General features: G+C 41.7%; 5 protein-coding genes across 17 annotated transcripts in view; 4 read left to right on the forward strand and 1 right to left on the reverse strand.

The window, feature by feature from the left end:
* kmt5aa (lysine methyltransferase 5Aa) overlaps nt 1-1096 on the reverse strand; it is an 8016-nt gene extending 6920 nt beyond the window's left edge. The window contains exon 1 of one of the 2 annotated variants that reach the window (XM_085792748.1): nt 825-1096. In XM_085792748.1, coding sequence (XP_085648874.1) covers nt 825-833 — 9 coding nt within the window. In that variant the 5' untranslated portion in view covers nt 834-1096. The remainder of the gene's footprint in view (nt 1-824) is intronic. The other variant, XM_085792749.1, reaches the window with a different exon arrangement.
* Nucleotides 1097-5047: 3951 nt separating this feature from the next.
* Nucleotides 5048-27333, forward strand: sbno1 (strawberry notch homolog 1 (Drosophila)). 3 transcript variants are annotated; one of them, XM_085792750.1, is made up of 33 exons: nt 5048-5471; nt 8148-8267; nt 8353-8451; nt 8574-8801; nt 8900-9035; nt 9573-9673; nt 9802-9898; nt 10003-10163; nt 11009-11142; nt 11244-11334; nt 11433-11594; nt 11711-11846; nt 11954-12059; nt 13159-13312; nt 13412-13594; nt 14280-14377; nt 14476-14627; nt 14716-14922; nt 15028-15198; nt 15837-16006; nt 16127-16258; nt 17942-18077; nt 18203-18315; nt 18728-18799; nt 18891-18990; nt 19787-19861; nt 20010-20156; nt 20302-20396; nt 20506-20592; nt 21577-21714; nt 21818-21894; nt 22548-22741; nt 24318-27333. In XM_085792750.1, the coding sequence occupies exons 2-33, from the start codon at nt 8148-8150 to the stop codon at nt 24458-24460; spliced, it is 4215 nt and encodes a 1404-aa protein (XP_085648876.1). In that variant the 5' UTR covers nt 5048-5471; the 3' UTR covers nt 24461-27333. The 3 variants fall into 3 exon arrangements, with proteins under 3 accessions (XP_085648876.1, XP_085648878.1, XP_085648877.1); XM_085792752.1 differs by having other exon boundaries at nt 18891-18975; nt 24318-24578; XM_085792751.1 differs by having other exon boundaries at nt 5129-5471; nt 8903-9035.
* A 950-nt stretch (nt 27334-28283) lies between these two features.
* On the forward strand, nt 28284-34177 carry cdk2ap1 (cyclin dependent kinase 2 associated protein 1). Of its 2 annotated transcripts, none has more exons than XM_085792755.1 (4): nt 28284-28432; nt 31566-31666; nt 33232-33358; nt 33458-34177. In XM_085792755.1, exons 1-4 carry the CDS (start codon nt 28405-28407, stop codon nt 33523-33525), a joined length of 324 nt encoding a protein of 107 aa, XP_085648881.1. In that variant the 5' UTR covers nt 28284-28404; the 3' UTR covers nt 33526-34177. The 2 variants fall into 2 exon arrangements, with proteins under 2 accessions (XP_085648881.1, XP_085648880.1); XM_085792754.1 differs by lacking the exon at nt 28284-28432 and adding an exon at nt 29206-29396.
* Nucleotides 34178-36341: 2164 nt separating this feature from the next.
* mphosph9 (M-phase phosphoprotein 9) lies at nt 36342-63277 on the forward strand. Of its 5 annotated transcripts, none has more exons than XM_085792756.1 (24): nt 36342-36484; nt 37662-37933; nt 39074-39221; nt 41773-41862; nt 42558-43093; nt 44459-44624; nt 45295-45367; nt 45782-45885; nt 46694-46810; nt 47901-48379; nt 49630-49779; nt 49991-50078; nt 50871-51086; nt 52596-52643; nt 52769-52833; nt 54244-54345; nt 55292-55516; nt 56224-56420; nt 57371-57655; nt 58831-58951; nt 60140-60231; nt 60684-60901; nt 61413-61484; nt 63079-63277. In XM_085792756.1, the coding sequence occupies exons 2-24, from the start codon at nt 37698-37700 to the stop codon at nt 63178-63180; spliced, it is 3930 nt and encodes a 1309-aa protein (XP_085648882.1). In that variant the 5' UTR covers nt 36342-36484; nt 37662-37697; the 3' UTR covers nt 63181-63277. The 5 variants fall into 5 exon arrangements, with proteins under 5 accessions (XP_085648882.1, XP_085648885.1, XP_085648883.1 ...); XM_085792759.1 differs by having other exon boundaries at nt 56224-56393; XM_085792757.1 differs by having other exon boundaries at nt 45298-45367.
* An 11763-nt stretch (nt 63278-75040) lies between these two features.
* On the forward strand, nt 75041-121453 carry pitpnm2 (phosphatidylinositol transfer protein, membrane-associated 2). Of its 5 annotated transcripts, none has more exons than XM_085792775.1 (27): nt 75110-75214; nt 86814-87047; nt 94603-94817; nt 95432-95550; nt 96745-96978; nt 100450-100815; nt 101613-101708; nt 102308-102412; nt 102541-102605; nt 103277-103367; nt 104455-104608; nt 105403-105592; nt 106898-107017; nt 107949-108163; nt 108975-109150; nt 111492-111662; nt 112354-112497; nt 113576-113737; nt 115267-115512; nt 116196-116344; nt 116449-116565; nt 117443-117559; nt 117716-117864; nt 118771-118920; nt 119577-119760; nt 119852-119980; nt 121057-121453. In XM_085792775.1, the coding sequence occupies exons 2-27, from the start codon at nt 86970-86972 to the stop codon at nt 121447-121449; spliced, it is 4335 nt and encodes a 1444-aa protein (XP_085648901.1). In that variant the 5' UTR covers nt 75110-75214; nt 86814-86969; the 3' UTR covers nt 121450-121453. The 5 variants fall into 5 exon arrangements, with proteins under 5 accessions (XP_085648903.1, XP_085648901.1, XP_085648900.1 ...); XM_085792774.1 differs by lacking the exon at nt 75110-75214 and adding an exon at nt 79576-79681; XM_085792777.1 differs by lacking the exon at nt 115267-115512 and having other exon boundaries at nt 75041-75214.
* The last annotated feature ends 443 nt before the right edge of the window (nt 121454-121896 follow it).

Here is a 121896-nt window from a genome sequence, read left to right on the forward strand (position 1 = left end):
CGTCTAGTGGTTTGGGAAACAGTGATTGACATTTTTCAACATTTTTTAAACAACAGATTAATCGATAATGAAAACAATCGTTAGTTGCAGCCCTAGTAACTACTACAAAACATAGGATGTATCTATCACTACATAAACACCAGACTAAAAAGGTTTTCAGTTAACTTTTAACAATCTCTTTGCTGTAGGCAGCACAAATACTGACATTATATTGGAGAATCTCAATGGTTTGTTGTCAATCAACCAAATCTCCACCCTTATGGACAATAAAGACTATATCATCATCATTAATACTATTATTATTACTACTACACTTAATTGTGGTGCTATGTGTGTGTTATTTTCTCCTGGAGGTGTGGGAGGGGCCCTGAGGAGGGACCACGCTGCTCCACACCCACATCCACTCCCACAGTCATTCCCTTTAAACACACACACACTCAGGCCTGGTGACTCCTCATCATCAGCTTGATTAAAACAAACACTAATAAACCTGCTGATTAAAAAAACACCTATAACCTCCTCTAAAAGACGAGTGTGTGCATCAGTTCACTCTGTCTAACACCAGACATCAGTGTTGTAACTGTGTCCTTTAGCCAACGGCCACATGTAACGTTCATTACGAGCTAATGTTAGCAGAGCACCAAAAAAAAAAAGAGAGGCTAATTTAGAGCCACTGTAACTACAATAACGAGCAGGAAAACGTGTGATAATTGTGATATCAGTTTCTGTAATACAAAAACACACAAGTCTCATTGTGAATTAGAGTAAAAACACCCACTTTAGCCCGCTCGTGTTCGGTGTTGATGCACGAACATCAAACTTACCCCGTTCATGACTTTTTGTTTTCGTGGCTCCGACTTCTCTGTTTTCGAGGAAGAAGGGGGAAGAATAATATTAATAAATAAATGAAATATTCCGCCGCCTCGGCCCCGGTCCTCCGCTACTGAAGCTCCCCGGACTGTGTGCGCCGCTGTGCCCGTGTGTCGGGGTCGGGTTGTGCGGTGTTGTGTTGTGTTTAAACTGCCAGCAGCTTCGCCGATGCAGCCTCCGCAGCCCCGCAGCTCCGCTCCGCCATCTTTTCTCCATGGAAATGAAGCAGAGCGGAGACGGAGCAATGTCGCCCCCCTGCGGCCTGGCAGCGGTACTGCACCCACAGGCTCATTGCATTACACTACATCCACCATGTCTATTTAGTATTTATTTATTTATTTGTATAAATGATACAGTTCACATTTGCCCTTTTTTTTTCTTTCACATCTTTTTATTGTTTTTTTTTCCTTTCAAACATAATACATCTGTTCATTTGTATACAATATTAAAGCAGAAGTAAGCGGAATATTTGTGTTAAAGCAGAAGTAGGCGATCCGGTCGTTTTGGCTAATGCTGCGTTCCAGGCAGGCTTTTGAAATCGTAAATTACAGCTTCAAGTCACGACTTACGACTTTGTAGCGTTCCAGGCAACCCACTCGTGTTTTTCCGACCTGTTTTACCTGTGAAAGTCACTATAACGGCCACTCGTAACTTCCGACCCGTGAACTCGTACCAGATCGAACTGGTACGAGTTCACAGGTCGGAAACACACGAGTTACGGGTTGCCTTGAACGCACCATAACGTCTTGTCACCCGATGGAGTTAGCAGCCCCCGCCCTTGTCATGGATCTATTGGTCCTCGTTAGGGATGGGAATCGAAAACCGATTCCTCTTCGGAACCGGTTCCAACTTGGATCAATTCTTGGAATCGTGTGCGTGTCTGCTTTAACGATTCCCTTATCGATTCCGTTTGGTTCAGAAACTCGCGCATTAATTGATTAATGACGTTACGTAACGTTCCGTTAAAATCAATCTTCATTATAAATGAGGATGCTTAGTGTTTATATCCACATGTCACCGTTTGTTCTCACAAAATAAAGTTAGTGGCGCGTCTGTGTGAAGCGGAGCTGCTGACAGATGCAGCTGACAGTGACGTTTCCTCATCACTAAACCTGTGAGCCAGAGCCACCCTCCGGTCCTCCCTCCCTCACGTCGTGAGGACAGGACAACGTCTCCTGAACAGGCTACATGTCTATTCTTTCTGTTTTTCTCTCTTCATTCTAATCACTTCCTTTCAGGTTTTGCTCGTAGCCAGGTGAAACGGTAGCTGCGCCCTGTGTCTTTTCTCTGGCGCGCTCTCTCTCTTTCGCTCGCTCACTTGCTCCGCATAAAAACGAACGTTATGAAAACAATAACTAGTGAGAAGATACAGATGCATAAAAACTATGTAATGGAAACATTGTTAAATTCCTCCTGTGAGCACAGCTGCCCCACAGCCACAGTGGTCTAGTGTTAACCTGTCCAGGCAGGTCGGTCCTGTCAACTTTTTTAATGTTAGAGCCATTAATACAGTGTTTTCAACCTTGGGGTTGGGACCCCATGTGGGGTCGCCTGGAATTCAAATGGGATCGCCTTAAATGTCTAGTAATTGATTAAAAATAAATAAATAAATAAATAAACTAATTATTTTTCACAATCTTAAACAACTATATTCTTGATATATTCACTTTCTTGAATAAATCAAGATAAAATAAAATGCAGCATATACAAATATCTGAGCTTGCTCATCTTGAATGAGGGTCACCAGAAATTTGTGATGTCAAAAGGGGTCATGAGCCAAAAAAGGTTGGGAACCACTGCATTAATGCAAACAAACCCATTTCTCTTTTATTCCCTCACCCAATGAGAATCGATAAGGAATCGAATCGATAAGCAATATCGATAATGGAATCGGAATCGCTAAATTCTTATCAATACCCATCCCTAGTCCTCGTCCCTACATCACAACATTCAGGCGCATCCCTTGGCTGCACACACAGCCCTTCATGCCGTTCTCTCTCCTCATTGGATAAAACTTGTAGGATATGAGAAAAGTTTTCTCCTCAGCTCAGAGCAGAGCAGAGGGACTGGGAGACCCGTGTTTCGGTCCAAACACTCTATGTAAGTGATATCTGTCGGAAGATATAACTATTTAAGACTTATATTAACACAAAAATATCGCTTACTTCTGCTTTAATATAAGTCTTAAATAGTTATATCTTCCGACGGCAATCACTTATACAGAGTGTTTGGTCTGAAACACGGGTCTGTCGGTCACTCTGCTCTGCTGTAAGCCGAGGAGAAAACTTTCCTTGTATCCTACAACCTTTATCCAATGAGGAGAGAGAACGGCATAAAGGGGCAGTCCTCTCTGTGTGTGCAGCCAAGGGATGCGCGTGAATGTGGTGACGTAGGGACGAGGGCGGGGACTGCTAACTCCATCTGCTGACAGGAAGTTAGCCAAAACGACCGAATCGCTTACTTCTGCTTTAACAGTGGAAGCACAATATGAACTCGAACCCCTTCCACCCTGTCAAGCCCTTATTTCCCATATACTGAGACCATACACACATTGTCACAATCTTGTATATATGAATACACAAAGGTAAATAATATATATATAGATATACATACATAATTGTATGCACATATAAACACATACACATTTGATTACAGGTAGATCAGAACACAAGCACACTGGAGCCGATTAACACAACTTTGCTGGAAGTAATAGCCAGGTAATGTTTACACTGAAATGGAGAAGAGGGAGTAACTGAAAGCAGGGAAGAATTTTCCTGTTATCATTTGTCGAGGTGAGTGAGATTTACATGACATGTGAGAGCAGATAGGATTGCAAGGATGATACCCTATTGATAGAAAGAAAGGACTAAGACGAGACCAAAAAACTTCTAAAATGACAAAGTCAAGACTAAAATCCTACAAAAAATAGACAGATAAGACTGAAAACTGATTAAAAACACAAGTATGAGACTAAAAATGTTCTAAAGGTATAAATATGAGACTGAAAACCTACTAAAAGACAAGACTAAAAACCCCTTCCCAAAAACAGAGCGATGACACTAAAAACCTTCTAAAAATACAATAAACACACAATGCAAACACTAACTTGCAATCATTCCACACATACTAAGAATCAAACTCCAAGGAACACTAATAATATTGCACAACACTTCAGCTGACATTATTAATTCATATTATCATTAATGTGCTTGCTGGTTTTTGCATCACTGTGAGTTTTTATGCACTTATATGCATACTTATATGACGGCTTGTTTATCTCTGCTTAGATACACATCTATTTTACAGTAATGTATTATGTGCTGCATTTCCTAAAAGCTTAACCAGGTACAAGGATGGCACATTTTCCCATATACATATATTTTTACCCAAATCTCTCTACAATTGTCAGAATCAGAGTCAGAAATGTTTTTATTGCCAAGAGCAGTAAAGGTCAGTTTACAGCACATGGAACATGACATGGTGTCAGGTCAAGGTCAAGGTTTCTTTATTGGTACCAGGCAGATGGTAAATTTGTTGTGCAGACGGGAACTCAGCAATCCCAATATAAAAGACATAAGACATCATGAACAGACAAATCATACAATAGAAGAACAATACAATCATCCATAAAAGAATAAAATATGGTCATAGAAAAGTGCTTTAACATCACCCTGGAAGTTCAACATGAACAAAGTCACCTTGTGGCCTCACTATTAGGTGCAGACACAAAGGTACAAAAAATAGTAAAACATAGCGATAAAATAAAAAGATAAATAAAATAAAATAAGATCAAATAAAATAGAATAAATGTAAAATATTTGTGTGCAAGATATGCACTATATATTCATAAAAAGAAGAATAGAACAACTCCGGGTCCATAGCAAAACATAACACAACAAGACATAACACAACAACAGACACACAACACAAACAATAAAAGAGACTAAAGCTAGAGATAGAAATATACATCACTGATATCAAAAATAGAATTACTATAAAGTTAAAAAGAGACAACTGTACCTACCAGTGTCTCCAGAACAGAGATTGATATCAGATAAATAGAGATACTTACAGAATACAATTATTTAATTATATATAAATAAATATATATAATTATTTCAATAAAAATAAAAAGTAAATTATATATTTTTCTGCTCATTCTTTGTTTATGGTTTTCACCACCCGGCTGCAGTCATCAGATTAGACACGAGGTGCATCGACGGAGGAAGCTGTCCACGAGGAAGAAACCGTTGTCGTCACTTCCGGCGAAGACCTAGCGCGGTCACGTGACGTTGCATTAGCTCGGTGACTCTGCTTATGTTTTGTCGTTTTAACATTAATGTTTTTTTTTTTTAAAAATGCCGTATTTCTCGCTTCGGTCGCTCCACCGTCGTCGAAAGGGAGTGTCTCCGAGGCCGCCGCGAGAGGAGCCGTTTACACCGGCGTCGGCAGCGGGAGAGAAAAAACCAAACGGCCGCGGCCGCTGTTACGTCACGTGACCAGCATGCGGCGGAGCGTTTGATAAAAAAAGATGGCGTGAGCGCGGCGGAGCGGAGAGGACAACAACCCGCGGACCGACCGACCGTCTCACCGACCGTCAGGTAACCTCGCATCCTACCGGGGAGAGAGGGAGGGTTAGGGGGGGAACAGACATTTAACACAAGCCGAACACCTCCGCGTTTAAATGGGAACAACTTGACGTCGTGTTTTTGACACACGGGAGGTTTTTCTGCTGGTTATTTTTTTTGTTTTTGTTTGATGCGACAACGGTTAGCGATATTAACGGCTTTCGGTTGCTAACGTTAGCTATGGCTAGCGACAGCGATGACACTGCGCGAGAGCAGCAGCAGCAGCAGCAGCAACAACAACAACCGTGTTAGCAAACCGAGCCGCTTGTAGCCGCACAAACACAGACACACACAGAGAGAGAGCCACATACATTGTGTTTTTTTCTGTAATCCGGAGCTTTCTGCCGGAGCTACATTTAACGGTAATTTCAGTTTCCTCTACAGCGGCAGTAGCAGCGGCAGCAGAAGCGGCAGCAGCAGCGTTAAGTTAGCTAACGTCAAACTTGTGTGTGTTTTTAAAACGTTAACGCAAAACGCTCGCTGTTGACGCCCCAGAGACAAAGTTACAAAAAAACAAACAAAACAATAAACACACACACTGGGTAATACTAATACTAATGATAACAGTTCAATGCATAACGTTAATGTCACCACCTGTGAGGTCGACACACCAACTGTGGGGGCGAGCGAAAGAAACCGATGACATTGGTGACATTAACAACGGCTGGATCGACCACATTGTTTCAGTTTTAGTTAGTTTCCACCACACAATTGATAAACACCACTGCTTCGTCTTTTATTTTGTAAAGCAATAATGAATGTGAAAGTGTCTTTTTAAGCTAATAGCACCGCTAAGCTGGCTGTGTCACCCTGGGCTGAGCCAGGCCAGTTATAAGCTGGTATGACACAGTGTCAGTCAGCGGTTAGCTCTTACCGAACCCGCGCGGTGGTGACCGTTTGCTACTGTTGATGCGCCGCGCGGACGGACGGAGGTAGATAGATAGATAGATAGATCCTGTTTGTTTATAATAATTAACCGGCTGAGGTGAGACTAACGAGTCCGGGGGTGAAGCGGATGTGTTGGTGGCGTGTTGGTTCAGGTTGTGGTAAGTTATTGTAGTAGAGGAGTTGGAGGGGGAACTACGTTTAGTTTAGTCAAAGGGATCAGGAAGTTGAAAGCAGGGCAGCGCAAACACGTGTCTTGTTTTGGGTGAAGAGTCGGGGACTCAGGTCTGGTGTGTAAATGTGCTTTTCTTTACAAATCTTATTCCTCTGTCGTTGGTGGGGTCTTTTTTTTTTGTTTAAATGGCGGATATCCCGAGTTTGTGGTTTCATTTTGAAGAGTTTCATTTTCAGTTTTTTTCCCCCATGTGCGGTGTTTGATCAGATGCGGTGAAGCGAAAACATTTACAATAGAGACGGTTTGTTTTTCTTATCATTGGGTTGAAATAACTTTGTCTGTGTGTGAAATGTGGACGACAAAGGATTATCTTCTTTTTTTATCCGTTTATATATTACATGTAAAAATGTAATGCTAGTTAATTTTTGTCCAGAAACTGGATTTTTAACGCCCCTGTCATACTTGTTAGATCCACACGTGTGCTCATACATGTGGTTCCCATAGTTTTTTCTAATATCCAGGGCTGCAACTAACTTTTGTTTTCACTGTCGAGTATTTGATTGATTTCTTTGTTAAGCTTCTTGTCCACAAAATGTTGGAAAATGTTTTTGAAAAAATCCCCAAACATTTACTGTAGTTTTCCAGCCTCCAAAGTGATGCAGTGTGTTTCCTACTAACTGGCTAAAAGTCCAAAATATTAGGTTTGTTGTTATGTGTGACAAACAAAAAGTATAAAATCCTGCAAGTGCATTTATTTATGTAGTCTTTTGGTCCTATAACTGTATTTATTGTACTCAGTAAACATGCACATCAGCAGCATCTATTAACTTGTGTTGCTAGCTACGTAAATTATATTTAAATTCAGCTCTCCAAGTAATAGAAACGTTCGTTTTTTTATTCAAATTTACCTGTAAAACAAATAAATACAAAGTCTTGTATTTCCGTAAAAGGCGTACAAATTCAAAAGAGTCGGTTTGTTGTAAAATAAACACGAGAGAAACTGTAAGCATCAATGGCTTCATGTTTCTTTTGTTTTATAAAATGACAAACAATGAATTGATTATAAGAACGATCAACAGTGAATTTTCTTTCAGTTCAGATTCAATCAAATCAATCAATCAAAATAAACTTTAATGTCCCCGGAGGGAAAATTGTCATTCATTGAGTATTTGTAACAGTTGTGTTTAAATTATTGTAAATTATTATAATTAACATGCTCCTTTTTGAGTTTGTCAAAGCTGACTGTCAAAGCTACATCACCACAATTTGAGATAACAGCAGTTTTTTTTATTTGTTTGTTTTAATAAATGTTGGAAAATGCAGATCACATTTTCCTAAAGCTCAATAACTGGTGTTCAGATGGTTTGTTTTCAAAGGGATTCAGATTTCTGTCATAAAACAAACTAAAGCTGAGAAACCAAACACTTTGGAGTCTGGAAACAAAAAAGATTTGCTTGAAGAACATCTCGGCATTTAATCCCATTTGTTTTCATTCGTCACGTAATCTTGTTTTTCTTCATGAACAAATGTTTGTCGGCGCTGCTGCGACATGATGGATGTTAATAAAGTTTTATTAATTTGTCTTGCAGATGGATCCTGGACAGGATTTACTCCTCGCTGCTCTGAGTGAGAGCGGCATTTGCCCAAATGATATCGGCTTCTTTGACGTTGATTCTCAGGATGTTGCACAGCCCTCTACAACCCAGCAAGTAAGACGATCTGTAGTTTGACGTGTTCTGCACCAGAGGAGATGTTTTCCACCATTTAATGTTGTGATCTCTGCGTCTGCTCCAGTCTATCTCCATCAGTGCCCTGGATGTTGGCGTGGGGGCAGAGACGACGGAGGTTGCTCGAACGGAGTCTCCAGCTCCAGTCCCTATAGTTACTATCAGGGTGAGATTACGGAACATGATGTTCTCCTGATTAATTATTGAACACTTGAACGCCTCGTTGTTTTGTGGAATGAATTAAATCGAACTCCGTCTCTCTCTCTTTCTGTCTAATGTCTCCCACAGCACAAACCTCAGCCATCAACCACCACATTTGTCTTAAATCAGCTGAATCAGTTGCCGTCGCTGGGAGCTGTCGTGACCAAACAATCAGTGACGAACCCCATCAAACACACCATCACCGTCACCAAGGTGGTGCACGTTGCTAATTCAGCCCTGCGAGGTTCATCCACCCCCTCCACCACAAATGTTCCCCCGTCGGCGTCCACAGTCGTGCCTTCTAACAGAGATCAGGTCCGTTGTGTGTGGAGAGAGAAAGTCCAGGACGACACATTGGAGTTAAAGTCGATCCTCCGGGTTGTTAATGATCACGTGTGTTTTTTTTTCTACAGCAGATTCAGCTGAAGGATCTTCTAAGGACCGGCCATGCGAAGAGCGCCGGCCTAAAGGGCAGCAGCCTAATGGAGCTGATGAAGCTAAAGCCTCCGCCCGACATCGCTCCACCCGTGGCAACAGCTACAGGTCCAAGTGAGTTATTGAAATGTGCAATTAAAACCAGAGAGTCGTGATGTACGATTTTAATCATCCCTGTTTTTGGAGGCGCCTCAGAAATGTTAAAAAGAAAAGTTGAAAAGAACCTCAGAGAAACCAAGATAATGAGCTAAAAACTGCAGAGCTGGTTATTAATTCTTGGTGGGTTGACCCTCCTGGTGTCTCCTCAGAGTGAGTTGATGATTTTATAATTATTGCTCAGCGCAGGGTGAAGTCCCAGCACAGAGTGAAGATAGAACCAAACAGTTTACCTGGTAAATCGGTAAAGAAAACAAAGATTACATCTGTTATTAGAAACTGTAAAGAGAAGGAGTTGTGTACAAAGAGGAAGTCTTTGATCAGAGTTGTTTGTTAGATTTTGTAAATAGAATTTAAAAGACGCTTCAGACTGGGCAGCTTGTTAGAAGTGAATAAATAATATAAATAAATAAAGTATACCAAATGAGAATACAGATGACTGCCACACTTCAGTGTTTGTGTCACTGTTTCATTAAAACATCTGTTTGTTTTCAGATGAAATCAACAACGGGATCAAGAAGGAGGTGATGGGTAAAGATCCGGCCAGGATCTGGATCAGCGACGACATCAAGATGCAAAACTTTTCACATCCTCTGGTGAGCGCTGGCTCTGGTTGTTTTAATTGTCCGTTTTTAGAAACACACATGAGGCCGCTACACGTACTGCAGCATTTACATGTGAATATTGAGGGAGGTTATTGATCCGTGTGTCGATCCCTGTGCAGAAACCTCCTGGGATGAAGGAGGAGGACGAGCCGGAGGAAGAGGAGGAGGACGAGTTGGGTCACGCAGAGACGTATGCAGAGTACATGCCAATGAAATGTGAGTGTTACTGTTTTGTTTTTTTCAAATATATGAAGTCTTATCTCCGTTTGACGACCCGAGCTGTGCTGATTGGCTGCTGACCCGGTGGTTTGTCTCTGTAGTAAAGATCGGCCTGCGGCACCCCGACCCCGTGGTGGAGACCAGCTCGCTGTCCAGCGTCAACCCTCCAGACGTTTGGTACAGACTGTCCATCCCAGAGGAGACCATCGACCGGGGCTGCCTGTCGGCCCTGCAGCTCGAGGCCATCACCTACGCTGCTCAGGTAAACACTGTTTTCAATTTATGGAGATGAAACCCTGGTGAAAAATTTAAATTGAGAACTTCAAGTTAAAACAGAAAATGAAATTAGTTTTTTATCGAAAGAAACGGGGAAGAAACGAACATGTTTTATTCAATATCCAGGATCAACCTGAATAAAATCCTTCTCTTATTCAGAAGTTAATTACACCGTAATCAGAGGTTTTAAACGTTGCATTTATTCAAAAGTCACATTTTCGAAAATTGCTTTTAATATTCTACTTTTACTCTGCAGGACATTGGGTTTTGTTTGAATATAATTAATTTTTCAAAGTGTCTGTGGGGATCCTGAAAATCCCCCCCACCCCCCTAAACAATGTATAATTAATATCCCATTTTGAAATGAAGATGGGTGCCAAAACCAACACCCCAGGTTAACGCTTTGTGTGTTTTTTTTTTTCTTTTTCTTTTTTAATGGTTTTGTGTGAGTGTTAATTGTAGGGCTGGGTATTTTGCATGTTTATTAAAGAGATTCACAGAACTAATTCTGCAAATTGTACAAGGATGGAACTCCCTATTAATGAAAATATTAATTTTTAGGCTACATTAAAAGTTGACCCAAAAGCAGTTACATTATGCACATTTATTTAACATGAACAACTCTTCAGTAGAGTTTCATATTTCATTTCTTATTCGTACTCAATATTCTAACTAATTAACAGGAAAATACAAACATAAAAAAGATCGATCTAAGGATTTTATGAATCGATATTGCATCTTTAAAATGAAGATTGATATTAATCGGAAATCTTTTTTTTTTTTTTAAACCCAGCCCAAGTTAATTGCGTTAATTGATTTCCTGTGCTGCAGCAACATGAGACGTTTCTCCCGAGTGGCGATCGAGCTGCGTATCTGATCGGTGACGGAGCCGGTGTTGGGAAAGGCCGAACCATCGCAGGGATCATCTATGAGAATTACTTGTTAGGCCGCAAGAGATCGCTTTGGTAAAAACCACAAACCTCCTGGATCATATTCAACATGGCCAACTACAAACTGTTGTGTTCGACCTCATGTTTCTGATGTTTCACCTCCTTTTGTCTTTTAGGTTCAGTGTCTCTAACGACCTGAAGTACGACGCTGAGCGGGATTTAAGGGACATCGGAGCCAAAAACATTCAGGTTCACTCTCTGAACAAGGTGAGTCACCGTGACAACAGAAGTGTGTGAGTGTTTACTAGATGGTTGAAATGTCAAAATGTGACTCAATTGCTTTTTTGTTTTGTGTTTGTTTTCAGTTCAAATACGGCAAAATCTCCTCCAAACACAACGGGAGCGTGAAGAAAGGTGTGATTTTCGCCACTTACTCATCGTTGATAGGAGAGAGCCAATCAGGAGGCAAATACAAGACGAGATTCAATCAGCTGCTCCACTGGTGCGGGGAGGACTTTGATGGAGTCGTATCCTCTTATAGAAGCCAATTAAAGTCAATTTACGTATAAAACAAAGTCATTTAAACGGGATGTTTTTTTGTGCCAGGGATGCAAACTGACTTTCCTTAACCAAACGTCTCCAGATCGTCTATGACGAGTGTCACAAAGCCAAAAATGTTTGTCCGATCGGATCGTCCAAACCGACTAAGACTGGACTCGCAGTGTTGGAGCTGCAGAACAAACTCCCCAAGGCTCGGGTTGTGTATGCAAGTGCTACAGGTGAGTTAGTGAGTCGACGTTATCGGTTTGAACTGGCAGCATCAAAACGTGGGCGTGGAGGGAGAACATGAGCAAACACTGGAGTCACTGAGCTGGTTTCTGTCCAGGTGCCTCTGAACCCAGGAACATGGCCTACATGAACCGGCTGGGGATCTGGGGACACAAGACACCGTTCAGGGAGTTTGGCAACTTTATTCAGGCTGTCGAGCGCAGGTGAGTTTCTCCTTCTGTTGTGTTCTGTAATTCAGACGGGAGGAGAGTCGTCTGTGATTAAAGAGGAACGATGCAGGATTTTTACCTAAACTCTGCTGCATTTTTACCTTAATTAAACAGCTTAGGAGTAACTGTGATGGTTTTATATACACCGCCCGTAACCGCAACGCAGGGCTTCAGACAAACTTTTTTTACTTGGAGCACAGTGGCCCCTCACCTAAAATTAAAAAAAAAATGGAGTGCAAGCAGAACATTTAGGGACACTTACCACATAAATCAACTTGCTAAGTAAATATTCACATTTCCTTTTCATTAATGATCCTCAAACACATTGGCCTGACACCTATAATGACAGATTACAGATTCATTGAGTCGCCCATTTCACATTTCACCAGTGTTAACAAAAAAATGGCAAATTAACTGGTTGCACAGGCACAAGAAGATCAAAAAATTTACTTGCACGGTCTCAAAATTTAGGGGCAAAATGCTCTCAATTAGGGGCAGTTTGGAGCCCTGCCACAACACATGTGTTATACACTCCCGCCATGTGTATGTCCACTCCCGCCCGCACCCACAAACTCTGAGAATTTATGCCCGCACAATAATAGAGATCATTGATTTTGTGTCTTCTCCCGTCCCACAGGAGAAAACACATCATTTTAAAGGCTATTAATAAAGAGATTCATGGGGTTGTTTGTTTCTTTAACGTGTCACGGAAGTGTCCGAGACAAGGTATAACTTCTGAAGCAGACGTTTCATTTACCTCACTAAATTAAATACAACGGTCACGTTTCTCAGCTCACAGCAGCACTAAACTTCCGCACGCTGATTGACATCACCTGCAGTCCAGTGTCTGACAGAGAGACCGGAGGGTGACTCAGCGATGTTACATTTCGTTACATTTCCTGGCTTGCATGTCTTTTGACACACTGGTCAGGAATAACGCTGCTATTTTGTTGTTTTCATTTAGTTTTTAATGAAATAAATCAATCTCCGATCCAGCAGTGTTTTTTTTTTTTAAGCAGCCCGCTATCTACTGGACTTGTAAAGTTCCCCTTTAATGTGCTTTTTTTGTCTTGTCTTTTCTTCTCATATCCAGAGGTGTTGGTGCCATGGAGATCGTCGCTATGGACATGAAACTCAGAGGGATGTACATAGCGAGGCAGCTGAGTTTTACAGGTGTCACTTTCAAGATCGAGGAGGTTCCGCTGGCTCAAAAGTACATCTACATGTACAACAAGTCTGTGAGGCTGGTGAGTGAAGGACGAGGAGCCTGTACCGGTTAAACCGTCGCTGTTGGTTCTTTATTTCATGCTTAGATGAAATATATTTATTTTCTTGGTTCCTCTCAGTGGGTGAGCGCTCGGGAGAAGTTCCAGCAGGCGGCGAACCTGATGGACGCAGAGCAACGCATGAAGAAGTCCATGTGGGGCCAGTTCTGGTCGGCCCACCAGCGATTCTTCAAGTACCTCTGCATCGCATCCAAAGTGCGCAGAGTGGTGCAGCTGGCCAGAGAGGAGGTCCAGAACGGGAAGGTGAGGCGCTGCATGAAAGACGGAAGAAACAAAGGAAGCACAAACATTCCTAGTCTTTTTATTTTTCATTTCCACCCAGATTGACTTCCGATTGCTATAAGCGGATTAGGCCTTACAGCAGCGGTCTCCAACACGTTGCTTTCCAAGTAGCTCGCCAAAGGCTGCCAAATGAATCATACAGAAATTTGAGAACTCGTAAAGTTAACGTAAAAGTAAAAATGTGTATTATAGAAGTGAAACACACATTTCAGGACCGCTGACTCATCAGAACAGACATGTCCTGTGACTTTCAGCCTCCTTTCAGATTTAATAGAGGAGAGACAATTTCAGCTACCAGGATGATAGAGGCTAAAAACAAACTATTTTCATGAATGTTACAAAACATGAGTAGCTCTGAACCATTTTCATTTTGTAAAAGTAGAGGAAACAAGGTTGGATTCCCCTGTCTCACTGTGACATTTTATACTTTGCTTGGCTCTCTTTGAATGAAACGATAATAGAATTAGACTAAAATTAGGGAGAAACAAGTCCAGAAAAGAAAAAAGATCAGTTGCTCTGCGAGCTAAACTCAAAAATCTGAGTAGAAACAATCAGACCTGAGCCTGATTGGGTAAATAAAGGCCTTGACCACTGTTTGATCATTTCTGGTTAAAAGGACATTTTCAATCTGCTGTTTGTGTTTCAGTGTGTGGTGATCGGTCTTCAGTCCACCGGCGAGGCCAGAACTCTGGAGGCCCTGGAGGAAGGAGGAGGAGAACTCAACGACTTTGTGTCGACCGCGAAGTACGGACAACACCGCAGACGGTTTTCTACCCTCGCTGTTTAATCCGGGTGAAGTGAGTGTGGCTGTAATAAAACGTGTCTGTCTGTCTGTGTTGCAGAGGTGTGCTGCAGTCTCTGGTCGAGAAGCACTTTCCAGCTCCAGACAGACAGAAGCTTTACAGCCTGCTGGGCATCGACCTCTCGGCCAAGAAGACGCCGTCTCCCAGTGAAACGGCAGCACAGCTCGACCAGAAGGGCAAGAAGAGGAAAGGTAATGGAAGTTAAAAGAATAAAAGAATAAAACCGAACGTGTCAGGAAACTGTGATATAACTGATGTCTGCGTCGACGCTCTGTCCAGGTGCAGACATCAAAAAGCAGCAACAGAAGAAGAAACCTCGCAAACACGGCGGCCTGTCGGGCACGAGCTCGGAGGAGAGTCAGTCCGAGGATTCAGACAGAGAGTCCGGGAAAGACAGCGACGACAGCATGAAGTCGGTGAGCTCGGCGGACGAAGACGACGACTTCAACCCGTTCAGAGACGAGTCGGACGACGACGACGAAGACGGTGAGTCTGAGAGAGGCCGAGGACGCCGAGCGGAGAGAAGAAAAAAAACGTTTTAGATCCTGAACGGTGCTTAGTGGAAACCTGTAAAAACCTTCCTGTGTTTAGATCCGTGGCTCATCAGGAAGGAACCAAAGAAAGGCAAAGAGAAAAAGAAGAAGAAGAGGAGGCGGAGCATCGACCCAGACTCCATTCAAAGTGCCTTGTTAGCCTCCGGCCTCGGCTCCACCAGGCCGGCCTTCACCGCCCCCGTCATCCCCCCCAGCGCCCCGGCCCCAGGTAAACACAACGTAACACATCACAGCACAGATAACTAACTGATGGGACCTTTATAGAGTTAAAGGGATAATTCAACATTTTGGCAAATTGGCCCATTGCCATAATCCCTATAGTCATAGCAGTAGGTTCGTTATCTTTAATTGTCGGTGTAAGCTATTTTTAGAACGGCGGTGGACAAGTTGTGACCTGCACATTCACCACGCTATGAGATAATAACAGAACGTTACCAGACAGAGTTGTTTTAGAGGGAAATACAGACACTGCTTGCTGAAAAACTGCCCCTGAAGGCAACGCACATCAGCGGTTTTGCATGAATTTACCTCTAAAACAACCGTCTGGTAACGTTCTGTTATTATCTCATAGCGTGGTGAATGTGCAGGTCACAACTTGTCCACCAGAGCGTTTTGGAGTTGTTGGATTGTGTATTTGATGAGTTTGATGAGGGAAACCAAGAAATCCCATGAGCCTCCGTAGCGTAGCTCTGAGCAGCTCACAGCTCTGCTCCGCCGTTCTAGAAATAGCTTGCACCGACAATTAAAGGTAACGAACCTACTCCTAAAACTATAGGGATTACGGTAATGGGCCAATTTGCCAAAATGTTGAACTATCCCTTTAACGAGTGTGTGTTTGTGGGTTAGTGAAGGCAGAGAGTCAGGACACCTGTCTGACGAGTCAGGACGCCGTGGAACACGCCCAGAAAATGAAGAGAGATCTGCTGGAGAAACTGGAGCAGCTGGCAGAGGATCTACCTCCCAACACGCTGGACGAGCTCATCGACGAGCTGGGCGGGCCCGACAACGTGGCCGAGGTGAGAACACCAACCTTTCTCTTTCTTTATTACCGTTGTTGGGGTTTTAAAACTGGATCAGTGTTTGTTCTATCTGACCTACATTGTGTGTTGTTGTTGTTTTTCTCTGCCGTGCTTCAGATGACTGGACGTAAAGGTCGCGTGGTCAGCAACGACGACGGCAGCATCACCTACGAGTCTCGCTCGGAGCTCGACGTCCCCGTGGAAATCCTCAACCTCACGGAGAAGCAGAGGTTCATGGACGGAGAGAAGGTAGAGACAGAGTCACAGAGGAAAACATGTTAATCATCACTGACTGGAGGTTTAGAGCCTAGATCATTCACTCAGCGTCCACACTTTATATGTTTGAGACTAAAAGGAAGTGATACGGATCAATAATTAGTTATTTATTGAACAGTTTTTGTTAGTTCACTGGCCACACGATTCAATTCGATTACGATTTATCAGTCTACGATTCAGTTCGATTCGATTATATGATACATTTCAATGCATCCTCAATTTTCTATGTTGCTACACGTGGCTTCATTCATCAATTAACATAGATAGTCAGATAAATATGATAACTAATTTAACTGCATTTCCACAATACAGCAGCTTCCTTGAAGTCTGAACACACAAAGGCCTAGGCTACTTAAAGGTGCACTTGTTAATCTCTCAAAAACAAAATCTAAATCCTGGTATCGTGCTTTAAGATAAATAATAATAAATCACTGTCTCTGTTTGTGAACAATATCATCATTCAATTATTTGAATTTAAAAATCGTTTCTGTGACATAACGGCATCGATTCAGAATCGTCCCGTTAAGAATCTCAGTGCATCTTTGAAACGATTATTTTCGGTGACTCTAGTTTTTGTAATGGCACACGACATCATCACTGTTACTTTGACTGAGTGTGAAGCTTAACTTCACTTTATAAATTTCCTGCTGCCGCTGGAGAATAAATGATTGTTATTGGTCCAGACTGCAGCTCGATCTCATGATGTGAATAATGACAAACAGGATGAAGAAGAAGAGGCGTCTTGTTCAGTAACACAGTTACTGTGAGGTCGCCATGTTTCATTAGCAGCAGCAGCAGCAGCAGCAGCAGTGTTGTTGTATGTTTTTGTCTGACTGTCAGAAATCTCCTCAGGGCTTTTCTTCATACTTGGTGCAAACATTCACTTCAACTCAGAGATGAACTGATTAGATTTTGGTGGGAAAAGGTCAAAAACCAAGGTCACAGTGAGGTCACAAGACATGAAATGATTCATAATTATGAAATGACGGTCTTTTGTATCTAAATGCTGAAAGTGCAACATCACTGTGACACTGTTATTAGGGAGCAAAAAAAATCCATGAACCAGTGAATCAGCTGTTATTACTCATGCTTACATAAACACATGTCAAATATGGTTCAAACTCTTGTGACAGTATTTTACTGCGTTTACTGGAGGCTCAATGTGTTTTTACAATAAATAACTTTTATTATTCACAATGTCCTCAGTGCAGCTCAGCAAGGGAACTCTGGGAAAATGTCAATAAATTAAACAAAAATCAGTAGAAAGACACAACACACATTTATTTTTCTCTAGTGGATCAGATTGGAGCTCAGCTGCAAAGTCTTCACACACTCTGATATCGATATGTCTGAGAAAGGCGTCTGAGTGATCGATCCGTCCCTGTGTCTGACCGTTACTCAGTGCTGAGGCTCAGAGACGAGTGTGTGTGCAGCTGGTTTCCTATTAAATGCAGAACCACCTAAACGCCTTTATTCATTTTACTGTCGCACAACAAACAAAACAAAAACACACCTGAGCTGAAGGAATTCGAACTATAGCATCGACCCAAACAAAACCACATCACCAGAATGAATCTGATCAGACAAAGCGGCTGCTAATTGTTGCTTATGTGAAAAGTAATACTGGTCGTTGTTGTTGTTTTTCCTTCCGACCAGAACATAGCCATCATCTCGGAGGCGGCCAGCTCAGGAATCTCCCTGCAGGCCGACCGGCGGGTCAAGAACCAGCGGCGGAGAGTCCACATGACGCTGGAGCTGCCGTGGAGCGCAGACAGAGCCATCCAGCAGTTCGGTCAGTGGAGAAGAAACCTCCGGCCGCTCCGTCTTTCAGTCTCTCATTTAACTGAATAAATGGTGGTTCAGCGTGGTTCATTGTGTACTAAAGGTTGTGTTGTGTGTGTGTTTGTGTGCACACAGGGAGAACGCACAGGTCGAACCAGGTCACGGCTCCAGAATACGTCTTCCTCATATCAGAGCTGGCGGGAGAGCAGCGCTTCGCCTCCATCGTCGCCAAGAGACTTGAAAGCTTGGTAAAGACTCGTTTAACTCTGCTCAGTTAATTTAATTTATTGGTTTATTTGAGAGGGACAGTGCAACACTGATCAACAGAAGTGTTAGCCAGTAAGGCTAGTTTTCATCTGTTGTCTCTGGCCAGATGTTACAGGCAACCTAAGAACCAAAAGAAACAATTAAGCAATGCCTTAAAATACATGTGAAATTACACATCAATTTACCTAAAAGCTCATACTAACAAATAGGACATGTACATAACAGAAGGCAGGCGACACATAGCAACACTGGCATGCAGACAGAAAAAGAAAAGTAGATTACATATAGTACAGATAATACATATAGCTATGACATAAGCACAAACGGTTAGAACCGACCGGTCGTCAGGTTATGAAGCACGTTGACTCAACCTGTGGCCGTTGTGTCCCACAGGGCGCTCTGACACACGGAGACCGGAGAGCCACGGAAACCAGAGACCTCAGCAGGTTCAACTTTGACAACAAGGTGAGTGGAGGAAGCCATGGTGGTCAAGAGTGTAGTGTGTTGTGTCGTTTGTGTGGTTTTAGTGTCTGACTGGCGTTGGTCTGATCCGCAGTACGGCAGAAACGCTCTGGAAATAGTGATGAAGTCGATCGTGAAGCTGGACTCTCCGCTGGTGTCGCCGCCCTCGGAGTTTAAAGGTGACTTTTTCAAAGGTACGAGTCAGACAGGGATCGGCCCCTTCTCACTCTGACGTTCACACTGTGCGTTTAATTTGCTGTGCGGCCACTAGGGATGTCACGATAATAGATTTTTTTGGTACGATTATTGTCAGAGAAATAATCATGGCATTACGATTATCACGATTATTATGCATTCATTAATTTCACAACACTATTAATGTGTAAAATCAAAATATAGTTAAAATATACATTACTAGTTATAAAATATTTTAAATATCTATCTATGACCAAAATATCTATCTATCCATGACCAATTATTAATCCGCCAGGGGAAGTGTTTGAAATATTCAAGTCATTAATTGTCATCTATACCAAATGTTTAAGTTCATTTTAATCTTTAATTTTTTTTAATTACAAATGACACTCTAGCATTTAAATTCCTACCAGTTCAATGCTACGTTAGGTAGATGAATGAATGAATACTTTATTTCAAACATGTGAATAATATATTACACTTGAAGCACTAGTCGATAAAAACCTTTGTATGGACCAGTATCTGTGCATTTACCTTTACTTTGGCGCCACATCTGCCGACACGGTTCATACAGAATCTTTTTTTGGCAAGTGACGTTATTTTTAGGAATCTTTGCAATCAATTAATTGTGGCGTTTAATACTGCGATTAATGGTGAAAACAAGTAATTGTGACAATCCCTAGCGACCGCTTCACCCTGCAGCTGCCAGTCATTACCACCTACTGTGTTGATGTCTTTGTATTTTGTAAGAAAAAAATGAGCAGTTTTCTAATAACAGTGTTTTTCCTCCTGCAGAAATCCAGGGTGGATTAATAGGCGTTGGTCTGATCAACGTGGAGGACCGATCTGGCACGCTCTCGCTGGACAAAGGTCAGTTTAAATTATCAGAGGAAAGAAAAAAACAGGGGTGGTGACATCACCGCTGCTCTCAGAGCTGTGATTTGATTTACGATGCATGAAATCTGCAAATAAATCTAATGCGTGCCCTCGTGTGTGTGTGTGTGTGTTGCGGTGCCAGACTACAACAACATCGGCAAGTTCCTGAACCGCATCCTGGGCATGGAGGTCCAGCAGCAGAACGCCCTGTTCCAGTACTTCTCCGACACGCTGGCCGCCGTCATCCAGGAGGCCAAGAAGAACGGCAGATACGACATGGGCATCCTCGGTGAGACTCTCACAAAGACGGAAATGAATCATTTAAACAGTTTTTTTGTTTTTTCCTCCTTTGTGAAATCCGACCGTTGGAGCAAAGTGTGACGGTGTCGAGTATCGAGTGAGTAAAAACTGCTTCTGCGCTCGTCTCTTATTAGATCTGGGCTCCGGTGATGAGAAGGTGCAGAAGGTCGACTGCAGGAAGTTCCTCACGCCGGGCTACACCACGTCAGGACACGTTGAGCTCTTCACCGTCAGTTCAGATCCATTGATTCATTGATTCATTCATGTAGATGCTCTTTCAGGATCCAGGTGGGTTACAGTGACTTTACCTGACACTGTGTGTGTGTGTTTCCTCACAGGTGGGTGTGGAGAGAGGAATGTCGTGGGAAGAAGCCACACATGCTTGGGCAGATCAGAATGGAGCAGATGATGGTTTCTATGTTCAGGTAAGGACGACTCGGTCCCTCACTGACTCTGATCACTTTGCAATATTGATCTGCTCATGTAGTTCCTTTTTCCACTACGCTTCGTTTGTTTCGTTCTTTGTTCTGTTCTTTCTTTCTTGCTTGCTTTGTTTTGTTCGTTCTTTCTTCCGTTCATTATTTCGTTCGTTCGTTCTTTCTTTTGTTCTTTCTTGCTTTCTTTATTTCGTTCTTTCTTTCGTTCGTTATTTCGTTCTTTCTTGCTTGCTTTCTTTCGTTCGTTCTTTCTTCTGTTCTTTTTTCCTTGCTTTCTTTTGTTTGTTCTTTCTTTTGTTTATTCCTTCCTTCTTTCTTTCGTTTGTTCGTTATTTCTTTCTTTTTTTGTTTGTTCATTTTAACATTACCACTTTGTGTACAAACTGCACACTTTACCCTTCTCTCCCCAACTGTGCAATATTATGCACCTGTTTACCTTGTCTGCTGCTGTAACACCTACATTTTCCAAGAGTGGGATCAATTAGTAGTCTTTCTTTTCTTTTTTCTTTTTAAATTTTGTTTGGAAAAGGAATTTTCAAACAGATTTGTCAGTACAAAAATACAAAATTGTCAGTCCCCCACCCCCCTGCCCCAACCATTTATACATACAGGTGAATAACAAGAGTCTGTGGAAGTCACTGTGTGTGGTAAAGGACAGTCCTCCTGCTCCTTCATGAGCTTCCATCTTCACTTTCCTGGAAACGTGTCCTTTACATATTCCACAAAATATAAAAGGTTTAGCACATTTACACAATTAATAGACTTATGTCTGAAAAATGTGCCCTGCAATTTCCCATAATGCAACTCACTGGCATCTTTCATCAAACCCAGACTGGTCCATGCCAGTTATTCAGATGTATCTGGTTGCAGTGCAGCGTTTGTGAGACAGAATCGACTCCAAGACGAAGATGTTTCATCAGACCTGCCGTCTTTATCCTGTTTCCTCACACTGAGTTGTTGTTTCTTTCCCAGATGAGGAACAACAAGAAAACAGCCATCCTGGTCAAAGAGGTGAACACCAAGAAGAGGCTGTTTCTGGTCTACAGGCCCAACACGGGGCGGCAGGTCAAACTGGAGGCGTACGCAGACATCAAGAAGAAGTTTAAGAAGGTGACGCAGCTTCTGGTGTTTTTTACTTCTCAGTGACTTTTTAATTAAAAACCCAAGTTGAACTCTGCATGTGGAGACTCATGACCTCTCTCTGCCCCGTCAGGTTTTGTCAGATGACGCCAAGCAGCACTGGACCGACCAGTACAAGTCCTCAGCAAAGATCTGCTCTCATGCTTATTGGTATGTTCACCTCGTCTGTGCATTTAAAGCTTTATACGTCTTATTGCTACAAATCATTAAACCTATCATTGAGCCAACGGCTGCACCTCATCACCATGAACCAGTCCAGCATTAGTCTGGGGCTGTTTAGTGGCTTTTGGTAAGCAACTGGAACCAGGGTGAGAGAGACAGGCCTTCCTGTCAAAATAAAAGCACCAAGCTAATAAAAATGCTGTGAAACTCCCAGAGCTATTAAGTTAACCTTTTTCTTTCATTGTATTTAACTGTATTACAAGTTATTGTCTATTTTATACGTTTTTGGTGAACACTTTTACCTTTGTGAATTCTGGATCCGCTCTTTGGACCGGAACCAGAATCCAGACAAAATTCAGAGTGAACGGAAACCCGGCTCTTCTCCTCTCCGACATACTCTAAATACTAAATATGTGTTAATCCGCAGCTGAAAATAGTTCCTCAGTTGCTGAAACTCTGTCTCTGATGCATCTTGAATGATTTGCATCTTAAATAGTTTAATTTATTCTGGGATTTCTTCACGTTAATGTGATGATTCGTCCTTTTTAAAGCTTCATTTCCAACATCCATCAGTCATTTTAAACTCTTTGCTTCCATCTTGTGTGTGTGATTTCTAAACCTGTGTGTGTTCCTGTGTGCAGGCGGGGGAACTGTAAGAAGGCGTCGGTGGGTCTGCAGTGTGAGATCGGCCTGCGCTGCCGGACCTACTACGTCCTGTGCGGCTCGGTGCTGAGCGTGTGGAACGAGCTGGAGGAGGTTCTGACGCCCGTCAGCGGAACCAACGTGAAGGTTCAGATCGTGCGTCTGAGGACGGAGGACGGACAGAGGATAGTCGGTACGTCGACGTCTGATCAGAAATACTTTGCTCTGAATTAGGAGCAACTGAGGCGTAAAAGGTTTAAAAAGGTTTTTGTTTTCTAAACCTGGTGTTGATCGTCTCCGTGTTGGTTTCAGCTCTGGAGACAAAATGTTTCTGTCTTTTGTTTTGTTGTGTTATGTTGTGTTGTGTAATTCCACGGTTGTGATCTGGTTGGTCTCCAGATGCCACGTCGCCTTTTTAAAGCATCTATTGTGGAAATACCTCTGTCTGTTTCACATCAGCCTCGGTTTCCTGCCCCTGTAATTAACCCTGCATTAGGATGGACTCCTTCTTCTCCTCCTTGTTGCTGTCGTATCGTCGTCTGACTCCTTTTTTTTTTTCTTACTGATGAGGCTTCTCCCAAATCGGTGAATGGGTGCGTCACAAACTCTTAGTGGCTCGTCCATTCGTTCCAACGTCAGATCGATGCAGCTTCAGTCTGTTAGAGACTCTGACTCGTTACGGCTTGTGTGTTTTAAACTGCACAAAAAGCAGAAGTGGGAAAAATGAGCAAGTTTTGGTTTCATGGGTGTTGTCAGTCAGTCAGAGCAGTGACGGCAGCTTTATTTTTACTGCTCGGTCACCAGAGTGTGATCAATCAGACGGTTAAAAACAGACGGGGTGTCACCCAGAGTGTGGAACTGGTAGTTTCTCATGTTCACTTGTAGGTCGGCTCGTCACCAGACCAACACCAGAACATTACCACTTATTCGATACCACGATTAAAAAAAAAATAACTCTAAATTCATCAGGCTACTTTTATAAAGGAAAAAAAAGTTTCACATCAAACGTTCTTGTATTTAAGCTCCACTGAGCTTCAACAACTTCTCAGAAACATGAAGTAAGAACAGAGTAGAGAAGGTAAATATGACTCAATACAAACAAAGTCATGGAGGCGTTACTTTGGTCCTTCAAGTCGTTCAACAAGAAAACTACTGTTCTCATTCATTCACTTTTAGGTCAAAAATGACACTCTGGTCGAATGCTCAGTTTGAGTAGTTTTTTAAACAAAAAAGTCCAAATTCTCTGATTCCAGCTTCTTAAATGTGAATATTTTAGGTTTCTTTGTTCCTTTATGACAATAAACTGAGTCTGTCTTTGGCTGTCTTTGGTGTGTGGACAAAACAAGACATTTGAGGACGTCACCTTGTGGTTTGGAAAACACTGATTGATATTTTTCAACAATTTTTAACATTTTTTTGACCAAACAACTAATAGAATCATTTACTTAATCGATAATGAAAATAATCGTTAGCTGCAAATAAAAGACTACATTAAAAAGCATCTTACATGCTGTGAGTCCTGAGCTGCTTGTGTGCAGGGCTGAAGGAAGCAGCTGTGCAACCAGAGTCTGTACATGTAAATTCCCATCAGAGAGGGAGGGCAGATGTACAGCAGAGCAACTACAACACTGTGTGTGCCATATACGTTCATTTACATCCTGGTATCGGTTCTAGTGACAATTCCTAGTTGTATCTGTTGACTCCTCTGACTCTGACCCTGTCTCTCTGTCTCTCTCTGTCTCTCTGTGTCTCTGTCTCCGTCCCCTCAGGTCTGATCATTCCAGCGAACTGCGTGTCTCCGTTAATCAACAAGCTGTCTACGTCGGACCAGTGCCAGCAGCTGGCCGTGCAGGAGCAGCAGAAGCGGCAGCAGCTCCACCCTCAGAGTCTGAGTCACGCGCCCAACACATAGTCAGAGGGGCATCGCCGTGGCCCCGCCGCCCCCCACCCTTCCTCCTCCTCTTCCTCCTCCTCCTCCTCCGCCCTCGAGTTCACTCTGAAGGGACCGGGGCTCCGTCTGCGTCAGGACCGCCGGCCCCACCGCTCCTCCTCCTCCTCCTCCTCCACCTGCTGTTCCCATCTTCTCTGAGGGTGGGAGGCGTCGTCGCACCGAGCTGCGCCGACCCTCAGATGTGAAGCCGTGGTTGTACAGAGAAGATTTCAGGGTTTTGTTTTTGTTTTATTATTTTGTTTTGTTTAGTTTTTCTCTTTTTTTTTTAAATTTTCCTCTCCAGAGACTCTTTGTTTTCACCTAGAGCGATTTGACAGGTGACGTATCGTCCTCTGACATTCAGAGTGAAAAGATTTGTGATTATATATTGATGCAGGCGGAGTTCAGACTGGGAGAGCGTCATGTCGGCCTGTGGCTGTCGTCGTCCACTCCTCACGCACACACACACAACACACACAGACACACACACTCTCACACTCTGGTATGAAGCAAAGACTTTTCTTTTCTTTTCTTTTCTCGGTCCAGAACAACGACAGAAACCTGCGTCTTTCAGAGTCTGAGAACTTTTTTTTTTTTTTCTCCTTTGATTCATTAGAAAGTCGCATTTGATGCTGAACTACATCCCATAGTAATATATGATGAGCACTGTTCAGCACTAACGCAGAGGAAGAAATCGGCTCCTTGTCTTTCAACCATTCGTCCCGTAACTGCAGGAAACCTGACGTAGACAAAGACCAAAACTCCTCCGTCACCGTCACACACCAGTTTACTTTGTTTTGTTTTTAATCTTTGTTGTGCACATGGATCTCAAACTGATCAAAGTTCCTTGGTTCCTTTCTTTCTTTTTCTTTCTTTTTTAATTATTCCATCTTCCTCGTCGTGTTCCTCTTTGTCCACAACAGTCGGGCGTTTGTCAGTCGTGCCTTTGTGTCGCTGCAGTCAGCCACCTTCACAAAACACTAACAAGCAAAGATTTGGTTCAGTGTCAGCTGTCCGGCGCGTTTTTCTATTTATAGCAGGTTGAAAGTAAGAAAATAATGTTGACACAGTTAAACATCAGAGGAGCGAGCTGTTACCAACAACACCGGCCTTTCTTTTCCCACACAATGGAGATCTGGTTCAGAGCTGCAAAGTGTTTTCATTACCAATGAAAATATATATATCTATAAAAATAAAAGCAGCGTTCACAAGTCACAATATAATGTCGTTAAAAGCAGATATTGTTCAGTACGTGTCAACACTTCTCCTCTGAAGATGTATATTTTGTTATTACAGCCGTGTTAATATATTGTCATTCATCTGTTTATAGACGTGCGGGTGTCCACAGGGGGAGTGACATCACTGACAGCTGGCTCATATCTGTTTATAATCACATTATAGCGTGTGATAGTCGTTTATTATCTGTTTATTTATTGCTTTATAAATGCTAAACACACTGAGACTTTGTAAAGCTGCTGTTTGAGACTTCAGCTCTTTGCTCTGGTCAGTGGAAACACTTTGTTCTTGTTTTGATGTTACAAGGAAAAGAAAAGAAAGAAGCACCTTTTTGGTCTTTACCTCGACGTTTCCTCCGTCACCTTCCTCCTCCTGGTGTGGTGTCGCCGTTCATCCAAATGAAAAGTGGAAAACAAACACTATAAAGCCGCCAAGGAACTCTGAGAAATGTGAAATGCATGTCCTCGACAAAGACAAAGAGACCACTCACCTTCCGAGTTTTTTATTTTTTATTTTGCAGCAGGTCTCAGAGCAGACACCGCGCTCTGCCCAGATGTTTTCTTTTTCTATTGCCTTTTTTTTCTCCTTCTTTTTTTAATGGAAATCCGCTCAGGGGTTACACTCATACAAAGACCCTCTTTTTTTTGTTTTTTTTTTTTGGAAAAAACACAAACAAAAAAACACAAAAAAACAAAAGAATATGACTCGGTGGGTTTTTACAGTGCATCTGAAATGCATGACTACACCTCCTTCTACTCAGTGATGTTACTCTGGCTCTGTCTGCGTACGTGCTCCTCTCCTCTGACTCCTCTTTTGCTTTCTTGAGCCCAGTTGTAATTAAATCCAGTGATTGCTCCAGTCGAGTAGCGCACCACCGAACCTCTCTGCCTCCTCCTCCTCTCTTCCTCCTCCTACTCCCCCCTCCTTCCTCACCTCTCTCCCCCCACCTCGATCTGCACTGGAAGGGACAGACCAAAGTCTTGGACACATGAGCTGTCCCCATAGCCGATGGATTGAAGATGCATCTGAACCTGTGGATTAGTTACTGTTACTAAAGTGTGATGCATTCAAAGGCAGGTGGGGAAAAAAATAGAAACGAATCAAAGGAAGGAAAAAGAGTCTTTGTATCATACCGATGTGGATTTTGTACAATTTGTAAAAGGATCCAAACAGATTTTTTTTTCTTTTCCTCATGCAGCACATCTCAACTGTTGGACAGTGTCTCTAAGAGAGAGAGTTTCCTGTTGGAAGTGGCATATTTTAACTTGTTGAACGTGCACCACCGTATATAAACCAACAACTCATGGTTTTATTTTGTCTTTTGAGATGTTGTGTACACAGGCTGCTGCTGCTGCTGCTGCTGACAACGATAACGACGATGATAACGTGGTGACATTTGTTTTTCGAATGCCGTTTTAAACAAAAAAAGAAAGTCACGGCAGATCGGCTCCTCTGACGACAAAACACTTGAAGGACTTTTTCTCTTTTTGTTTTATTTTAATTTTATTTTTCTTTCTTTATCATTGCACGAGTTGCACTACTGACAAGAGTTGTACAAAAATTCAACATTACCTGTACATGAATGAGTGCGATGCTCAATAAAGCTTGGTATACTTCTACCTCGTAGCAGCGTTTGTCATAGAATCAGGAGATTTACATGCCTTTAGACTTTTATTTTGGTTTGTTTGTGTCCTGTTTTATTCTGAAAGGACACCATCAGTGTGTAGAGTCATTTTCTCCTGTAGTTGGTCAAGATGGAGCAGATTTTTGTGGTCATTTTAATTTATCTACCTTAAAATCATCTGTTCTAAATGAGCTGACACTTTAAATTCACAATCAAATCTTAATTTTGGTCATATTTGTTGTCATCATTCCTCCAAAATAGCCATTCAGTACGTTTACTGTAGGAAATTACTGATTTTTGAATGTAATTTCAAGAAAATTACAGTGTAAATTTACCAAATTTCAAATGAAGTTCAAAACTTAATATTGCATATTATTCAATGATTGACTGAATCTGCAAAAGTATCTTTATATAAATACACTTATGGTGATAATATACATGTATTTCATTATTGGATGATGCTTTAATGTGTTATTATGATAAAGGTGGGGTTGATTTTAATTATTTACTTACATTTACATACACTTCCCCGTCTATGGTGACATATTTTTTAATTATTTGGTTTTATTTAGTGTCAGCAAAGTAACACATCACATTCTGAATCTTATTTTGTGTTATTCACCTTACTACAAAGAGTAAAAACTACATTATATGTCAATGAAAAGTGGTGAAGTAGTGGCAGGAAGTAGTATTACCCCGGCCCCCCATCACCCCCTGCTCTGCCCCCCCCCCCCCCCCCCCCCCTGCAGCAGAGGTCCCAGGTCGTGACCCGGGACCAGGACTGGGCCAGACCTTGTTCCTGTGCGTCCAACCATGTGGCGTGGAGGGTCTGCCGGGTACAAAGAGACTCTCCCTCCCCCCTCTCCCCTCCTCATTTAATCATCTTATCTGACCGGAGGAAGAGCTGCAGAGCTGCAGACCCACCGGACCCACCGGCCACGCTCCTCCACCACCACGATGACCGGACACTCTCTGTGAACTTTACGTTTACATTTCATCCTTATCTTTTTTTTTTCTTCTTCTTCTTTATTTTTGATGCAAAGTGATCAGCAGAGCAGACGAAGCGATGGATGCGCCCCCACAGACAAAGACAGGTATCTCTTTAAAAAAAAAAAAAAAAGAAAAGGAAAGAAAAACGTCTCCAGCTCCTGTTTGACTGCAAACTATAAGAAACTTTAACGTAAATAAACGTGTTTTGTTTTTTTTAATTGCACGAAACTGCAGCTGCGTTAATGCAAAGTGTCACTTCACATGATATAAGTACACCGAGTTAGGTTGTTTACTTTTTTTTAATGTGGCGTAAAAAAATATCTGGAGACACTTTATCAAAATGTGAGAGGAAGCAGTTCACGTTGTTTAAAATAAACGTTTGTTTTTATTATTATTTTTTTTTAAACTAGTTTTTAAAGTGTAGTTTGGTTATCTCCTGCTTTCTTACTGTTTGACTGCAAACTTTAAGAAACTTCTACGGAAACAAACACGTTTTTCTTTTTCCTTTTAGCTGCACGAAGCTGGAGCTGCTTTAATGCAAAGTGTCACCGAGAGATCATTTACTTAAAAAAATAAAAATAAAAAGTCATATATTTTTTTAAATATGGCTTAAATATAAATATATATGTATATAAGAAGACACTTTTAAAAAATGTGATAAGAATAATAAATTAAAAAAAAAAAATTCTAAACTTGTTTTAAAAGTGTACTTTGGTGCACGCTTTCTGATAAATATGAACGTGGATTTGTTAAATATGTGTGTGTAGATTACGCCGCTTTCACCGTCAAAAAAAAAAAAAAAAAAAAAATGCCGTTTGTTTTTTTTTTAACCGTTTTCCTCTGATTAAACCCCGCAGCAGCAGCCGTGTTAGAAAGAAAGCACAGTGGGTGTCAATATAAAGTGACGGCCATATTTGCCGGTGCCGCTGTTGTAAACAAAAAGTGAGAGACAGACAGACGCTTCACTGAATTTCGGGTCATTTTTATTTCTTTAATTTACAATGTCTTTGGGAATGTCTTATAAACCCAACGTCCACCAACACATTCCGGGAACTTCTGGGAACCAGGGTAAGGAGAAAACGTGGCGGAAAATCAAAGTATCCGTCGGTTAAATCGAGTGTTAAATTCGGGGTCTCGGAGAATACCTGGAGAAAGACCGTGTCTGTAGTTTTTTGTCCAGTTATATATATAGGGTCAGATCCTGGGAGCTAGGCTAATTCATATCCGCCATTATTACTAATGTAAAAGAGCGCCATCCGTGTTCGCAGGCGGCCGCTTACGACCGTTGGGGATGTAACGTTAAAGAACGACGAGGCGGCGGTTCCGTTAAGAGCCGTTAACCGTTGTCCCGGGTCTCCGGTCCCGGTGCCGTTACGTTACACGGTGACAAAAATGTATCACTTCTGTCTTCTTGAGCCAGCCCTTGTTCCGTTTCCTCCATGATGCTCCTTGCGCGGTCGGTCGGGGAGCTGCTGCTGATCGATCTTGCCTCTGAATTATTTTTTATGGCTCTTCGAGGACATCTCGCGACCGAGGCGGGAAACTACAACAGCAGCAGAAGCCGACACGCGAACAAACAACGCGGCAGGGGATAGTAAACGGTGCTGCTAACGGCAGGCGAACAAAGCGGCAGCGGCGAGGGAGCAAACGGCTGCTACAGTAGGCGAACAAAGCGGCAGGGGAGCAACGGCTGCCTGCTACCGTACCGGAGGGGGGGAAAGAAATGAAAACCGACAACTACTAGACAATCTGGGGGTTTTTGTGGGGTAAACATGGGTAGTTTACCCCCCCATTCGGAACCAGCTCTTAAATCAGATGTAAAAACCAGTAAAACAACAGTGTATTGATACTGTTCCAGGTTGAAATGGTGCATTTAAAACGGCAGCAGGAGACAAAGGGCCACTGGGCATTGACATGTAAAAGGTCCTCCACCTCTGCTACAACATAACAACAGGGACATTCCTGCATTTCTTTGTGGTCTTGTTTTACATACAGTTTATTTTTTAATGGTTATTCTGCATCCGTTTCTGCCTTTTCCATCTTTATGGACATTTTTCTTACATTTCTGATTATATGGGGGGCAAATTGGTGTCATTTTCTGGTTGTTTTTTGTATATTTGTGGTTGTTTGAGTTGTCTGATTTCCCAGCGTTAAATGTAAACGGTCACTCCAGTCCATTGGCCCGAAGGCCCATGGGATTTAAAGCTTGGTTGACACATGCTTAGGCCTATCTTATTGTCATTAAGATAGGATAAGGGAAATCTATTTGTCTGTTAGCTTATTATTACATTAGATTTTGTGTATTGCCTCTTTTGTTTTGAGTCTCTTTCTTAGTAAGTTAGTCTGACTTCCCAACAACAAAGTTAAAGGATCGCTCTCCCAGAGGTCCAAGGGGTCAGAAGGCCCCTGGGATGTTTCCTGCTGCTTGACGCTCATTTTGCATCTCATTAAGACTCATTCTGGGCCAATTTTTTTGTCTTTATGCGTCAATTTCTGGTTGGTTTTGTGCTTGTTTGTACCTTTTTGTTGTCGTTTTCAGTCGCTTTCTTTTTTCTTTTTTACAGTCGTCCAACATCCCAGCATAAAATGTAATCAGTCACTCTGGTCCATCGGCCTGAAGGCCCGTGGGATTTAACCTGCTTTATTCGTGCCTGAAGGATACATTTTGTTTTACAGGACTGATGTATCTATCAGTCCATCTTTGCTGTCATTTTTACATACATTTCTAAACATTTTGTGGTTATTTTGCATCTTTTTTTGTGTCGTTTGCTAGCCCACTGACTTCCCAACATCTAAGGTTAAGGATAACTGCGTCCCCGGGGCCTCAGGGGTCACAGCGCCCCTGGGATTTTCCCTGCTTAATCCATGCTTTAAAGGATAGTTTTACACTTTTACAGGCCTGTCGTCGATCAATAAATCAGCAATGAATCAAGTTTTGCCTGTTGATCCTGCTGCACCTACGTATGTGACTCCATAACATGAACTGTAGGAGTGATTATAGGAAGTAAAACCAGTTCCAGTCGTCATATGAATATCCAACTGTTTACTGAACCTATATGTTTGAGTCATCAGAGTCATAGTCGTGACTCTTGGGGCAAATAGAAGAACTAAACACCAAGGCCCTGATGTGGGAACGCCCCTCAATTCATCTGGAATTAACAGTTTGATCATGTGACTAACAGTAAATGGTTGATTTGCTGCTCTAAACTTTACTTTTGTTGCTGTGTTTGGAAACAGTTGGGAACCTCCAGTCTCCCTCGGCAGCTAACTTGGCCACGTTGCAGTCGTACCGGCCCCTACTGAGCGACTATGGGCCTCCGTCTCTGGGATTCTCACAGGTAACGTTGTCACAGACTGTTTCCATTTAGTGTTTTCTAACTCATCAGTTTGTCACTATAACTTACACAAAGTCTGTTAGATATTTCACACAGTTTTTTCCATGTTTCATGTTACGTTACTTTTAGTTTTTTGAAACTTTCTTTTTATTCAAGTTTTCAGTTCTTTTTTTTCAACAATGAAACAGAAAGAAAGAACAAAAACATACAGAACAGACAAGTTGACATAGGCCATACATTAGAGCAAACTGGAGTTATCATTCACACAGACAATGATACACGTTAAAGAATATGAAGTCCACTTTTCCCAGTACTTAGTACACTGTTCAGCCTGTAGTCTTAGGGTGAAGGTCAGGTTTTCCATGCATTGTATTTCATAGACAATGGTGATCCAGTCGTTCCTTGATGACAAATTTGTCTGCAGCCATTTCCGTGTAGTGTCCTTCTTGCTTGCAGCCAAGAGCAGTTTATAAAGGTGGTTGTCCTGAGCCGTAAGTCCTACTGGGATTTTACACAAGTACAGTGTAATAAAAGAAAAATCAACTTTTAAACCAAAGATTGAATGAATTTCTCCATAAGTTCTTGCTAATATGGTTGAATAAGGGGGCAAGTGGTCGGCCATTGTCTGTCCACACTGTCTCCAGCATTTATCCTGTCTGTTACTTTAAAAAAGTAATTAGTTATAGTTGCTTGTTACTTCCCCCAAAATTAACTGAGTTAGTAACTGAGTTGCTACATTTTATAAAGGTAACTAATTACCAGGACAAGTAACTATTGTGTTAAAAATAAAATGCTCAAATATGTGAAATTCCTTGGACTCGCCCCCCCAACCTCCTGTTTATCTGGAACTAACCAACTCACTCCTCTCATTCCTCCGCTCATACATACATAACGTTCACTTTAACAGACTAATTTGTGACGGGACTTCTTGAGTCCAGTAGCGGCACATTTTATTGTCAGTAAAGGCAACAGTAAAAAGTAGCGCCGTTATTTTATAACGCTGTTATTCCCGTCACTGACAATAATCAATATAATCATTATTTGCAGCCCTGATTGTTGATTTCTATATCAAATATCAAAGTGAACACAGTTTAAGTATCTTTAGGGATTACTAACAGAAGCATAGAGAGTTAATGTGAGGCCAAACATACATAAATACATCACCTGCTGTATCTTGTCTACAATAATTCCCAAGTTTTCACATACTCATATTTGCTTTTTTCATGTAATATATTTTTGTCTTTCTCTGCATTTAGTTTGTCTTAACAAACAAAAGCTCATTATAACAGCCCGTATAAAGTGCTATATGTATGTTTTGGATGAGTAGAGGTGATTTTCAGAATGCTTAATAACGTTTTTAATGATAATACATATTCAAGAGTGTACTCAAACACATCCTTAATTAGTTTTGATGCAGTTAGATTTATTTCTTGGTTATTGTGTTTCCCCTCTGACCTCTGGACTCAAACCTCCACTGTTACACCCTGAATTAGTTTTGTTTTTCTGATCATTTAAACTTTCTGAAACGCTGAACCTGGCTCGTCTTGCTGTGTTTGTTCTTCCATCAGGGTTCGACTGGAAGCCAAGTGCCTCAGAACAAATATGCAGAGCTGCTGGCCATCATCGAAGAGCTGGGCAAGGAGATCAGGCCGACGTACGCTGGAAGCAAGAGTGCAATGGAGAGACTGAAAAGAGGTAAATGTAGATGTAGATACTTGTCTGTGAGTGTGTGATGTATAATTCATCCAGTTTGTTAATCTAAACCGTCCTCGTCTCTCCTCCTCCTCCTCGCAGGAATCATCCACGCCAGAGGGCTGGTGCGCGAGTGCTTGGCTGAGACGGAGAGAAACGCGAGGTCCTAGCTACAGACCCACATTCCTCCCTGCAAGAAGAACTAACAACAACAACAACAACAAGTGTGCGTCTCATGAAAACAATAAATAACTTGCATGGCATTTCCTTTGAGAGGAGGAAGTAAATGAACAAAGGATGGAAAAGCAAGCTCCTAGAGGATTGAAGAAAAGAAAAGAAAAGAAAAAAAACAGTAACAGTTCCTGACCCCTAAGGGTGCTGGAGGATCATTTAAATCATTTGTGGGTTATTGGAAATCAAACGAAGGGTATCATGTGTTTTTAACGCCCCACTTTTGGGGGATCTTACTTTTGACTTCATATTTAAAAAGCATTGGTTTATGCATGCGAACGGGCCCGGGGGGGCAGGGTGGGGCGGGCGGGGGTTAATTGTAGACACTGCATGGCTTGTACAGGGGTAGACGGACGGAAACGGCTTCTTTTTGATAGTATTTGGTCTGTTTTTCAGACCCTTATAACACACGGGACTGAGTGAGCGGGCGAGCGAGCGACAGAGATGTGCCAAATGCATCGGTTCATTCGTGTCGAGGTTGATTTTGGTATTAAAAAAAAAAAAAAGAAAAAGAAAAGAAAAGGAAAATGCTGTTACTTGCATCTTTGTATGTATTTATTACTCAGTGTAATAAATTGTATTTTCAATACAGTCGTCACTGTGATTTTATTGTTTATCAGATAGATGCTGGTTGTTAAGTGAAACAACCTGTGATCAGCGGAGAGGACAAGTGCAGGGATTGTTCTCTTCGCCCTGAGGACTTGGTTCATGTGACCGACTCGCTACATGCAAGCTGCTTGTAAAGGTCAGACGTGTTAAAAAGTGAACCATTGTTCAGTGTTAGACATGTTGGTAGCATGCATCTGTGTATGACTGGTCCTGAACGAAGTATCTCAACTATTATTGGATAAATTATCATCAATTTTCAAACGATATGCATGTTCCTCAGAGGATGAATCCTACTGGCCTCGAACTTTTCATCTAACGCCACCAACAGGGTTTAAATTTTCAGCTTTAACGACTATTGGACCAGTTGTTAAAGGGATACTCTATAATTCAGCAATCATATACTCACTGTCATGCTAAGGAAGGGTTTGGAGAACTTCCCGACTTTTGCAGTTCCAGGGGGGGTCCCGCTGGCAACGGCTTTTCATATAACGGCGGCGGATAGAGTTCACTTTTGAATCGTCCAAAAAAACTCACCATGAAACATCCAAATACCTCCATACTGCTCGTCTGTACTGACCCAAGTGTCCTGAAGCCGCCACATGAAAAAGTTGTTCAGAAAAAATTAATGTGATCTCTGTTTTTAGCCTTGTTGTAGCAGTAGCTCCGTTTTGATGACTCAGAAAGTTCTCCAAACCCTTCCTTGGCATGACGGTGAGTAGAAAATTGGTGAATTATCGATTTTGGGTGAAGTGTCCCTTTAAACTTTTTATTTTTTTAATTTTTTACACACATTCATGTTCTTCAGAGGTTGAATCATGTTGACATTGCTGATGTGATTCTGAATTGTTGGTCAGACAAAACAAACACAAGTTGTCACATTTGCACTTTTTAAGGAAACTGTGACATTTCTCACAGTTTCAATGATTTATAGATAAAACAATTGATTAGTTAATCAAAAAAATTATCCACCAATCAACACTGATAATAATAAAAAAGCAAAACGTAGCTGCACCCCTGGCTGTGGACTCTCAGTCTCATTAACCTGTAGGTTAAAAACCGCCTTTTTAATATTCAAACTAACACGCAACGGCTTAGACGATCAAACTTTTAGACACTCTCCTGTGAAGCTCTGTGGTTTGTGATCTGCTCAGCAGTCTGTCTGAAGCAATCTGAACCGCTGCATAGCACATTTAAGTCATCAGCACTTCATCATCATCAGCCCGGTGTCTCACTGATGCTTTTGATAATCCGTCAAGATGCACAGTTATGTAGGTGGTGGTGTACAGTATGGAGAGATCTGCTGTGTGTTACCTTCAGTACAACAGCAGAATCACTGACGTGTTCAGATAAAAGTCGATGTGGTGTCAGGCTGAACTGAACTCAGCTGTGGGAGGGACGTCCTTTTTTGTTGATTCACTTATATGCACATTTCAGAATACTTTATTGATCACCACCAGGGAGAAATCACATTAAGTTACAGTTGCTCCAAGAATAGAAAAAGAAGTCATTTATATCAGATAAATATATACATAAATGGTTAAAAAAATATATTATTTGCTTATTCTGCAAACCAATGCTTTAGAAATCCGGTTTTAGACTATAGTAACAATCAATTTTCTATAATAATAACGATAATTGATCTTACCTAAAGACAGCTTATCTCTGTGTTAGTGATGAGAAATGATTAGAAATCTCCAAAACAGTTGTAAGGTCGTTTCACCAGTGCATTCACAGACACAAAAAAATACAATCAATCATCATCATTTTTACAAATATAATAAAGGTTTTTACAGATCTGATGCTGACTCTCCAGCCTCCCTGTTCATCTAATCCACATTTATCACAGTATTTTTGCTCTGATGCGGTGAAAGTGAATTCTCCTTTCTGTCTATTTCTGTTTGTTCTCAAAAGTAAAATAATAAAACTTTAATCCTTTAATCAGGGTGTTTAATTTAACAACCTTTCACAATCATAAATAGTCTAATAACCAAACAAACATGATAATTTCTCCCAATATTATAACTTCACTTTTTGTCCCAACAGATGTTTAAGCCCCCTTTCCCCAGCCCAGCCAATAGAAACAGAAAGTGAAAGTGCCGACCAATCAGCGCTCTCCATTTTAATCACATTCCGACCAATGGGGACGCGGCCTGCGAACGTTACAGCGGGCCAGCGATCTCTGCACTGCAGTAGCCAACCAGCAACCAGCAACAACCAGCTAGCCAACTTGTCTCTAACCCGCCGTGGGAATAATATGGATGAAGAAATAATGACGGTACAAGTCAACGGGTAGGTAACGTAACGGCTCAACCGTCGTTTATTTTTTATTTATTTTTTATTTTTTATTTTTACAGGAGCTGCACACTCTTCGGTTGTTCCGCCGTGTTGGCATTCCCACCTCTCGCTGCGTTAACCAACTTAGCTCAACTCAGCTAGCGGAGCTAACTTAACCGTTTGAATTGGCTGTCAGCGGTAGCAGCAGCGGTTAGCAGTTAGCAGTTAGCCGTTAGCTCGGTAACTAACCAGCCGGAGTTCGCAGGGAACTTTAACCGACGCCGCCGCCGCTTGGACGCCGGGAGCTGAAGCAGCTAATGCGGTAGCAGGTGTAAGGTGATAAACGGTGCGATCCCGCTGCTGGTGCTGCTGCTGGGGGCTAACGCTATCTGATTGTGTGTGTGGGTGATATTCTGCTGTTAATCGGTTACTTTACTAAACCAAACCCAGACAGTTTAAAGATCACACAGTGTTGTTGATGTTATTTACAGTCTGCGGTTCAGACGGGCTGGAAGCTCAGGTCATGGCTGACAGACAGACAGAGGCAGACAGAGACAGGGAAGAGGATGCTAAAGCCCATCAGTGACACACTAGCTTGAATCTCAGCGTTGTTTATGTTTTCATAACTGTGGTTGATGACAGATCAGTATTGGCAGATAATGGAAACTAAAGTAATCGATAAGGAGAGGAGAGGAGGTTATACAACGGTGAAAGTGATTTATGTAAGCAAGTCTGGATTGATCTGGTCTTGACTTGGTGAACCTGCTGGACTGATGTTGGCCAGATGTGTTAAAAGAGGAAGAATCTTATCTGTCAGACATTATCTGTTGATAATCTCAAGTGTACCTGATAATAAAGTCCAGGTTTGATGAAGATAAACGAGTGAATTTGAACATAAAGTGACAGATTCAGGTTAAACTTTAAATCTCAGCCTGTAGTTTTTGTATGATTGTGAGTGTGAGTGATTTATTGGTAGTAAAACAGTTGTTTTTTCTGACATTACTGAGTGGTTATGTTATTTACATTGCATGCATCATATATTCTGTTTGTAAAATCTGTAACTTTTGCTGTCATATAAATATATACAATATTTCACTCGAAATATTCAGCTATAAAGGAGCAGTAAATGTAAATACTCACTCTCAGTTCCTGTCTCTGTCTCCTCTCGTTGACTTCCTCTCTGTCTCTCCAGCTGCAGGACTGACCCCCGCTGCATGGGCCCATAAACATGTCCACAGATGACAGTATCTCTGAGGATGTGTCCAGCTCGGGGGCTCTGAGCCACTGCCATGTCAGCGCCGATGGGGACGGGGGGAAGGAGAGCGAGACCTCTCTGGTGTCCTCGGAGGGGACGTCGGCCTCGGGGCTCGCCGTCTCCGAGGACAGGCACACGGCCTCCCAGACCACAGGAGGCACTGTGGAGAGCCGGCCCATGGACATCACACCAGCATGCAACAAGATCAGGTGCAGTAAACGCACTGTAACACACTGTAACACAATGTAAACACAATGTAAACATAATGTAACACACTATGAACTAGGGCCCGACTGATCTAATCATCCCATTATAACTATTAGAGAATAATCGCTAATCGTTAACACTTTTTTTTCCACGAATAAAGTGGGAATACGCTTGTGTATGTGATTAATTTTTGAAAAGGTCGATATAAAGAGATTCGTCATGTTTTGTTAGAATTGTTCATATGCTGCTCGGCCCCACACAACAATTTATGACAATTAAAATTATTTGAAAATAGTAAAATGTTCTGCCTTTAATTTATTTAATCTTTGTAACAAGTGTTTGAACTATATTTAATGGATCAAAAGCAGCTATTTGTTTTACATTTTTTATGATTTTTGGGGGAAAATGTAAAACTCAGTTATCGGGAATAATTTTTTATTCCCTGATATCGGCATCAGCCACAAAAATCCATGTCCGTCGGGCTCTACTATAAATACACTGCAAAGTTCAAGTTACAATTTCTTTTATTTATTATTCATGAATCTGTTCAGTCAGGTACTAATTCTTGTGTATTTAATGTATAATAAAACATGTGATAAATCCAGAGATTACTTTGTATTTTCATGATTTTTCCTGAATATAGTTTACTATTTTGTATTGATTTGTTAATCAAAATCTAATCATTTCAGCTCTAGAGGGGAATTTAAATGTTTTCCCACTTATAAATCATATCAAATGTAAATCTAAGTGTTTTAAGTTTGCGAGTTTCCATGAACTTTACTTTGGATTTGTTCAATTTTAGCATCTTTACACGTGGTCGAACGTTTTACTAATAGCCTGCAGCCACATTTAGAGAATCGTGTGAGTGTCGACTGTATAAAACGAGGCTGAGTGGATTCTACTTCGATCTTGCTGAGACAAAAAAAAATGTTGCAGCATCATCAGGTTTCAGTCTTTACAGGAGTTTAGATTAATACACATGTTTCCTCTGTGTCTTCAAAGTGCTTACTGTTGTGTTAATAGACCAATTTGTTTTATATAAACCCTCTGCAGCTCCAGAGCCCATGTGTCTGTATCTGATCCATGTGTAACAATAGTTCACCACCAAGTGTGTGATTTATTGTCATGTGATTTCTCTGCAGGAGTTTGTGTCTGAGCACAGAGGAGGCGTTTGAACAGGGGAAGAACCTCCCGTTCATCAACCCCAGCTCCCTGGAGACGCTGAGGGCGCTGGTGCAGGAGATCCAGAGCAGCGGAGAGACGGACCCCGAGATCTGGAAGGACTGTGAGGTGGGAGACGACCACACAGTTACAGTTACAGTTACAGTTACAGTTACAGTGCAGAGTTCAAAATGAGATGCAAAGTGCACACTGATGATGACGGGGAAGGTGAAGTTAAGGGGTGAAGCTGCTGCTGTGGCAGTTGTTCTTGTTCTTGTGGCGCTGCATTTGGCAGCTGGCAGCCTCATTTCTGGGCTGTCACTTTTATTTTTTGTACAGATCACACCTGACAGTAACACACACACACACACACACACACACAGTCACTGCTCCACACTGCAGCTGATCTTTTCAGACACAGGATGTGATTTGTAGGGAACAGACAGACGACTCTGACGTGCTCCAACAACACAGAGGCACTTGGCTGCAGAGTTCATCAGGCTTCAGGCTTTTTGTAGTTCACATACCTGAGAAAAAAAACAACTCTCTTCTCTCGTTATTTATGTGTGTCCATTATGTAAATGAACGTATATGGCACACACAGTGTTGTAGCTGCTCTGCTGTACATCTGCCCCCCCCCTCTCTTGGGAATTTACATTTAGAGAACGATTCTGGTTGCACAGCTGCTTCCTTCAGCCCGGCACACAAGCAGCTCAGGACTCACAGCCTGTAAGATGCTTTTTAATATTTGCATCTAACGATTATTTTCATTATCGATTAATCTGTAGATAATGTAAATTATTAATCGATTAGTTGCTTGGTCAAAAAAATGTTAAAGGGATAGTTCAAATCAGCAGTTTTACATGAATTTGCCTCTAAAACAACTCTGTCTGGTAACGTTCTGTTATTATCTCATAGCGTGGTAAATGTGCAGGTCACAACTTGTCCACCAGAGCGTTTTGGAGTTTTTGGATTGTGTATTTTATTAATTTTAATGAGGGAAACTGAGAAATCCCATTAGCCTCCGTAGCGTAGCTCTGAGCAGCTTGCACTGGCACTGCTCTGCCGCTCTAAAAATATCTTGCACCGACAATTAAAGGTAACGAACCTACTGCTATGACTATAGGGATTATAGCAATGGACCAATTTGCCAAAATGTTGAACTATCCCTTTAAAAAATGTTAAAAAAAAAACATCTTTCAGTGTTTCCCAAACCACAAGACGACGTCCTCAAATGTCTCGTTTTGTCCACAAACGAAGGAGATACTTAGTTTATTGTCATAAAGGAACAAAGAAACCAGAAATATTCACATTTAAGAAGCTGAAATCACAGAATTCTGACTTTTTTTCTTAAAAAACTACTCAAACCAAGTATTCGAAGAGACAGACAGACAGACAGACAGACAGACAGACAGACAGACAGACAGACAGACCGACAGACAGACAGAGGGACAGACATAGAGACAGACAGACAGGGGGAGAGGGAGGGGTGAAGTCTGTGTCTGGACTGATCTGGGTTGTTGCTGTTGCAGACAGTCGTGTGGTTTGTTCCCTCTCTGCTCCGTTGCTCCGCTGCAGCCCGGTGGGAATCGATTTATTTTTTAAAATGCAGATCAGATCGCCACAATATTCGCAGCCTCCTTCAGTTTACTAATGTGTTATTGATCAGTGAAACCTGATTTCCATCCATTTCCATGGATCTGAGCATCACACAGAGAGGACACAGGACAGACTGAGAGCATGGATCTGTTTAATGCTCCGTCTGTGTATCGACTTGTTCACACTGGTTGGGCCGGTCCAGGTCCACACACACACACAGATAATGAACTTCACAGTGTGTTGATGTTGATGACCTTTGTTTTGGGAGCAGGAAGTATAAATAACTGTTTTCTTAATTACTTTGAACAGACAAGACCGTGCAGGACAGAGGCTGTGATGTCTCACCAAACTAAAACTGATAACAGGTTGAATTAGTTTGGTTCACACTGCCCAGCATGTGACTGTAAAATTCACAGTGTGTTATCACCCTGCCAACAGACACACACACAATCTGAGTGTGTTTTGTATTATGAACTCCCCCTGCAGTCAGGTTTAAAGACACAAAACTTCTCTCTCGCACTTTGAATAATAATTAATCTGTTTTTCCACGAGAATGAAACCACAGCTGCTCCGTCGGCCTTATTTAAAATCCAGACATCATGAATTATGCAAATGTTGTTCGCTTCAAACGTTGAGCTGCTGGACACAAAAATGTCTCCGACTAGAGGCTCCACTGGAGTTTTCAAGTGTTCAACATCTCACTAGTTTGAAGTTTTCAAGTTTCGTCCTCGACCACGACAACGAGCGGCTTCCGAGAGATTTTCTAACGTCACAAAATTCTGCTCATGAAAGTGACAAACTGAGACTTTGAGGTGAGCGCAGAGAAACTTCACCTTCAGGACGAATCTGTCAAACATCCGTCATCCTGCAGCGAGCAGCTCGGACGTCAAAGTAATAGAACAAGGAGTGGAACCGATTTTTTAAAACGTCCTTCGTGGTTAGTTCAGCTTCATTAGGCGATGTCCTTAAAGAGGAAAAAGTCCAGTTCTCCAAGACAGAGATGGAGCGTCTGAGTCTGTGTCTGTGTCTGTGAGTGATGATGATGTGATTGGTTCTGATTGTGTGTTTTTTTTTTAATCAGGGCCGATGGCTGCATCTGTTTCAGCTGGTTGAGAAGCAATACCAAGAGCAGATCCTGGCTCAGCAAGAACAATACCAGTGCCAAATACAGGTGAGCCAGCGTTTAGTCCCGTCGCACCAGCTCTAAAGCTCTAAAGGCTCTAAAGCCGTGGGTCTCAACCTTTTTGGGACAAAGACTGGACGTCCTGCATTTTCTTTTTTTTTAAGCAAAGTCACTATATGTCTCTGCGTTGTATGTTTTTACCTTTATGTGATTCTATGAGCTGCAACCCAAATTGCCCTTTGGAACATGAAATAAACTGAACTGAACTGAAACCACCAACTTGACAGAAATAAAATTATCCTTTTTAATTGTTTTTAATATTTATTAACGGTCTAATCTAATTCAAAGTCTCGCGGAGTCTCGCGCAAGACCCAAGTTGACGCTCGGTGTGTTCACGTGCAGTCGGAAGCTCCCGTTTGTGTCATAAACACAGGAATATCAACTCTTGACTCACTTGAAGTAAATACACTTCTGGGTGCATGTTTGAGTAGCCATCTGACGCTGTCTGTGGGAAAAATTGTTGCGGCTTTGAGGGATGTAAACAGTCTAAGCAGCGGAACTTCCATCCGCTCCCGTTCATCGCTGCCGTGGCGATGTGGGGACAGACACAACTACCGCAAAACAGGAGCAATTAAACTGAAAATCTTCAGATTCCTTCTTTTAGACCTAAAATGTTAGGAAAATACAGCCCCGAGTTTAATCTGCCCTGAATTGTCCTTTAATTGTCCTTTTCTCCTTCACAGTTAATTCAGGATGAGATCAAAGCGCTGGTCCAGCTCCAGAACCGCCAGGCCAGCGTCCAGCCGCCCTCGGACTTCTCTCCCTCTCCAGTGACCAAAACCGCCGCCGACACGAAGGACTACATCTTCCCTCTCATTTCCGCCGACTGCACACTCCCCAAGAATGCACCCAGCGACAGCGACAGCCTGGCGGCCCCCGCACACAGCCCCTCCTTCAGCTCGCCCTCGCCTCCGCTCCACAACAGATCGTCGGAGACCGCCAACCCCGGGGGCGAGGAGCGGGCCACCACCGTGCTCAGCAGCGGCTACGGGACGCTGTCCGCCTGGGACACGGCGCTGGAGCCCGCCGGGTCTCCGGGCGAGGACGAGGACGGGGACGGGAGTCAGGGGAGGGAGGAGAAGCACCACTGGGCCTCCAGCTTCCAGGAAACCACGGAGACGACGACGGTGATGATGGGATGTCAGCAGGACTTCTCAGAGGAGAGGACTCTGGGTGTGGAGGAACTGAACCCGTTAGTCTACCAGCAGAAACTCTCTGGGTACGATATCAGCAAGATGTCTGATGTGCAATGTGATAAATAAGCAAATATTCAGGTGTTCATATTAAAGGGATATTCCAGCGTAAGTGTAACCCGTGGTCTAACGCACCATGACACCGAGTAATACCCCCCCTCCAGAGATCAAGTTTACCGACCGCTAACTTCTCTAGTTGTAGCGACTTCAGCTCAGACAGCCAGATAGAAAAACACTGCTGTCTATGGAGCCAAGAGCCAACCGCCATCAAAAAAGCCACTCATAGCCACAAATAATCCTCAGAACAGCACCGAACTAGCCTCGTAAACCAGGCTCTCCCGGAAATGCATTTCATTTCATTTCACAGGGAGAGTCTGGCCTCATAAGCGTATGGGGTGGGCGGGAGCTGGGCGGTAGTAGTAGCGTTGACAGACAAACCCATTCAGCCATTCAGCCAATCAGCAAGTTGGTATATCAAACTTTTGCCGAATCCAGTTGGAAGAACAGCGAAAACGTCTTTTCCTTCAAGAAACTCAACAAGCGCCGACTCTTGCTCTTGTTTAATTGCTGTAATGGATGGTATTTCAGTAAGAACTTCCCTTGTTGCTGTTTTTAGGCTGCTACTGCTAGATAGCGCCGCCATGTTTGTTGTGGTAAGAGTCGCGTAGTGTAGTGACGTTGTCATCCGGGGCTTTGCACCAGTCAGTCCCTGATTGGCCAACGTGCTGTGTCAATCACAGAAATCTGAGCGGCGACGCTGATTGGCTCCTTCTGAGGGTTTCAGGCCATGAATGAGGCCAGACCCTCCCTGAGAAACGAAATGAAATGCATTTCCGGGAGAGGCTGGTTTACGAGGCTAGCACCGAACTACATCAACAGTACAAATAGGGTCCCATCCCATAATATGAGGCATCAAACACCTGCTGGCTTTGCTTGGTTTCTATTGAAAAGAGACAATATAGAAGCCCTGACGAGTCGATTACCAAGTGCAGTAGAAAAGTAAAGAGTCCAGTGACTATGATAGTTTGAGCTCAACTCAACTCTGTTCATTTCCCTGTCAACATTCGATAGTTAGTAGCTGCGTTTCCATTGCAGGTTTTTTGCAAAATAAAAGCGACATTTCTAAAATTTCGAAAAAGTACCTATTTGCAGGTGTTTTGCGAATGAGCCGTAATTCTCGTAAAGTCTAGTCTCACGACTGTAACAGAGGGAACTGTTGTTTGGTTATTCACACGGATTGTTATTGTGTGACACCGGCTGAGTAATTAGAGAAATGTGTTTTTTTGTTTGTGAATTTGCAGCTCTACTAGTCTTGATTTAACTTCAACCTGCAGAAATGACTCAGACTTCCTCAGCTCTGTTTTCTAAAGACTCCTATTTCCTCTGACCAGGACTTCTTGTGTGTCCAGCACCAGCCAACCTTTGACCTCGTGGGCCCAGAGGCAGAAACTCAGGCCCAAGAAAAGCAAAACAGGACCAGCTTCGTCCCCGGAGTACCAGGAGCTTCCCCGCAGCTCCAGACCAAACCCCCTGGACAGCTCCGACCCCCAGGACCAGGTAGGAGCAGAGGAGACGTAGATAAGAGACGACGACATCACCGAGTGTTTCACCGCTGCTCTGAATCCAGGGTTCTTACGGATCCTTAAAAAGTCTTAAAAGGCATTGAATTCATTAATCTAAAAACAAGGCCTTAATTGGCATTAAAATGTCTTAAATCAATTTTTCAAACATCTTAAAAATGTTAACACATGGTAAATGGTATTTTATGGTTGTAATTGGTCTCAAATCTCAAAATAATTGGTAACATTCCGACATAGAGAAGTTAGTGGCGGCCGTCAACGATAAATTTCTCACCGCCACCAGCTCCCGAGTCAGTGTTGGGGTTTTTTCCTGGACTTTTTATGCATTTATTTTGAAAGGACAGCTGGAAAGAGACACAATCCAATGTTCATGTAGCAGTCACTTTACATTGGATCACATAGGAAAGTGGGTAAAATTGTCCCTAACCCTATGTAATTGATGTGGTGTTTTTTTTTTCTTTTTCTGCATTTGTGTTTATTATGAAGTCGGTCTTAAATTTCATTTCAAGTGGCTTTAAAAAAGTCTTAAAAAGTCTTAAATTTAACTTGGCTTAAGCTGTAGGAACCCTGGAATCTGAGCTGCTTTTTCTTTCTGCTCTGTTTGTCCTCATTCTGACCTCATCCTACTCGTCTCTGTCTGGTTCCAGCAGCGAGCGTCCGGGCCGTCGTCCAGCACTTTCTCCCTGAGGAGGAGCGACAGTCTGATGTCGGAGGCTTCAGGTAACAACGGGTCAACAACAAGGAGTTTAATCACAGAGAGGTGGAGCTCTGCTGTAGTTACATGAAGCCACAGTACGGGGGCACTGCCGCACCAGTGAGGGCATCATCCAATGTCATGTCTGAGTTTAATGATTATGATTAATGAGCAGCTGAGACCCAGAGGGACACAGTTATATATTATTGTCTGTTAAATGTCGGCACACAGCAGCAAGTTGAAGCTCAACTCTGCCTCAGTGGATGATGATGTGTTGTGTCCCAAAGTTTCTTGTTGCATTTTTGACTCTTACTCAGACTCTGTAATAATATTCTTTATTCATAGGACACATTTTAGATTTAATTATAAACCAATGAAATTATTCAGTCAGGGAGAGTAAATAATAAATTCTCTATATCTTGTCTATCTGTGTATCTCAGGTCTGACTTACTGGCGTCTGAATGAGAGCGATCTGTACCGGCCGTTACCGGACACCTTCGACAGCAGCACCTTCCTCCTCCTGCAGGAGGCGCCCATCAGCCCCGTGAGTCAAACACCACACGTCCTGTCTGACTATGGGATGTCCCACTCATCCACATTCATGTCAGAAGTTTGAAGTAGAGATGCGCCGATGCAGCTTTTTCAGTCCCGATGCCGACACTGATACCTGGGCTCAGTGTAATTGGCCGATACCCGATATTAAAATATCAATATCTGGGCCGATATCCGATATTAAAGGACAATTCCAGGCAAAATCAACCTGGGGCTCTAGTTTCCTAATATTTTAAGTCTAAAAGAATGAATCTGAAGTTTTTTTCACAGGTCATCTGAAGCTCCTGTTTGTTTTATCAACAAAGGAATATCAACTCGGAGGCGCAACGTTTTCGTAGCAGTAAGATTAACTTTGGCTATTGTTTATTCTACCTGTAAACATACTGAGCGCGGCAACTTGACTCTGGCGCGAAACTTGGTATTTCAGCTCCGTTTACTTTCTTGAAATGAACAAACTAAACAAAAAAATTGCAGTTTCGTGGGATGTAAACAGCCTCAACAGCCTAAGATCGGTCTGCTCTCATTAAACGCTGCTGTGGCGAAGCAGGGACAGACACAAGATTCATTCTGTTAGAGCTAAAATATTAGGAAACTAGTGCCCCAAGTTGAATTTGCCTGGAATTATCCTTTAATATCGCCTCAGTGCATCTCTAATTTACATTTTTGTATGTTAGACCAGCAGCTGGAACATCTGTAGGTCCTGTGGATGTGGTCACCTCACTGTGGAAGCCTCCTCTGATGATGATGCTCCTTCAGCTGTTACCTGCTCTTGGTCATGTGACCTCTGTGTCTCTCTGCAGACTCCGTCTCAGGAGCGAGGACTGTCCCTCAGAGAGATCTACCAGAACAAGCAGAGAACGGAGAGCAGGCGCTCGGACTGCGAAGGATCAGTCACGTCCAGTCCTTCATCACCACGGGTAGAAAGGAAACTAATATACTATGGTCTATATGTCATCAACTTTAATGGATGTTGATACGCAGCAGTATTCAGGGGAATTACTGGAGAAAACTGTGCTAATAGAAAAATGAAGTCGTAAACTGGATTTTATCTTGAACCAGACAATACAACTAACTATTTCATGTCCCCAGGTTTAAATTTTTTCTCCCTCTCTTCCATTTTTGAATTATTCATTATTGAAATGGGAAATGAATTAGAGTTGGTGTTACAATTAACCTGCTGTGGAATTATTATTATTCACATATTAATTATTCAAGTAGATGGAAGAAAATGTTGTCTGTGCCGTTTTCTCCTTTCTATATGTTTTGTATTAGTGTTAAAGGGAAAGTTCAACATTTTTGCAAATTGGCCCATTGCCATAATCCCTATAGTCATAGCAGTAGGTTTGTTACCTTTAATTGTCGGTGCAAGCTATTTTTAGAACGGCGGAGCAGAGCCGTGACCTGCTCAGAGCTACGCTATGGAGGCTCATTATGGGATTTGTTGGTTTCCCTCATCAAACTCATCAAATACACAATCCAACAACTCCACAACGCCCTGGTGGACAAGTTATGAGCTGCACATTCACCACGCTATGAGATAATAACACAACGTTACCAGACAGAGTTGTTTTAGAGGTAAATTCATGCAAAACCGCTGACGCGCGTTGCCTTCAGGGACAGTTTTTCATCAAGCAGTCTCTGCATTTCCCTCTAAAACAACTCTGTCTGGTAACGTTGTGTTATTATCTCATAGCGTGGTGAATGTGCAGGTCACAACTTGTCCACCAGAGCGTTGTGGAGTTGTTGGATTGTGTATTTGATGAGTTTGATGAGGGAAACCAAGAAATCCCATTAGCCTCCGTAGCGTAGCTCTGAGCAGCTCGCCGTTCTGCTCCACCATTCTAAAAATAGCTTGCACCGACAATTAAAGGTAACAAACCTACTGCTATGACTACAGGGATTATGGCAATGGGCCAATTTGCCAAAATGTTGAACTATTCCTTTAATATTTATTTTTTATTTGGCTTCAAGAGGTTTTTTTTTTTTAACTGTCCGTCTCTTCTCCAGGTTTTGACCTTGGACCCGGCGGTGAACACGCGTCAGTCCGACCGAACCTCCGGCTTCACTTCGCCCTCTCGCTTCAGCAGCCCCTCGTTCGCCGCGCAGCCCCTCCCCTTCCCCAGAGTGGAGACCCCCGTTACCCCCGACAGCATGGCCGAGGGCAGCCACAACCCCGGGGACACCGACTGTAACTCGGACACGTCCAGCGTCTCGGTGGCCGGACCGTCCTCCTCGCCGTCCAAGGCCCAGACGCTGTGGGGGAAAGCCTCGCAGGCCGTCCTGTCTCCGTCCCCGAGGAGGAGGAGCCACAACCACAGAGGCAACGAGGAGGAAGAGGAGGAGGAGGAGGAGGAGGAGGAAGGAGGCAGCCACACCCACACCAGCACCCTGAAGCCTTGTTCAGCCTCTGGTGCGACTCGGCGGCCTCGGGGCAGTCCGCACATGGCGCGGGCTTCATCTCTGGAGGATCCTGTCGTCCTGTCGCTGTGAGTGAAGCACACACAGAAACACAGGGGGGCACGCATTTGCTCTGGCATTGTTTCAATAAACGTATTCAACATTTATTTCTGTCCAGAGTTTCATTCATTTTTCTAAGATTCTGAATGGGATTAAAGGACAATTCCAGGCAAATTCAACCTGTGGCTCTAGTTTTCTAATATTTTAGCCCTAACAGAATGAATCTGCAGATTTTCTTTCTAATGTCTCCTGTTCTGCAGTAGTTCTGTCTGTCCCTGCATCGCCACAGCAGTGTAGAATGAGAGCAGAGTAGACGGATCTTAGGCTGTTTACATCCCACAAAACAACGCCAGATAGCTATTCAAACATACACAGAGGGGTTTGTTCACTTCAAGAAAGCTGACATGTTTGTAAACGCAGCTGTAATACAAAGTCTCGCGCGAAAGTCCAGTTGAGGCTCAGTATGTTTACAGGTAGAATAAACAATTGCCAGATTTAATCTTACTGCTAAGAAGACGTTGTGGCTCCGAGTTGATGTTCCTTTGTTGATAAAACAAACGGCAGCTTCAGACGACCTGTAAACATACTGAGCCTCAACTTGACTCTCATGAGACTTTGTATTTCAGCTCCGTTTACAATCATGTCAGCTTTCTATAAGTAAACAAACCCCTCGGTCGGTGTATGTTTGAAGCCATCTGATGTTGTCTGTGAAAAAAAATTGCAGTTTTGTGGGATGTAAAAAACCTAAGATCCATCTGCTCCCATTCTACGCTGCCGTGGCGATGCGGGGACAGACAGAACTACTGCAGAACAGGAGACATTGAAAAGAAAATCTGTAGATTAATTCTGTTCGACCTAAAATATTAGGAAACCAGAACCCCAGGTTGAATTTGCCTGGAATTTTTCTTTAATCCAACTTTAGTAGTTTCAGCAATCTCCTTAGATGTTTTATTTGCCAATAATTGGACCCTTCTGAAACAGTTAAACATCTTTTCCACGCTACGTGTCTTCAGACATGGTTGTTTAAGAAAAGAGACTGCATCGGTTAGGTTAGAGCCTCCCATTTGATAATTACTGCATGATACAACTTATCTAACCCTATTAGCTTAGTCAAGTCTAGGTGGTGACTTTTTTCTTGGATGGGCAGTGTGATTTTATTTATCTCTTTATTTCAAAAATTAAAAGATGCAAAAAGTAAAACCCTGTCCTCAGCAGTGATGAATAATTTGTTTCTGTTTTAATCAGTTTATTCCTCTTTTATCTGTGCTGTTGCCTTCAGACTGCGTCAGAACCTGAGAGAGAAACACTCTCGACACGTGGCCGACCTGAAAGCCTACTACGAGTCTGAGATCCAGATCCTCAGAGACAAACTCAAGCTCAGAGATCTGCCCCAGGACCTGGAGAGGAGCAACCAGGCACTCGCAGAGAGGTCGGTCGTCACGTTGTTAGACTTAGTCTCAGTGTTTAGTTTCATTTTTTCTCTTTTTAAATAAATTTTTATCGGATTTTCCCTCAAAATGACCTAAAACGTATACAACATAAAGATGATACAGTCTAATACAGGAGGATATTGTAGCTGCTGCTGTGTTGGATCCTCTTTATTTAGATTTTAACACTATATTGATGTTTGTTTGTTATAGGTGTAAACATCTGGAGAAAGCTCTGGCTGAAGCCAACAGTCGCGTTCAAGAGCTGGAGGCGACGAACAGCACACTGGAGAAGAAACTGGTACCAACCCACTCATTACTTAATTTAACCAACAAAGCAAAATCCATCTGCACTCATCAATATAGTGTGTGTGTTTTTATTAAACGTACCATATCAGGAGGGAGAATCTTTTTATTAAATGAAAACATAGAATAAGTAAAACTCACATCAAACACCTCAGTGTCACCGAAAACGTTAGAAAATGTCTTAAATTCCGCTCATAGAGTTCTAAACACATTAAAGTTTCAGATTTTAATTTGTGAAGTTTTAATTTCACCCCTGACAGTTTCATTTCTGAGTCAGAGAACAGAAACTTTTATTAGTTCTGTCCAGAATACAACAGAATGAGTTAAAAACACAAAAGAAAGATCACGTCTCACACTTAAAACTTTTGAAAACTGATAAATATTAAGTGTGTCAGTGATTACTGCACATGCAGATCAGATGTAACTTTTTACAGTGGACAAAATAATATCACTAATTTCCTTAATTACTATGATTATGACCTTCCTGTGTCTCCCAGTTCATTTTTGCCATCTCATTTGTGTTTGGTTCTAAAATTTCTTCTTTAATTTCTCTATATTTATATCTGAAACTCATTAAACACAATCTGTAGACTAATTAACTAATTAATTTAGTGTGAAGTTTTGCATGGACCCTAATTAAAGGGTCCTAAATGAAGCTCAAGATGATGGATTAATATGTTGTAACCTAAAAACTCTGGACGCCAACAAAGTCTCAAAGCTAAACTTTTGAATACTGCATCAATGTCAGTTAAATACTCACCGCTGCCCTTCGTCCTCTGGTCGTCAGGCCGAGTGGCCGGAGCGCTTCGCCGTGGCGGGCGCCACCGTGAAGTCTCTGCAGCAGCGACTGGAGGAGAGCAAACGGTCGGGGAGAGAGAAAGACGCTCTGACGGCTCGACTGAAGAGCCGCGTCCGGCAGCTGGAGGAGGCGGCGCAGAAATCCTGCAGGGAGGCCGACGAGAAGGAGGCGAGAAGGGAGAGGGAGTACAAGATGCTGCAGGACGTGAGTCACTACGCTCTGAATCTGCTCTGACTTCCTGTATCATCTGTCATTTCTTATCTCTTATGTATGAACCTAAATCTGTACAGAAAACAGTGGCTTTTGGGTTGATTGATTTTTAATAGATTTGCGCCATTGTATATGAATCTGTTCCGTTCAATGAGCAGAGTTGCTGTGTTTTTAAAAGGGACATTGTGTAACTTCTCCTGTTATCTATTCACGAAAATCGATTATTTGGTTCAAAAGTATGTTCTTCATTAACCAGTAATCCCCCCATCAACAAACTGAAGTGTTCCTTTCAGCTCTGAATGAGCCGTTCATATCATTCATATCTACATGGAGCGGGTAAGCTCGGTGCTGGCTGCCATGTGGTGTCGCCATGTTTTTACGTTCAGTGGCAGCGTGACGGTAGGAAACCACGGAAACTCAGCGGAGACACCGGAGCTGTCGGCTCAGGTCGAGGTGGCGTCTGTGAAAAGTCACCGCGGTAACGCAGTGAGGAGGAATGGAGCGTTACACTGATGCTGCATTCACCTGCAGTCGGGCAGACGGCCGTCCGTAACAAACCAGATGTCATTTTAGTCACAGAAGTCGAGAGAAAGCCGGTAAAACGTGGGTCAGGTCAACAATACCACATCACCATGACAACATATTGTCACATGTATTGTTTTGCCTCGTGCTGACGGACGACTTGTTTACATAGAGGCTTGTTTATGCCGTTACGTGCAGCGGCTGTCGTCCGTCTGCCGTCTGCCCAATTTCACGTGAATGCAGCATGAAAAATACGATTGAGTTGCTTGAGATATACAATTCAATATACATTCCTACACAATGTACGTTTAAAGCATGTCTCTTTTATTTCATTGTATTTCATTACTGTCACTAAACTACAGGAGCCCAGAGTGGACACATCAACTTAACAGGACTGTGTTGTTCACATGGTACTTCCCTGACAGTAAAATAAAAAAGGATCTGCTCCGTTTTAACGAGGGATGAAGGAATACGTTTTTATCTTTATGTTTCATTTTATTTTTTGTCTCATCGTTGGTTCTTGTTCTTCTGTTCTGGTGAAAATAGAAAATCTGACTGAAACACAGTTTTCTGTTCTAGTGCTGCTCTGCTGATCAAAAGTAGTTCAGTCAAATCCACTTATAAAAACATTACACACATTTTATTGTTGTGTTATATATCAGTTTTTTAGGGGATTTACAATTGGAAAAGCGTGAGTGAGTTTTGACTAACTGTTGGTTTCTGCTCCAAATTGATCTTATTAATCAGAATTAATTAGTCCAACAGGAGTTAATTACAGTGAAACTGGTGCAGGCTCGACTCGGTCTGAAATTCTCAGAGTCAATTTTCAGCAACACATAATATAACATATTAAAAGTTGGTGACAATGAGCCTGTAGCATCCTGGGAAACCAACAAATAAACTAAAAGAAATAATTCCAGGTTAAAAATCAGAGCTTCTCTGTTTGATCGAACACTGAACATCTGTGTTGTGTTTCCTCAGCTGCTCGGAGAATACGACTCTCTGGTGAAGGAGCACGAGGGAGCGAAGGTACCAAGTGATTATATTATATACATATATTATACATGTGTATACTGTATATATGTTATACTAAGATGAGCTGTGAAACATGTTAAAAAAGAAAAAGACTTGTCAACACGTTTCTCCACCTGCAGAACAACCTGGTGTCAGCCGAGAACAAACTGGTTGACGCCCACGACCAGATCTCTGATCTGAAGAGGTGAGTCAACAGGAGTTCAGTCAAATGTTAGAATGATGTCGCAGTAAGAGTTAAACATAGATTATATCATAAATGAAATACACACTTTTGATTATAATGGTAATATAACAGTAATAGGGCCTACACATTTTATGTTCTCCTTCACTATATATCCCTTCATACACACATTTTTACACTACAATATCTTTAAATCAGACTTCTGGGGCTGAGAGAGGAATTAACACAGAAACAAACTGGATAAATCTACCAAATAAGGTTCAACTGGAAAAACAACACTTCTCTGAACCATGAATGTGACGGAGGATGTGTTACAGTGCGTTCACACCAGGCGTGATAAGATTACATACAAAGTCAATGTACAGACGCGGATGGACGCAAATTTGTGCCGGCGGTGCGAATGACGCGAACACACGAAATTCGCCTGTTCGCGCAAGTTCAAAATATTGAACTCAAGCGTAATATTCGCGCAAATGCCGCGAGTAAAAACAAATATTCCAGCGGACAAACTCGAGCGAGGCAAATATTTTACTCGCGCCCAGTGTGAACGCACTGTTAGTGTACGATGTGATCACATCTCTGTCAGACTGTAGCAGCTGAAAATGTCCTAAATGTCCATAATTTTAAGAAAATAGCCATTTTCGTGCAGATTTTCTGGCTGCGTGTTAAAATACAGACCATAATGTTCAGAGCAGATCTCGCGGTCAATAGTGAAACCATAGTGACCGGTGTCTCTGATCGGCGGCTTCAGCTCCGTCACGTCACGTCGACATCCAGCGGCTCAGATAATCTTTTTAAAGAGGAATTCATCAATAGACTCTGATGATGATGATGGTGCTGAGAACAGACGACGCTCGGAGGCGACGCAGCAACTTTAAACCTCTGCACCGTCAGCTCCGTCTGCACGTTGGCAGCAGCAGCAGCAGCGAGCGGCGGCGGCTCGGACTCCTGATCGACCGAGTGAGGAGTCGATTCAGCGGATTCACAAAGTGCAGCTCAACGTCAATACGTCGGTGAGGAGACGAGGGCGAGGCTTCGTCAGAGCCTTTTTTTTAATAAGAAACTTCTTCATTCAGCTGATTCTCTCGTGCTGAGTCGTAGCTCAGATACTGATCAGAGAAGTCCTGACCCGAGGCGTCCTGTCAGTCAGACACACACAACACAACACTCAAACCAATGGAACAGCAGCACCCTTTCACAATAAAAGCACTGTTAAAAAAAAAAGGATTTAATGTGAACATCATTAGTGACTGAGCTTCCATCCACTGCCTGTTCCTGCTGCTTCACATATTCTGTGCACAGGTCATCTGTCTCCTCTTAATTATGTCTGTGTGTGTGTGTGTGTGTGTGTGTGTCTGTGTCTGTGTCTGTGTCTGTGTGTGTGTGTGTGTGTGTGTGTGTGTGTGTCCTCAGAGTGATCTCCAAGCTGGAGTCTCAGGTGAAGCAGCTGGAGCACGAGAACCAGGCCAGAGCTCGTTACTCCTCCCACAGCAGCACTCAGCCTTCAGGAGCAGGGTGAGAGCTGCTGCACTTCTCCTATGAGCACTTCTGTCTCTTTATTCATTCATAACTACAGATTCATTTGTATTGTAGCTTTTTATATATCAAAGGGATAGTTCAACATTTTGGCAAATTGGCCCATTGCCATAATCCCTATAGTTTTAGGAGTAGGTTCGTTACCTTTAATTGTCGGTGCAAGCTATTTTTAGAACGGTTTCCCTCGTCAAACTCATCAAATACACAATCCAACAACTCCAAAACGCTCTGGTGGACAAGTTGTGACCTGCACATTCACCACGCTATGAGATAATAACGAAATGTTACCAGACAGAGTTGTTTCAGAGGTCACCTGGACTCGACTCGAAAGTGCAGATTTGAAACTTTTCTCCCACTTTTAGTTTGATGTTGACAGACCCTGTAAAACTGGAGATATGATAGATTTAATTTGACATTTATCCAAGTGTAACAGTGCGATGAGCAGGGCAGGCGTTGTGTTTCTTTCAATATATCTGTCTTTTTTTGGGGGGATCATTTTTACAAAGTTTTTTTTACAGTAAAAAGTGATGGAATGGAATGGAAATGTTCTTATCAGCCAAAGGGGGGCCCAGCAGAGAAAGTTTGGGAACCACTGCTGTAAGGAAACTATTACTTAAAATGTGTAGTCTGCTATGTTTGAGCTGAGAAATACACTCCTAAAATATGGTTATTTCCTGTGTTGTGCTTGATAATCAAGCAAATAGATTCATTACAGTATTAATTTACAATATCGCAATCGCACATTTTTATCAAATCGTGCAGCACTAATGTGGTATGAAAAGGCAAAATCAAAAGTATTAAAGGGCAGAGTAGATCCCTGGTTGATGATGCAGAGGAGGCGTAAAGTCTTAAATGTCTTTATAATCACAAAGAGCAGGAAGTGCGGGTGTGATGATGTGACCGTTTCCTCCTGACGTGTCCACAGTCTCTACCACCATCCTGACCTGCTGCTGTCGCCCAGTAAGTCCAGGGTGGAGCCCGACGTCACGCGCAGGAAGTCGCCCTGTTCTCCGTCCGACCAGATGAACGGCAGCAGCAGAAAGTCCCAGTTCTCTCAAACTAACCACAAGAGGTCGCTGTACACAATTAGTGACCAGTCTCCAGGACCCGGAAGCTCCGTGGACGTGTCGTCAGGCGCCGGGAGCTGGAGGTGAGTTTGAGTTTTTTTTTTTTAGGTTATTTCTGAGGTTTCTTTTGTACGGTATATAGGTTTTTTTTTTTTTTGAGTTTTTTTTTTTAAGGATTTTTGAGTTTGTTTGTTTTTCCCCAAGTTTTTTTTTTTTAGGTTTTTTCTGAATTTATTTATTTTTTTTGAGTTTTTTTTTTTTAGGTTATTTCTGAGGTTTCTTTTGTACGGTATATAGGTTTTTTTTTTTTTTGAGTTTTTTTTTTTTAGGATTTTTGAGTTTGTTTGTTTTTCCCCAAGTTTTTTTTTTTTTAGGTTTTTTCTGAATTTATTTTTTTTTTTGAGTTTTTTTTTCTGAATTTATTTATTTTTTTTAGGTTTTTTCTGAGTTTTTTTTTTTTAATTTTGGTTTTTTGAGGGTTTTGTTTTGTTTGTTTTTTTGGTTTTTCGAAAAAAAAGAAATAGTTGTTTTTTTCTGAGTTTTTAAAAAAAAAAAATTTTTATGTTTTTCTGAGGTTTTTTTTTAGGGGGGGGTTTTCAGATTTTTTTTTTTTTTTAAGGTTCTTAGAGGTTTTTTGAGTCGTTTTCTTTAGTTTTTTTTTTTAGGTATTTAGGTTGTTGAGTTTTTTCGAAAGTTTTTTCCTTTTTTAGGTTTTTTGAGGTTTTTTTTTAGGTTTTTTGAGGTTTTTTCTGAGGTTTTTCCAGCGACTCACTGAGATCCGGTTCTGCAGGTGCGGTTCTCCTCCGGAGTGTGAGCAGGTTCTGCCTCAGACCCGACACCAGGACCTGAGCCCGAGCCAGAGGGAGGCCGCCCGCAGAGACTCCACCGTCGCCATGGCGCCCATGATGAGGGCCCTGATAGAGCTGGAGGAGACCAGAGCCACGGAGAGCAGGGCCCCCTGTAAGAACAGCTCCGCCCCCCCCCACAGTATGACCAACACTCACCCACAGCATCCAGGCTCAAAGTCGGCTTCACTCCAACACAAAGTAGATCCCTGCGTTTGGAGACTTTAAATAAACTTAAAGGCCTAACTCGCCCCCCGCCAGGCTAAGCATCGTTTATTTATTTATTTTAAATCAGTTTTTATTTATTTTAAATCAGTTTTTATACTCTGTTATACTAGTCACAGTGGTACGGTTCATCTTTTGATCAACACATAGGGTGAGGTCACAGGTCAGGTGTCTGAAGCTAAAAAACAACTGCCAACTGTCACAACATGCAAACTTCACATCAGAATGGGGGTGGGCGATACAGCAAAAATATATTTTTAACAGTAAAATCACAATCACAATTTTATCACAATTTTTTTTATATATATTGTTTTTGACTATTTTGCAAGTTACTGAACTGTGCAACCCAACTATTTCTCTTCTCAAGTCTGATTGGACAAGTTGCCACATCAATGATATGAAGGTAGGCGTGCAGAATCAGCCTGGTGCTGCCGCTTCAAGGATACAAGCGGACGTTCATGTTGCCGGTTCATTTATGAGAAATCATCCTGCAACACTCTCAATCAAACAAAGTGGGGAATGAGAAATCTGTGGCACTGCCTGTAGTTCAACACACAGCGACAAATGACCTGCACTGAGACTGTTGCTGTTCTTTCACCTGAGTTAATCGACTGTGTGGAAAACCAAGCTGTTGTCCGGATCGAGGAACTATGAACTGAGCTGATGTCTCCTCAGAGGTGTGAGGTGGTTTACTGATGAACTGAGGTTTGATCTGTGACATCGGCTGCACGATCGGTTGTTTTTAATCCAACTGATGAAACTGATGAGAACAGTTCTCATTAATAAATACATGCAGATGAAACAGTGAATGTATGACTGAATGTAACACGTGTGTTTTTGAACCGTTGTGTTGTTGTGTCTCTTCAGGGATCGGCAGCCAGAGGACCACGGTGGGTTTCATGGAGCGGAGACACAAAGAGACGATCCAGGAGCGAGTCCAGGCAGAAAGAGACGTGGTGAAGCCAGGAGGAGGAGGAGGAGCAGGAGGAGGAGCAGGAGGAGGAGGAGGAGGAGCAGGAGGGAGGAGTCAGGGAGGAGTGGAGCGATCTGCAGGGCTGCTGAAGGCCCAGAGGAGTTTGTCTCCAGAGGGAAACAGATCGTCCTCTCTTCCTCCTCCGGCACAACGAAACATTCCTGCTGCTACGACTCCCAGTATGTTCCTCTCTAACTCACACACCTCACCTTAAAGGGATAGTTCAACATTTATTCAAATTCTCCTCTCACCATAATCCCTATAGTCATATCAGTAGGTTCATCATTACCTTTAATTATCGGTGCATGTTGTTTCGAGATCGGCGGGGCAGAGATGTGAGTTGCTCAGTGAACACAATGGAGGTGAACGGTACAGGTCCCCTGTCCCTCATCAAATACACAATCCAACAACTCCAAAACACTCTGGTGGACAAGTTGTGACCTGCACATTCACCACGCTATGAAATAATCATGTAACATTATGTAACATTACGACACATGAAGCAAATACTCAGAACTAATTGCGCTTTTGAAATCCCTCCGCCCAGCAGTCGTGTCTGGAATGTAGTTCCGGCTGCATTTCCCTCTAAAACAACTCTGTCTGGTAACGTTCTGTTATTATCTCATAGTGTGGTGAATGTGCAGGTCACAACTTGTCCACCAGAGCGTTTTGGAGTTGGTGGATTGTGTATCTGATGAGTTTGAGAGCTACAGTCATGATTGACAGTTTGTTGTGACGCCTCCCTGATGACCTATGACCTCGCACAGGGTCGTGATTGGTCGGGGTGATAGTGTCGCCAGTTACCAGTTTATGCCGCTGTGATGGTTTAATCTGACCATCATGAAAGACAAAATGTCATCTGAACCCGGCGTTACCTTCACTTCAGTCTCCTTGACGACCCTCAGACAGTCTCTTATTTTGAAAAGTTCACCTGAACCCCTCGCTGCCTTGGTTTTTAAAAAGTCTCACGGTGTGTGTTCTGCTGAGGATGTTCAGAGTGTGTTTACATCTGAACCTGGTTCTGTGTGAATCCTCTCTGAGCTGCAGATGTGCTGCCAGCTGTTGCTCTGTGGCTCCTCATCCTCATTAAAACTTTACTTTTATACCAGATTTAAGAAACAAACAACAATGAACACCTGTTTTCTTTACACACTTGTATGGTTTTAATAAATAAACCCTTCAAGTAAAGTAAACCCAGGTTGTGACTGATGAGGAGGAATCCTGTTTGTTTAATTAAACTGTCTTTTTAAGCAGCTCACTAACAAACCCTCTGGAGAAGCTGGTTTCTAATTAACTCTGTGTCGGCGTATCGAAGTTTTAATTAACTCCATTTCTTCATTTCTCCTCCGCCCAGCGAAGAGAGACACGTTACTGACGCCGCTGTCGGCCAGGTCCAGCCCCAAACGCTGCCCCACAGAGAACTACTCGACCGCCTTCGGCCACCAGATGCCCCGAGAGGAGCACCTGTTCAGGAGGTGAGACACGTCATCACAAGCCAAGGCGCTTTACAATTAAAAACAAATGCAATTACAGTTAAATACATCAAATAAAAGCACAATAAAATATAAGAAACAATAAGAACTGTCATGATAAAACAATCAGTCAGTTAGGAGTGTTAAAAGCCAGGCAGAAGAGGTTGGTTTTGAGCAGTGATTTAAAATTTTCTAAATTTCGAGCCGTTCTAACACAGAATGGCAAGTTGTTCCGAAGTTTTTCACAGAGAGAGAGAGGTCAGGTTTATCTCCCCACAGGTCACAGAGGAGATGAACAACAACTCAACACATCGTCTTCATCTGTAAAACTTATCTGTCTCTGTCCAACGAGCTCCGGAGACAAAGAGAGTCTCGGTTATGAGACACTGGAGCTTCTACACCACAGCTGTTGAAGTTACATTCAGAACTAAGCAAAGGTTTTAGGGACTTCACATGTTTAGAGGCATCTGAGTTATTCAGCAGCGACAACAACCTAAACATTACAACCAGTGTCAAAAATCACTATTTTAATTGACAACAAGAAGACTGAGTCCTGCAACAGATGGTAGAGCCCCCCCCCCCCATAGAATCTTGATGTCAACATGATGGAGTCAGTCTGGGATTACACGAAGAGACAGAAGACAGTCTCAGTATGTTTACATGCACAGCTAAGTCGAGCTCTGAGCGTCTCGTCAGAAAGTGGCGATATGCGTTGTTTCAGTGGGTTCATTCGGACCCTTTCCCGTCAACTTTTCTGTCACGTACGAGCCTGAATAACTGAAAATAAAAAACTCAAGAGTTCCCAAACCAGACGCGACGGCTTCTGTGCTGCACTTTGTCTCATCTTTACTGTTGTGCAGCAATGTGCACACATGCACTGTCCAGTTTCAGTCCCATTAACGTGAATACATGCAGATGAAAACTGGTTTGGTGTGTGGAGGAGAACACAAAGCGTTGTGGTCACATCCCATAATGATCTGATTCAGGTTTCTTCTGTCGACTGAACCTTGGATGTTTGAAGTTGATCCATAAATAAAAATGGTTCATGAAAGAATCTTCACTCGTTCACTTATAGCGCCTAAAACTTTTGCACAGTACTGTATTATTATATATTATATATATATATTTATACACATAACTCACTGTGTGTGTGTGGTGTGCGTGTGTGTGTGTGTGTGTGTGTGTCTGCAGGCTGGATGAACAAGGCGACCAGAGACGTCACTCGTCCCACAGCAGCAGCCCCAGGAAGAGACTCCACTTCCCGTCAGCAGACAGAGACGATGGTAAAACATCCAAACATCTCACTGAAACACTCACACTATTCTAATAAATATTATACTTGTAATTTATTATTATTTAACCTTTTTTTGTTACATCCCAAAACACTAAAGCAAAATCTTTGTATGGGAAAACTTCCTTCCATCTCTGATAGAGAGATTCATATGTTCATGACAGCTCACTCTCAGGAACTCACACTGTACCTCCATTTGTCTGTGTCACTGATGTAAACTGTGAGAGCGTTGGAGTCATTTCTGTAATTTTTTAGTAATACAACGTCAGTCTTCAACATCTCCTCACGTTTAAATAAATAAATAAATTAAATAAATCATCATAGATATTGCTGAGGTCAGATCTTTACTGTATAAACCATGACTCAGCATCAAACCGTCACTTTATTCACTCTTGAAAATGTCTGTGAACATGATGAGTCGTCGTCTCCTGTCGTCTCCCTCAGACGTCCTCCAGCAGGACGTCTCCCCCGGCGGCGTGAACACCCCCGAGGGCGCCAACCCCCCGCCGGGCTGGGAGGAGCCGGGCGCCGCCGGCAGAGCGGGGGGGGCGGAGCCACACGGCGACGGCCTGGACGACACGGCGCCGCTCTACCTGGACAAACTGCACTCGCTGTCCGAGGCCGAGAAACTGTTTGACGAGCTGACGCAGGAGAAGCTGCAGGTGGAGCGCCATTTATTTATCACAGCAGCTGCGTGTGTGTGTGTGTGTGTGTGTGTTATTGTATGTGTGTGTGTGTGTGTGTGTGTGTGTGTGTGTGTGTTATTGTATGTGTGTGTGTGTGTGTGTGTGTGTGTGTGTGTGTGTGTGTGTGTGTGTGTGTGTGTGTGTGTGGGTGTGTGTGTGTAGCAGAGCGACTCTAATCCACCTGATCTCTGATGTAACCTGGACCTGATTGTTTTTATTCTGCCGCTAAATGACGTCTATTTATAGAAAGTTCAAATACGCAACCTGCTCTTTGGCTCCGCCCCCTCACTCTGTCCCCATAGCAACACACACACACACACACACACACACACACCACTACCCCACTAATCTAATGAGTCCAGTGAAACTAGGTCACTCGGTCATGTGCTGGTTGTTTCATCAATATAATTATTTTTGTTAATTAATTATTAACTGTGTGTGTGTGTGTGTGTGTGTGTTTTTTTGTTTGTGTGTGTGTGTGTCTCAGATCGAGGCGGCTCTGAGCCGGATGCCCGGCGCCGGCAGCAGCAGAGTGAGTCTACAGAGCAGGTTAGACGAGGTGAGAGCTTCCACGTATTGATTGATTGATTGATTTATTGATCCTGTTTACGTAACGATCGTCAGTCACAAGATTCAGTTTGAGGATAAATAATTAAAATGGTCAAACTTCGTCTGGTTCCATCTTATGACATATTTTTAATTATTCTCTGACTTTTTATAGAGAAAACTATCATTAATAAATGAATTAACACAATAATGTTTAATTAAATCTCTGGTTTCCAGCCGATCAGGAGATAATTATTGATAAATTAAGTATCTGCAGTCGTTTCCATTGTGTTCTGACCTGATTAGAGGGAGTTAAACTTTATTTGGACCTTTTTTTCCCTGCTCCCTCATCTGTTAAGACCTTGTTTCCATAGCAACAGAGGAGAACAGTGTCTCCATGTGGACGCTGAGTTTATATTTATGTTCCTCTGCGTTTTTATAACTAAAGATTCAAACTTTTCTGCACATTTAGACACAGATTTTTTTGTCTTTTTGTAATTTTTCCACATCGAGGCATCAGGTTTTATTTTTATTTCCTTCAAAATCTGAACCAGAGGAAGTTTGACAGGTTTGATCTCATTGTTGCTGATCATCTTTTATTTGTCGTCCTAATGGGCTCTGACTTTATTCATTTGTTTAGTTTCTAAATCTCTGTGTTGTTTTATTCCTTTTTATGACGCTCACTGTTATTTCCTCTCATCACTCTTTTGTTTCATTTTATCTCTGTTTTATTCATCTGCTCTCACAGTTTGACTTTTTATCCCGTCACTTGTTCCAACGTCTACTTTTATTATCTCTTAAACCTAATTTTATTATTTTAATCTCATTTAACTCGTCTTTACATCTCAGTTCAGTTCCTCCTGCTCTCACTTCCTTATCATGGCTCCTGTTCCTGCTTTGTTTTGGTTCCTCTCTTCGTCATTTTTTTGTCAAAGCTCTTTGTAAATTCATGTTTTTAAAGATCCTATAATAAGATTATTATTATTAGTTCAAAACATAAACATAGAAAACCAAACATAAGATGGACAAAAGACAAAGATGTGAAGCTGTTTGCTGACTCTGAGATAATAACAGAACGCTACGAGACAGAGTTGTTTTAGAGGTAAATACAGAGACTGCTTGCTGAAAAACTGCCCCCGATGGGAACGCACATCAGTGGTTTTGCATGAATTTCCCTCTAAAACAACTCTGTCTGGTAACGTTCTGTTATTATCTCACAGCGTGGTGAATGTGCAGGTCACAACTTGTCCACCAGAGCCTTGTGGAGTTGTTGGATTGTGTATTTGATGAGTTTGATGAGGGAAACCAAGAAATCCCATTAGCCTCCGTAGTGTAGCTCTGAGCAGCTCGTGGCTCTGCTCCGCCGTTCTAAAAATAGCTTGCACCGACAATTAAAGGTAACGAACCTACTGCTATGACTATAGGGATTATGGCAATGGGCCAATTTGCCAAAATGTTGGACTATCCCTTTAATCAAATTATATAATAATAATAATTTCAACTCTCCATATGAAATTTAAAAATGAAAAATCCTACAGTTCCTATTCTATTTGTTGTTGTTATGTTTATCATTGTTACTGATGTGTTGTCGTGGTAACCGTCCTCAGGTGGCCTTAGAGAACCGTCTGGAGCGTCTGAACCGGGAGCTGGGATGGATCCGTATGACTCTGAAGAGGTTCCACGTGCTGCGTTCTTCTGCCAACATCTGAGTCGCACACGGCTCCGACTGGCCTTCGCTCTGCTGCTCCTCCTCCTCCTCCTCCTTCTCCTCTTCCTCCCCTTCTTCCTCCTCCTCCTCCTCCTCCTCTTCTTCCTCCTCCTCCTTCTCTTCTTCCTCCTCTTCCTCTTCTTATTCCTCCTTCCTCCTCCTTCTCTCCTTTTCTTCCTCCTCCTCCTCCTCCTCCTCTTCTTCCTCCTCCTCCTCCTCCTCTTCTTCCTCCTCCTCCTTCTCTTCTTCCTCCTCCTCCTCCTCCTCTTCTTCCTCCTCTTCCCTCTCCCTCTTCTTCCTTCCTCCTCCTCCTCCTTCTCCTCTTATCCCTCCTTTTCCTCCTCCTCCCTCCTCCTTCTCTCCTTCCTCCTCCTCTTCCTCCTCCTCCTCCTCCTCCTCCCTCTTCTTCCTCCTCCTTCTCTCCTTCCTCCTCTTCTTCCTCTTCCTCCTCCTCCTCCTCCTCCTCCTCCTTCTTCTTCCTCCTCCTTCTCTCCTTCCTCCTCCTCCTCTCCTTCCTCCTCCTCCTCCTCTCCTTCCTCCCCCTCCTCCTCCCTCTTCTTCCTCCTCCTCCTCCTCCTCTCTGTGCCATGGTCCATCTGTACAGACACGTTTTTATACCTTGTATCCATTGTTGTTGTTGTTGTTATTATTATTCTACGACTCGGGGATATTTTTTTATACGTCGGATTAAAGAGAAATTGAGATTTTTTGGAGTAAATATATTTTTAGAAACGCACAGATTTGTAAAGTCGTTTACTTTTGTAGTCACAGAAATATTGATTAATATGACGATGATGTGTTTTAAGGTTTTTAACCAGACGTTGTTCGTCCACGCCGAGGGGGGAGGGGATCTCACTGCCATGTTTGTTTATTTGTGTTTCCTGGAGATTTGGCATAATACATATTTATTTAATGTTTTTATACGTCAGAGGTTTTAATTTTTAATTTCAGTGCATTTTTCTGTCTCATGTTTGTAGGATTTTACTTTTCGTTTTGAGCCAAATAATTGAACTTGAAGGAAAATGTTTGTTTTTTTTGTTTTTTTATTACTTGAACCAAATGTTTTTGCCTTTTCTTTTAAATCTTCGTTAACTTTCCGTCACCGCTCGGCACTTTGTTTTCGCTTCAGCAGGACTCGACCCTCCGGACCAGAGCCACATGTAAAGTCCAAAACCAGCACACACACACATAAACACACAAACACAAACACAAACACACCTTGCACTTCTTCCTTTTACTGCGCAGTTTTTCCTACAATGACTCAGATTCACTGGAAACGATGACGACGTCGTTGTTGTTGCACAATAAATGAAATTTTTTTCATAACAAGACGTGTAACGCTTCTTTATTGAGTCTGACACACACACACACACACGTTTAAATGGCTCATTTGGATCAAAAACTAAAAATATTAACGTTTATTCTGGATTTCATGGAGAATATTTTAGATTTTTTGTGATTAAAAGTTAAAAGAAACAGTTTAAATCCTTTACATCAACATCAGTTCATAACTTCACCTGCAGTGTTATTATTGTGTTGTTTTAAGTCTCTTTAAATTTTGGGTGACTTATTTTTAAAACTCGTTTTGACACATTTACCATTTTAAAGTCTCTTTTTAACCGTTTCCTGTCTGTGCAGGTGTTGTCGGTCATCGTGTGTCGCTGAAGTCGTTCTGTGTCATTTTGTGGTTATGTCACTTCTATTTTAGGTTGTTTCACTTTTTTTTTTTTAGTCCATTAACGCCCATTTTTTTTAACCAATTTTCTGCCCCAGTCTTTTTTAGTCATTTTACACCTCTTGACTTAATTTTATAGTTTCAAGTCTCTTTTTATTGATTTCGTGCTTTCAGTTGTTGTTTTTTGTTGTGTTTATGTCACATTATATCTCTTTTCCTGGTTTGTTTTGCTGTGCAGTCATTTAGTTTGTGTGTCTTTGTGCTTGTTGTGTCTTTTTTTCATCATTTTCTGCCTCTTTTTGAGTCTGTTCTTCACTGTCTGTGGTTGTTGTGCATCTTTGCAGTCATTTCTTTAAAGCATAAGTAAGCGATCCGGTCGTTTTGGCTAACTTCCTGTCAGCAGATGGAGTTAGCAGTCCCCGCCCTCGTCCCTACGTCACCACATTCACGCGCATCCCTTGGCTGCACACACAGAGAGGACCGCCCCTTTATGCCGTTCTCTCTCCTCATTGGATAAAGGTTGTAGGATACAAGGAAAGTTTTCTCCTCGGCTTACAGCAAAGCAGAGTGACTGACAGACCCGTGTTTCAGACCAAACACTCTATAGAAGTGATTGCTGTCGGAAGATATAACTATTTAAGACTTATATTAACACAAAAATTCTGCGTACTTCTGCTTTAAATCTCTGCAGATATGTTACATCTCTCTCTGAAGTAACCTTTTGCTCATTTTGTCTGTCTTTGTGTTGGTAGTGCATCTTTGTGGGCATTTTGTGTCTCTTTTCATCATGTTTGTGCGTCTCTCTGGTTGTGTTATCTCTTGTCTTTGTCATTTTCAGCCTGTTATTCTTCAGTTTGTTTTGCTCTGTGCTCATTTTGTGGTTGTTGTGAGTGTGTAGTTGTAATTTCAGCCTCTTTCTAATCTTTTTTTATTTAGTTTATCTGTGTGTTGTAGTTGTGTGTGTGTGTGTGTGTGTGTGTGTCTGTCTGCAGTCATGTGACTTTGTGGCTTTAAGCAGCAGGACATGTTTGACGGTGACATGTCTATGGTCTGAGCTCCTGCAGGAGGCGCTGCGCCGCTGGGGGGCGCCTTTCCCCCGCGTCCTGCTGCAGGAGGAGGATGTCCTCCTGGCTCCTGATGTAACTGGCAACCTGGGTGCATCATCACCACCACCACCGGTAACACACACACACACACACACACACAGACAGACACACACTCAGCACAGCGGAGCTCAAACCTGCGGTCAGGAGGAGGACGATGGAGCTGCAGCGGTGACACACACAGACACACACCGGCTGCGACGCTGTCTCCTCCGCCGTGAAAACCCGCCGCTCGCCGCCGGAGATGAAGCTCCGAGGCTCCGCGGCTTCACCGTGAGGATCCGGGGCCGGAGAACCGCGGAGACTGCGGGCGCTGCTGCAGGTGAGTCCCCGCTGACGGCTGCTGCCGGCCGGACACACACACAGGGAGGCACCGCTGATTGACACGGAGGGTTTGATCATCAGATGATGAGTTATTATTATGATGACGATGATGATGATGATGATGTGCAGCCATCATGCAGCAGAAGAACACACACCAGCTGATCGTTGTGTTTACATCTGTGTGTGTGTGTGTGTGTGCGCAGACATTGAGGCTCAGTGTTGATGCATGGTGCGTTCAATGCCTGTACATCTCTACATCATGGTGCATTGCTGGACTGACCTCTTGCTGGTGGTTGGTTTTTTGTTGTTTTTTTGCTGTTGGGCCCTAATGACTCACACAGTCAGGCCCCTGGTCCTGTGTGTGTGTGTCCAAATTTGATCCAACACAACCTTATGAGGACCTGTAATCAACATGAGGACGATATGAACTCAGTTTTTTCTTCAGTCTTCTGTCAGTGTTGATGTTTATGGTCTGTTTGTTTGTTTGTTGGTTGGTTGTATGTTCCGTCTCTAAACTCAATCTGCTCTCCTGTTCATCGACCTTTTCCTGAAACGATCACATATTTTAGGTTCATGTGTGGCCACAGTCACAGTGTCCCTGACCCTGGTTTAAGATGGAGCCGATCAACTCCACTGAGGCTTTAAGCTCTTTTTTTAAAAGGTTTTATAGTCGATGCTTTTATCTCAACTCACCTCCACTATTATTATTATTATAATGGCTTTTTATTATTGGATGCAGTGAGGCCTCGCTCCTTCTCTCTCTCTCTCTGACTTCCTGTAGGTTTCAGAATTGATTTTCAGATTTGATTGTTTGTCTTTAAGGCTCCTAATGAGTCAGCAAAACTCTAATGTCACTGACACATGTTCCCTGAAGGTCACAAAGGTCAGGTGACGCCTGACGATGCTTAAACCAGAGTGAGGCATATAGGCAATTATGGTCACTTGGCAATGACTTTATTTTCATTCATTTTATTCAATTCAATCTAATTTAATTATAATATTTTTTGGGGGAATTCCAATATTTTTATTTAATTGTAGTTTTATTGGTAACACTTTCTAATAAGTACACACTGTTAAGCATTAGTTAAGCATTAAATACTGACCCCATCATTTATAACACGTGAATACTCATTAGTATGTAGTTTATAAACACAGTTAAAAATGTTTTACTCATAACTGATAAGCACTAACTACTACTACTAATGAGTATTCATGCGTTTATAAATGAAGAATTCCGTATTTATTAACGCTTAACTAATGCTTAATAGCCTCCGTGTACTTATTATAAAGTGTTACTGTTTTATTTATTGTTTTATTTTCTAAAACTGTAGTTCATTTTATTTCTTAATTTAATTCAACCAGATTAAATTTAACCTTATTTTCTTTTATTTATTTATTTTTCAGTTTTTCCCTTGACACAGCATTTTTATTTTAAAAAACACACATGAACGTGTTTTCTACTGTAATAATACAAGGAAATAATTAATCAACCAAATAAACTAAAAAGAAGGGTGTTTCAGGGAAATATACTATTTTATTTGATCTTCTTTTATTTTTTATTTCATATATCCAGTACAGCTGTGAGATTGTAATTGCACAAATCACTTCATACATTAATTTTATTAGTCTTATTGTGTAAAACTCCACCCGTCCTCTTCTCACCTGTTCTCCATACGTCCTGCTAACGACGCTCACACCTGCAGAGCCGCCTGCGTCTATTCTTAGCAGCAGCTGAAGGTGAAAACGGTGACGGATGCTGATCTCAGCTCGGCCTGTGACTTATTTAGACGGAAGCTGCAGCTGGAGCCAAAACTTTCTAGGAAGCTTTAAGTGACTTTTAAACCTGAGGAGGCGTTCAAGTGCCCGACTGTCACCTCAGCGCTTTAAATAATCAGTGTCAGCAGCCAAAGAGAGAGTGTTGGTGTTGGATTTTATTTTGAAAGAGCTGCTGGTGACGATGCGTTTACAGCCAGTCGGACTTTTTTGTGTTCATCCTCTGAGGAGCATGATGAACATCTGGAGAAAATACTTTTTTTTGGAGACTCCGGCCTCCGATGATGATCGATCCATCCATCCATCCATCCCATAATGCACATGGCTGCTGTTTCCTCGCCACTGCAGGTTCATTGTTAACGTGTGTGCGGAGCGGCGAGTGCAGTGCAGTGAAGGAAGATGGAGCCCGACAGGATCTGATTATCGGCCCAAAATGATTAGGTTTGCTTTAATGAATGCTGTTAGGAAGTGGCCGCCGCAGAAAGAATGAGTCATAGTATTGATCGCCTCCCTCCCCTCCTCCCTCCTTTCCTTCCTCCCTCCCTCTCTCATCCATCCATCCCCTCTTGTCTTTTCCTTAATCTCACCCCTCGAAATTCATAATTTTGCTCTCATCCTTCGAAAAGAGAAGACAGAAGAGGAGGAGGCCGAGAGCTGAATACCAATAACGGCGTGACTCGCCACCGCGCTACAGTCTGGAGAGGAGGGAGGGAAGGAGGGAAGGAGGAAAGGAGGAGAAGGGAGGAGGGAAGAGGAAGAGGGGGCTGATGGGAGGTGGAGGTGGGGGTCTTGTCACGAGATGCCACGTCATCGCTGTGTGTGAAATCTATTTTTAGCAGCGTAAACAGAGGGATTCCAGCCGACTGATCACAGGCAGGAGACGGGAGAGTGTGTCTGTCACTTCCTGTCTCACATACATGCAGCTCAGTGATGAAGTCATCTATCTATCTATCTATCTATCTATCTATCTATCTATCTATCTATCTATCTATCTATCGTTCTATCTATCGTTCTATCTATCTATCGTTCTATCTATCGTTCTATCTATCTATGGTTCTATCGTTCTATCTATCGTTCTATCTATCTATCTATCTATCTATCTATCGTTCTATCTATCGTTCTATTTATCGTTCTATCTATCTATCGTTCTATCTATCTATCTATCGTTCTATCTATCGATCTATCTATCTATCATTGTAGATCTTTTACTTACACTACAGTATTTTACAGTGTAGAATTAGTACTTTTTTTCTTGTACTAAAGTATTATTCAGTGTGGTGCTTGTGCTTTTTCTTGTAGTAGAGTATTATACATTGTTATACTGGTATTTTCACTTATACTAAGGTTTTATTCAGTATAAACCAGTACTTTTATTTGCACAACAGTGTTTTACAGTGTAGCACTGACACTTTTACTACACTGGCATATTGTGTGGTACTTTAGTAGTAGTGTATTTTACAGTGTAGAACTAGTACTTTCATTTGTATTAGAGTAGTATACTCTGTAGTTCTGGTACTATTTTCTTGTACTACAGAGATATACAGTGTGGCACTAGTACTTTTACTCATTGTAGTACAGTATTATACATGGTTGTACTGGTGTTTTTACTTGTACTTAAGTATTATACGGTATAAACGAGTACTTTCACTTGCACTACAGTGTTTTACAGTGTAGCACTGATACCTGTTCTTGTATTGTAGTGTTATAAAGTATAACAAAAGTACTAACTATCTAGATTGTTCTACTTGTTTGTTTGAAGAAAATATGATTATATATATGAAGAAATACGTATATATATATGATATAAGTTGCCACCATTAGAAGAAACCATTAGTTTTAATACGTCACTTTATTTATCTGATCGTATTTATTTACTTTTACTGAGCTCAGATTTTTTTAACACAGGATCTTAAGATATATAAGAATATATATATTTACTTCAGTGTCTTTTTAGTCTCCCTTTATATTTATTTCTTATCCTTTTTACTTTTTGTAATGTGAAGGGCGGCAATGTAAGCAAGAATCTGATTGTATGGTTCTAACATCTGTGTATATGACAGTAAACATCTTGAATCTTGAATTAAAATGGTAGATTTACAGTGTTGCAGGTGTAAAGAGGACAGAAAGAAAACAGCAAACACTTGTGAAAAATACTTAAAAAACAGCATAAATAAAAATGATTATGCAGTGCAAGATATTTCAGTCTAAGCTGCATCATAATGTAACGACACACACTGTGTACACACACATGTCCTCCATCAGTGGAGCAAACAGGACGATCTGTATTTAGACTCACACTGTCAGAGTCAGTCAGGCGGTGGTGCCCTGGGAAGAATGCTTTAAATATAGATCCACACCTACATGACGTATAGGAGGCCTCCGAGTCTGGGGGGGTTGGGGGTCATGTGAGACCAAGGTCAGGGTGGGTCGGTGGTTGTGTGTGGGGGGTGTTGTTGGTTGTTGGCTGTTGGTTGTTTTGAGGATCTCATCTAAAGCCGTCGTCACAGTTTGTCCATGTTTGCGTTGGTGCACTTGCTCTAATTAACGTTGCGCAGGCTTTGTTCGGACGCAGCGAGCCGTTGTTTGCTCATCAAATATTCAGATGCACGCACATAGCTCAGCGTTTACCTGATACTTAGAGCGTCACTGTTAGTTAAAACTGATGCATTGATCAGCTTCCTTCACTGATTGTTGTGGAGGGAGGCTGCACATACTCTGGGTTAACTAATTCAGACTGACGTGTTTTTTTTTAATCAGGCTAAAATAATCCTGATAATTCTTCTCATTCAGTTTGTTTGAAATAAATCTGATGGCTTGTTATCTTGAATAAGAGGGCGCTCTTATTTTGAAATGCATGTGAAATGAGTTGGAACTGTGATTGATGATGTGTCCTCCACTATTTTTACATTTTTAATTGCAAACTTTGATCTGTTTATGGTTAGAAAATGAAAACTTGCTGCTGAGGATCAATAAGTCGTTGTGGTTCGTCCTCCTGGGAACGTGAACATCTTTCTGCACCATGTCACATGACAGTCCATCATGAAGGTGTAGAGATATTTCATTAATAAACCAATGGAATTCACTTGTTAAGTGTGACACTTTAATGTGTTGGTGACACTAAATGAAATCGTTATTATCAGGGTTCATCCTCTGGTGAACACGAATATCGACACCAGTCAGTCCTTCCGCTAGTTGTTGATACAAGCCAATGACATTTACGGTTTAAGCGTTAACTGTGATAATAGAGAATCACAGACATTATTAGGGTTCAGCCTCTGGGGAACATGAACATCTGCACGACTTTACATGTCATACCTCCTCTAGTTGTTGGTACAAGCCATTGATGTTTACAGTTTAAGTGTAAACTGTGACATGTTGCTGATATTAGGGCGTCGCAGACATTATTAGGATTCAACCTCCGGGGAACATGAACACCTGCACCAAATTACATTACAATCCTTTGTCTAGTTGTCAATATATTTTGCTAAAAGCCGATGAAATTCATTGGTTGAGTGCTTTTTGAATGCAGCTGTCACAAACAGCATCAGGGTTCATCCTCTGGAGAACTTTTTTGCTTCTTTGCCAAATTTCATATGAATCCATCCAACAGCTGTTTAGTGTTTTTAATGTCAGTCACTTTATCCTCGACTGAAATATCTAGAGTTCCTCTTTCGTTTTCCCTCTTCACATTCTTCTTCTTAAATCGGACGTTATAAATGTGAGTCATCGAACGATCAGTCGATGCTAACTCTCTGTGACAAATGAAAGTGGGTGAAAGGACTTGGAGCCGTTGCTCCGTGTCACTGGCACCACGCCGGCCGTACATCAGCCTGGACCCGGGCCAGGAGCTAATGGTATTGGGTCGTGGAGTGGAACTTCCCCTTGCTTTATCTCTGGGTCCTCGAATCTGTCGGCTTAATTAACAGCGGTGTCCCCCCACCTACCTACCCTCCTCTCTCTCTGCTGATGGACTCTGTCTTTGTCTGTGTGTCATTAACAGAACCTCCTCCATCTCCTCCTCCTTTGTCCCTGTGTTGTGTTTAGTGACGGCGCTCCAGCTTCATTTTGTTTAACTTCTCTCTGCATAATTTGATTAATTAGTCATTTGTTAAAGATTTGCATCAGTGAAGCAACACGAGTTTTGACCAGTTGAAGTCAACATCTCCTCCTACAGCCTGAATTATTTCATCTTATTATAAATATTATAATGAATATATAATAATCTATAATGAGTATTTGAAAATATTCCCTAAAACGTTTCAGCCACAAACACAAAGATGTTGAGTTCATCGTAATAGAAAATATTCACATTTGAGAATCAGATATACTTATTGATCCTAAAAGGGGAAGTTAGTAAACTTCCTCAGCAAAGAAATGAGAAAATGAAGTAATGATAGATAAAATGAAGAAAAAAATAAAGATAGAGATAAGAATATAGATGCATACACAAATCTAGAAGATAAATGTATGATGAATGTCCTGTGTTTAGATATAGTGATGAAATTTAAGGAAAAATGTTTTTATAATACCAAAATATGATTATTTTAGTTAATTCAGCTCTTACTCTACTGGTTATTGGGGGAAGTCATGAGGCTGCAGACGCAACGTCGCCCCCTAGAGGTTAAAGCAGCTGCAACAATATACAAAAATATATTCAAACCATCTTATTTCCTTTCTCTGTGTTTGACTCTTTGTGGTGCGTTTGTGGTCGATGAGGAACCAGGAAGTTCTGACACTGCGGCTTCAGTCTCACAGCAGCGAGACGTTGATGTGAGACTGAAGCTTCGTCGTTGCCTCTTTTTTTAGAGTTTCATAATTTCCTCTGGTCGTCCAGAGATGAAGCAACAAGTAACTGGTGATGAGTTAAAGTGTCATTCAGATAAAAACAGAAGTGAGTTAGTTCCTGAGCTGGTTGTTTTTGCATGACGATCCAACTTTATGTTTTTATGCTGCTGACTCAGCATTTGTTTACATTTGGCTCCTCAGTCTGCATCAATTACACGATTAACGGCCTCTTATGTTCCTTCCTCAGTCGTCTCTGTGTTTAGTCATGCTTTTTTACAAAATGTCCTTTTAGTAGAAAGAAGCCAGAGCTCCAGTTCACATAAAGACCTAGTTTGACTATTAAACAACGACTGTCTCAGAAGCTGAAGTTGAAGATGAAGATGTGTGTGTGGCCTCAGACTGAAGTAACGTCTCACTGAGTTGGTTCCTCTCTAAAGCCGCAGCAGATTTCAGACCTGTTGTAAACACTGAGCTCCTCCACCTCATAACCAGAAGACATATGAGTGAATATCAGAGGGTGGATGTCTCCTCCTCCTCCTCCTCCTCCTCCTCCTCCTCCTCCTCCTCCTCCTCCTCCTCTTCCTCCCTGTGGGATTTTAAAACTTCAGATCTATTTAGCGATGTCTCTGATGCTTGTTTGTGCTTTTGTGTTTGTTTTTTTCTTTTCTCTCTCTTGCAAAACAGATCTTGATCTCAATGGGATTTCCTGATTAGATAAAGGTTGTGTGTACTGTACTGTGTGATGCGTTCAGGGTTCAGCTTTATTCTCATTATACAAAACAGGATTAGACACAGTGAGACACACTTGTTGCTTTATGTAAGAAAAAAAAGAAAAGTTTCATCTTAAATAAAACAAATTGGCTGTAAAATTTTACCCTGTTTTATTATCTATGTTTTATTTTGAAGTGTAGTTTTCCAGCTTCGTTCTGGAGCTCTATAGTAACAACATGTCGGTGTCAGCCAATCAGAAGAGAGGAGGCTTTGAACCTCTCTTCTGATTGGCTGACTGTTTTCTTAAATGATTAAAAAAAAAAAAATTAGAGCAGATTTCAGAATAAAACACTCAGAGAAACCAAATCCTGCAAGTTGTTGGATGGTGGTGGGCGGGGCTTGATGTGACTGCCTTGTTGTGACATCACAAAGTGACAGGAAGTCCTGACGGCTGGTTTTAAGGCTCAGTTTCTGAATCCAGGCTGTGTGCATTTCTCTGTGGACTGAGGCTTTGATACTTTCACAGTATTAATATAGAACCTAGAGCTGCTTTACAATCACACCACACATGGACATCTACCTTTATACTGTATGGAGCTTTAACACAAACATCTACCTTTATACCGTATGGAGCTTTAACACAAACATCTACCTTTATTCTGTATGGAGCTTTAACACAAACATCTACCTTTATACTGTATGGAGCTTTAATACAAACATCTACCGTTGTATATCTGGATGCAGCTTTGAGTCAGTCTCAGCTTTAAGAGTGTGGTCAGTCCAGTCGTCTCCTGCTCTTTTAAGTGCATTGCGAAGCCTTAATGGCTCCACAAAGTAACCTCAGGCCCTGATGAACAGTGTGAGCGGTGATGAGCTGCATCATCATCATCATCATCATCCCGACACTGATGCATCGCCGTCATTTACCAGAACGCTGGAAAAGCAGAGCAATTTGAGAAGCATCACAACTAACCTCTGCTTGCAGCTCACTCCCCCTCACCCCCAACCACCCCCAACCACCACCACCACCGTCACTGCTGCTCTCTGCCCCCCTCCTCATCCCTCCTCCTCCTCCTCCTCCTCCTCCACCGCCGCCCTGAGCTAAAAATAGCCCGTCCTCTCTCATCACCCAGCCATCACGTCAGGGCAGCGTTCACTCTCATTTGCTGCCCACGTCTCTTTTCATGTAGCGATGTTGTGACAGTGTCAGATGACCACAGCAGCTCTCTGCTCTGCTGGCTGGCTGTGCACGAACATGTTTGGCGAGAAGGGAAGTCATCAGAGTTTGACTGAGCTCCTCCTCCTCCTCCATCATCATCACCATCACCATCATCATCATCACTTCTTCTCTCTCTGGATTTGAGGAAGGAAACAGTTTTGAAACATGACTTCTGCTCCACGTGCTGTGGTATTTATGGAATATGAGCGCGGCATTTTTCACACAGCTGCGTTTATGTGTGTGTGTATGTGTGTGTATGTGTGTGCTGTAGTGTGTGTGTGTGTGTGTGTGTGTGTGTGAGACCCTCGTGCCCTGAGCTCATGTTTCATTAGCAGGACATCGGCCGCTCATTGAATCTCATCACAGCTGTTTGTCATTCACAGGGAGGAGGAAGAGGAGGAGGAGGGTGAAGGCCGCCACCACCGCCGCTGGAGATGGACGTCAGGTCAGTAGATATATAAACTCTATTTCTGCAGCTGTGAATATGATTTGAAATATGGAAACCACTTCCTGTTTGCTGAGCAGAGGTGGAAGTGTTCAGATCGTTTAGCAGCACAACAACGGAGAGATTTAAGAAGAAAAAAAAGCAGGTTTTTCTGAATCAGTATCAGACACTGATGCGTCTGCAGTGAGATGGTTCAGACATCGTGTTAGTCCAAATAAAACCAGACTTGTAAGATACATATAAACATCTTAAAGGGATAGTTCAACGTTTGGCAAATTGGCCCATTGCCATAATCCCTATAGTTATAGCAGTAGGTTCGTTACCTTTAATTGTCGGTGCAAGCTATTTTTAGAACGGCGGAGCAGAGCGGCGAGCTGCTCAGAGCTACGCTACGGAGGCTCATGGGATTTCTTGGTTTCCCTCATCAAACTCATCAAATACACAATCCAACAACTCCAAAACGCTCTGGTGGACAAGTTGTGAGCTGCACATTCACCACGCTATGAGATAATAACAGAACGTTACCAGACAGAGTTGTTTTAGAGGGAAATACAGAGACTGATGATGAAAAACTGCCCCCGACGGGAACGCGCATCAGCAGTTTTGCATGAATTTACCTCTAAAACAACTCTGTCTGGTAACGTTCTGTTATTATCTCATAGCGTGGTGAATGTGCAGGTCACAACTTGTCCACCAGAGCGTTTTGGAGTTGTTGGATTGTGTATTTGATGAGTTTGATGAGGGAAACCAAGAAATCCCATGAGCCTCTGTAGCGTAGCTCTGAGCAGCTCACGGCTCTGCTCCGCTGTTCTAAAAGTAGCTTGCACCGACAATTAAAGGTAACGAACCAACTGCTATAACTATAGGGATTATGGCAATGGGCCAATTTGCCAAAACGTTGAACTATCCCTTTAAGAGGCTTTAGGATGGATTTATATGTAAACACAAATACACAAACACATTTGTGTAGGCTAGATGACTGTGTTATCTAATCAGTTTCATATTTACAGTAGCTTTTACACATGTTTTTATCTTATATACGCACATGCATGTCAGATATAGACATATGTAGGCCTATACAGTATGTAGGCTACATATCTGTGCTCATGTGCGTCCTGCAGCAGCTGCGTTGAGGTGTTTGTGACAGATACCTTCAGAGAGGCGACAGCACCGTGAGCTGCAGGCCTCGTCTGTTTGATCTGTGCAGGATGATGAGTAACAGGAGCCAGTGGTGAGGAGAGATCACAAATTAACAGCTGTAATAGCAGCAGATGTTCACGTGTAGCAGGCGAGCGAGCCGCTGATTCTGTTAGCGTGTGCTCTGCTGATGCTCAGATAAAGTGTGTGTGTGTGTGTGTGTGTGTGTGTGTGTGTGTGTGTGTGTGTGTGCAGGGCGGAGTACCCATCAACAAGTCATTTCATTCAGGATGTACAACACCTCTGTAGGTCACAGATAAAAACCAGAGGAGGAGAGCGATGCTGCTGCTGCTGCTGCAGCTCATTCTCATTCTGAGCTTCACTCTCTCCTCAGCCACTAAATCTAATCTGGGTGCAGCTTTTTGCCTTTTGTGCTCTGCTGTAGTAAAACGTCGTCAGGCAGGTTCATCCTCAGAGCCAGAAAAAAAAAAAAAGAAGGCCTCAGCAACTCTCACTCCTCGTGTCGTTTCTGAAGTGCCCTCAAAGAGGAAAAAAAAAAGGCGGCAGCAGCAGCTTCTCAATCCCTCTGCAGGCAGGTGGGATATTTTTAAACCTCCACAGAGACGCGTCGGCTGGATGTAATTAAAGAGACGTCCATGAAGCAGAGACATGATGTGAGTCAGAGAGTTTGTCCTCGGTGCACATCAGGTCTCAGTCAGTCACAGATCCACACGTCTGAACATCTGAGAGAGAAACATAGGAGAGAAAGATACTGTAACCTGCATCTGCCCAGTGAGACTGTTAGCGTAGCTTAGCATAAAGACTGGAAACATATGGAAACAGTTAGCCTAGGCTGCCCAAAGCTAAGAGCAAGCAAAGCAAAACAAAAACACAACCATGTTCACAAAATTATGTTTTTCATCACAGTGTCATTAGGAAAACAATTTTGTGGAGTTATTATATCATAATGTAATAAATATATAATATAATGCATTGATTGGCTTGTGCAAATTGCAAATGCTAATGCTGAATTAATCCTCTTAATTAGCTAAACGGGTCAAAAATAATTAAAGTTTGTGAAAAGTGGCTGCAGAAATGACGCATTTCTTTGTTTGTTTTGAAAAATAAAAGCAAAAAAAAAAGAATTATAAATGCATCATCATATTTTGGTTCTTATTGTACAAACTGAGCAAAGGAAACTATTAAAAACGCAGCCATGCCAGTGTTTATATGCAGCTAATTAGTGAACCAGCGATTACATTTTTCATCCCGATGTAATTAGAAAACAATTAAGCCTCATTTAGGACACAGCGTCTTCTGCTGCGACTGACGCTCAAGAATTAACAGCGGCTTAAAATGAAAATGAAAAATTAGGTTTTCTGTGTTTTCTAGCTCAAACTTTTGTTGAAAGCAGCAAAAAAGACACAAGACAATGGTTTAAATCATTCACTGTGCAAAAGAGAGACAGAATATTTATTCATCAGATGGAGAGAAGAGGTTTTAACAATTCTGGAAATACCTTCCTTTTTTAAAACAGACATTTTAGGACAATTATCCTGCTGATTATGATATTTAATCATATTAACATAAACCTCTTGGTGTTAAGTTTGCATGTTAAATTACTGGATCCCTAGAAAACGTCATTTAAAGTAACTTAATCCTGGACAAACTGCAGCTGTTCTCATGTGTAACTGTGGATCCGATGCAGTCCAGTGACGACCGTCTGGAATAAAGACACAGTTTTCTTCCTCAGTCTCTGATTTGTTAGTCAAAAGCTCCGACTCAGCCGGCCGATGCATTCAAATTCAGTGGGACAAAAAACACACACAGCAGGAAAAACAGGACGACAACAAACGACTTCTCCTTTGCAAACAGATGAATAATCATCATCATCAGAGAGAGCAGGTGATCTGCCTCCGGGGGGTTGGGGGTTGAGGTGGGGGTGGGGGGGACTCGGCTCGGTCGGGTGCACGCCACGGCTCCACGACACACACGCCTGCAGTGTCATGTTTAAAAATAATCACATTTTAATTAAAGGCGTTCGTTCAGCAGATGGTCTGAACGGTGAAGGTGCAGGAAAAACAACAGCGAGTCTGAGCTTAACAGACATTTGTTGCACATTTTGGAAGAAAAAATTTGATATTTATAAACACAGAGATGAGCCCATTGATTGATTGACAGAAGATTAATCTGCAGTTTGTTTCATTTTTATAAAAAAATCCTTTAGATTCCAACCTGAATATCTTTCCTTTCCTCTGGTATTTGGAGGATTAACACAAACATCTACCTTTATACTGTATGGAGCTTTAACACAAACATCTACCTTTATACTGTATGGAGCTTTAACACAAACATCTACCTTTATACCGTATGGAGCTTTAATAGAAACATCTACCTTTATACTGTATGGAGCTTTAACATAAAAAAATCCTCAGATTCCAACCTGAATATCTTTCCTTTCCTCTGGTATTTGGTGCGGATGAGGCGGATGAGGCGAGTAGACAGTGACTGATGGGGCCAGTTCTTGTTAAATGGCCAGAATGAGTCGTGTTAAATGAGTTAGTGCAGGTATTTTTAACTCCTCGTGATCACAGCTTCCTCTAAACCATCAGTAACGATCAGACTGAGACAGAGAAATTAATATCTTGGACAAAACAAGACGTTTTTCTATCGCTCTGCAGCCTCGTTGGTTGCATTTAAATGAATAATAAAATGTAAAAAATGATGCGTTAAATTCTAATGAAATAGATAAAAGTCATAAATCATAAAAAAAAAACAGAAATAAGAAGTGTGCAGGGCTGATTCTGAATCAGTGATGTAGACTGAAATGAAAAGGCAATCAATCTGGTGGTGGGCTGCACAACGGAGCGGCCGGCTGCATCACAACAAACCCCACCAATCGGACACCAGCCTCATGCGTCTCCATGGTAACAGGGGAGGTGGAGACGGCGGAGTGAGGAGAAGAGAGAGAGAGAGAGAGAGGCGGGGGCTAGGCAAGGCAAAATAGAAGAGAGAGCGAGAGAGAGAGAGAGAAGGAGAGGTGGATGGGGGAAGAAGAAGAGGATTGATAGCTTCTCTTGTTTCACAGTGAGGGTTTAAAAAGAGGAGCTGCTGCTTCCCAGTCGGGAGGGGAGGAGGAGGAGGAGGAGGTGGTGGGGGGGGTCGAGCCGGTGTGGACGGGCTGAGGAATGATGATGATGATGATGATGATGATGATGATGATGAGGATGATGATGATGGTGGTGGGGTGGAGGGACGCCTGGAGCTGGGAGTCTCTGTCTCTGTGGGACCAGGATGTTGCGACGGCGGCCTCTCGTCTCCTCCTGCCAGGTAAACATCGGATCTCCCAGCTGCTGCAAACGCCTCGCCTTCTTCTCCTTCTCCTTCTCCTTCTCCTTCTCCTTCTCCTCCTTCTCCTTCTCCTTCTTCTTATGCGCTGTCATGAGAAAACACAGGTGGATGAGGCGACGTGGACGAGCTGCAGGTGGCTGCTGCTGCTGCTGCTGCTGCTGCTGTGTGATGTGATGTTGTTTTTTTCTATCCATCAGGATCAGCTGATGATGAAATGTGTTGTTGTTGCAGCGAGAGCGAGGCGGCTTCTTCATCTACTTCTTCTTATTCTTCTGTGTTGTGTTGTGTTGTGTATGTGCAACACATGTTTAATGGTCATGTTGGGTGGTTGTGATGCTGCTGCTGCAGGAGGAGGAAGCTGTGAAAATCAATCACTATAGGAGGAGGAAGAGGAGGAGGTGGAGGAGGAGGAGGTGAAACACTTTGCACAGAGAGAAAAGACGTGAGATTTAACACCGTTTTTTTTAGGCAGCTGGTTATTTTCAGCTTCTCCGTCTCTGGTTTGTGTTTGTGGTGTTGAGTTAGAGCCACAGCTGCTGCTGCTGCTGCTGCTGATGGTGATCACTGCAGCGTGTTTGAATATTTCCTCTGTGGGTCTTCCAGCTAATTTGAATGAGAATTGAAGTACGCAACAGTACAGTGCATGACTCTTAGGAGGAAGAAGAGGAAGAGGAAGGGGAGAGGGAGGGGTTGAGGGGGTTTGGATTTCATGCAACCTGGAGAAACTGTGCACATCGCTGCCTGGCTGTGTGCACGGTAGCGGACGTCATCACATTCATTCGACACGCCAGCCTGTGTCTTCAGATGTGACTAATGCAGCTGTGGTGTGTGTGTGTTTTGTGTTTTAAATCCATGTGTGTGTGTGTGTTGTTGTGGATATTAAAACAGCAGAGAAATATCTCGTCGGGGGATCTTGTTAGCGCAGCACGACTCGTGTAGCTCCTCCGACCGCTGGAGGACGGAAAACCAGATTCATCCTGGTGCATCAAACTGTGAGACGTCGATGCTCCGGCTCCATGAGCTTGAATTTGATCAGATGACAATATGTTGCAAAGGAATTTATACAGTAGCTAGTAGGTTAGATTTCCATTAGTTAAACAAAATGACAGACAGGCAGGTTTCAGAGTGACGTCACAGTGAGAAACATGCAAACAACAAAATGACAGAAAACATATGAGATGATCAACAGGAGAAGATGTTTTGTGCCTTTAAACTGAACAATCTGTTCAGAAATTAGTGGAAAATGTTGATATTTGGTCACGAAAAAGAAGTCACAATTCCTAGTTTTTAAGTTTAGTCCAGTTACTTTAAATACTTAGGCCTATGTTGCTTTTCTTTAATGCCAACATCATTTTTAAATATCAACATGGGAGATTCTTTGCAAACAAATTTTGTTTTCAGGCCAACAATTCTTTTTGTATTGACTTTAAGTCACTTTCCTTTATGCTAATGTTAGCCTACTGTCAATGTTACCAAATTTTTTTAACACGTCACTTCCCGCTAAGTTTTCATTTCGTCATGCGTATAAGCTATAACTATTTTGTAGTCTTTTTAAAATTGAGATTACTTTTGTTACTTTTTCTAACATTACTTTTTGTAGGCTATTGCTGTTAGGCCTACATGCTAACTTTCTTTTGAGGCCACTTTTCTTCACGCTAACATGCCAACATGCTATAAATACTTTTTAACGTTTCTTCGTGCTTGTGTTACTTTTTAATGCCAATATTATTTACACAAAACTGAGATTACTTTTCATTGCTAACATTATTTTTTTCATGCTAACATTACCTTTTTATACTGACATGTGGCAAACTTTTTCCTGACTTGGCAACATCACCATAATTTTCACCGCTATCATTACTATTTGTCTAACTTTACATTTCTTAATGTTAACCTTAATATTCATTTTTATTTTATTATAATATAATGTTTCTTAATGCGGATATTACTTTCCCTCTTGCTAACATCATCACTGTTGTTGGTAAGTCTGGCTAAGTTGCACTAACGTTGCTAAATGGTTGGCACTGCTTCTGCGTCTGTTACATTCGGTCACTAAGTTTTGTGTTAGGTATACCAATTTACCACTAATACACAACTTAATGAACATTATGAAACATTTAGCAGCTAAAGAGACACAAATATTCCCTCGTAGTTTGGTGGGGAACGAAAATGCTAAAGCTAAAAGCTAAGAGAGTGAATATAGCATCTAACCCACTAGATGTGTAAAGGAGGTTAGTAGCTAAATAATTTAGCAAAACAACTGAATTGTGGTCAAATGTGTAGTGTAAAGTATTGTACATTTGTTATTTTAATAGAAAAATGGTTGTGTCTGATTTTTTTTTGCAGAAAGCTGCAGAAAATTGTGCAAAGTGCCGACAGGTGTGCAAAATAAATATCCAGCTCCACAGATAAGTGGTCTCAGCTCTTGACACCTTCACTGTCTGTTTCCAGCGTGGGACGTTGCACACACACATACAGTACTCGCACACACTCAGAGGGTTTGAGTTTAATTTGGATGGGTGGACGGTGGTCTGCACTGTGGTGTGTTTTTCAGGGGCTCGTTGAACAGAGTCGGCCCCCGGGAGCCGACTGCTGCTGGCAGACAGGAAGGTGTTGTGTTTAATGGACCGGAGCTGCTTTTCCCCTCTGAGTCGGTTGCCTCGGTGGCAAATTTGGTGCAATTTCAGCTGTGGGCTTTTTATTTATTTATTTATTTATTTATTTATTTATTTATTTTCCTGCCATCACAGAGCACTTTGATAGAGGAGGACAGCTGGCAGCCGGTCGCCCTCTTGGCGGTAACCCATGAGACGTTCAGTTTGTTTTCGGTGGCGGAGGTGACGCTCGCTGTGATTTTTTTGCTCAGGAAACTGTTGCGTTGTTTGAAATTTACCAGCAGCTGCGTGAACACCAGCCTTTTTCAATTGTGAAAATGTTTGCAGCAGTAGCCTATAAAAGCCCAATCTGCCTTTATGATCGGCGCCATGTTTTATTATTAATGCCACAAAACGAGGTGAAAACTTCATCAGTTAAATGGATTAGAAAAAGAAAAGAAAAGAGAGAGAGAGAAAGAGAGAGATGGTTTTGGTTGGCTCTGTGTGAAATTGGCCATAAGCCCGAGGGATCTTTGTGTAGGTCTGAAGTCTGCGGTGGACTTTCCCAAAGTAATTAGAGGGAATCGAGCCATGTTGAGAGAGAGAGAGAGAGATTAAAGGATGCTGGGATACCAAAAAGCATTACATCACATCTTTGTAAAGTGCTCCTTGTTATTCTGAAAAATGTAATTGGAGTGTGTTCGTCTGCCAAGTCATATCCAGGGTTTAAATGGTCCAGAGAGCTCAGTTTATAGGTAAAACCCCAAAACCTCAATATAAATATACATAATTTATAATACGACACTGGAAAACATGTGATTAATCGATTATAGCAGCTTTTAACTAAATCACTGTAATCAAGTTGTTGCTTCACTTTCACTGTGTTCTTTATCTGAACCATCCACCAACTTTTATTTTCATATTTTATTATTTTCATACCACTCTTCATCTCTTTCTGTATTGTTATGTTCACAGATTACAATGCACAGCAGCAGGCATCAATCTCTTGATTTACAGTTATCATCAAGCGTAATCATAACATACTGCTTTTAAAAGATGTTACGATGTTTAAATAATGTGCTGAAAACAAAAAAATCCACTAGGCTACATTATCTAAGATTTAACCTATGCAATTGGTGCAGAGACCAGGCCACCGAGCCAAATATCTTTTATGTGTAACTTAAAATTGGCAGATAAATCAGATTTTGACTCTGCAATAATGGAAATGTGCAGATTTTAACTTTTAATATAGTTTAGTTTTACTTTTTTTTTTAAATATCTCAGATAGTTTAAATGTCACATCTCTCTATAAACCTTAATATCTAACAGTGCACCTAGTGAAAGGAGTCAGACCATAATAACCAGTCCAGAATCAAACAGATATTGTTGTTGATGCTCATTATTAATGTGGAGATTCTGTGTGATTGAAATGATTCATTGACGATTTAAATCGATCAATCGACTCATCATCAGTTATTGGACCGATCGCTCGTCGTCCTCCCTCTCTCTCTCTCTCTCTGTTCCCTCGTCCTCTGTGGCTCCTCCAGTGATGCAGCTGCTGTGTTTTGATCTGCTGAGTCATCGCCCACTTTGCTGACAGCGGCAAATTAAAAAAAAAAAACAGCAAAATAAACACACACACTCCGTCTTCATGTGTGACTCTGTCGACGTGTCACTTTTCATGATTCTCCGTCTCTGTCTCAAGGTTTTTTCTTCTTTCTTTTTGCTTGGTGAGGATTCACAGAGTGTCGATGACTCAGAGAGGAACGAGTCCTCGTCGTCTCGTTTTCACTCTGAGAAAAAAACTCCTGAGACTCAAACTATCAGTCAGTTGTTGTAATAATAAACCAAACAAATTCAGCTTATTGTCAAAGTCCACTGACAGGTAGCCGTCTGCACCTGGGTTGTTATAGTTAAAGCGATAGTTCAACATTTTGGCAAATTGGCCCAGTTGTTTTAGAGGTAAACTCATGCAAAACCGCTGATGCACGTTCCCTTCAGGGACAGTTTTTCATCAAGCAGTCTCTGTATTTCCCTCTAAAACAACTCTGTCTGGTAACGTTCTGTTATTATCTCATAGCGTGGTGAATGTGCAGGTCACAACTTGTCCACCAGAGCGTTTTGGAGTTGAAACCAAGAAATCCCATGAGCCTCCGTATTGTAGCTCTGAGCAGCTCGCGGCTCTGCTCGGCTCTGGGAGCAAACTCCGGTAAATTAATGTTAGAAAGCAAATGAAGCTTTGTGTTGTGTTCAGGAACCTCCTCGTCCTCCACGGTTCATCTGCTGCAGCAGCAGCTTGACCAAACATGTAACCTAATGATGCACAGATGGACAGACTGTGGGACACACACATACACACACACACACACACACACACACACACACACACACACACACACACACACACACACACACACAGACTCTGACTTCCCACCGCCCTTAACATAATCTCACTTAAACCTTAAAGGGTTGGTTCAACATTTTGGCAAATTTTAGCTCTGTAGCTCTGAGCAGCTCGCGGCTCTGCTCCGCCGTTCTAAAAATAGCTTGCACCGACAATTAAAGGTAACAAACCTACTGCTATGACTATAGGGATTATGGCAATGGGCCAATTTGCCAAAATGTTGAACTATTCCTTTAAAACACATTGAATGTCATGATTTACATTACAGGGATTCCACTTCGTATAATAGTCCCCACAACATGAGTAATACCTACACACACACACACACACACACACACTTCCCTCCTGACGTCTCCTCGTCCTCCGCAGCATCAGATTCACAATCCGTCTTAATCTGTGTTAGATTAAGTAGCCGTTGTCATGTGACTCTGCTCGTCCCCGGTGTCTCATCAGTTCCTGACTCTTGTTTGCTCTCGTCTCAGGCGTCGGCCTCACAAACGTCACGTCTCCCTGCGTCACCGGTGTTGATGTTGGAAGAAACAGCTCCAGATTTACTTTATATTTCAATTTAGTGCTGTCAAAGTTTACATGATAATAATGTGTCAATGCAAATTCCTTTTAATGCAACTATTTTCTTTTTTTGGTGCACGATTATTAATACACACAGCTGAGGCGTTTGAGGGTTTCTGCACAAAACTTGTCATTGTCTTTGGTTCGTGTGTCATAATACTACATCCATTATTAAACATTAAACAAAAATATCCTCAAGGTGCGTTTAGAACAGATTGAAAAAATGTGTGATTAATCCTGATTGGATGCGGTCACTCATGCAATTAATCTGCAATTAAACACTTTAATCGATGTGCAGCTTCAGTTTAGATGAATAAAATTAACATGCACAGTGATATGTTTTGTATATAAAAGCTGAAGCTGCAAAGATTGTGTCTAATATATGTTATAGCTGGTAATTCCCACTGCAGTGAAGGCATCACGGTTGTAAACAAGTAAAGAAAACAGCATGATCAACAGTAAGCTACATTTAGTACGTTTTATTATTAGGGGTGTGCCAAAAAATCGATTCACATAAGAATCGCAACTCTGCCCCAAAATCGATTTAAAAAAATTTTAAAAATGAAACAAATCTGCTGACTGTCGGCCTCCATTTCCTTAGAATTTAAAAGGCAGCATGTTTAACTGCACTATTTTTGTTAATAAAGAGGCACTTTAATTTTGTTACTTAAGCTATATGTGATATTGCTTTTATGCAACAGTTTCAACAATTCCATCTAAGCATGGATAAATGTTTAAAACTCAATAAATGTGAAAAAAAAGACACTTTAGTTGTTCTGTCTTACAAAGCAGACTGGAGTAGATCATGAGGATCCTTTGCACACCGATAGACTGAAGCAGAAATCATTAGGAATCAAATCGTTTTGAATCGAAAATAGATTTTGAATCGAATCGTAGCCTCAAAAATCAGAATCGAATCTAATCGTGAGGTAGTAAAAGATTCCCACCCCTATAATATACAGTATGTTACATACATATAACTGGTAATTCCCACTGCAGTGAAGGCATCACGGTTGCAAACAAGTAAAGAAAACAGCATGATCAACAGTAGGCTACATTTAGTAGGTTTTATTATATTTCTTATCACTTATTTGTTTGTCTGCTCAAGAGGAGCTTTGTTTCACCACGAGTCCTTGGTGTGTGTGTGTGTGTGTGTGTGTGTGTGTGTGTGTGTGTGTGTGTGTGTGTGTGTGTGTGTGTGTGTGTGTGTGTGTGTGTGTGTGTGTGTGTGTGTGTGTGTGTGTGTGTGTGTGTGTGTGTGTGTGTGTGTGTGAGGATTTAGGTTGCGGGGGATTTCTGGGATGTTGCTAGGTCAGTGGATTACCTTGTAATAGATCTGCAGGAGGGCTGGCTGGAGGTCACACACAGGATGTGTTGGATTGTGTTCGGGTGGGTGGGTGGGTCAGCGGCGGTGGCGGTGGTGGGAGGGGTTTAATCCTGGTGGCTCCTCCCCCTTCTCCTCCCCCCTCCTCCTCCTCCTCCTCCTCAGATCCACACGTTCCTCTGAAACTCTGCTTTTCTGCTTCTTCTGCTTCTTCTTCAGGTTTGACCGACGATGAGTCCCGTCCTCCTCGCTGCTGCTTGAAGATGCTGCTCGGGTAGCGAAGCCGACCGAGAGAGAGAGGAGCGTCTACCCTCTTACACTCCTCACACACACACACACACACACAGTTGGAGTTGGCTCCATTCAAACAGAACCATGCTGATCAAGGAGTATCGTATCCCCATGCCGATGAGCGTGGAGGAGTACCGCATCGCTCAGCTCTACATGATCCAGGTGAGTGTGTGACGTGTGTGTGTGTGTGTGTGTGTGTGTGTTTTAATTAACAGCTTCATTAACAAACATCACAGTGTCACAGTGAAGACCAGACTGCAATAGAGACAGGACAGCAAAGTTATAATGAGATTTATGTTCAGTTTTATCCTAAAGTTTAGTCTCTATAACACTAATTTTGTAGGAATCAAAGGTGAATCGACCGTTTTAACGTCATAATAACTTTGTGTCACCTCATAAACAGGTTGTTTCAGTGTGTTATTGTGAATTTAGACAAATAAAATCAGCTGTAAACAAAGATTTAAATGTAGGAAATGTAAACAATGACTCTGAAACGACCAAACAACAAACATCAGAGCAGTGAATCAAAAATATCAACAATAATTCAAAGTATTAACTTCACTTACAGTAACTCAAGCAGAATAAAAACATTTCTTAAAAAAGTTCATAACCCACGTTCATGGCAGATAGAAGGACTTTTTTATAACAACTGAACATTCACTCTGTGTTTATTGTGCAGCTTCGACTTGTAGGAACGTTTATTTTTATTGCAAATGCATAAATAAACACATTGATAATATTCACTTCCAGCAGTTATAAACTGTTTATGTTATGTTTAGAAAGAGAAATGTCACCAAACAGACTTTACTCCCTCAGACTGACGAGGAAACAGAGAGAGACAACAATATAATAATAATAATAATAGATAAGAAACTTCATTTATAAAGCACCGTTCAAAATAGGAAAATGTTTCAGGGTCATAAAATCAAAATGCAGAAAACTTTAAACAGATAAAACCAACAGGAATAAGCTTTAAAAGTGTTTTAAGTTCATAAATATGAGAGAGTTTGAGCTGCAGAGGAGTGTATATATGTTATATAGTGACATAGATATTAATGAAAATGTGGTTTTACATCAGGAGACAGAGGAGAGAGAGTCTGCAGTCTGACTGATCAGATGATAATTATATTAATAACACATGTAAACGTCGACTGGATGTGTTGTTTATTACAACGGTGTCACTACAGGGGATTTATTTATTTATTTATATATTTATTTTAATTCTAATTCAGGAGGAATAATGAGTTTAAAGGTCTGAAGGTTTGTTTCTGCTCGTTTAGTGTTTTGTCTTCGACCTCATTCAATGTTAACGAGCAAAAACACGTCCGATAACGATCAGTATGAGCAGTGTGTGTGTGTGTGTGTGTGTGTGTGTGTGTGTGTGTGTGTGTGTGTGTGTGTGAGCAGGAGGTCAAGGTGTCATGGTGTCACCGCTGTAGCCGGTGAAGAACACGGTTTCAGGGTCGTGGGGTCGGTTGTTGTTGTGCCGACCAGATGGTTCTTCCATCTGCCTGTGGAGTGTGTTTCTGTGTGTGTGTGTGTGTGTGTGTGTGTGTGTATATGTGTGTGTGTGTGTTTCCTTCTTATAATATTCTGCAAACACACACACACACATAAGTTATAGGGAAAAATGGTTGGTTTAGTTTATGACACATGTAAACAGTGACTCAGTGACAGATAAACATGGAGCTGCGCCGACTGACGACCAGTTATTGACAATATAAAGAAGAAAATTACTGAATATTAATGAGTCTGAGAGGTTTTAATGTGTCGTCAGTTTGATTTTGCACAAATTTATCCGTTAAAATCGTTGTTTTATTATGTTTTTTATATAGGACAGGTCGGTTGAGCCGGAGGAACCTCAAACATCCTGATATTTAACACACACACCCTTCCTCCTCCTCCTCCTCCTCCTCCTCCTCCAGCTCGGCGTCACAAGCTGAGAGCCGGGTTGCCTCGGTAACCGGTGACATCAGCCGCAGCATGGCAGGGGCTGCCATCATTTGTTTGTGATATGGATGAGAGAAGGAAGGAGGAAGAAAAGGGAGGAGGCAGACACCATGGTTTTTAGTCGACACCTCACAGCTACAGTCAGAGATGAGATGAAATGAAATGAAACGCTGCCATGTTGGTTTTGAAGTAAAAAAAAAAAGAAATCTATTTACATTATTATTTTGTCCTATTTGTTGTGTATTGATTTAGTGAACGACTCTGTTGCTCTGTTGTTACCTCATCAACGTAAACACAACGCCACGACGCCCTGCTTCCCCAAAATAGCTCCAAATGTGGATTAATCCGCCGCTGAAAATAGTCCCAAACACATAACTCTTACCTGTTACTCCACCTGTGAGAGGAATGTTTATTAAAAACTATAAAAATTAGATGTTTCAACAGACTTTAAAAAAATATATATTTAAAGCTCCATATTTCCTTCTTCTTCGTGTTTTATTTTGAAATGTTGAACCATGAGAGGATTGAAAAGACATCTCAGTGTAGTTTTCCATCTCCCTTCACCTCAGCTACTCTCTGGAGCTCTATTAACAACAGGTCAGTGTCAGCCAATCAGAAGAGAGGAAGCTCTGAGGCTCTCTTCTGATTGGCTGACTGTTTTCTAAAGTGATCCAATAAAAAGCAGAGCAGATTTCAGAATAAAACACTCAGAGAAACCAAATCCTGCAAATTGTTGGATGGTGGTTCCAGGTGAGGGGGCGGGGCTTTGTTGTGACATCACAAAGTGACAGGAAGTCCTGACTGCTGGTTTTAAGGCTCAGTTTCTGAATACAGGCTGTGTGCATTTCTCTGTGGACTGAGGCTTTGATACTTTCACAGTATTAATATAGAAGCTAGAGCTGCTTTATAATCACACTACATGGACATCTACCTTTATACTGTATGGAGCTTTAACACAAACATCTACCTTTATACTGTATGGAGCTTTAACACAAACATCTACCTTTATTTTGAATGGAGCTTTAACACAAACATCTACCTTTATTTTGAAGGAGCTTTAATATTTAAATAGTTTCCACTTCTTTTTGAGCTTTAATTGAATTTAAGAGTTGTGACAGTTTGAAACACGAGGCGTCGTCTGCAGCTTCTGATAACGTTTGATGCATGAGCTTCCTCTGCTGCTCCGGTAGGAACGTGCACGTATAGACTATGTGTGGACCTGATGATGATGATGAGGAGGAAGAGGAGGAGGAGGGGGGAAGAGGAGGTGGAGGGGGGAGGAGTGGGGGAGTCGTGCGCCACCGGTTTATGCTAACCTTGTGGTGTCACATAAATTATTCAGGGCCGACTCAGCCCGGCAGAAACGAGACCCTCGGCAAAGCCAGACCCATTTAAATTCAACAGACGCGGTCGACTCGACCCGGCATCAGTCCTGCGATCGGACATGGGCCTCTGTTTGCTTTCACTTCTCCTCCTCCTCTTCCTCTTCCTCTTCCTCCTCCTCCTCCTCCTCATCATCTCTCTCTCTTTCTTTTCCTCCTCTGTCTTTTTTGCCACATTTATCCAAAGAACCCTAAAATGTTTCTTTACTCTTTTTTTTAATTCAGATTTTTGTTTTGTCTTTGTTTCAAACAGGACGAGTTCCTCTGACTCATCCTCCCTGTATGTGTGTGTGTGTTTGGTTGTCACACACACACTCAACTTTGTTCACATCCAAGGACATAGCTCTGTGTGTGTGTCTGTGTGTGTGTAGTAACGCTACTTTGAAAGTGAGAAGTTGAGCTGCACTTTGGAGCGAGAAACGTCGTTTAGTGGAGAAAAAAATAAAGAAAAAAGTTAATTTTAAATAAAAATCTACATCTGATCAATGATGATGATGATGCAGATGCAGACGTACGGTGGCTCAGAGGGGCGACACTGCAAAAACTCAAAATCTTTCCAAGAATATCTGTCTTATTTCTTGTCAAAATGTCTCAAAAACTAAACTCTTTTCACTTAAAATGAGACTCATCACCTTAAAAAATGAACTTGTTTTGAGACAATTTTCATTTGTTTCAAACAAATTTTCACTTGAAATAAGTAGAAAAATCTGCCAGTGAAAGCAAGTTTTTTGTGCTTGTAATAAGAAAGAAAAACTTACCCCACTATCAGATTTTTCTACTTATTTCAAGTGAAAATATGCTTGAAAGAAGTAAAAAGTGTCTAAAAACAAGCTACTTTTTAATGTGATGAGTCTTATTTTAAGTAGAATGAGATTTGTTTTGAAATTAGAAATGACATTTTGACCAGAAATAAGACAAATATTCTTGGTAAGATTTTGAGTTTTTGCAGTGCACACTCACAGAGGTTTCAGTAATATCTTGAGAGAACAGAACTCAATCTGAAGTGAAGTGTGTTGTCTATTCTAAAAACATCTGAGTCTTGTCGTGTCCGCCCGCCCAGTGTGTGTGTGGTTAAAAGCCAAACACACACACACACACCCTTCAGCAGCTTCGTTTCCACTTGTGTTGCACAGACAGATGTTTCAGAGTGAAGCTGTGGAGGAAGTGAACGTTACGTCACCATGAAAACGATGCATCCGCTGACCCTGCTGACTGCAGGACTGGTACCGGCTCTGGTTCTGGTTCTGGTTCTGGTTCTGGTTCTGGTTCGGCTCTTTCCGAAACAGCATACTACCGTACTACTTAAGTAACTGTTTAGATCCCAAATATCTGGTCAGTTTTTCCAAATGACGGCTGTTTAGAAGTTTGCTCCGATGTTTTTTGGAGAAGTGAAGCTCCGCAACGACCGCGACATCACAGAGGCAGTAGCCGCTCTGCAGAGCTGGTCACCCGGCCAACCTACGCCGTCATCCCGGGGGGAGAAAACGATCGCTAATTAACGTACCCGCAGGTTTTTAGAGGTTTACCACCGGCTGGTTAAATTATTTTTAGGAGATAAATGTTGGTCTCATTGATGAAATCTAACAATTGTGGCAGTAACATTAGTTTGTTTGAATTAAAAGTGAAGCTTCTTGTGTGTATTGGACAGAAGAGCAGCGCTGAGGCTCCGTATGTACAGAAATCACCACATTTAGAAAAATAAATACCGTAAATGTTTTACAATGAACCGATCAGCCTGCATTAAGTTTTATTTTACTAAGCTACTGTATATAACATGGTTACGGTTTCCTGCTTTCTTTCATTCTCCTTCCTGCTTTCCTGCTCGTTCCTGCTTCTGGTTCTGGTTCTGGTCCTGGTCTGAACAGGTCGGTCCAGTCCTCGGCTGATCTCAGGCTCCTCAGCTCCTCCTTGTCTAAATTACATTACCTGCTCGATTGCAGCAGTTTTCCAGCTGTTTGCCTCCTCTGACCTTCGTCGCTGATAAACCTCCCTACAGAGGGAGAGAGGAGAGCGGCTCCGTGTTCAATCTGAGCTTCTGCTTCTTGACCCCGAGCTCCTCCACTCGAGCTGTTAATAATGATCGCCGTCGTTTGTATTCACGCGGCGCCGTCCCCTCGACCCGCCACTGCTGCACGAGTTACAATGGGAGGAATAAAACAGCTTTTCAATCACAGCCCGTAGTACAGTAACTACACACACACAGACACACACTCTGAGGTTTTATTCATTTATTAAAATCACAGGCGACGACGGCTGAGTTATATTTGTCAGTGTGATGATGACGATGACGATGTTGGACCAACTGAGGCCTGAAACATGTTAAAGACGGTCGTGACTAATGGAAGCAGCTGCTCCATCAGCTGTGTGTGTGTGTGTAGAGAGCTGGGGGCCACACATGGTAAAGGGATAGTTCAACATTTTGGCAAATTGGAAAATTGCGGTGCAAGCTATTTTTAGAACGGCAGAGCAGAGCGGCGAGCTGCTCAGAGCTACGCTACGGAGGCTCATGGGATTTCTTGGTTTCCCTCATCAAACTCATCAAATACACAATCCAACAACTCCAAAACGCTCTGGTGGACAAGTTGTGACCTGCACATTCACCACGCTATGAGATAATAACAGAACGTTACCAGACAACTTGTCCACCAGAGCGTTGTGGAGTTGTTGGATTGTGTATTTGATGAGTTTGATGAGGGAAACCAAGAAATCCCATGAGCCTCCGTAGCAGAGCTCTGAGCAGCTCACAGCTCTGCTCCGCCGTTCTAAAAATAGCTTGCACCAACAATTAAAGGTAACGAACCTACTGCTATGACTATAGGGATTATGGCATTGGGCCAAAAATGTTGAACTATCCCTTTAACTGCAGACCATCGTTGGTATCGAGGAGGTCGATGTTTTTCCTCTTAATGTGACACATACAAAACATCATTGTTTGTTTCATTGTGAAGCTGTTACTTGTTTTCTACATCATATACAAGTATTTAATAAGATTTATTTATTTTTTTTAGTTTAAAGTCACACATACACAGATATTTATTTGTGTGTGCGTGTGTGTAGATGTGCGGTCCTGAAGGAGCTGGATATAAACTGAGACGGCGACAGTCTAAAAGCAGAAGCCTCTTAAGGAGATGTAGTGTGTTTATAAACTGATGCTGTAATCCCACACTCCCTCTGTGGACCAATAGGCTTAATACACTGCAGCTCCGTCTTACAGGGACCTGGGGGGAGGAGGGGGGAGGGGGGGCAACCATCTGCTGCCTTTTATCACAGGATGCTGCTGCTGCTGCTGCTGCACGCTGCATGGGCAGAGGAGGAAAAGCATTGATTTTCAGCTCCTGTGTGCAGCCGGGCCTGACGCACCTGAACCTGAATAACTGCATAACAGACGAAGCTTGTGTGACGGAGGAGAAACAGAGCAGAGAAGGTTTTTAATTAGATGAAGCTGCAGGAAATAAAGTCTGAGTGAAACAACAACTCACTCACCCCAGAGAAAAGTTCAAGACGCTTTAACTTAGTTTTACTCATGAAATCAGACGTTTTTTTTCCTCCCTCCAGTCGGGTTTAAAAATCAAAGTTTACACCTGGAAACACAGACTCTGATGTTTGCAGAAGATCTCAGACGGTTAAAAAGGTTAAAAAGAAAAATGTAGGATGCAATTCTTGCAATTGTTCAGATACGTCCATATAAAACATTTTGATTGGCTCCAGGTCACATCAACTTCCTGCTTTAACCTGATGAATCAGTGTGTTTACAATGTGGAGAGAAGATCTTCAGATAGATGTTACAGAACAGGAAGCATCTTCAGAAGTCATTTATTATTAACAGATATAGAAATGGGTCCAATATAATTAATTTATTAAGATAAAACTTGATAAATACAATCAGTGCACTTTTGTTCTGCATGTGGGAAAGAAATAATTAACTTTTTTCCATCTGCAATCTCACCAAAAAATTAACTCTCACAGATGTGTTTTTTTCCAGCTGTTTCCCAAAAAACTTCGTCCATAAGAACTCATAAAAGTTGATTTTTGGTTCATCTCTGACTTTAACAAGAGAAATGTTTATGGATCAGTAAACTTCTTTCGTACATAACGATTAAACAAAACAAGCAAAAAAAGAAGAAGAAGTCATACAGTATTTGTCCTAAAATATGGGATTAATTCCTCAAAATGTTGTCATCAGCATCTGCAGACCTTGTTTCCAAGGAGACAAGACTGTACCTGTTGTTTTTCTCTATTTATTTCATTTCATTTATTTATTACAGACGTATAAACACACACACACAAAAACAGTGTTATAGCGTTTTGTGCACCAGCTGTTTGTCTCTAATAAGAGATGATAAAAAGTGTTGTTTCTCCCCTTTCTTTCTTCTCCTGCGCTGTAGAAAAAGAGCCGTGAGGAGAGCTGCGGCGAGGGCAGCGGCGTGGAGATCCTGGAGAACAAGCCGTACGAGGACGGGCCGGGCGGCTCGGGTCAGTACACGCACAAAGTTTACCACATCGGGAAACACATCCCGTCCTGGTTCTGTGCCATCCTGCCCCAGGCCGCGCTGCGCGTGGAGGAGGAGTCCTGGAACGCCTACCCCTACACCCGCACCAGGTCAGACCGCTGCCGCCACCACGTGATGTTTTTTTGATTTTGATTTGATTGAAGTTTATTTCGAATATATATATTTAAAAAAAAGACAATAAGACAAAACATTTAAAGCAGAAGTAAGCGATCCAGTTGTTTTGGCTAACTTCCTGTCAGCCGATGGAGTTAGCAGTCCCCGCCCTCGTCCCTACGTCACCACATTCACGCGCATCCCTTGGCTGCACACACAGAGAGGACCGCCCCTTTATGCCGTTCTCTCTCCTCATTGGATAAAGGTTGTAGGATACAAGGAAAGTTTTCTCCTCGGCTTACAGCAGAGCAGACTGACTGACAGACCCGTGTTTCGGACCAAACACTCTATATAAGTGATTGCTGTCGGAAGATATAACTATTTAAGACTTATATTAACACAAATATTCCGCTTACTTCTGCTTTAACATGAGATATAGAAATTCCTATTCAAAAAGGAGTGAGAAGAAGTAAAACTTTCAGACTCCCACCGCCCTTCCTTAAATGATGAATACTACCTACTGTAAACCTGTGTGTGACAGTGGAAATCAATCAGTCAAATATATTAGATTAGATCATTAGTTTAATATTCTGATCTGACGGGTCCTCAGGTACACCTGTCCCTTCGTGGAGAAGTTCTCCATCGACATCGAGACGTATTATAAACCAGACACAGGAAACCAGGAAGTCTTCAACCTGTCGTCTGCTGAGAAGAGGCAGAGGACCGTGGGTGAGGAGCAGCACACACACACACACACACACACACACACACACACACACACATAATAATAATAATAATACATTGGATTTTTATAGCGCTTTTCAAGGACCCAAAGCCGCTTACAAAAGACAAGAGGAGGGTAATGACAGACAATGGGGAGGGACAGAAGACAACACAAGCAGACAAGTATAACGGTAGTTGGGGTGAAAGTGTCGTTATATAGTTTCCACTCTGGTCCAGACGTCATGTTTTTATTGGAGCATATTTTTTAATGCATTTGAGGGTTTCACTTTAGGTTCATGTTGTAGAGTGAACCAGAACCAGAACCAGAATATCACTTTTATTGCCAAGTATTTTTACACTGACAAGGAATTAAACTTTGTGTACAGAGCAAAGAATAAAGAGGAGGGAAAGTTAAATAACTTAAAGTACAAAAAATACGACAGTGACTAGATATAAATAAAGTAAATAGTACAAATAAAAATGTAAACAAAGAGACCTTTATAGTATGTCATGTAAAGGGACACAGGAGAATTAAAGCAGCGTCTTCATCGTTTATTTAAAAATTTCACTTTAAGGTTCATTATGAACAAATTAAAATGTGTAATTAATTTGAGATAAATGCCAATTAATATATTGTTTAATTATTAGACAGCTCTAATTGAAATATATGAATGTAAACTCGAATGAATTTTGAATGAATTTCACACGGAAACTTGTCAGAATGACACAAAAACCAACATCAAAGATGGAATATGTGAAATTAATTTGCAACTAATCACACATTTTATCTTATATTACCTTATATTTATTTTTTTTCTCCATCCTTTATTTCTCTATTCAGGAGCTTTGTAACTAAAGAGTTAAGCTGCTAATTCTGACTCTGGTTTTAACTTTGGACACATCCTGATCATCATGATTGAACATTTTGATCGATTGACAGTCAACTACCTTCAGATTTAACCTGTGCCTTATTGATCGATTGGTAATTAATGAGTCTGATCAGTCGACTCGTCAGTAAAGTTTTCAAAAGGGAAACAGAGACGCTGTGAAACAAACTGTGTGTGAGCCTCTGAATACAAAAACACTAAAACACTGAAACACTGAAACACTGAAATCCAGCGGGTGCAGGAGAAATCTGCAGCCAGACACGTCGTTCCCTTCAGGGAGTTGTTACATAAACGTCATATTTTTATTTCCCAGACCCCATCGACATCGTGAAGGACTACATCGCCCCTCACGAGTACCTGGTGGAGGAAGACCCCAAGCTGTACCAGTCGGTGAAGACGAGGCGCGGGCCGCTGTGCGAGGACTGGATCGAGGAGATCAACCAGAACCCCGGCCAGAACCCGGTCATGTGCGCCTACAAGCTCTGCAAGGTGGAGTTCAGATACTGGGGCATGCAGTCCAAGATCGAGCGCTTCATCCACGACGTAGGTGAGTTCGGTCCAGACGGTCCAGACGGTGTAGACCGGTGGTTCCCAACCTTTTTCTGCTTGCGACCCCATTTTGACATTAGAAAAGCGCCAGCTCAGATATTTTTATATACTGCATTTTATTTGAACTCGATTTATATCCAAGAAAGTGAAAGTAGAATACAGTTGTTTTAAGTTTAAAGCAGAAGTAAGCGGAATATTTGTGTTAATATAAGTCTTAAATAGTTATATCTTCCGACGGCAATCACTTACACAGAGTGTTTGGTCTGAAACACGGGTCTGTCAGTCACTCTGCTCTGAGCCGAGGAGAAAACTTTCCTTGTATCCTACAACCTTTATCCAATGAGGAGAGAGAACGGCATGAAGGGCTGTGTGTGCAGCCAAGGGATGCGCCTGAATGTGGTGACGTAGGGACGAGGACCAATAGATCCATGACGAGGGCGGGGGCTGCTAACTCCATCGGCTGACAAGAAGTTAGCCAAAACGACCGGATCGCTTACTTCTGCTTTAACTAAAGAGGAACTATCCGAGTCTGGTCTCTCCTCCTCTGTGTCTCTAACCCTCCTCTCCTCCATGTGCATTTGTTTCCAACAACAAAGCCGGTGAGAAATCAATCCATGGAGCCATCGATAACGTTATTATTATCATCTACCATGTTACCATGTGTATATTTGTGTCGTCTTATCTGTCATAAATAAGAGATTACTGATTTTACAAAGGTTGGTTTTCAGCCCAGAGATGCTAGGTGGAAGGCAGAGAGCCTCCATTCCCCCTGGAACTGGTTACAAGTCATTGATTTAACCAGAACTAGGACTCTGGAGCTGGTTAATTAAGGGACACGTGGAGCTGAGTTAAGGTGGAAATCCTGCATAGTGACTCTTTAAAAAAATATTTTTATCAGTAATTTTTTTAACAATTACTAGGCGTTCCAGGCGACCCCACGGTTGAAAAACTCTGGTGTAGACACTCAGCTTCAGGCTTTACTCTGAACTGGATGTTCTGGTCCTGGTTCTGGTTCTGGAGCTGTTTCCACCTCTTTTATATTTAATTTCCTTCCCAGTGAGTGGATCTTATTTTTAACGACTTCCTCTCTTTGCTCATTTGGGTTTTTATTGCCAGGTTGGATGTTTTATTCATGACCTGCTGCTTGGAGGGGTTTTTTGTTTTGTGCGTTTGTGTGTGTGTTGTGTAACCAGCTGCTGCTGCTGCTGCTGCTGCTGTTTGTGTTCAGTTCATCAAAAAGGAAGGAAGAAGTCGTTGATTAAAATTAAATCTCCTGTGTGACGTGACTCAGGCTGGTTCAGATGTTTTTACAGTGAAGATCACACCAGGACGTGAAGCGAGCTGTGATGTCAGAGCTGTATTTTGTTTTTGTCAGTAAAAAAAGATTAAAACGTTTTTTTTTTGTAAATCTCTGAAATCTAATTTTTCTGTCGGCTCCAGTTGAACCAGTCCCAGTTCTTACTGGGAGTTTTCTGCCCTGGGTTTTGTCTCTCAGGCGAGGTTTTATCTTCTTCTTTACTTTAGTAGCAGAGGAAAAACCAGCGCTTCACTTAGCGAATGCACAGGAGAAAATGTCGTCCTTGCTGCAGAGAGATTTAAAAACAACACACGTGTGTAATGTCACCACAACAGTCTGCTGTGGCACAAACTGAAACTCATGCAAATCATTTCTGAGTAGCTTTAATACAATGAATATAGGATTTTACTTGCTGTTGCATGCTTATTTTTTATTATTTATTTATTATTATTATCATATTTATTATTTAGCTTTACGAAAATATAGTAAGTACAGATACTAAAAAAAACAAGTCCTGAGAGGAAGATAACAAACCTGTATCTGATATAAAACACACAGGTTCAATATCAACATCGTTTCTCAACAGACAGTGTCTTTTACTTTTCTTATTAAGTCTCAGATTTACATGTTCATCCATAAAAGCATCAAAAAAAACTACTCGTTATATCTTAAAGGTGGATTAAAATTACAAATCTTCAATTATAGATGTGTCAGTTTCGTCCCTGTTGCTTCTTTTTGATTGAAGTATTATTTTACCGACTCAAATTGTTCCACTCGGTGCATCATCTTATCTCAACATTTCAATCCTGTTTGTTTTGCTGTTGCTGTCTTCATCATTCTTGTGTTATAGATAAAAAAAGAAAAAAAAAAAAGTTAATTAACCGTATTGCAGCTTTTAATGTCTCAAATCTTTCTACTTGTTTACGTCTCTTTGAATCCTGTTTGTTTTGTTGCAGTTGCTCCTTATCGTCCCTTTTGTTATAGATAAAGTTGGTTTAAAACATTAAAACCTTTGCTGAATCTTCTGCACTTCAGTCGATCAACTTTCCGTCACATCTTCACACTGAGGTTGAAGAAAAGTTGTGGGATTTGACACCTGCAGCCTGACAGACAGCACTCAGGGCTACAGAGCTAAACTTTCTGCCTTTGTATCCACCTTTTTCAAAAACGTAAGCCGGTGGAATTTTATGTTTACGTTTCCATGGTTTCGGTTGTTGCGGTAAATGCATGGATTTTTTTTTTCTTCTCAATGAAAATCTGTAAAACGCATGGATCATCACACCAGCTTCTAACAGTGGATATCACACAAACTGACATCCGTGTTAAAAGCCAGCGTTAATAGATCCATGCGTTTACCGCAACTATGACAACGACTGAAAACCATGGAAACGTAACATACAATTCCACCGGAAATGCAAAACCGGCTTCTGGTTTTGAGATAGCCTACATAATAGATTGATATTGCCGAGAGTGAGAACAGGTATAATTCAGAGAACAGTTCTGTACAGAGCGATGGTTGCCTGGAACTCTCTACCAGTTCATATTGCTCATGAAAGTAACAAAAATCGGTTTAAATTGCTGTTAAAACAGTATCTCGTAGAATTGAATGAAATATGATTTAATATATTGAGGTTAGTACTAAGAGGACCGGCTACAGTTGTGGTTGTACCCTTTTTGTTGGAGTGTATGTGTATGAGTTGTTGAAGTGCATGGTCGCAGTTACTTCAGACAGTCAATGCTTATTATATGATCCATTTATTTTTATTTATTTACTTTGCGGTTGTTCTCAAGGTATTGAATGAAAGTATTGAATGGAATCTGAGTAGAGAAATGGTGATGTCTGTGTTGTCTGTCAAATGTCTGTCAGATTTTTTCTGTGGTTTGTTCATTATTAGGGAGCCTTGTTGTTTGTTCTTGTTGTGTCATGTATAAATGTGTGTTTTTCATGTGTATATGTGAATGTATGTTTCTTATGTGTTGATGTGAATGTTTATGTGTATGTTGTGTGTATGTCGGACCCCAGGAAGAATAGCTGATGCTGTTGCAGGTGCTAATGGGGATCCTAATAAAGAAAGAAAGAAAGAGTTTGTGTTTAAAATACACAGATTTTTTTTATTTTTATCTCTGTCCTGAGTCCAGGTGTCTGTCAGTAACTCCTCCTCGTCCCTCCAGGTCTCCGTAAGGTGATGGTCCGAGCCCACCGGCAGGCGTGGTGCTGGCAGGACGAGTGGTATGGCCTGACCATCGAGGACATCCGGCAGCTGGAGCTGGAGACTCAGCTGGCTCTGGCCAAGAAGATGGCCCAGTACAGCCTCAACGAGGAGGGGGGGGGCACCGAGACCAACGGCTCCTCCGTCAGCCAGGACCAGGAGGCCGGCGCCGAGACGGTGGAATCGAACGCCGAGGCTGAAGCTGGAGCAGGAGGAGGAGGAGGAGGAGGAGGAGGGAAACTGGGAGACTCACTGGAGACACGAGGAGAACTCACCAAGCAGTGGTCAACGTCCTCCAGGTCGTCCAACAGGTCGTCCAAGAGAGGGGGTGAGGAGGACCACTTCCTGTTTTACTCTCTTCGTTTACAGCAGCGTTCTCCCCCCCAAAATATGTTAATGAGTTCACAGAGAGACGATTAACAACAACAACAACAACAACAACAACACTGCTGATGATCAGGAAGCTGTCAGTCCACACATCACCACTGATTAGAGCTCTGTAGTCATTATATGACATGTTTATTATTGTTTTTTAATCACCATCAGTTCCCTTTGAAAAATTGCAAAAACTGGTACTGTGATCTTCATACGGTATAAAGGTAGATGTTTGTGTTAAAGCTCCATACAGTATAAAGGTAGATGTCCATGTGTAGTGTGATTATAAAGCAGCTCTAGCTTCTATATTAATACTGTGAAAGTATCAAAGTCTCAGTCCACAGAGAAATGCACACAGCCTGTATTCAGAAACTGAGCCTTAAAACCAGCTGTCAGGACTTCCTGTCACTTTGTGATGTCACAACAAGGCAGTCATATCAAGCCCCGCCCACCACCATCCAACACTTTGCAGGATTTGGTTTCTCTGAGTGTTTTATTCTCAAATCTGCTCTTTTGTTATTGGATCACTCAGAAAACAGTCAGCCAATCAGAAGAGAGGATCAGAGCCTCCTCCTCTCTTCTGATTGGCTGACACCGACCTGTTGTTTCTAGAGCTCCAGAGAGAAGCTGAAACTGGAATACTCTTTTCTCATGGATCAAAATTTCAAAATAAAACACAGTGAAAAATATAAAACTCTGGAACTTAAACGTTAAAGGAATCTCTCCACTTCTGTTGTTGTGTGTTTGCAGGCAGCCCGTCTCATCAGAGCATCTCAGAGTGGAGGATGCAGAGCATCGCCCGCGACTCAGAGGACAGTACAGACGATGAGTTCTTTGACGCTCACGGTAAAATATAATTTGTACATAATAAACTTATAGCACATTAGAAACAGAAGGTTTTACTTTGTATTTCACCAAGCTGCCTGGAGGATGGTTTATTTACAAAGCAGATTCAGTTATTTACATTTGAAACTTAGATTTAGCTTGTTACCTGGAGAAAACAAGCTGTAGCTACTATTCATTTTATCTTTATTTTCTTTTTTATGTCTTAATTTATCATATTCATCTTTTTGTTGACATTTGATAGATGGCATGCGATAGTGTCGTCTTGTAACCCTGCGTGGGACTAGCTGGAGACAAAAATAACAAGCAAAGCATTTTAAGGTGTTTAAGTTTCAAATGTAAAGGTTATAAATCTGCTGCTTTAAAAATGCAGCGTATCATTTTGCTGCTACATAACAACAAAAGATTAAACAGTTGTTTTCCATTGTTTTGATTTCCCGCTCTCACCTGTATCCGTAGCAACAGGCCACGCCCCCGCCCACTCAGAGGAGTGTCAGGTTTCTTAAAGGGACAGTCGTCTTTTATTCAATCAGGCCTTGTTGTCACATTGAAGGTTTCTCTCTCTCTCTGTGTTTGTTTGTGTGTTGTTGTTGATGCTGCAGAGGACTTCTCTGACAACGAGGAGATGTTTGCGAAGGAGATCACCAAGTGGAGCTCCAACGACCTGATGGACAAGATAGAAACGATAGAGGCGGACGAAGCTCAAGGTGAAAACACATCAGATCCTTCAACATGTGCCAATAAACAGATTTTTCAATAAGAAAAACAAAACAAAACACATGTTCACATCTGGATGAATGAATAAATGAATGAATGAACGTTGTTGTTTCCACAGAGACGTTGTACCAGGAGTCGGGCGGGGAGTTCGCTGTGATGAGTAACGAGGAGACGCAGATGGAGGTATAGAGTTTCTCCTCTGTTTTCTCATTTCATTCGCAGACGCCTTTAATTAAAAAGCTCGTAGATAAAAAAGAAAAAAAAGGAAAAAAAAGGGGCCGTCGCTAAATTAGCTTTCAATCATCCCGCTGCTGCTGCTGCAGTGAAATTAGGATCCAGTCGCTCTTAAAACGACTTCACTCCAGCAGAGGTAGAAGTGAGGTGCGATTTATAAACAGGATTAATAAGCTCATCTATAATGTGTTTAATGGGTTTATTTTTATATTTGATAAATGATGGATCCAGTTTTTATAAATCGGGTGTTAAATCAGTGACAAAGCGCTTCATTAGATCATTTATAAACTGTTGTTTTAAAAATTAAAGTGTCAAAAAATGGTGAAAAATAAGAATTTGAATCAAAGAGAAGCAGCAAACTTGTAAATGTTTCTGTGTTTCTATCTGATCAACTTATTGTTGATTGATTGGTTTTCTGTTGGCTGTCTAGTAAACCTAGTTCTAGTGTTTCCCTGCTCGTTCTCCCTCTGTGCTCTTCTTCTTCTTCCTCCTCTCGTATTCACTCGCTCCTTCGTCTTCGTTAACCTCTCCTCCTCTCCTCCTCTCCTCCTCTCCTCTGTCCCGTCTCCGTCTCCTCCTCGTCCTCCTCGTCATTGTCGTCGTCATCGTCTCACCTGCAGGACTGTTCGTCTCAGCAGTGTCTCCAGCCGTCCAAGATTCACGTCCTCGTCCTCGTCCTGCACGGAGGAAACATCCTGGACACCGGCTCCGGTACACAAACAAACAAACAAACAAACAAACAAACTGTGTTTAAAGTCACACATATGGAAAATTAGAAACTCTTCACGGCTGCAAATAACTGATATTTACTTCATTTTCAGTTGTGTAGCTCATAAATAATCGCGTTAAATGAATCAATATATGTTGATATATTATAAAAAGTGAGATCAAAAGTCTGAGACCAAGATCATTAATTAAATATGTATTTAATGTATTGTTAACATATATAATTACAATATTTTAAACCATACACTGCAAAAACTCAGAATCTTTCCAAGAATATTTGTCTTATTTCTTGTCAAAATGTCTAATTTCTAGTCAAAACGAATCTCTTTCCACTTAAAATGAGACTCATCACCTAATAATTAACTTGTTTTTAGATCATTTTCATTTGTTTCAAACTAATTTTTACTTGAAATAAGTAGAAAAATCTGCCAGTGAAAGCAAGTTTTTCGTGCTTGTAATAAGAAAGAAAAACAAGCTGCTTTTTATGTGATGAGTCTTATTTTAAGTATAATGAGATTAGTTTTAACTAGAAATGACATTTTGATTGGAAATAATATAAAAATATTCTTGGTAAGATTTTGAGTTTTTACAGTGTGTAAAAAATACATATTTATGCTTAATAGTGTGCAGTTATTCTGAAGTATAAATAAATTGGAATTTATTGTCAGTTTTCATTTTCATATATATTTTAAATACATATGTGAAATCAATTTGGTCAAATTTGTATATTTATTTCATTATGTAGATCGATGTTTTTAAATGTATACACCCAATTTCTTTTATAATAGCGTGTAAACTAAAAACTCTGATATTTGTGGGGGAAATATTTAGTGTGTTTCTTTTATAAATGGATCAAATGAAAAATTGATTCCTAGAAATAGAAGGATTATTTCTCTATTGATCACTAAATTGTAAAAACATAAAGCATTCAGGAACAAAACTAAGGATTTTTAAAAGATAAATAACAGGATAGAAAAAGAAAAACACATTTTTTTCTTGTTGCAGAGCCATGAACTCTTTAAATGAACCTGTGTCACAAAGATTTATGTTGTAACTATTGATCTGTGAGCAGGTGAGCAGAACAACAAGCAGGGAGACGTAAACACGCTGAGCGGCGCCTTTGAGACCGTGATGAGGGTTCACTACCCCACGGCGTTGGGGCGCATCGCCATCCGCATGGTCCCGTGTCCGGCCGTGTGCGTTGACGCCTTCTCCCTCGTGTCCAAGTGAGTGTGTTCACTTCACCATTTTCATTTATTAGTTTATTTCATAGGGACAGTGCACCACTAATCAACAGAGTTAAAAGAAAAACTGTAAGTGGGCCAGAGTTAGCCAACAAGGCCCTGGCCAGATGTTAAAGGCAACCTAAAAGCCAAAAAAAGGGGCAACAATTAAGTACTTTCAAAACACAACTTACATAACAATCTACCTAGTAAAAGCTCATAATAACAAGTAAAACAGGTAAGAAGTCTGACATACAGCATAACAAAAGCTCATGGCATGCAGACATAACATGCAGACAGGGAGAAGAAGAGCGAGAGAAAGCAAGAGAAGAAAGTACAGCTAGAAACACACATGCAAGTAGCACACAGAGCTAAAACATTAGCACAAACAATATCAGACATTACAAGGCAGGACATAAAATGGCAGGCATTAGGCAAGAAAACAAAAGCTAACAAACAAGCAAACAAACAGGAAAAAAACAAAAACAAAACAGGACATATAATTACAAGCATTGAGAAACAGCACAAATAATGATTGATTAGTGATTTACATGATTAGTGATTCCTCTGGTTGCCCTGTCATTGATTGATCTTTGAGTTATGAATGTTTGGAGAGGAGGAGGAGCAGTATTGTGCAGTATTTTAAAGACCAGGCAGAGATTTGCATACTTTATTAAATTATCCCAACTCAGAAGATCATGGGGTTCAAAGGTCACACACAGCAGGTGATGACGTCATCAGTCAGGTGGTGATGTCAGAGCGATGACCTCGTCCTCTCTCCTCTCTCCTCTCCGCAGCCTGAGCCCCTACAGCTACGACGAGAGCTGCCTGTCCAGCAGCCAGGACCACATCCCTCTGGCCGCGCTGCCGCTGCTCGCCACCTCGGCGCCGCAGTACCAGGACGCCGTGGCGACCGTCATCCTGCGAGCCAATCAGGTGTACAACGACTTCATCAGGTCGTTAGAGGGAGCGACCTTTAACGGACAGGTGAGAGTGTGACAACTGTTGTGACACCTTTTTTTTTTCTCTCTATTTATTTATTTAAGGAGGACAATGCACATTAATGGACATAATAAAATGTAAAAGTGCCAGTGTTAGCCAACGGCTAGTTTCCGACTGTAGTCCTCCTGGCAAGGTGTTAAAAGCCATTAAAATAAACACAAGGACATAACAACAGAATTCATAAAACAGGAAAAACACACATGTATCCAACAGAAACCAACAGACAAACAAAACTACAAAGAGAGACAATTAACATGACGCTACAAAAGAAAAAACAAAAAAAGACTGTTTATGGATGGATAAGATGGATGAAGATGCAACAATGCCAGACCTGGACAGGGTTTCTGGATGGAGTTGTGCTAGGATGGGTTGAGAACACAACAAAAAAGTGCCAATTTTATTGGAATAAAGTTGTAAATTTACGAGAAAAAAGGCGTAATTGTACCAGTAAGTGGATACGGTAGCTATTCTGGTTCTTTCTGCACAATAGATGCATTTTCTTGCATATTCTTTTCAAGGTCTTGATACTGATGACAATGTGGTGCTGATGAGCCAAAAGATGAAATATCTCCTTGTTTGTGAAACTGATACTGAAGTACAACTTCACAAAATGCTACAGTACACGGCCTCATTTTAACAACTTTCTGGCAAGGTATTAAAAGCCATTAAAATAAACACAAGGACATAACAACAGAATTCATAAAACAGGAAAAACACACATGTATCCAACAGAAACCAACAGACAAAAAAACTACAAAGAGAGACAATTAACATGACGCTACAAAAGAAAAAACAAAAAAAGACTGTTTATGGATGGATAAGATGGATGAAGATGCAACAATGCCAGACCTGGACAGGGTTTCTGGATGGAGTTGTGCTAGGATGGGTTGAGAACAAACAGGGGAAGGTTCAAAAATGGGGCGTCTGATTTGTATGAGTTAGTCTGAAGAAGAGCAGTGCGCTCGAAACGTTACTATCGTTGATGTGCTAATAAATCTGCACAGAAGGGAGCTGATGTGTGCGGTCTCCTTTCCTGCCTTTCCTGTCTACATTTTTGAGACCAGCACCTTTTAAACTGGGTGTGCGCGACCTTGTCTACTCTTTGAACACAACGAAACCAAAATATAGTACAGTGTGATAAAGTGCTACAGTGCGCAATAAAAAACTGTCAGGGATGGAGAGATGAAAGGGGCCTCGGGTGACGCTGACTCACCTGTGTGTGTGTGTGTGTGTGTGTGTGTGTGTGTGTGTGTGTGTGTGTGTGTGTGTGTGTGTGTGTGTGTGTTGCAGGTGTGTGTTATCGGGGACTGTGTCGGCGGGATCCTGGGCTTCGACGCTCTGTGCAGCAGCTCGGTGACGGTGTCGGAGAGTCAGAACAGCAGCAGACGAGGCAGCGCCATCAGCGTGCAGGTACCAGACCAACAACAACAACAACAACAAGAACTTCATTAGGTTTAACGTAATGTAAATAGCACATAATGCCAATATTAATCAGCAGCAAAAACATATCAGCACACACGACATATTAATAATTAATAAACTATAATCTGAATATTCACAACAACAACACACATCAATATCAAAAGATGTGATGATGTAAAGATATACGTTTTATAACATATATGAAAAACCACTGGTCAAATATGTATTTTATTTGGTGCAGTTACATCATATTTATTAGATTGATATGTGCAAATTAATAAAAACAGCATCAATATGTATACATTTGATTTGCTTATATACTTTTTTGTTATTTATTTTAAGTGTCTCAGACTTTATGATCAATTCATCCATTGTTAAATATTATATAACTGTGTGTATAAATTACAGATAAATTAGTCTCAGTGTAGGAAGAATAGCTTCAGTCAATGACAAATTAAGTATTTAATAATGTGTAACTAATGTTTTATAGTGTGTAGAAATGATAAATATGTCAATTTAGGAATTTCTTTTGAATAAAATTGTTCATTTTCATCTTTCACTTTCATATACATTTTGATTTTTGACATTTTAGGTCCTGTTTTTTTTCACTGTTGTAAATTTTATTGTTAAATCCAATTTTCCATGATAGTTTTGATGGATATAAAAGCTGCAGAATCACAGCGGAGGCTCATGGGAATGAACGGGGAAGTGTTGGTTCATGTTAAACCTGTAGTTAAATGTCTGTAAAGTCAGTGTAGTTGAGATGTTGTTGCTTCATTTCATATTGAATCAACAAAGTGAGCCTGAAGGTGGCGCTACAGGAAACACCAGAGGGTCATAGAGAGTCCCATAGTAAACCTCAGAGCCATGTAACTGTTGTTTCCATGACAACCACCTGACCATCACCCCCCGTCTCCAGGACGCCGACCTCCTGTCTCCGGGCATTGTCATAAACAGCGTCTCTCCGTCGTCGTCGCCGTCCCTGGAGGGGAGCCGCCACCTCAGCCGCAGCAACATCGACATCCCCCGCTGCTCGGGCCCCGACGACCCCAAGAAGCAGTTGCCGCGGAAACGCAGCGACTCGTCCACGTACGAGCTGGACACCATCAAACACCACCAGGCCTTCCTGTCCAGGTGAGATACTACGACGCTGTGTTAGGGCCATACTGAGAAAAAATGTTTTCACAGATATCGAGAAGTAAATCATAGTTTTACGTGAATAAGTCACAATTTTACAAGAATAAAGTCATAATTTTACAATTAAAAGGTCATTATTTTGCAAGAAAAAGTTCATTATTTTACAAGAAAAAGGTCATAATTTTACAAGACAAAGTCACAATTTTACAAGAATGAAGTCATAATTTTACAAAAAACGTAATTTCACAATCAAAAGTGATAATTTTACAAGAAAAACTCACAATTATACAAGAAAAATCATAATTTTATAAGACAAAGTCACAATTTTACAAGAATGAAGTCGTAATTTTACAAAAACCGTAATTCTACAATTAAAAAGTCATAATTTTACAAGAAAAATGTCATAATTCTACAAAAAAAGAGAGAAATTTTTAATTTTACGAGAAAAAGGCATAATTTCACAAGAATAAAGTGGCAATTTTATCAGAATAAAGTTGTAAATTTACTAGAAAAAAGTCGTAATTGTACCAGTAAGTGGATACGGTAGCTGTTCTGGTTCTTTCTACCGAATAGATGCATTTTCTTTCATGTTCTTGCATATATAGCCTATTATGACTTTATTCTTGTAAAATTACGACCTTATTCTCGTAATATCTTGAAGTCTGTGAAAAAATGTTTTCTCAATGTGGCCCTAATACCTCGTTGTAAGACACAGACACAGACGTGGACGCGTTTCTTTGATTTCACAGTTTTCAGAAACACGATCTTCACTTCTCGTCACTGTCTTTTTTGTTGTTTCCCGCTCCAGCCTCCACTCCAGCGTCCTCCACGCCGAGCCCGGGTCGCGGCGCTCCAGCAACAGCACCATGTTGGAAGGAGGCTCGTTGGGGAAGTTCGACTTCGAGGTGACGGACTTCTTCCTGTTCGGCTCTCCTCTGGGGCTGGTGCTCGCGCTCAGGAAGACGGTGGTGCCCTCGCTGGACGGTGAGACACTTCCCCTCCCGTTGCTGTTCGACCTCCTCCTCGTTACGCCCAAATTAATTGATATTAATTGATAAAGTGTTTACAGTAGGTTTAAAGGTTCAGTATGTAAAATGGATTTTATTTTGTAGTGATTATACACTTACATATGGAAGCCCATTTCCGCCATTTGATGAAAAAAAATTATGAGATACTAAGTCTTAGCTATCTCATAATTTTGATTTAGAATCTCATAATTTCAATTTAATATCTCATAATTTTGACTTAGCTATCTCATAATTTTGACTTAGTATCTCATAATTTCAACTTAATATCTCATAATTCTGATTTAGCTATCTCATAATTATGACTTAGTATCATAATTTTGACTTAGTATCTCATAATTTTGAGTTAGCTATCTCATAATTTTGACTTAGCTATCTCATAATTTCAACTTAATATCTCATAATTTTGACTTAGTATCTCATAATTATGACTTAGTATCTCATAATTTCAATTTAATATCTCATAATTTTGACTTAGTATCTCATAATTATGACTTAGTATCTCATAATTTCAATTTAATATCTCATAATTATGATTTAGTATCTCATAATTTTGACTTAGTATCTCATAATTTTGACTTAGCTATCTCAAAATTATGACTTAGCTATCTCATAATTATGACTTAGTATCTCATAATTATGACTTAGTATCTCATAATTTCAACTTAATATCTCATAATTCTGATTTAGCTATCTCATAATTATGACTTAGTATCATAATTTTGACTTAGTATCTCATAATTTTGAGTTAGCTATCTCATAATTTTGACTTAGCTATCTCATAATTTCAACTTAATATCTCATAATTTTGACTTAGTATCTCATAATTATGACTTAGTATCTCATAATTTCTATTTAATATCTCATAATTTTGACTTAGCTATCTCATAATTATGACTTAGTAGCTCTTTTTTTTTCCATCAAGTGGCGGAAATGGGCTTCCATACTTATACAAATATATTTATGGATAGTATATTTCAGATTTTTCCAATAAACCTTGACAAATATTTACTCAGTCACTGGACCTTTAAAAAATGACGATCCATCTTTTGCCACATGAGCAGTGAGTGTTTACTAGCGGCCTCCGATGTTTCTTCCTCTGCGGGGACACGAACGTCTCCAGCAGGTGTCAGAGGTCAAAGGCTGAAGAAGTTTTGGCTGCAACATGTGAAAAAGAAAAAAAAAAACTCCATGAGAACGAGACGACAGATCTGTGATTAAAGACGTGGCGATCGCTCACGAATCCGACTGAAGCTCAGGTCCTCCGGGAGGTTCACTGACCTGCAGCTGTGTCACTCAGGGGTCAACATCTGGACCGATCTCCAATCAGACTTGATTAGAGTCGGTCACGGAGAGTCGGATGTTTATTTATGGTTTCTTTTCTTTTCTTTTCCTCACTGGAGACTGTGTTGTTTGCAGATTTTATTTTAACCTTTACAGAGAGAGCCAAGCTAACAGTTCCCCTATGATTCAAGTCTTAATGAGCTAAGCTAAGTTAGCCCGCCGATTAATCAAAACAGCAATACATTTAAACTTTAATGATGGAGTAGTTTCATATTTTTACCTTTTTTTGTGTTCACTTTCCATACATAATAAACCCCAATTAGTTTTATCTGAATAAACTTTATTGGCATTGTCAGTGATGGACCACACAGGCTTTGTCTGAACTGCAGTTGCCATGGTTTCACACCTGACCTGTATCTTTTTCTGCATGTGGTCTACTTGTTATTCTCACTTTCCTTTGAAAATAAAAGTCCCACAAAAAGAAAAACAAAAGAATAACTCAAAAATGAAAATATTTTTCCAGGATTTTGATGTTAAAGGAGACGTATTATGGAAATATCACCTTTTGAAGGCTCTTTGGCTTTCCCTCTGGCCCCTAAAATGTGAGAATTGGCAAAAACAATCTGTAATTTTCAGGCTCCTGAGTTTTAAATCCATGTGGTTTTACCAGCTGTTCCCTCAGTTCTCTCACAATGATGTCATTAGTTTTCAAATTTGCATAATACCACCCCTACCTGTGAGTATTGGTACCAGTAGAAGGGGCGGGGCAAGCAGTGGCTCATTTGCATTTAAAGGGACAGGCACTGAAACCAGCCGTTCTGAGGATGAAAAGAGCTGTGATGTTTGATCCTTGGGGTATTTTGACCGAAGCATGTCACAGACAGAACTATTTTAATTTGTGGAAAAGGGGCATAATATGTCTCCTTTAATGTTAATTGTAATTGTAGCTCAGTTTTATACTTACTGTGTGTGTTAAACTCCTGCTGTGTTGGCTCCTCCCCCTCCCTCCCCTCCAGTCTCGGCGCTGCGTCCGGCCTGCCAGCAGGTTTACAACCTCTTCCACCCGGCCGACCCGTCGGCCTCGCGCCTGGAGCCGCTGCTGGACAAGAGGTTCCACCTGCTGCCTCCGTTCAGCGTCCCCCGCTACCAGCGCTTTCCCCTGGGCGACGGACACTCAGCGCTCCTGGGTGAGAGCCTCGTTCCGCCCACAATGCATCACTCCTACTCAGTGGTGGACAGTAATGGAGTAAATTTACTTGAGTACTGTACTTAAGTACATATCCAGAGGATTTGTACTTTACTTGAGTATTAGATTTCTTTGGTACTTATTACTCTTACTTAAATACATTTCCAAGACAAATATTTTTACTTTTACTCGAGTTAATTTTTACTCGAGCTAAAAAGTACTCATTACTTTCAGGTCTGCTGTTTTATTTATTTATTTATTTTCTAAAATACTATTGAACACAAGCTGTTTGTCAAAGAAGGAAACCCTGACCCCTAAAAGCAGCACATCAGTGCAGCTGGTTTCAAAGAGTTAATTCTCAGAAACAAGAGTTAAAAGCTCCTTAAATTCATTTAGAAAAAATTATAGTAATTAATTGATGTGAAAAATAATAAATGTACTCTTACTTTTACTTAAAGTAAATTTAAAAGCATGTACTTTTGGATACTTAAGTACCTTTAAAAGCAAGTACTTTTTTACTCTTACTCGAGTAACATGTCGACTGAGCTACTTTTACTTGTAACGGAGTAAATTTTGACCAGTAGTATTTGTACTCTTACTCAAGTACTGGGGCCGAGTACTCTGTCCATCTCTGCTCCTACTACACCTGCACGCTTTTACTTTAAGCTTTGACTTTGTCGTCTCTCTCCCAGTTGAGACGGTGCAGAGTAACCCGCAGCTCCTGACCGAGTCCAGCGGCGCGGCGCCTCCTCAGCGCTTCCAGGAAACTAGCGTCACCGAGACGTCCATCCCGGTGCCCGTCCTCAACTGGCCGACGCCGCAGCTGCCCGCAGAGAGTGAGCTGCCGACTTCTTATGAACAGAGACTGAGCCTGAGATTCATTTGCTTTTTGTGCAGAAACCAGAAATCTTTTAATATGTTAAAGGAATAGTTCACCAGAAAATGAAATTCAGTCATTAGTGACTCACCCTCATGCTGATGAATACTCCTGAATAGTTTTTCATTCCTCAAAGTGCATCTGGAGACCCAGGAGGCCGGTTCGTAGTCCAACGAAAACTTTATTTGAGAGTCACTAGCGTCCGACACAAAAACGTCCATAAAACTACACAAAAACCTTGTAATATTCCTCCACACTGCTCGTCCACTGCAATCCAAGGGTCCTGAAGGGATGTAGTCCTGAGTTTACTGGAAACAACATCATTAAAGTCCGGTCACGTCTGCGTGCATCGCATGCATCGCGTGAACGCAAGGCAAATTCAATACAGGACTGTTTAGGCTGTAAAAATGTCCTAAATGACGTCGTTTCCAGTAAACTCTGGACTATCTCCCTTCAGCACACTTGGATTGCAGCGGACGAGCAGTGTGGAGGAATATTACAAGGTTTTTGTGTAGTTTTATGGACGTTTTTGTGTTGGGCCCTATTGACTCTCATATAAAGTTTTCATTGGACTATGAACCGGCCTCCCGGGTCTCCAGATGCACTTTGAGGAATAAAAAACTACTCTGGAGTATTCATCAGCATGAGGGTGAATTTCATTTTTTGGTGAACTATTCCTTTAAAGGACACGTGAAGGCACATAGTCAATAATAAAAAGTTTAAAAAGTATATTATAAAATAGAAGTAAATAAAAACATCATAAATAAATTTCAATTACATGCATGAGTACTAACACGACACAAGTGTGAAAAATTATGAATAAATGTAAAACATGCACATTGTAAACATAATTTTCATTAGTGAGAAGGAAAAAGATAAAGATATGGGAGGTTATTGCACGTGTCAGAGAGTATATAACAACATTTTCACATAATATTGCACGTAAAAAGTGTTTTGTTTTCACTAAACATGAAGTTCAGGTTCATGACTCCTCTCTATCTTCTCTTCTCTCTCTCTCTTCTCTTCTCGTCTTGCAGCCGATTCTCTCCACTCACAGATCTTCGTCGACGGCCTTTTACCGTCCTCCACCTCGCCGGGCGTCCCTCACCTCCGCTTCACCCGCAGGGCGAGCGAGGCCAGCATCGCCAGCCAGGTGTCCGGCATGGCCGACTCCTACACGGCCTCCAACATCGCCACCAGTGAGTCACCACCTCCTCACTTCCTCCGTGTGGGAAGGACCGTCATTTATAACCCTCCGAAAAATCTAATCTAGCAAATATAACCGGTCGTAACTGATCAAGCCCAGATTCTGCTCAGAAACATAATGAGAAGAGCCACAAAGTCGACAAACTATTTTAAATAGTTGGTTCAACGCATAAATGGAGGAAAAACAACTGTCCAAAGGAGGTTATAGTCATATCATTAATTAGTTGATTAGTAGGATTTAGATCTGATCTGAGAACTGATCGGCTTTTCTCTCTGAATCAAATTTGGTCACATTACATTGTATTAATGACTAAATCACAAATTGTGTCATTAGTTGACCTGCTTGGTAAGAAATAACTACACAGTGGCAAGTGGTGATGTATAATAGAATATCCTTTATTGTCATTGTCACATGTACAACGAAAATTAAAATGCCAAACCAGACCAAAACTTTAAATTAGCATAAAAAAAAAGAATAGCTAGAATAAATAATGTTAATAATGAAATAAAACAAAAACAAACACACACTATACATTCAGTTCGTGAGTGTGGTTATTGCTGTGGGGTAGAAACTGATAATATACTATGAGAAAATAATGAATAAGCAGTTGTTCTGTCAGATTATACATGTTAATCACCACAACTGATTAACAACAAAATAAAAAGCATTAAAAAAATAATGGTGGTAAATGAGAATGTCAAAACAAGGAGGTAAACTATTTGTCCTGTTATCAAAGTTAGACACATGCTGACTTTTTTTTTTTCTTTAAAAAAAATCCGGTAGCCGTTTAATTACGTGATAATGTCAAGAAATAGCCAAGAAATAACAAATAATTGCATCATAATGTCTAGAAATAGCTTAGAAATAACAAATAATTGCATCATAATGTCTAGAAATAGCTTAGAAATAACAAATAATTGCGTCATAATGTCTAGAAATAGCTTAGAAATAGCAAATAATTGCGCCATAATGTCTAGAAATAGCTTAGAAATAACAAATAATTGCGTCATAATGTCTAGAAATAGCCTAGAAATAAGGGTCAATTTCATAGAAATGCCATGTTTTTGATGATTACACATGGTTTTCATGCTTTGAGGCCAGAATCTTTCTCCAAAAAGTCCTTGCAATTGACCGTTATTTCTGGGCTATTTCTACACAATCAATCATTATTTCTTGGCAACATATAATATTACTATATATATAGGCTACTGTATATATTTATATATATATATTATATTATATTACTGTATATATATATATATTACTATGAAATTGACCCTTATTTCTAGACATTATGGCACAATTATTTGTTATTCCTTGACTATTTCTTGACATTATCATGTAATTAACAGCCTGTAAATTAAAGGGTTACCAAAAATCCTTATATGGGCAAAGATCTCACCCCCCCCCCCCCCGCCTAATGTTTAACCCAGAGTTACGCCCTTGTCTGTGTGTGTGATGTTCGTTCTGGTCGCCACTGTGACCGTTGATGTGTTGATGACGCTGTCGTCCCCTCGCCAGCAGCGGCGGCAGCTCTCAAACTGGGCGCCAGTAAACGGTCCGGTCTGCTGTCCCACCTGGCGCTGCCCTACAATAGGTTCTCCCCCCGGCCGCGCCGGGTGTTCCCGAGGTCCAACGGCGTCGTGGCGGAGTCCGAGTCCGGCTCGGACGTGTCCTCTGACCTCACCGATGTCACGTCGTCGTCTGACATCACAGACGTCAGCTCGGCGCCGCCGTCGCCCCGGGTGCTGGTGAACATAGAGCAAGGTATCCTGGGAGCTGTAGTGTAGAGCGATGAGGACGTGAGCTTCCTCCTTCCTTCCTTCCTCCTCCTCCTCCTCCTCCGGCCTAGTCTTCCTCAACTCAACTCGTCCTGTTTTCCAAACGTCACGCGAGAGCCGTGACGTCTGAGCTGCTTCTGACTCAAACCTCCTCCTAGTGAAACCCTTCAGACTGTAGACGCACTGCGATGCTGTGGACGCTCTGACTCTTCACTGCAATATATCTTACCAAGAATATTTGTCTTGTTTCTAGTCAAAATGTCATTTCTAGTCAAAACAAATCTCATTATACTTAAAATAAGACTCATCATATAAAAAGCAGCTTGTTTTTAGACACTTTGTACTTCTTTCAAGCATATTTTCACTTGAAATAAGTAGAAAAATCTGATAATGGGGCAAGTTTTTCTTTCTTATTACAAGCACAAAAAACTTCCTTTCACTGGCAGATTTTTCTACTTTTTTCAAGTGAAAATTTGTTTGGAAGAACTGAAAATTATCTATAAACAAGTAAATTTTTAGGTGATGAGTCTTATTTTAAGTGGAAAGAGATCAGTTTTGACTAGAAATGAGACATTTTGACAAGAAATAAGACAAATATTCTTGGAAAGATTTTGAGTTTTTGCAGTGTTTAACTCCCCCGTGTCTCTCCTCCTCCTCTTCCTGCTGCAGTTGCGTCTCGCTGGTGGGGCAGTAAGAGGATGGACTTCGCCCTGTACTGCCCCGACGCCCTGACGGCGTTCCCCACCGTGGCGCTGCCTCATCTCTTCCACGCCTCCTACTGGGAGTCCACGGACGTCGTCTCCTTCCTGCTCAGACAGGTGAGCAGAGGCTCCTCGGCCAAAACCTGTCTGGTCTGTTTGATTGTTCTGTAAAATAATAATTACTTAATGATTATATTATATATTTTTTTCCTTCCCTCCAGGTGATGAGACATGAGAACTCCAGTATTTTGGAGCTGGACGGTAAAGAAGTGTCTGAATTCACACCGTCCAAACCTCGTGAGAAGTGGCTCCGCAAGAGGACTCACGTTAAGATCAGAGTAAGATCTCACTCGTCTTATCTGATCCAATCTTATCTCATCTCTTGAACTGATCCAAGAGCAGAGCTGTGGTTTTGTGGTGTCACAGAGTACCAGAGAAAAATGAAACTTGTGGCCTTTACGACCGAATCCCTGGCCCCATATACTTAAACATCTGGTCCAGGTTCCAGCTGTTTCCTTGTGTGAACCAAAACTGGTCCAGATGTGAGACTAGAATCTGACAGTGGTGCTGAATAAGAGCCAGATTGGAAACATGGAGCCAAGCGAAGAAAATAAGATCAATTTATTTTGCAAGACAGAAAAAAAAGAAAAAAGTGTATTAAAGGGACTACGAGGAGTTTTGGAAAGTGAAGTGTTTTCACACACTGAGCCTCCGCACGCACAGTGAAATTCTTGGACTGGCGCAAGACGGATGAAAGCGAAAACATTTGCTAAGAATGTTTTCATTAATCAAGAACGAAAGACGATCAGATACCATCGTAGTTCCGACCATAAACGGACCGCCGGGCAGCGTCTGGGAAACCAGGAAACTAGGAAATGCTGGGCGAGTCGACCACTAAATAATAATATCAAATTACTATGGAGACAAAACGATATATTTATGGAAAATAGATTCATCCACATTAATATGACACTGTTTTATAACCAAAAGCAAACTCCTCGGGGTCTCTTTAAATCTATAATTTCTTTGATAACGGACTTTATACTTAATTTTATGATAAATACAGTAATGTCATAAATAAATGTTTTGTAACAATTAAAACTGTCTCTAGAGTCAGGAAGACCATAAGACCCACGAATGTACAAATTAACATTTTGAAGCTCGAGAGAATTCAACGGAACCAAAGTGAAACACGAGTTATTTCCTGTTTTCCAGAATGTGACGGCAAACCACCGTGTGAATGACGCCGTGTTCACGGAGGACGGAGCCCAGATGGTGATGGGACGTTTCATGTACGGCCCCCTGGACATGGTTACCCTCACTGGAGAGAAGGTAATAACACACTCAGCTGTGTGTGTGTGTGTGTGTGTGTGCGACCGAAAAAAGACGAGTTATGTAACGGCGTCACCATCTGTGTCACAGAGGTCGTTCGGCAGCAGAAGTGCCATGTTGAAAAAGATCTTTGTGTGTTTTTTTTCTCTGTTTCAGATCGACATCCACATCATGACCCAGCCGCCCTCTGGAGAGTGGGTTTACTTTGATACCGAGCTCACCAACAGCAGCGGACGCATCTCTTACGTAATCCCAGAGAACAAAAGGCTAGGTATCGGCGTGTATCCCGTCAAAATGGTGGTCAGGTATGAAAAGTTACTGTTATGTCACATTTTAGAAACTGGTTATCGCTATACTTGATGCTTTAACGTATCTAAACATATGGGTCGGTTGTTCAGACAAATATAACAGGGAAGATCAGGGCACAAGATACATACAGGATACCTAAATATTATATATAGAAGAGCCGTCAGATTTTTTTATGCCATTATTTAAAGGGATAGTTCAACATTTATGCAAACTGGCCCATTCCCATAATCCCTATAGCAGTAGGTTCGTTATCTTTAATTGTCAGTGCAAGCTATTTTTAGAACGGCGGAGCAGAGCCACAAGCTGCTCAGAGCTACGCTACGGAGGGATCATGGGATTTCTTGGTTTCCCTCATCAAACTCATCAAATACACAATCCAACAACTCCACAATGCTCTGGTGGACAAGTTGTGACCTGCACATTCACCACGCTATGAGATAATAACAGAAATGCCCTCGACGGGAACGCGCATCAGCGGTTTTACATGAATTTACCTCTAAAACAACTCCGTCTCGTAACGTTTTGTTATTATCTCATAGTGTGGTGAATGTGCAGGTCACAATTTGTCCACCAGAGCGTTTTGGAGTTGAGCCTCTGTAGTGTAGCTCTGAGCAGCTCGCGGCTCTGCTCTGCCGTTCTAAAAATAGCTTGCACTGACAATTAAAGGTAACGAACCTACTGCTATGACTATAGGGATTATGGCAATGGGCCAATTTGCCAAAATGTTGAACTATCCCTTTAACGTATCTAAACATATGGTTCAGTTGGGAAGATCAGGGCACAAGATACATGTAGGAAACCTAAATATTATATATAGTAGAGCTGTCAGATTAGGTTTATCTGCCATTGTTCGACATACAAACACAATGCAAATTTTTCTTCCATCTTCCTCTCGTTACCAGGGGCGACCACACTTCTGCAGACAGCTATCTCACTATTTTACCACGGGGAACCGAGTTTGTTGTTTTCAGTATTGACGGCTCGTTTGCCGCCAGTGTGTCCATCATGGGCAGCGACCCCAAGGTCCGAGCCGGAGCCGTGGATGTGGTGAGGTGAGGATCAAACCCAGAACTCTGCAGTGATGCTTTTCTGGATAATTTAATTACACAGCAGAGTGTGTAAAAAGATGCATCTAGCGCCTTTTAAATCCACCTCATAAGTGAGGAGTTCCTCAGGGAGGCTTCCTGGGCCTAGTTCTTTTTTTCTTTAGGCCAAATATTTATTTATTTATTTGTTTATTTTGGGCATGTCAATTAAATCATCATCATCACACTTCATCTTAGTTCAAATAATACAATACACAGCGGGAGAAGCAAAAGCTTATCTAGTCCCGCCCCCATTACCCACAGAATAAAATCTTTGTCATAATCTTTTCTTTTGCTTTTTACATTTTGACATAACATGTTACAGCAGTAGGTAGTTATGTCTACCAAATATGTCTGTTATGCAGACGATAAACGACTATATATCTCTCTTTCCAGACAAATCCAATTCTCTTTTTACTCTCTCACTGATATCAGTTAATTAAATATCAAAAATCTGAATCATTCAACTCTTTCGTCTCTTTTAAGATCTACCTTTTTTTAGAATAGCTTGTCAATGTCAATTTTAATCTCATTTGTCTGCATCTCTGCATGAAAGATGCTGCACAGATTAATTTTTTATATCTTAAAATGCTCTATCTCCTACTCACTATAATCATATACAGGTACTGGCAGGACTTGGGCTACTTGATCGTCTATGTAACGGGTCGTCCTGACATGCAGAAGCAGCGGGTGGTGGCCTGGCTCTCGCAGCATAACTTCCCTCACGGCATCGTCTCCTTCTGCGACGGGCTGGTTCACGACCCGCTCCGACACAAGGCCAACTTCCTCAAAACCCTCATTAACGAGGTAAAGTAGAGTGGTATATGTGTGAAGCAGTGATATAATGAAACACTGTACTGTACGAGTCCCTGAAAGCTGATCTCCTGCTCTAATCCAGGCCCACATGAGGATCTTCGCAGCCTACGGCTCCACCAAGGACATCTCGGTGTACACGTCCATCGGCCTGCCTCCCTTCCACATCTACATCGTGGGGAGGCCCACAAAGAAACTGCAGCACCAGTGTCAGGTGAGGAGTAAATGCTGTCAGCAAAAGGCACATAAATATATGTCAGAGTGAGACATCTGTCTTATTCATACCCCTAAAAAAAATCTGGAGAACTTCACATAAGCAAATAATGCTTCTAGTATCTGATAAAGCCACTTCATAATTAAGGAGTTCCTCAAGGAAGGTCTCTGGGCCCGCTTATTTTTTTCTTTATTTCAAATATCTCTATTATGCAGACAATAGATGACTATATATCTCCGTTTTCCAGATGACTCCAGTTCTCTTATTGCTGTCTCACTGATATCAGTTAATTAAATATTAAAAATCTGAGATCATTTTATATCAAGACGCTGATTGCAACATTTTCCTGTAACTGAATGACGAATCATTTCTAAACACATGGGCAGAATTGTTGGTACCCTTCCTTTAAAGACTGTCACTAAAATAAAGCTGCGGACACACTACGCAAATTTCACAGTCGTCACCGATTTAGAAAAGACTTAGAGTACACACTAACCGACTGGCTTAAGCAGGTTTTTATGACGACTGGGGATCACACACTTAAAGGGATAGTTCAGCATTTTGGCAAATTGGCCCATTGCCATATTCCCTATAGTCATAGCAGTAGATTCGTTACCTTTAATTGTCGGTGCAAGCTATTTTTAGAACGGTGGAGCAGAGCCGTGAGCTGCTCAGAGCTACGCTACGGAGGCTCATGGGATTTCCCAACAACTCCAAAACGCTCTGGTCTGGTAACATTCTGTTATTATCTCATAGCGTGGTGAATGTGCAGGTCACAACTTGTCCACCAGAGCGTTTTGGAGTTGTTGGATTGTGTATTTGATGAGTTTGATGAGGGAAACCAAGAAATCCCATGAGCCTCCGTAGTGTACGTAGCTCTGAGCAGCTCGCGGCTCTGCTCCGCCATTCTAAAAATAGCTTGCACCGACAATTAAAGGTAACGAACCTTTACTGCTATGACTGCTATGGCAATGGGACAAGCAATTTGCCAAAATGTTGAACTATCCTGCATGAAAGATGCAAAAGTCAAATTGTCAAACCAAAATCTGACTGATCGTACTATACGTTTCTTCCAGTTCATCTCGGACGGCTACGCCTCCCACCTGTCCCAGCTGGAGTACAGCCAGCGGACGCGTCCCGCCAAGTCGCCCACCGCCCGCATGGTCCTGCGTAAGGGCAGCTTCGGCCTGGGAGCGGCCGGCGGCGGCGAGTTCCTCCGCAAGCGCAACCACATCTTCCGCTCCATCTCCGCCAAGCAGCCCGGCGCCACCGCTGGCGGCCGGGGGACGGGGGGGTCGTCCTCCCCCAACCAGCCGGGCCGGACTGAGCGTACGCAGAGCCAGTGCGAGATGGAGCGCGAGCGGGGGATCGCCGTGGCAACGCAGAGGAGCATGAGCATCGCGGCCGGATGCTGGGGCCGCAGCGGGAGCACCAAGGAGGGCAGCGGCGGCTTACTGGGCCCCAAGTGATTCACAGACGGAGCGAAAGGATCCGCGCCTGAAGAAACCACCATGATCTCTGGAGGAGGGGGGGGGAGTGGATGGATGGAGGGTTTGCTTTTCAAAATAAGAGATTTACACTGCAAAAACTCAAAATCTTTCCAAGAATATTTGTCTTATTTCTTGTTAAAATGTCTCATTTCTAGTCAAAACTAAACTCTTTTCACTTAAAATAAGATTCATTAGCTAAAAATGAACTTGTTTTTAGGTAATTTTCACTTGTTTCAAACATATTTTCACTTGAAATACGTTAAGTAGAAAAATCTGCCAGTGATAGCAAGTTTTTTGTGCTTGTAATAAGAAAGAAAAACTTTCTACTTATTTCAAGTGAAAATATGCTTGAAAGAAGTAAAAAGTGTCTAAAAACAAGCTGCTTTTTAATGTGATGAGTCCTATTTTAAGTATAATGAGATTTGT

This window comes from Trachurus japonicus, chromosome 12 (assembly GCF_045865225.1).
Source record: "Trachurus japonicus isolate A0001 chromosome 12, Traja_1.0".
NCBI lineage: Eukaryota > Metazoa > Chordata > Actinopteri > Carangiformes > Carangidae > Trachurus > Trachurus japonicus.

Coding starts and splice junctions, on each gene's coding strand:
- sbno1 (XM_085792750.1), top strand. CDS start 8,148: ATGGATCCTGGACAGGATTTACTCCTCGCTGCTCTGAGTGAGAGCGGC. Junction 8,268..8,352: donor AGCCCTCTACAACCCAGCAA/GTAAGACGATCT, acceptor CGTCTGCTCCAG/TCTATCTCCATCAGTGCCCT. Junction 20,397..20,505: donor GACACGTTGAGCTCTTCACC/GTCAGTTCAGAT, acceptor GTTTCCTCACAG/GTGGGTGTGGAGAGAGGAAT.
- cdk2ap1 (XM_085792754.1), top strand. CDS start 29,330: ATGTCTTTGGGAATGTCTTATAAACCCAACGTCCACCAACACATTCCG. Junction 31,667..33,231: donor CGTCTCTGGGATTCTCACAG/GTAACGTTGTCA, acceptor TTCTTCCATCAG/GGTTCGACTGGAAGCCAAGT. Junction 33,359..33,457: donor AATGGAGAGACTGAAAAGAG/GTAAATGTAGAT, acceptor TCCTCCTCGCAG/GAATCATCCACGCCAGAGGG.
- mphosph9 (XM_085792756.1), top strand. CDS start 37,698: ATGTCCACAGATGACAGTATCTCTGAGGATGTGTCCAGCTCGGGGGCT. Junction 37,934..39,073: donor CCAGCATGCAACAAGATCAG/GTGCAGTAAACG, acceptor ATTTCTCTGCAG/GAGTTTGTGTCTGAGCACAG. Junction 50,079..50,870: donor GCACACTGGAGAAGAAACTG/GTACCAACCCAC, acceptor TCTGGTCGTCAG/GCCGAGTGGCCGGAGCGCTT.
- pitpnm2 (XM_085792775.1), top strand. CDS start 86,970: ATGCTGATCAAGGAGTATCGTATCCCCATGCCGATGAGCGTGGAGGAG. Junction 103,368..104,454: donor CATCCTGGACACCGGCTCCG/GTACACAAACAA, acceptor ATCTGTGAGCAG/GTGAGCAGAACAACAAGCAG. Junction 119,981..121,056: donor AACTGCAGCACCAGTGTCAG/GTGAGGAGTAAA, acceptor CGTTTCTTCCAG/TTCATCTCGGACGGCTACGC.